Source organism: Anastrepha obliqua, chromosome 2, assembly GCF_027943255.1.
Source record: "Anastrepha obliqua isolate idAnaObli1 chromosome 2, idAnaObli1_1.0, whole genome shotgun sequence".
NCBI lineage: Eukaryota > Metazoa > Arthropoda > Insecta > Diptera > Tephritidae > Anastrepha > Anastrepha obliqua.
Window position 1 is genome coordinate 101,483,227 of NC_072893.1, and position 144,179 is coordinate 101,627,405.

Consider the following 144,179-nt stretch of genomic DNA (forward strand, 5'->3'; position numbering starts at 1 on the left):
TAATTACTTAACTTTCTCATAAAATTTGAAATGCTCAAATGAAACTGATATGCAATTGTAAAGATCCCAGCCACTATCACTTTAATGATGAAAAAAATGGGACTGTATGCTGATCGTCTGGCTCATCCGTATTGAAGTCTTTGGACCTTTTCCTTCGGAACTAATTCATGTTAATTGTAATTGTCATCTGACACGGCAATGGTGCAATTAGTATCCTTTCGAAAGAGGTTTATTTGCTAAAAAGGAATGTAAGATTTAATTGAATGAGATTTGGAAAAATGACCCATATTCTCATTTTCATAAGGTATTTAGCTTTTTGTTTGACAGTCGGCAAGTACTGCAATGAGTTAAAATCCTTAATATTCTGAAAGCAAAACATTGAAAATGGATAAATGCATAATATCCCTGCAGGAAAAAGCCAAACTGGTGTGTCAACTTCAGATACTGGTATTTAATAAAGGAAATCATAATACTTCCTCATTGACTAAAATAATACCTTACTATTGGTATCGATTTGTCTGCAAATAAGTAATTTTTTACCCAGATGGGACAAATAAAGGCTTCGTCTATGGGCACGCCAATGCATCGCGATGATTGGAGAATTATGTACAAATAGATACTGGTGAGTATTATCACTAATATTTATTTCAAAAACTCTATATCGAAGGATATTAAATAAAGGCAGCAAATATTTAATATTTGCACGAAATTTATTCACTTTATATGCAGCCTCACATTAAAAGTCAGTAAAATTGGAACGGAATAGAGGATGGTTCCATATGGAGAAACCCACGCGAGTGAGGAAAGTACCTGATCGCCATTCACTTAGGAGTGGCCAGGACAATTTTTTTCTGCATATGGTCCAAGTACCAGGCTATGCCCAAATATCCTCTGGGTAGCTTCCGAACATCCGTTCGAGAGCGAACTAATGTGAGAAAGCGAAGCAGTCCCGGATATCCGGTTGTGCGTTGGATTTGGGGCCCGCCTCGCAAAAATCGTCCCAATGAAAAGGAAAACAAAGTTCGGAGGCCAAAATCGCACAAGCGGTTACCGGTTAATCAATTTATAATATTGTTGAGCTACCTTAGTTTAAGTTTTAAAACGTCAAAATAAATATTTTGTTCTCTCCATTTTATTCAATCAGTTCTCTAAATTTAGAAAATGATGGAAAGTTCACAATTTTTGCCACAACTAAAGATTTATTTTACAAGCACTCGAAGTAATCTGAGAAAATTCCTCGTACTAGCCAAATACATAAAATATGAATTCGAACTTTTCCTAGCATTAATTTTATTCGTGTTCCTAAAGTGAATTCCTTAAATTCTATTTTTTTGTTAGTTTTTTTTTTACCACCTGATATTAGAAAAAAGATAGAGGCGAAGTTGTTGAGTTAATTTCTAGTTCCCAACTAGTTTTTTTCCCTACAGGGTTGTAATATGAATGCCAATGTGCTAGAGCACTTATACGAGTATATGTAATAAATTATTTGCCCAAGACCACCTGTTAAATTTCCATCGAAATACACCCATAGATGAGTGGAATATGGAGATATGTATGTTAGCTTGTTTTAGATTTTGGAAACGTGCGTATCAACACATTACAAACACGCTTATTCACAAATATTTGCTGATATCGTAATACGATAATGAATATAAATTTTGTCATTGCCCTAAAGTCATGCTCTAAAGTTTATTCTTCGATTAGATTGCCTATGGCAATACCGCAAATGTGTTTAGGTGTAGACATGTCTGCCCGAATCACTCGAATCTACGCACATTCAAACCTTTTCACTTACATATACATTTACTTTGCATTTATGTTTAGGAATATACAAGTACGTACTTATGTAAAAAAATACTTCAGTGGTGTAGGTGAATGAATGTTTTGAAGGTGTGACTGTGTTATTGAATACTCGTAAGTTGGTTGAATAAACTCATGAATTTTATCTGAAATTGTATTGTATATGCTGTTCTAGAAAAACTCACTGGAGAATGTGGGTTTACTTACTTTTGGTAAATTGCTTAATTTTGTTAAGGAATGTGTGCGTGAGCTTAGTGATTTCTCGCTGAAATACGCGAAAGTCCATGCTCTATTCTTCACATATTTGAAAAAAAAAAATCATAGCTGTTTATTGACATTTGCAGTTTGTAAATAACATTTATAAATTTTTCAAATGCTTTGATAGTTTCAGCTTTTTTCACTTTATTTTATTATTGCGGAAGTTGAAGAGTTAAACATGGATGCAAAGCAACAACGTTTTGCATGTGCGAGGAGAGACAGGAGTCAGTCGAGGAGTAATGCGAACCCAGCAAAGACGTGTTTGAGTTTTATTCCATTACTTTTAAATAAATGCATTAAATACAATGATAAACGACTTAAGTAATTTTGGGTTGTTCAATAAGTTTTGCGGTTCGATAAGAAAAACACAATTTTACGGTTTGAAATACAGTTTATTATTCACTATAGTCCCTCTGAACGTGAATACGCTTGTTCCAACGATATTCCAACTTATGACTTCCATCCCTGAAATGAGAATCTGTAAGGGTTGTAATGCTACAACTGTTATGATCTCACCATTTAATGAAAAAACGCTTTCCACGCATGCATTTTTTTAGGTCTGGAAACAGATTGAAGTCGCTAAGGGCCAAAGCAGGTGAATACAGTGGATGCTCTAACAATTTAAACTTTGATTCATTGACCATTGTCAAAATGCTCTTGATGCGGTGCATTGTCCAGATGAAAAAGAATTTTTTTCGTTTGCAAACTGGGTATTTTTTCACGAATTGGTTGCTAACACCTTCTTGTGCACAAAGCTTTGTGAAATCCAACACTTCAGCCAAAATAATGCGTACACTGCCCAACGAGAGAACGAGATGCCTAGGTCTCCTACTAAATTGCTTTCAGGCGTTCAGCAGCCCGTCTTTCTCCTGTACTAATTGATGGCGAAAAGTTTCTTTACACTTTCAACATTCGTTCATAGCTTTCCTGTATTTTGGAAGCTTGCAAAAATATAAATTCAATCACTGCACAATAGCCCGGGTCGATTTGTGGGGAGACAAAAAAATCGCCTTTTGCTCTGTGAAAATCATAATAAGGAACTTTGCCGAAGGAACCATACCTCTAAAACGAATTATGATGTCCCCCATTTTGGGTCGAACTTTTTAGTTTCTTTTCTCATGTAAAGGCTAAAAATGGTGATATTTTGAAATGATTGTATGAGGAACCCCCCAGGGGAGTTCCAGGGGGTGTGCCACTAGCATGGGTGGATCGGCCGTCCAAAGTTAGTGGGGGTCGGTCATACATTTGGACTCGATTGGAGCACTCTAAATGGGTCAAAGTGGGATTTTTCGTTCGACCCAAATTGGGGGGCATCAGAATTCGTTTTAGAGGTATGGTTCCGGCAAAGTTTCTTATTTTGATCCCTAGAATACGATTTTCACAGAGCAATGAACGACTTTTAAATCGACCCGCCCTACTGCACAATATTTGATTTTTTCCATTGCAGAAAATACTATTACTAAATGGTTTGTAAGCAAACGAATGAATTGACAGATTGAAATGAAACTTTACTATGTTCATATGAAGAGTGTACGAGTACCAACGTAACAACGTAGCGACACCCTCTCTAATCGAACCGCAAAACTTATTGAACAACCATTGAAATTGTTTTGCATTGATGCCATTAATAGTTCGATATCGGAAAGTGTAACCGTACATTATTGTTACTATTATTTTCATTGTGAGGGGATCTGGCACTGCGACCTGAAATATTCATTGATTCATAGTTTCTCTGAACCCAAATTCCTCAACCAATTTTAGTATTTATCTCATTTTATTGATTTTTATTTGTTCCCATGTGTGTGTCCTGTTTGTGCATCTGTGTTGAGAACATCTTCCTCCTTACAGAACCTGCAAATTCCATTTCACTTTAAAGAAAATAGTCCAAGGCTGACGCCCAATCGGACGATCTTTGGAATTCTATTTATTGCGGTGTATTTGAAATTTTAGTGGCCAGCCTTTTACATGCCAAGGCGGCAATTTGAATGATGTGCTATTCTATAAATAATCGCATGAATGTTGCTTCAAAATAAAGCCAGAACCAATTTGATAGCTCACAATTGTTATACTATTTAACGTTCTCTTCGTTTTTATCTGGTCACCCTATATATAAAGTTGGTTGGTTTACTTGTAGTACATAAACTCCTAAGTCGTTCATCCGATTGCGATGTAGTTTTAGAGATTTATTGTACGTCACGAGTTTGTGGGACGGCCTTTGGGTTGATATGTCCTGGGAAAACATATTTATGGTTTTATTTGGTTCAGCTTGCGATATACGCATGTGAACTACATAAAAATAAATGTTTCTCGATAGAAGTTGCGATCGAAATTATCCGTATACTTGTTTTTATGGGCCTATTTGAATAATAGTCCGAAGGTATAAAAGGTGATTTTTGAAGAGCTATAGGAAAGTTTTTCAAAAAAAACACACGTAAAATTCAGAAAAATGCATGAAATTTTTATTTAAATCGATAGTACAGTTCATATAATTTAATGTTTGAAGATTATTTCATGCAAATGTTGACCGCGACTGCGCTTCAAATGGTCCATCCGCTTAGTCCACTTTTGGCATACTCATTCCAATGTTTCGGCCGGTATCTCACATATAAATGCTTTAATGTTGTCCTCCAATGCGTTAATTGAAGCAGGCTTGTCTGAATAGACATGAGCTTTAACATAGCCCCACAAAAAATAATCTAAAGGCGTTATATCGCACGATCTGGGTGGCCAATTGACAGATCCGGAACGTGAAATAAAATGTTCACCGAACTCGCCTCTCAACAAGTCCATTGTTACGCATGCTGTGTGGCATGTGGCACCGTCTTGCTGAAACCACATGTCATGCAAGTCAAGCTCTTGCATTTTGGGCAAAAAAAAGTTGAATATCATTTCACGGTAGCGCTCACCATTCACAGTTACGTTACGCTTCGCAGCATCTTTGAAGAAGTACGGTCCAATGATACCTCCAGCCCATAAACCGCACCAAACTGTTACCTTTTCTGGATACATTGGTAGCTCTTGCGAATCTTCTGGCTGATCTTCACTCAAAAACCGACCATTCTGCTTATTTACGTACCTACCCATTGAATCCAAGAATGAGCTTCGTCGCTGAACACAATTTTTCGATAAAAAAGTGGACTTTAAACTTTCTTAACAGAACTCGCATTTTTATAATAAAATTCAATGATTTGCAAGCGTTGTTCGCTGAAGATGTTTGACAGTGAAACAAAACACGAAACGTGCGTCAGCTGTTTAAACCAAATGTTTAAAAAGATAATAGCTAAAAAACCACCCGTTATAATACACTAAGAAGGAGAGTGTTTAATAAAAATTAATCCGAATTTGTTTTGACAAAGTAGGTATTACAAGAGTCAAGATATTTATAATATAAAAATTCGACTTATCGTTCTTTCCCGGGCGTCATATAAAATTTGAGAAGAGTTCATTTCGGTGTTGGTGAAAATGTCCAGTTGAGCCCAGAAGAAAATGTATTTAAGATTTTTACAGGGGCGTATAAAGAAGGGAAAGGGGGTTTGTTGTTGGGACTTTGCAAAATTTGAATTCGTAATAAATGGACTGCAGACCTTGTGAAGGTACCACAAAGAACGAGAAAGTTCAAACGCGCAGACAGACAGTGGACAAAGATAAAGTTTGTTCTGTTCTGAGACTTCAATTAGAGTTTATCTATTTTTGAAGAAATCGCATATTGGTAATTCTGATTATTTCTGTACTTAAATTAAGACAAAATTAAAAATTTTACTGCAGAGACTTAACAACAGGTTTACATAGGCCCGGGCAAGAAGGATTGAATTGCATTTTCACATGCCCTGATGTTTTTACGTCTTATACCGAGCTCGTCTCCTAAAATTTTACCATTAACTTTTTTATTTTGAGTTCCATCGAACAGTTATAACAATAGAAAATATTCATTTTGCGAAATCCAAATTCCCATAGGCCCACAATTTCCGTATTGAATTGAATTGAATTATTTCTAAGCTCAACTCGAACTGGATGAATTTTAGCAAATTATTAATATGTCAAAGAAAATGTCATTAAAATTTAACCATTGTTAAAACAAACCACTGCTAAAAACGAAATTTGAATTTGTTAGATCCTTCGCCTTACAAAAGAGGTATTTCTGGAAGCTCAAACAACTAAAATAGTGAAAATAAAATTTAAAATTTGCTGATGTTCCCAATACCAGATAATCAACTGTTGGCAACTGTTAAGATTGTTGCAGGTAATGACATTAGTTTTTTCAACAAACAGGGTTACAGAATAAAAAACACATTTCTTTGTTTCCTTGAATTTTTTAAACTTTTTTGACTTTCGAATTAATCTATTGGGTTGGGTAATAAGTTCGTAGGATTTTTACCGACGACTTTTATTTAAACAAAAAACAATATTTATATAAATAAGTTAATCAGTTATTTATTCGCCCTTGCTGTTTATAACCTCTTCCCACCTCTCGACCAATTCGTTGATGCCGTTCCACCAAAAATCGCCTAGTCTGGTGTCAAAGAATTTGTTGAGCCAGCTTTTAAGGACCTTTTTGTTATCGAAAGTAACGCCCTTCATAATATATGTTTTGATAAGGAGCGGAAAAGATGGTAATCGGTCGATGCAAGATGCAGAATGACCCCGCCTTCGAGCTCTTGGAGTGCGGTTTTGACGACTTGTGCAACATAGGGCCTGGCGTTGTCGAAAAGAAATATGGTGTGACCATGTCAATCAGGTCTTTTTAGTGGAATAGGATCATGTAGCTGGGCAATGTAGACCTCCCAGTTGCCCGTGGCATTCTTTTCGAGCGTTACCCAGTGCACCTCCCAGCCCCACCAAACACATATCTTGATCTTCTTTGGATGAAGATCTGGCTAGACTTTCGGCTTTAGCGTATCTCCTAGAGCCATCCGTCACTCTCGTGACGATTCGGTAGAAAAAGCGCTGTTTATGACCGCGGGTTACGCAAGACGAGTGAGATGATGAGAAGCAATTTGAAGGTGACTTTCTTTGTTCTTTTCGTTTAGCTCGTGAGTCACCCAGTCTCCCAATTTTTCGGTAGATCCCATTGAATGAAGGTGATTGAGAATCGGTTTATGATCGTAGCTGATTTTTTCGGCCAATTCACGACTGGTTTGGCGACCGTTCTCCTTCAAAAGTGATCTGAGCCTATTCTCAATACACGTCGCAAATGTCCCGGGCTGCTTTGGCAGCTTTTTGACCTCGATACAAAGCAAAGAAGAGCAGGGGCCGAAAATTTTTTATTTTTGCCTCTTGGGTATTCCATTTCTAAGCTTCAAAACTAATAAAAAATTAAATAACGCAAAAATAAAATTAATATAGTTTTTTAGAGCAGAAATAGTTATATCGAATGAATAGTTACCCTTTACCAAACAGCAAACAAATCGTTGTAAAATAAAAGCAAATATAAGAGCGTTATGAACTTATTCCCCAACCAAATATTTTCGTAGGATGAAACTTCTACATCAAAAGATTATTTTTAGACACGCCTTCAAAGTGTGGCAAAATAAAAGTAAAAATAGCTGGTTCGAGTTGGGTCCCACCTCTCTTTCGTCATAAAATTAATCACAGGATATAACCTAGTCGGCAAAAAAAACCATGTACATGGTATTCTAGGGACAAGTCAATGTTGACAGACTATGGTGGCTATGTTGTTTTGGTGGCGGTGTGAAATCTGTTCCTTATTATTCGCAACGCTAATGCAATGCTAAAATACATCACCAAGGCAAGTTACATGACGTGCAAGTGAAAAAACTTCATTGTGAAAGGAAAATCCTTACGTTATCATGGAGAACCCGTGCATTCACAAGGAGTGACTGTCTAGTACAAACTCCAGCAACTGCCTGCTCTTAAATCTTGTAAGAATTACCAGAGCTATGAGGCATTATTAAACCTACACATATTTGGTTTTTGGACATAAAACGATAGGTGATGTATTGGAAATTTCTTCGATATCGCTGTAGGAGTGACGGTCGACCATAAAAGTCCTCGGAATTTTCGAACCATTTACACAATGGTATGAGTTATGATTAAATTAGGTTTGGACACCTAGAAATGGTTCTGTGTGGAAATGTCACTTCAGGGGGGGCGGAATTTTTATTGATATTCACCTCAGGTTGACCATTCAGACACAATTATTTTACGGCTTACAACCTACGACTCGGGCTAAGTACATATTATCTGAAATAGAAACAAATCATGTCCCTAAGCTATAAGTTCATACGTACAAATGTTTGTATGTACAGGGTTGGCCATCTTAAACTGACCCATGTGATTATTAAAAAAATATGGAAAAAAAAACATTTTTTTGTGTTTCATTGTGAAAAATATTTAATTTAGTTCAAGGAGATTCGTTTACATCACTTTTTGAATATGATATCGCGCAAGTGGTCGCCCTTAGCTCGTATAGCGTAATGTGCCCATTTTTCGGCGTTTTCCATAGTTTTGGCCAGCGTCTCGGCCGATATGGCGGCTATTTCCCGTCGGATATTGGCCTTAAGTGCGCCTAGTGTCTTTGGCTTGTTGACGTAAACCTTAGATTTCAAATTACAGTAAAAAGTTATAGGGTTACTCAATGGGTCAGTTTAATATGGCCAACCCTGTATGTACTTATTTAAAGTGAAAGCAAAATTTGGATGTCAATTGCTTATCTTCGCATTTATCAGCAATACATATGCATGTTTGTATGTACCTATACAAATACTTCTTGGGCGTTTGCTTGAGTGTGCACTTCACAGAGTAGGTCACGGGTACACTACGTGCCATACATACACACATCCATATACATACGAGGTGTTTTCAAAAAGTATCGCGAATTTTGAATTTTCGCAGGTTACATATATTCGAATTTTGATTTTTTTGTGGCGATATGTTGGTACTCATGTCGACGAGTTCGGCCATTTTGAATGTTCAGTTAATTTTTGACAGTTGCTTTGCTTGCACGTGTTTCGGCTCGTCTTCGATTTTTACCTATTCAAAAAGATGGATCCTTTGAGTATCAAATTTTGTACGAAAAATGAAATTAAGTGTGCGGATGCATTCCGAATGTTGACTGTGCCATTCGGAGAAGCTACTTTGGGCCGAAGCAACGTTTATCGGTGGTACAAAATGTTCTCAGAAGGCCAAGAAGATGGGAACGACGTAAAGCATGCCGCACGCCCGAGCACTTCAACAACAGACGAAAAAATTGATGAAGTGAAGAAAATGGTATTGGCCAATCGTCGAATCACCGTTAGAGAAGTTGCTGAGAACCTAGACTATCGATTGGTAAAAATGTCGTTATGGTTTCTTCAGTATTTTCTGGTAGTTTGTTGCTTATTTTTTACTATGAATACATCTCTTGATGCCCTATATCCCACTAAGGATTGAGGACCAGAAGAAACGATTACACCTCTATGGTTTTAATTCGCATTCAGTAAATACAAACGCGTTTTAAAATGTGTAAAAAGGTTTTCAATGTTAAGAAGAGTTGAGAGAAGAAGATTTAATATTCTAACATTACCTTGAAAGAAGCAAGAAATTAAATGTTCACTTTTAAAATATCAAATTTTATAAGAACCAACAAATTTTCAGTGACACTGAATTCTTATCATTTTAACATTCTTTTGTTTAATAATACATTTTTGTTTCACTTACAGTTTCGGTAGCTTTGAATTAAAAAAAGAAACAATCACCAAACTTAAAAATTTTCGCATTTTGGGTATAAAAAAGCACTAAGTTTATTGCGAAGAGCAAATGGTTGGCAACACTGCACAACTCAGCTAATGCGATGTTACGCACTCTCTGACGGGCGTAATCTTGTTTCTAGCATTCTTCATGAGAGCCCCATAGAGAGTTAGTTTTGTTCGTCGAGAGAGGACTTTACTACTCAATTGCCTACTTAGTCCAAAGTAGGACTTGTTGGTAAGCGAGATTCAACGTTGGATGTCAAGGCTTTAAATGCTGTGAATAAATATGAATCAGCACAAAAAGGAACTAAAAAATAAAAAAATAGTGCTATTTTTTCCTATTGAAGTCGAAAAATTTAATTTGTTTTCTATGTCAAAGCTGCATTAAGTAAAAAGTAGTAGTAAAAGTCTCTATTCTTAGTATCAGTTTAATCCATTTACCTTTTGTTGATATTCCATCGGCCTTGTCGGAAGCCAATCTAGAGAAGTATTCTATCTGTTTGGATTTATTTTCGCTTTGCTATTCCATGACTTTCAGGCTCGTAAGCGTAAGATATAAGATATAAAAAAAAAAAAGAAAGTGTGTGGTAGTTCACGGAACCCGCACGATTGAAGTGAAACTTCTTTTATCAACAAATCAATAATTTAACTATTATTTCAATATAATGCATGCAGAAGTCATGGAAAGCATGGAATGGAATTTTATTAAACAGAATTATTTATTTATTTTAATATAAAAAGAAATGAATTTATTGTACTCAATTACATTTGGTTCTCGGCATTGTCATTATCATTATTGGATTCGTTTTCCAAAAATGAAACAAGGGCTTTATGGTAACTGAAATACGTAAAAAATGATCTACATTCTAATCTATCAAGGTATCGATGAAATACTGCATCAATGGTAGTTCCGCATCTTGTTGTTGGTACTACAAATTATCACTTATCGTACAACCGGAGGATTCACTGTCACGGTGTTCAACAGTAGCTCTTAATTTTTTACGCTCCAAATACTCACGTTGCCGTTCAGCACCTGTTTTCGGTTTCCGTTTTTGTTGATTTGATGCCATATTTAACAGAAATCAATCAACAAAACAAAATATGTTTGTAAGATTTGCTCAAAACTACACACACACTCTATGACGCGTCTCGCGTTACTAATATAATATTGTGTTTGGGATAACTGTCAACTGTTTCCACCGAAATGCGTTCGCAAAGTGTATGGTCTTTGGTATGGTAAACAGATTTATGATACATTATTTTGCGGCGACAGCACAGCGCGATAGCCCAGCGGCTAGCAATGTGGGCTTCCGATCCGAAATCCTTGGTTCGAATCACAAGAAAATTTTTTTTTTTTTTTTTTTATGCATTTATTTCATTTTGTTTTATGATATGTTTATGAGCAGATTTTTTTCATGGCAGAAATACACTCGGAGGTTTGCCATTGCCTGCCGAGGGGCGACCGCTATTAGAAAAATGTTTTCATTAATTTTGCTTTCACCGAGATTCGAACCAACGACCTCTCTGTGAATTCCGAATGGTGATCACGCACCAACCCACTCGGCTACGGCGGCCGTCAATCAAATGTCCTATTTACAAATTACATTCGATAAGAATGCAATAATAAACGACCGCATTACATTCACGACGACACGCCACGCCAGTCTTTTAACAGATGGCGCTGGCATAGCGTGAGTTTTACGTAGTTTAGCGTAGTTTTACTCCTCACAGCGTTTCATCCACGCCACGCTTTTAACAGATGGCGCTGGCGTAGCGTCACATATCGATGAAACGCTATGGTTTTACTCCTCACAGCGTTTCATCCTTCGAGACAAAAGAAGTTTCACTTCAAAAAGATAATAAATTAGGGATCGCCAATAAAATTTGTAGGCACTGAATACCCGATTTGGCTGCCTTGTACTAACATATTTTTAAATTAATTTCTTCCATTGCCCTTAATACTGCAGACGCATATTTGGTTTTCATTTGGAATCACCTCCCTTAAGCAAATTTTATTTAAAAATCAAAAAACAAATTCACAGCTAAGGAGAGAGAAGCCGATACTGTCGTCTAAGGATTGTGGACTACTAGACAGACCTCTTCATTTGTGGAAACATCACAACGCATACCACAAACTGGGTGTAAGCGCTAATTATTATTATTATTATTTTCACCTAAGGCAACTTAAAGTGAAAACAGTTTTTTCTATATTTAAATAACTCACACTTTAATTGCATGCATGAGAATGCATAAGAGTACACAAAGGTATTTGGACTTTGGCGTGCGCAAAACAACCATTTTTATTTCGTTTCTTCATTCTTCTCCAGAGTACAATAAATTCCTATTTCCACAGATTCACGATATGTGCTGGTTGGGAGGAAGTGTAAAGCCGCTAACTGATATGTATACAAACCCACATAAGTATATATAAAAGTGTAAACATACACACCAGTACAGCATTAAGTACCAATATATATAAGGTTATCCGTTCATGCGCACGAACGTCAGAGCTGTTAATGTCAGCCGTTGTAGCTTCTGGCTCCAGCTCTACACAGAAAGCAAGTTGAATGTTGACTGCAAGACAGTCAACACTACGTGACTAACATTCGTAATATCATTGGCTGTGCTGGTGCTTTAATAGAGCATCCTGTACTATTTACTATTGATTATCTTATCTTGTTAAATGTGAGGATTAACAGTACTTGCTGTTTTGGCGGGCCTGATGCGATTTCATTAACAATTAAGTCATTTTCAGCACATACACTCTCAAACAATTTTTTTCGAAAAAAAAGAAAAATAGCTTGATGAGGTAATTAAGTAAATAAAATAAACATTTTTTTTTTCATTTTCATTTAGTGGTTTCAATTTTCTTGCCTTGTCAAAGGTTCGTGCGCCTGTGCTCTATGAATATTGTAATTCTTTCACGAAATTGACTTTAGAGATTTGATCTAATGGACTCTTTTTCTTAGAATGTTATGTAGAATCTGAATTTGCTGAGAAGCAATTAACCCTCTAGAATACACATCAAATATTTATAAATTTTTTACTATATAAAATAATTTCTGACGACCAATAACTATAGAACAAAAAAAATAAAAATATATTGTATTAGGTGCGCAACTAAGTTCCCGCTGTTTGTCAATAGATGCCGCCAACAGTGTGTGCTAGTCGATTCTAACATAACCTAAACCAAGCTTAGACATATGTTAAACAAACTGCTTTGACACATTTGTGATTTTGTTTTGCTGTCATATATTTTTGATTTTGTGAAAATGTCTGATTTTTTGCCGAATAATAGTCATTTGCGGGAAGTGTTGATTTTCCTCTTTCATTCGAAAAAAAAGTTTATGGAGATGCTGCTTTTAATGAAACAACGTGCCGAGATCGGTTCCGTAGTTTCAAAAACGGTGATTTTAATGTTGACGACCGTCCCTTTCACGCGGCCAAAAACCTTCGAAGACGCTGAATTGGAAGCATTGCTCAATGAGGATCCGTGCCAAACGCAAGAAGAGCTTGCTTCAGTATTAGGAGTTACCCGCCAATCCATTTCCAAGCCATTGCATGCTTTGGGAATGATTCAGAAACAGTAGACTTGGGTTTCTTATGAGTGAAAACCAAGGGATGTTGAACGTCGTTTTTTCGCCTGTGAACAACTGCTCCAGCGGCAAAAAAGGAAGGGTTTTCTTCATCGCATCGGGACGGGTGATGAAAAATGGATTCATTACACCAATCCAAAGAAAAGAAAGTCATGGGGACTGCCCGGTCATGCTTCTACGTCGTTGCCACTGCCAAATATTCACGCTGCGAAGGTTATGCTATGTATTTGGTGGGACCAAGTTGGTGTTATTTATTATGAACTATTAAAACCAAACGAAACCATAACTTGGGATCGGTATCGACTTCAATTGATGTGATTGAGCCGAGCACTACGCGGGAAGCGGCCACAATACGAGGAAAGGCAAGAAAAAGTGATTCTACAGCATGACAACGCTCGGCCTCACGTCGCCAAATCCGTTAAAACCTACCTGAAAAAACACTGAAATGGGAAACCCTACCCCATATTCTCCAGATATTGCGCCGACCGATTATCACCACTTCCGATCGATGCACTATGGTCTGAAATTCAAATTTTTTGGCATAAATCCAACATTTTTTTTTTCTTATTTCAAAAAAATAGGTACGCAGTATTAATTGAGATATTTCAGTGGTCTAAAATATAAAAAAAATTATTTGGATATGGCAACTCTGTTCTAAATATGAGCTGTAAAACATCATGCTTCTGAAGCACTAACAAACTTGTAAACAGTTCAGTAAAATATTGTAAGAAAACAGCTGCTCGATAATAGTTAAAAAGGAAAAAAAGAAATAAATTTATAATGGAAGAATATAAGAAAGGTATTTATTTTTTAACTTAATGAAAAAAATGTGGTTTATTGTGTCATACCTGTATAGTGTGGAGTTTTGTTTAATAGCTTTTTTAACCGAAAATTTCGTATTAACCTGTGTTCTCTGGAGTGAAAGTTGTGTGTATTGTCTCGTATTGTTCCAGATTTTTATGTTCGGTGGAAGTTTGGGGTATGTTCTTTAAAATCATGTATGTCACATTTGCCCGTTTTTGTAAGTAAGTATATTTGTAATTTTCAGCAACCTTTAAATTCCAACACGAAGAAATGCTTCGAGTTTGGATAGAGGGCGATCGCAAAACTAATGTTGTTTTGGATTGGGTTTTTAAAAAAATTAATCCTAATGAGTTAAGTTTAAAGAAAAAAGATGAAATAAGACAAAAAATATAAAATTTATTAGCACATGTTAGCGAAAAATTATCAAAATGTAATGTATGTTAATAGATTTAAAGAGAAATACCCCCAGTGGGTTTCCGCAACAACTATTATTGAAATTTCTGAAAATGATTTTGAAAAACCCTGTTCAAGTAAAGCAGGACGATCAAAGGTTAGCTACACAGATGCAAAAGATCGGCTTAAGAGGAAGCTGGCAAGTGATCTTTCTTGTGAAAACAATGATGATGTTGATTTTTTGATTCATGTAGCTACTGTTGCGGCAAAAAATCAAAACAAAGTGATTTATGTAGCATTTATTTTAAAGAAAACTGCGCATCAAGCAGAACAAAGCGAAATAAAAAAAGCTTTTACCTCCAAAAATGATTTGCTTGGTACATATAACTTTTTATATTATATTCAAGTGAATTTAATAATTCTGTAACTTCTCTCACATTTCAGATGTACAGTTAATGTTATTATAAAAATAATTGATTCAGTAAAAACATATGTATAAATATTTGGATAATAAAATTATTTGACCACTTTTGCCTATCATATGCAAATTTTTCATTTTATGAAACCAAATTTTTACTATAGGTCCAAGGGAGGTACTCCTAGGGATTGGCCGATTTCAACTATTTTTGGTATCGTCGATGCGTATTACGAGAATAACATATTTACCAATTTTCGTTAAGATATCGCAATTTTTGGAGCTGAAATTCAAACATTTTTACTATAGGTCCAAGGGAGGTACCCCTGGGGAATGACCGATTTCATCCATTCTTGGAATTTTTCTTAACTAAGTCATTTATAACCTGTATGCGAATTTTCAATGGCCGTGGTACTAGGCCTCCTTCTAATTTATGCCAAAAAAATTGAATTTCAGACCATAGTGCGATGGCTTAATTCGTGGATAGTCACAAAAGATGAACAGTTTTACCGCGACGGTATACGAGATCTACCAGAAAGATGGGAAAAAGTAGTAGACAGCGAAGGGCAATACTTTCAGTCATTAACTTGTAACCATTTATTTTCATCAAAAAAAAAACAGCGAGAACTTAGTTGCGCACCTATATATATGTATATATATATATGTATATATAATATATAAATATATAATTGGCATGTACACCCTTTTTGGACGAGCTCCTCCTCCTTCGTTTATCATCATAGCTGAAACCCAAACCAGGTAATATATCAAAAATAACCGAATATAAGATTATTTATATATATATATAATATATATATCCGCTTGATATTAATTTGTGCATTTCATTCAAGCACATTCATTAAATTTTCGCAATCTCCTAATTTTGATTATTTTGTTCGTTTGCCTTGTATTGCGAAGCGAGCTGAGTCAGACTTGTCAAAATCGCGAAAGATACAGTAACTGTTTTTAATGGCGCCACCTTAGATATTCAATTCGCCTGCCATCCTTGGGCCATTATATGGCTGTCACAATAGGTAATTTTTATCCATTGCGGCATCGCATTTGACCGACGTGACGTGTAAAACATGGTAGTAATACACGGTGGGTGTGACCGTAACTTCAGGATCGGAACGCACATTCATTTAGTTGGTTAAGCCTAGCCTTGGTTAAGCCTAGCCTTTTCTCTACTCTTTCAAACTTTTATCGAAGTATCATGAGCGGAATGTGTGCTGGAATTTTTTCGTATACCACCAATAAAATCTATTTTTTTTCGTAAACAAACCTATTCACAAGAATGATATATGTAATTAGAGATTGCGTCTTCCGAATCTGCTGTGCCGCGGATATGCAAGCAAAAAGAATGGGAGTGACTTATTTCAGGGAACGTATATTTACAGCAGAGAACGTAGATACATAGGGTAGGGTCAGGAATGAATGAGCTGGTTAAATGGTTAAATAAACAGTTCTGCATTTAATTCAAGATTGAACCAAGCTTAATCTCAATTCCGAGGAATCTTCGTCTGAGGCCGCGAGACTACACATTAGCTGTGAAAAGGTATCGCAAATTATACAGCACAATTCGATCCGTTCATCAAATCCATCACAATCTTTGCCCTTGGTTTTTCTCAAGCGCCGCACCAATAACTTCAGTATATAAACCTGTGACCTCCAAGTAAAGTTGATCGTACTAGCCAGGCCTCAATGATATACATACATACATATGTATAAATGTTTGAATGGGCACCTGCCACTCTAACTAAAGTTAATTGCAATAGCGCCCTTGGGAAATCTCTAATGGGTACTAATTTGACATTAACTTTTCTTTTTCATCAAATCTGATAGAATGGATTAATAATTTGGTAATTATGTACTTTATGGAAAAATGAATGAAAAAAGTCCACAATCGACGCGTATTGACCGCAGTACTAATAATCTGAAGAAGCAAAATGATTGATAAATATATTTCTAAAAGCGTACACCGCGCACACCACGACCACGCTTACTTACTTACTTGTATGGCCTGATCAAGGATCACAACCCGTTACCGGATTAAGGTCGATTGTAACAAGTCTCGCCAGGCATCTCTGCTTTGCGCGCGCCTTCTCCAATTTGTTACACCGAGCGATGACAGGGTTACCTCAACTTGATCCTTCCATCGGTGTCAAGATCTTCCCCTACGTCGTTGTCCTCTAACTTGCCATCCGAACACCTTCTTTGCTGGAGCTTCTGCATCCATACGCTCGACGTGGCCCAGCCATCGCAAGCGCTGAATAATGATGCTCTTCACTATGTCCACCTCGTGGTAGAGATCGTGGTTCATTCGGCGGTAGTAGTTATCGACAACACGGAGGACCGAAGATTTTCCGAAAAATCTTTCTCTCGAATACCCTAAGAGCTGCTGCAGTCTGCGATATGACCCATGCTTCAGCTTCATGCTAACTTATAATATGTTTTTCGTAGTCATTACTTTATTATTATTATTTCAGTTTTAAATAATTTCATTTGCATATCAATTCTTAAATTGTTTGCTCATTTATGTACATATTTCATACGGGCTGTGCTTAATTCTAGTATACATATGTAGGTGTATACTGGCTTTCCAAACTGGACAAAGAGGCAAAGCGAATAGGTCTGGTGGTGAACGGGGACAAAACGAAGTGCCTCATGTCTTCAAACAAACAGTCGGCGCGCTCGCGTATCGGCACCCACGTCACTGTTGACGGTTATAATTTCGAGGTTGTAAAAGACTTCGTTTATTTAGGAACCAGCATTAGCACCGATAACAATGTCAGCCCTGAAATCCAACGTAGAATCTCTCTTGCCAACAAGTGCTACTTTGGACTGAGTAGGCAACTGAGCAGTAAGTCCTCTCTCGACGAACAAAACTAACACTCTACAAGGCTCTCATCATGCCCATCCGATGAAGCGACGCTTGGAGTTTTTGAGAGAAACATTCTGCGTAAGATTTTTAGACCTTTGCACGCTGGCAGCGGCGAATATCGCAAGCGATGGAACGATGAGCTGTATGAGCTTTATGACGACATAGACATAGCGCAGGGAATAAAGATCCAGCGGCTACGTTGGCTGGGTCATGTTGTCCGAATGGATACAAACGGTCTGAAAGTATGCGATGCGATACTAGCTGGTGGTAGCAGAGGAAGAGGAAGGCCTCCTCTGCGTTGGAAAGATCAGGTGGAGAAGGACTTGGCTCACTTGGTGTGTCCAACTGGCGCCGGTTGGCACGAGAAAGAAACGACTGTCGCGCTTTGCTAAACTCGGCCAAAACCGCGTAAGCGATTATAGCGCCAATTAAGAAGAAGAAGAAGGTGTATATGAGTGACATAAGGCTATTGGGCAACCGCACACTAAATACTAACCTCAATGGTGGTGTGGAAACTAAAAATTCCCAATTTTTGTTTAAATAATACCCATTCAATGTTTCTTCCGATGTGGCATTACTGACGAATGTTATAAAAAATGCACATTTTTCAGCGCTCTCACGAGAAAAAGAGTTTTGCATCTAGTCACGGTTCTACGGGAATTTTCAAAAATGCTGCGATAAAATCTACGATACTACGATATGGAAGGGAAGTAATTTCTCATTTGCATGGGGCTCTCATTAGTTTGATCGGCACAGCTGACTGGGGACTGCGTTTACGGTGACTGTTTGCAGCATTACTGAGACCATAGTAACACCTATTAGGAAGCGTGATTCGTCGGTTTATCTCCAGGCTGACATCGTTTGTTGTTGTGATGGCGGTGCCACGTTTACGCGCCGAATGAAAAACCAACTAAATAATGTTCCAATGCGAATTTAATGCCTAAGATGGCGCCTTGGTGGCGTATATGTGTGAGAAATAAAATAATGTTTTTATAAAAGTTTTGGACCATATCATATTGGACATTATGATTTACAGCTTATCATGAGTTTATTGACTATTTTAAATAGAAGTAGCGGAATTTGGAAATTTTTGACAAGTTCTTTATTTAATTTTCTTATTTTAAATAACATTCAGCAACCGCTATGGTTTTAGACTGTGTGATGTCGTCTTCCACCCATTTCTTCCTCTTAGTTTTGCCTTTTTGTAAATATAGATGCCAGTTTTCTTCCATATTGCCCATTTCGCAATTCATCTAATATATTACCACTGCATTAACCAAACCCATAACGTATTGATTTTCCTTATTGGATTCACTGAGAATAGCTGAAGCTTAAAACATTCTTTTTTAAATACGATAATTTATGCTACATTTAGGTTGTTCAAGCTTGTTAATTTTTTCCTGCCTTGTGATCCTGCCGGTGGCGTACCGCCATTAAAAATTGTTGGCATGACATCCCTATTAACTCTGCGATATTTGCCAAATAAAAATGTTGTACTAGCTAATATTTTTGATCATCATTGAACTTCAGTGCTTCATGCAAGTTGCACTCGTATTTAATAATTTCTCACCTTTTTTTGTGCGCTGCCCCGCAAGCTCAACAATGGCATAGGAAAAATTGCCAGTTGCTATGACTGGTCTTTTGTTATATCCATTTTCTGATGGTGCTACCTTCGATGACATATTTTTTTTTATTTTAACGAATGTTAACTCGGCACTGTTCAAAACGAAGGTTATCATTCGACTCTTCTCATTAGAAAAATCAGGCCATGTTAGATGCTTAAATAGAACTGGGCTCATTTTTTTTTTTTGCAAATATTAGAAAACTTTAAAAGTTCAACTAAATTGAATTTGTAAAGGCTGATGAACCCACAACATGACAGAAGAAATCAAAATCGCAGGATCACAGGAACGTAGCCACGCTTGGATGTACATAGGTAAGCGTGATTTATGTTGGCTAATATGGATACATTTCATATAAGGTATGCAAGTCACATCATGTGTGCACATACCATATGGTAGTCATTGACTTAGTTAAGACATTACGTTGAGGTTTTAGGTGTGGATTTTTCCGTTTCTTCGGAGTAGGATGGAAGTAGAACCAATTTCACTAGTGGTCTAGTCACCTGCCCATTTTTTGTCGTGATGTCTACTACGCGTACTTGGTTGTCGGGTCCAGGATGTAGCTTTACCACTCTCCATTCGTTTGGTGGTAGGTTGTCTTGTTTAATGACGACAAGGTCACCTACTTTGACATTAGGTTTTTGCTGTTTCCACTTCGGGCGTTCTTGTAATTCGATGAGGAATTCGCTTTTCCATCGTTTGCAAAAGGTTTGATGGAGGGCCTTTAATTTCTGCCACCGATTCACAATGGAGGCAGGACTCTCGCTGGCTTGTATTTCCGCGGAGCTAAGAGGAGTCCGCCAACCAGAAAGTGACCAGGAGTGAGGGGCTCTAGATTGGATGGCTCATTTGAAGGGGATCTTGGGAGTTGCGAATTGAGACAGGACTTAATTTGGCATAGGAGGGTATTAAACTCCTCAAAAGTGTACTTTGGACCAGAGGCAATCTTTTTGAAGTGGACTTTAAAACTTTTCTCACCCGCTTCCCATAGTCCGCCCATATGAGGAGGTGCTGCAGGTATGAAGTGCCATGTTAATGATTGGTAGGCATATTTTGAAAACGTGTCATTGCGTGCATCCGCAATAAACGCTTTGAATTCTGACCGTAGAGACCGTGAAGCTCATGCAAAGTTGGTACCATTGTCGGAGTTAACATTATTTCGACATCCTCGTATAGCAACGAATCTCGAAAAGGCTGCTAGAAGAGATGAGGTACTTAGGTCATTGGTGGCCTCTAAATGGACGGCTTTGGTGGCAAACAAACGAATAGACAAAACCGCGAAAACTTTTGATGTCACATGGACCTTTAGATTCTTTTTCTGTATTGGTGCAAGCACGGTAAAAGGTGGTGCGTTCCTGAGGAAGGGTTCCCATAAGTTGGTTTTGCGATTGTTTTTTATAGATCGTGCGGATCTTACAACTATGAATGATGGATCGAATCATATTTTTAACTCGAATCATATTTTCGCCAGGCAATGATATTTCATGAATGAATTGGATTATAAGACGTGACTACTGCTCTGTTATCAACTGTTTATTTTGTTTCAATTTCGCGTATTCCTCACCGTAATATTGCTTTTAACTTATTATGATTAAGAGTTAAGAGTTGCTTTGATTTCATCAGGTGTTCGCGTGCCAATGCACCAAATGCACTACATATTGGGGTGTTTGGCCGAGCTCCTCCTCCTATTTGTGGTGTGCGTCTTGATGTTGTTCCACAAACGGATGGACCTACAGTTTCATATTTTTTATGAGGAGCTTTTTCATGGCAGAAATACGCTCGTAGGTTTGCCATTGCCTGCCGAGGGGGACCGCTATTAGAAACAACTTTTTCTTAATTTTGGTGTTTCAGGGAGATTCGAACCTACCTTCTCTCTGAATTCTGAATGGTAGTCACGTACCAACCCATTCGGCTACGGGGGTATTGTATTTAAATATACATACATATATGTACATATATCGGCGATTTTTTTATATAGTATATTAATATGTTTATATATGCAAAAGAGGTTCCCCACCCAAACAATAAATAAGTGTATATAAACATATATACCGCTAGCAAAGTACGCTTGGATCAATTTTTTGACAATGTTGTTTGTGCAGTTGTGTATTCAACTTCTCAACGGGAATGTGCAAATAGGCAAGAAAAATAAATAAATAAGAAAAATATACGAAATTCCCAACAACGCGCCTTTATTTTGGTTTATGAAACAGCATGTAGATGCATTTACGTTCTCTGGACAAAATATAAGAACAAAGAAAAATAAAATATCACGTCCAACAGTACAGGACACCTTGTACTTGGCTACAATCCACATATAGCCAAGACACAATCCTCCTATTGCGGCGAAAATTAGAAATACATTGCTATGTACCCACCCCCTTGCGGTAAATATTTTAAATATATTGAGATGCAATGGTAATCGAATAGACATATACAAATTTTGGGCGACAATGTAACCTTGTCGGGTGTCATAGGGCTATGAAATTTACTTATGGCCAAATACAAGAAAATGTAAAATGCGCATATTTCGCTAATGCAAAAAAATATAATTTATTTGTTTTTCTTCGTTGTGATCAACACTGACCAGTCAATGCACCACTGCCTATACATTGCACAAATTCCAGGGACACACAAAGCTAATTAAACAGCCATAAAGCCGTGTACACACCACACACTTTCGGTTTTTCCAAATTAACAAATTTAATTCAAAATCTTTTTTTAGTAAAAAACAAAGGAAAAAAACCTAATTAAAATAATTTCGCCACGCTAAAATATTGTTTATGCTTTTTTTATACATAATCGTCAGCCATGACTCGCTATAAATCTCTAAGAAAAAAGGCTGAGCTCCACCACCATATGCCTTTGCCCAGTTCTCCGCGCAAAAGGATCAGTAGACAGACTTCGGGAAGCGCTTCTGGGCCGTTATTGTGCGAACTGTTTATCAATGGCCCACAAATCGCGCAACTACACAAGCGAGGGAAGGTGTAGACGATGAGGCGAAAACCACCACACGATACTGCATTTCAAGGAGGAACGACGCTCGAGAAGTCAGCAAGTCGCTGAGGAGGACAGCGATGTAATATCTGTAAATGCCACGGAGACACCGTCTCCCGACCAAGTTGATGTGACTGGAGTGGAAACCAGGACTTTCTACTCGATTGAGTCCCTAGCGGAAACAAGACCTTTCCGTTCTAACAAAGATAGGGGATTAGAGACGAGGCCTCTCCGACCCCAGCTGCAGCATGAACGGCGCGAGGTGGACCGGAAACCATGTATTTGCGACCACGTGCGCAAACAACGTTGGTGCGATTAGGCCTCTCCAGCTAACACCCAGCGGGATTTTTAACTCCAGGATAGGTGTTATGACTCATGAATACAATATTCCCAACAGCCGTCATCCGTACGCGCCGTTCACCACTATATCCAGCGAACTAGCATGGCAGCTTAGGTTGGACATTACTCAGGTAGGAGCCAGAAAGGGAGCGTCGTTAACATAAGGGAGCGGAATGGAAACAACAAGCGCATTGCCACACATTTTGCGATCGTATCGGGCTTCCAGAGTGTCAGCCCATTTCAGCCCATTACAAAGCGTCGACCCGATAGTAGCGGGACCATACGTGCACATTAAACTGGCGGACTCACGGTTTTACGCATCCACCCCAACCCCAAGGCTGCCCGGAGCCCTACCCAGCTCTTTTAGTACCCTCCTGGGTCAAAGTTCAATATTTGGCTGGGTATTGTGCGGGGTCTGCCCCTGCTAGATAATTTTTTTTTAACTTACTTCTTACTTTTTATAGCTTACTCCTCTTTTGTATATAACTAACTACGAATTTTAATACAATAAAGAAATAAAATATCTGAATATAATACATTTCACCCTTTTTTGTTTTGTGTGCAATAAATTGAGTCCTGTTCTTAATATTTACGTATGTATGTACATATATTTTTGCAGCAACTATTGAGACGACAATGGCGGACTCAGGTGTCTCACAACAAAACAAACCGCACAATGGCTGAAACCATCGTCCTAGCATACTCATTGCTTGTTGCAACGGGCCGGCGTGTTTAGGCCACACCCTAAAATCCTATAAAATATAGCCACCCTAGTGTTAATAGCGCCTACCGTTCCGACTAATGCAAATAACCGTTTCCTGTTGCTGCAACATTAAGCTCGTTAACTTAACATTTCCCCGCCGAACAGAGTTTAACACAGTTGACGTTATAAGGTTAAGATTCCTTTCTTTCTAAAATTTAAATTTAATAGCACTCCAAAATAGAGGACAAGAGGACAAGGATCGTTTCAGACATCAAAAGATGAGAATCCTTTAATTGTTGATAACAACTTTACTGATACACTTTTTCTTTCCCATCGTCACAATAAAATCAAAATATCATCGAAGCGACCAGGGAGGATGATTACAGTATCCTTAAGATTTTAGATTAGGAGTTTTTCAGTGAAACCCACAGGAAATGTTGGTTTAGTGTTTATTTTCCTAAAACTAGTACCAACACTAGTCTATTTATGATAGTTTTTAAGTTATTTGTTTGTAAAATTTGTCTTTCATCTTCACCAAATTTTGATATAAACGTGAACTTATGACATTTATATTCTGTCAAAAAAGTACCGGGAATTGTTCAATAAAACTCAAAATAATTGGCCAATTATCAAAATTTATTTTGTCGCCTTCAAAATAGGCCCATACGAAGCACTACTCAAGGTACCTTTCAAATGCGTTTGAAGAAATCTTCTTCAGCGAATTCCCCTTAATGGCCCCTATCGACTCAAAGCGGCGTCCGCGGTGTGGCAATTTTAGTTTTGGGAAACGGAAAAAGTTACAGTGAGGTAAATTCGGTGATTTCGGTGATGATCACTAAACGGATCAAAAACAATAAAGATCCTGGCCCAGACAGAGTCCCCAACGAGGCACTAAAAGTGGCAATTCGAAGTCATACCGACATTTTTGTAGATCTCTACAATACATGCCTGAAAGCAGAGAATGTTAATGGAATGAGAAAGAGCAAATGTTAAATGAGCTTTTTCCGAGTACTAATTTGTAGATTCATACTAAGGGATTTTCAAATTCAACTTACCACACTAGTGGGGAATTGCAGATATTTACCACGCTAGTGGAGGGTTTCTATATTTACTTACCACGCTAGTAGAGGAATTAAGATTTTTTCTGCGTTTACCACACTAGTAAGGGATTTCATAAGATTTTTCACCACACTAGTAAGGGATTCGACTTATTTCATGCCCACAGCGAAGCGAATGAATTTGCGATTGGTAAAGATGCGGAAGCAGTCAATTCATGGCGCAGTTGCTAAAGTCGGCGGTATTGTTTGTATGATGTTTGAGGTGCGTATTTAGTCCAGGTTCAAGTCCTGAATAGTCATACGTTTTTCCTTGCACTATTTCTTTTTTACAATTCAGTTTGGTAAAATTGTTGAGTTTAATTTAATTATAATTGCTTTAAAATACTGTTTTAGGTTTTTTTGAATTTGATATTTAGAAAATTTCTTTTCTGTATAAAATAGTTCATACTGAATACGAACTGATTTTATATAAATCAAAAAGGAAATATGTAGATACAAACATGCATATATTTAATCTCTTTAATCAAATCTAAGCTATATTGATGCCAAATATCCTTCTAATATCCGTCCAGAAAGCCAAACGCACATACACACATACATATGTACATATATAAATACGCATACAAACTTTCAACGAACGCAAAATGTATGCATATAAAACAGCAAATCGAATAAATGAAAAGAAAATTAATCACTATACATAGATTAGCGCAAGCATGAAAGATATGTCTAGGCGTACTACATCGTTCCGTATTTGACTCAGGTTCAAGTCCTGTACACACTTTTCTTTGTTCGATATTTTTATTTAATTTTTTATATTTGGTTTCATTAGAATTTATTTAAAATAGTGCATTCAGGTTTTTCTAATACCTGTTATTTAGAAATTTATTTTCTATATAACATTATTCATACTTCTTTTGAATTGATTTATATGTAAAACTGCCATAAAGGCAATCATATGAAAATGCATTCCTATATTTAATCTCTTCAGTCAAATCTGAACTACTTACATATACATATTCATAAGAAAATATTCTAATATCCATGGATGGACCCAGAAAGTCAAATGCGCATACACGCATATATATATAAATATGTATATATAAATACTCTTGGATTATCATTCGCTCAAATGTGGCAATTCTGCTTATTGACGAATCCACTGAGGTAAAAATGTGCCTCATCACTGAAGATGATTTTCTTCGAGAATTAGTCATTCACTGTTGCCATTTCCTGCCACCATTCTGACCATTGACGATGCTTGTAATGGTCAAGGGGCTTTAGTTCTTGAGTCAGTTGCACCTTGAAGGCCTGTAAATGCAAGTCTTTATGCATAATGTTCATCAACGACGAGCGTGAGAGGTGCAATTGTTGGGCAAGACGACGAGTTGATTATTTTCTGCAGTACGAGCTGTACGAGCATGCATTGGTATTTTCACATCTTCTACAGATCCGGTTTGCTCAAACTTTTGCACAATTTTTCCGATTGTATTGATTAAATTGGTCGAAAAAATCACGAAGTGCGCGATATGTATTTTGATTTGAACGCCCGTTTTTATAATAAACCTGAATAACTTTAACGTGTTGCTCGATTGCGTATCTTTCCATGGTTCAAATTAAGTAAGTCTGAAATTGAAAAATGCCAAATGAAATGCAGAAAAAATTTGACCTTCAGGTGTGGTTCCCATTCAACATTGGCTCTTAAAATTTAACCACCCTTTATATCAGTCCGGACGGAATAGAGATTCTGAAACTAAAAGGCCATTCTTTTTTCTGCATAAATTTATAAAAGTAAAAAACGAAATAATAAAAGTTATTGTAAAAAGCAAGAAAGAAATATATATATTTTTCTTAAATAACAGACTTCATTTCAATAAGTAGTACAGCAATAATTACAGCAATAGAAAATAGGCATGCGGTTAACAGCTCCTATGATTTTTGATTTGATTATTTTATGTTTGTTACGTCTTTATATTATGCAATTCGACGTAATAATGTGAAAAATATAATTCAAAAGTTCGAAGGTTTTTGAAAAAACCGGTATGAATAAAGGGGTTAAATTTTAGTTTAGTAATATTTTTCATCGAATTCTACTAAAGTATATTAATAATAGTCACCGCGACCGCCGTAGCCGAATGGGTTGGTGCATGACCAGCATTCGGAATTCACAGAGAGTATGTAGGTTCGAATCTCGGCGAAACACCAAAATTAAGAAAAACATTTTTCTAATAGCGGTCGCTCCTTGGCAGGCATTGGCAAAGCTCCAGGTGTATTTTTGCCATGAAAAAGCTCCTCCTAAAAAATATCTGCCCTTTGGAGTCGACTTAAAATTGTAGGTCCCTCCATTTGTGGAACAACATCAAGACGCCCACCACAAATAGGAGGAGGAGCTCGGCCAAATATCCAAAAAGGAAGTAAGCGCCAATTACATCGTGTAAGCCTATATACGTATATATATATAGTCACAAAACTAAAAAAAACCAAGTTTTCTATATGGAAGTTAAATTATTTAAGATAGTAGAAGGAACTTGTTTTAAGCGGTTTGAAATTTTGGCTTATATTTTTTACGTAACGTAGACAGATTAAAAAAAAAATAAACAAACAATTAATGCAATTGCGAAAAAAATTTTAATTACGCACACTTTTCTCGAATAATATAATAAAAATAAAATAATAACTTACAGCAGCGAACAGAAAAATAGCAGCATCCATTATTATTAACTTTCGTCAATTCAATCCTTTGTTTTATTTTCGATATATCATGATACAACGCCTATAAATTTTGTAACTTGAACTATGCAAGCCAGTCTCGAAAATTTTAGACAGTTTTACGAAGTGTACGACTTTTTATTTTAACACTTTTTTTCGGAAGAGTGTTTAAGATTTTTTATTCGACTAAAATTCTTGGGCTACAAAACTGCATATCCAAAAAAGTTTAAAGAACTCCAAATAAAAAGTTCGAAATTTTCGTAAAACTTTCCAAAATTTTCAAGATTGGTTAGCATAGTTACAGTTGCAAAATATATAGACGCTTTTTCTTAAAATGTCAAAAATAAGAAAAAGGAATTGATTAGACCAAGTTTGATAAAAATTTACAAACAATGGTTTTTCTGTTCGCCGTTGTATATTTTGTGAATTCAATGTATATATAACAACTTCCTTGCTAATTCCCTACACAAGCGTTTCATTTTTCAGCGATTCATGCAAATAAAAGATAGATATTTTATAGTCTTCAATTCTTAACATTTTTGCATTATTGCTTCATCTTTTTTGGACTACTTTGTTAAAAAACAAATCACATTATTTTTCATTCGCTTCATACCAGTGCACTAAAACAAAAAGAAAATCTTTATTAGCAATCTTGGTAGAATCACATTTTTCAAAATCCTACACATAGGTACAGATTAGACCCTATATCAAGCGCAATCGCAGGTCATCGCAGCTGGAAATTATTTTTCCTTAAAGAGGACATACGTAAGAATATTTTAATGTATGTTTCATTTGTGCCGATTCGTGCGAACTTAGTTAAAACTTTACAAACTTCTTATAAAAAAAAATAAACGGCAAATTTTAAAGTTCGTATTTCCTAGTAAATAATAATTAAAAAAGATAACAAAACGTTTAACATGTCGTACATACCTTCAACTTGAATTTCCATTGTACAACAGGTCATAAACACAGTAATGCTTAGAAAAATAACACTTCCCGGAACTGCGTAAGTACGGAGCGGAGACCACGCTAACTATCACTTTACAAATTCTCTTACTTTGGAGGCACAATTATGAGTGAATTGTTTGTGCAGTTGAAATTTCTTTTGTACTCTAAGTTACTATGACTAATGAATTAACATTTAGCTAAATATTGTTGCATAATTTTAACATGACTATTTTCATCCAATGTGCTATGGCGGAGTCACTGTGCAGTGGTTGGCGTAAAATTTGTTTTCTCACCTCCTAGGGTATTCATTAAGTTTTCAAGTGAAGATTCCGTCATATCTTCTGGCACTTGGACGCAACTCCGACTACCAATAAACTCATCCAATGCCTCAAAATACTATTAGTTAGTTGCACTTTCTCCTGAGGTACCATTACGTCCTTTTATTCTTTTATATGTTATCATTATATTCATAAAAGAGCGCATTATATAATCTCTGGTAAAAGGAAATGTAGCATCTACATACTTGATTTCTCTGAGAATTTGCTCCCAAATGGAATTTTTCTTCCTTTTTTTATCGACGAATTCTCTTTCATGACGCAACCTAGTTATAATTTCCGTTCGTGTGTCCATTTCCTATCGCTAAAGTTTATAAATATAGTATTTAATCAAGATTCGTATTTAATTTTTCTTAGTTTGGTGATAAAGACGCCATTTCCATCACAAATGCATGAATAAAAATTAGCATGCGCAAAAATGACAACCAATTCGCATGAAAAAGAGTTGCCATGCAAAAATTAATACACTGCATTATCAATATACAAAGCAGTGTTGGAAACGAACATTTGCTTTATCATACTGCATTGCAATATGCATTTACGAAGTCAGCTGCCCTTTTTGGTATTGATCAACGGCATCTTGCTTAGCTGTATTAGTGTTGCGGCATATAGGTAACTCCTTTTCATACTGCCGAATACAGCTTTGAAGATGACGAAAATATGGTTCTCCTTTCATGGGTCTTTTCTAAGATTTGGCGTTTTGTAAGTATCTGGTCGATGGTGGACTTTCCAGGTCTAAAGCCACCCTGATAACGTCCAATCAGCCTTTAACACAATACGATCGCTAGAATCTTATAGGCGATATTTAGAATACTAATTCCGCGATAATTGGCATACATTGCAGGATTACCCTTCTTAGAGAGTGAGCACAGCACACTTAAATTCCAATCGGCAGGCATGCTTTCATCCGACCATATTTTGCATAGGAGCTGTTGCATACACCTTACCAGTTCCTCCCCGCCATGTTTGAATAGCGCAGTCGGCAGCTCGTCGGCTCGCGCGCCTTTGTTGTTCTTTAGCCGCGTTATCGCTATTCTCACCTCGTCATGGTCGGGTAGCAGAACGATAGTTTCGTCGTTAACGATTGAGGTATGGGGATCTTCACATTCTCTGTGGCATGCGCAGCTGTCACTATTTTAACTGTCGATGCCATTCGAAAGCAATATACAAAAAGGATTAAGTAAGCATTGATTTCAAATAAATAATTATTTTAGTTTACTTACTTAATTATAAATTACTTACGCAAATATCATTGTAGAAAATATTCAAAGTTGAACTTAACAGCTGTACTAGCCAAGTCAATCGATTTTGCTATTTGTCTTTATGTTGTTCGCTCATCTTGATATTTAATTTGACAGAGATGCCACTCTCCATCAGTTTGGTAAATAGAAGAAGACTGTTTAGTGTCAGTTAACTTAAGTTTGTGTTAGTGCAAATGGCAAATATTGTAGGCAAAAATAACTACAGGTGCGTATACATGGCCAAAAACTGCCAATCTCTGTCCCACGTCCCTGTCTTTGATTTGATTTGATAATTTGGTTTAGCTTCATTTGTGAATTTTAGGTAGTCTGTTTATTTACATTTGTTTTTCAAAAATGTTTGAAGAAAACTTAATAAATGCCATTGAAAAGCATAGATGTATATAACATTCTTGAAGTGTTCCTCGTCTCGTGAAGCTGAAAGTGCTCACCTTTTTGTCGATCTAAATATAATTCGCGCACCCCACCAGTAGACAGGTTCGCTGTTGCGCTTATTGGGCCTCGTTTTGGACATGGCTGCGTCGCATGCTTCTGTTAGGTGTCTCATGGTTTGTGTTGTTTTCTCAGATGCATCCCCTCCGAGAGCTACATCTGCCAGCATGATTTAATAATCTCAGCCTCCATTGTTTTAACTTTGTACCGCGTGTCGTAGTTATTTGGGAACCTTTCTTCGACGTGCTTCCTTATTTCACAGATTATTGCGAGGTGATCGCTCCGAGTGTAATGCTGGCTGACGAACCATTTCGTGTCGCGAACAAGACTAGAACTCACGAAGGTAAGATCGATTATAGACCCCGTTCCCGCCTTTTGACACGTCTGTTGACTTCCTGTGTTCATCAAGGCTATATTTAGCATAGCAAACGCTTCCAGCAGGGCTTGCCCTCTAGGGCTTGTCCGTGGGCATCCCCAGTTACCAGCCCAAGCGTTGAAATCACCAGGTCTATGCTCCTTTACATCCTGAGCGAGGTTCTCCAGGATGCCTGTTGCTTCCAGCAGAGTTAAGCTGGGTGGTAGATAGCAGCTGTAAATGTATGTGCCTTCCACGCGCGCACGTACGAATCCGCGGGCTGCATTCACGCTCATCAGTTGGGATCTATTTGCTCCACAGTTCCAAATCGTTGACTTGCCTGTTGTGTCAGAGGCCCAGCCGTTACCTGTTTTGTGTTTATAGGGCTCACTAAGTATAGCAACATCTATTTTGTGTTCCCGTATAGTCTGCTCGAGTAGTTCCTGGGCGCTTTCACAGTGGTTAAGATTTAGTTGCAAGATCTTCATTTCTGCCGAATTTTTTTAAGAGCTCTCAGATATTGAGGGCACTTACTGCTGGTCATTGCATGTGCCGTATCGCTTTCCTTTTTCTTCTTGCACATTATACAGCTTGCTGTTAGTGTGCAGTTTTTGGCCTGGTGATCCTTGTTACCACATTTGAAGCAGGTGTTACTAAGGTCAGCTGAGCTTTTACAGCTTACTGCCACATGCCCATATTCAGTGCATTTAAAGCATCTTTTTGGCTCGATCTTCTCCCGTATGCGGCAAATTACGAGACCTATGCGGATTTTATTAGCTTCCGCCAGCTTGGTAGCGATTTCCGGTGTTACTTTTAGCGTCGCCGTTTGCGTTCCTCCGTATGCTTTTCGCAGACCCAAAATGGCTGAGATAGGTATCTCAAGCTCTTGGAATTGTCTTGCTACCGCCTCGTGAACTTCTTCCTTTGTCGTGATTTCATCGAGGTCACGAATTTCCACCTGCCTCAGCTCCGTAAGTGCCGTGACATCTACACTTTCTCCTAGAGCCGCCTTAACAGCTTCATGAATAGAACAGCCCAATAGATGTGTAACCGTCTGTCTGCGGCTGTCTCTATAGCTTCCCTGGTCCTAAAAACGTTTTTAGATGAAATTTTATATGAGTTTATTGCCTTTATTGCCGCTGTCAACATATATATCAATGTCTTTGCTAGTGCTATTTCTGCAGCCTTTCCTACCACAAAGACGTCTGCTTGCAAAATATTGCAGTGGTCAGGGAGCTTAATTGGCCGCCTGGTGTCTAGCTCTGCGCAATAAATACCGTCCATCATTTTCGAGCCGTCAGTAAATGTATTGGGGCTAAGTTTCATACCTCTCTTCCACGCCTCTTCTTCTATTGTTGGAATATATTCACGCAATTGTGTAGGGCTTCTCAATAGGTGCGCTTCAACTTTTTCCGATAGGGAGGGCGAACGACGCAATATTTTTTATTTTTCGCTTGTCATTTGTAAACTTCATTAGTATACATTTCATCATGAAACGCTACACACTTGAGGAACGATTGCAAATCGTGCAAATTTTTTATGAAAATAATCGTTCTGTTGCTGCTACTTTAAGAGCATTACGGCCATTTTACGGTCCGTCCCGTTTTGGGGTTATGTGAAGTCATTGGTCTACAGTAACAAGTCGGCGACGATTTGTGAGCTCAGAGGCAATATTGAACGCGAAATTGCTGGAATTTCGGCCGATTTATGCAAAAGAGTGGTCGAAAATTGGGTTCAACGATTGGACTTCGTAAAACGTGCACGCGGTGGTCATGCAAAAGAAATCGAATTTCATACTTAAATGTATATGTTCTTACTGAAAAACCCTATATTTCGGAGTCATATAATCCGTTTTGGTCCAATAATTCATACCTATTCAGCTTTGTACAAATGTTTTACAGGTAAATTCACCCGTTGTGTAAAGTCTTGCGGCAGATCTAGCTGCTAGACCTTCTGCCGCAATGTCAATCGGTGGTAAGTAGAGTATTCTTTCAAGTGCTGCCATGGGAGTAGTTTTAATTGCCCTTTTAGTGCAAAGTGCATGCATAAAAAACATCACACTATATCCGGAAAGTCCTCTTTTTTTCCATTTAAAAAGAATGTATGCATGTAACTAACTGCTCACTCAGGTTTTTTATATTTTCTTCGCCTAAGAGGAGTTCACGTCCCCTCAACAGAGTTTTTTGTTTGATTTGTTATGAAATGAAATCTTAATGTCTTTTGATAAAAGGCTCACGTTCACTCAATAGAGGTGTTTGTATCAGTTTTATGAAAAATACCTGTATACATGAGTATGTCCGCTTAAGAAAGAGAGTAATTTGCCCAGAAATTTATATTTAAAACTTGCTACGTGGCAAAATGTCCGTCAAGGGAGATGCCCGTCTAATATAAGATGTTTCACTGTACTTACTTATAATATAATAAGAAGCAAGAAAACATTTGTAACGTAAAGCAAGTAAAGATATTTTGTCGCTTAAAAAAAACTATAATTTTATTTCGACTCATCACTTGTTTTCGGCAAATTTTCTAAAATTTTTTCCACCGTAGGAATTAAATCTCTATTTATATAAAGATGTGCTGCCCGACTCAACCACTCTTTCGACTTCGTATTTTTTGAATACACTCCCTCTCACTTAATAAAGGCTAAATATTTCCTATTTGTTTTTGTGTAAAATTTTTTTCGGAATCATAAAAAATTAAAAATAAAAATTGTACATAACAATTAGGTGCTGCATATAAAATATTTTAGACCATCCTTGAACAATAATAATTGTTTCGTTTTGTTTAAAAGAATACGGCTTAATGGGTTTCCGCCAGGTATTTCGTGCTAAAAAGTACGCCCAGTAGACCATTAGGTCGAAGTGCAAACCTTATTCATGATTAAGATGAAAGTAGATTAAGTCCTAATAAGGTATAAGGTGCAGAAATAGTAATTTTAGAACGATTTAAATATACTTCACCTAATTCATATCAAATGTTATTACAAATCAGAGGATTTATTTTATTTAATTTTGCTCCGACATTCAATGGGAGCGAATTACTATGCGACACTCCAATTTCATAATTGTACTAGTACATACAATGTAGATTTTATTACATACTCCATTACTTATAAATAGATACATATGTATGTATACACATAATATAATATATGTAGCTTACTTTAGTATTTATGTTGCCTGCATTCCATTTTCTTAACTAAACCATTTTCAAAAGATTACTCGCTCATTCTCTGCACAAATGCACTAAGATAAATGTGCATGCATTTCATATACATACAAGCATTGCGCACGTGTTTTGTTTGATTTAATTTTTAATTTTTTTGTATTGGTTGCATTCAAAAAGAGCTTACAGCCGTTTACATTTCTATTATTTTGATTCAGTTACAAATTGTGAAGAAATGCTCAGTAATTCTTTCCTTTACATACATACATATATACTTTAAAACAAATTAACGAATATTTATGCATTACTTAACAACAAATGTAAAGATATCGCAAGTCGTAAGCTATTAAAAATTGTGTCAAAATTGTCATAAGTGGTAACTTGTAATTTTTGAATCAATTTTAATTGTAATTATGTACATATGTACGAGTATATGCAATGTAATAAGTGCATTATTTATAAGCCCGTTCGAATAGAAGGCGATATGTTTCGCGAAGTAACAGTGAAGGCAACAATAATAATTAAATCTATCCAATTTGAAAACAGTAGCACAGGGGCAGTAGGCAGCATGTCTGAGGCGGCATTATGTTGAACGGCAGCTGGCAATTCGCCTAAAAGTATCGAAACAGAGGCGTTTGAAAAATTATAACAAAATATTTGTATCTGCAAAATGCAAAATATATCAACAATTTTGCCCTAATATATAATTCAAATTTGTATAGCTCATCACAAGTTAACAAATTAAATACATATGTATGTGTTCATAAAATCTACCCACATAAATTTATGTATTTGTATATGCACGCTAGGATAGGTCGCGAAAAAGAGTTTATAATAAAGCCTCAAATTTGAAAGAGGAGTTTACGTAATAAAAATTTCCTTCCTCCATAACGAGCAAAATCACATAGCGCTGGCAACACAATGGACCCTAGGGGCCTAAGTGAGATTTTTTTACAGATCAGCCAACAGTAACAAACCTAACCACGGCCAAATTGCGTTTTCATCATAAATTAAAAAAAAAATATTAATGAAATTTAATTAAATTAAATTCAATTAATGGCCGTTGGAACTTAAGTTAAATTAGGTTTATATGAATTGAATTTATACATTTATGCATATTAGGGTGGACCAATTTATGTGGAATGATTTTTCTCGACATAGTGCCCAGCAAATTCTGAATCTACACAAATTTCTAAGAAAAAGTAATAAATAAATGAGCTATCTTTAATTAATATGAAGAATAATATTGACCGCAGTATAATCAATTTTATTTTTTACATTTTTAATGGGATAATTTACGTTATTTCCCTCGCGCCTCAAAGTGCAATCAGGTTAAAGGAGGTAGGCCTATGAAGGCAATCTCTCAAGAGACATTGTAGTAATTCTAGGTTGTTAACACTGTATTTCTCTGAGCTTCGTACAGATCTCTTTATCCCCAAACTGAAGTTGGAGGGTTGCGCCAAGGCAATCTTTCCAATTAGGCAGGATTCGAGCGAGGGGAAAATCTGCACCGAAGCTGGTACCTCTTTCTATACGGAGCGGGGGGTTTTCTCCGAATCAGCCAATTTATATATTTCCTTAAAATTGCCGAATCTGCTAGTGCAGGCAGAAGTCTTTGCGATTCTGCAGGCATGCAAAATGAGTAGGGAACGTGGGAGATATTAACATTTTTCTGCCGATCCCAAGGTGCAGATCCATACTAGTCAGCGGCTGTAAGGAGGACTACAGGTAAAATTTCTCTGATCTGGGTTCCCGGACATAGGAACATAGAGGGAAATGAAATTGTAGATGAGCTTCCCAGAAAGGCGATTGAATTGGTCTCAGAGGCCTCCTACTCGGTCATCGGCAACTGCCTGACTGTTGTTAAAGGGGGATTATACCACTTGTTTCTCAGGAAACCGTTGAAGAGATGGGGCTCTATTTCTTCGTGTGCTATTTCGAAAAACCTTTGACCCCTGTAAAAAAGATGCGGGACGCAGGAAGTTCTGGGGACTCCACGCCATTCAACTTCCAAATTTGTAGCTGTGTTTACCGGTTATTGGGCGATCGGCACACACGCGGAAAAGCTAGATTTACCATTCAACCCCCATTGCAGAAGATGTTGGGACCTTTCAGAGAACGAGACTGTTGAACACTTTCTAGACGATTACCGTCACTGGGTGCTCTTTTCTTCCACAGCCTGGGGTAGTGCGCCAACCTAAATCCATCCCATCAATCTTCTCCATTATATCAACAGCTCCGGTTGGCTGTAAATATCTGTCTGTTGGAGGTCTCATAATGGTATCAAATTCGTGCTTTAGTGCTACTTAGGGAGTACCAGACTGGTACTTCAACCATTTCACCTACCTACCTCATGCTGTCAAAATAGTTTTTGAGTTGTAATTAATTATACAATACCTATTATCCTATTATATTCTTATGTATATTAGCATATTTTTATTTGAACTTCTTACCTGTAAGCACTTGCACCTGCACAATGGCCGTGAAGAGTCTACCAATGGAGCACGAATAGTTTCCACTATCAATCAGTTTGGCATCCGGTATAGAAATACGACTAATAAGCCACTTTTCCGATGTGCTTAAATGTAAAAAGAGAATAAGAAAAAAAAATTTCAGGAAAACAAATATTTAAGTTCTGAGGCTTAACTAAACACACAGGAAAGATGAAATCTGTCACGAAAGTCGACATTCTTATGAAAGATTTAAGTTCTGGTGACAGACTTCCAGAGTGTACCCATATTAACAGAGTAACATAAGGACATAGATTAGATTAGGTTAGGTTATGGTGATAGTCGGTCTGTACGACCAACTCACATAGATATTACAAGTCCGTTGTGATACCACAGCTCTAGGAAACTAATAGTTTTTAAATATTCGAATTAAATTTGGTTTTTAAAAAATTGTCGAGTTAACCAACATTTCTCTATTTTAGTTATTTTGAAGCTCATCTAGTTTCTGTAAGAGAATAATTCAGTTTCTTAATTAAAGTCTTCTTCTTCTTAGTAATTCAACCAGTAACTAGAGGTGTCAAACTATCGATGGTGGGCGCCATCGATTGTGGACGATAGTAATTTTCAAACCATCGATGGTGGTCGATAGTACCATCGATAGTGATCGATAGTCGCAATAAAAAACACTTTAAAACAACTATATATTTTTACAAGTGTGAGTGATTTACATTTGGAAAAAAAGAGTAAGAGTACAGGCTATGGGTCTTTTCTGCCAAAATATTGAACTTATAAGTTTAAGGAACATTGCTTACATTTTATGAAATTACATTTTAAGGGAAAAGCTAAAAATACAAAAGCCTTATAAAAGGCTTAAAAGCTAAAACTTGAAAACTATAATATGATTTATTTATTATAGCGAAAGATTTTTGTTTAAAAACAACAAAACGTTCACATTTTCTTCTTTAAGCCGTGTTCGCCTATCAGAAACAATTTGTCCCACCTTTGCTGAAAGCTCTTTCCGACTCCACAGGCGTTGCGGGGATGCATAAATATTTATACATCAGTAATTTTAATAAAGGGAAATCCACCTGGTTGACCTGCAATCAAATGTATTACCAAAACTTAGTTTTATGTATCGAAGATTGATTTATTAATTTTACCTTGATCCATAAAAGAGGGTCCATTTCCTGTGGGGCTATGTCTCTCCCCAGATACTGCCTTTTAATAATGATTGCATCAGGTCGAACATTACTCTTTTAAGTAGCACATCGTTGGTTCAAAAAATCAAAAATTGGATCCGTAGTGGTTGTGCTTGCTTCCAGACTGACAGGGTCTTCAACATGAGTCAAATTGCCCAAATTGACCAACTCATTTTTCAAGATACTTGCTGCTTGTTCAGCATTTGCGTTGGATTGAAACCCATCTTTTTTGAAGCGTGGATCCGAAATCGTAGCCATCCTTGTTACCGTGCGTAGCTCATATATATATAGTCGTTTTTTAATCGACTCCAACATAGCATCTTTCATAGATTTGCCTACCGCAGTTGCCAACTGAGATGAAAGATTTTCAATTTGCCGATATAGTCCATATGCTAATGGTATTATTAATGACACTGTAACGTATTTGCCACCAGAAACTTTTTCGGCCACGTTCTTAAATAATGCTAATATTTTGTCAATATCTTTCAACACGTTGATTTCCTCTGCAGTGAATGGTAATGGTGCATTTGTTGTTGATAATAGCACACTGGCAATGGCTTCATGGGTTAATAAAACTCTCTCAATCATGTCGTGGAAGCTGTTCCACCTTGTTGGAGTTTCTTGCAACAAGGTATATGCAAAATTTTCTTGAACTTGTTTCAATTTTTCGTTCGCAATTGAACTTTTCTTAAAAAATTTTACAATATTTTTACATTTTGCAAACAAAGCTTTTGTGACATCGTTGTGATTGAGATTCAAGCCATCTTGGACTACCAAATTAACTGTATGAGCAAAGCATGGCAGATTTTGGATTTTTAAAATTTCACACGCTTTCAGCATTGAGCTTGCATTGTCAGTTATAATGCAGACAGTTTTTTCAAAGATATGCCAAGATGTTAATATATCTTTTAAAGTGTCTGCAATATTTTGTGACGAGTGATTTGTAGTATCGATCAGTTTTTTGGTTGCTAGCGATGCCATTTTGATGCCGTATTCATGTACGAAACCTGCTCCAAAATTGTTGACAAATTTTCCGTCGTTTTTTTTAAACAAATTGGTCATCAGGACGTTGACTCCGGCTGGGAAGCTTGTAACGTGGATCTAAAGCTGTAATTAATTTAATAAATCCTTTGTCCTTCACTATGCTAAAGGGCTGAATATCCTCAGCAACCATCTCTGTTACGAGTTCATCTAAGTCCTTTTTACGCTTGGAGTTTGCATCATACAACACAACCCTTTTAAAGTATGACTCCACTGACCGCATGCTTGACCTGCAGCTGCTGCTGAAAGACGCAATGTTCTCGTCTTGTACAACATTTTCAGCAACTTGTGTATCAGGAGCATTTCTGTCCAAATTCAGGTGAAACCGTTTAAGGTGATCATGCAGGTTCGATGTGTTGCCACTGGTTTTATACTCCTTGGCGCAACTAAGGCATTTGGCAAATTTCTTATCATCAGATCTTTTAAAATAATTCCACACATCCGAAATTTTACTTTTCATTTTTTTGTGCAGGCTTCTCCAAAACAAAATTTTTTTCGCTGTCGCTGCTGTTGCAATCGCAACTTGCTGCAGCAGAACTGCGTCCTAAAATTAGACAAAAGTGTTCTAAGCATTCTTACTAATTATTTGAAAAATGTATTACCTTGTTTAAGAAAGCGATCCATATACATATTTATATATATATATTTTTACGAATTGTTATTTTAAACACTTTACACTTTTTAATATTTGTACACAAGCGATGCCACAAATAAAAAAAGCGCGAATATTTGCTTGGTGATGTGTAAATCGCTCTTTTGACGATACTATCGTCCACTATCGAGACTTTGAACCATCGATAGTTCAGTAGCTCGATAGTGCCCTACCATCGATGGGGACGATAGTGCCATCGATAGTTTGGCATCTCTACCAGTAACCACCTAAGCGAATTGATTCGATTTTAACAAAGCCCGCCAAATGCCAAGTGCTCTCCACTTGATTATCTTCCCCTGTTCAAATTTGTAGGCGTTCGCTACGTGAGCATATAATGCAATTGATACAGCACAGTAACTATCAATAACAATCAAATTTCTACCAACTTTTACTACCGTTAGTGCTGGTTCCTAGATAAACGAAGTCTCCTTCGACCTCGTAATCATAATGTCAACAGTGACGTGGCTGTTGATACGCGAGTGCGCCGACTGTTTGTTTTGTCCTCGTTCACCACCAGCGCATTCGCTTTGCTGCTTTACTCAGCTTGGTAAAGGCAGAACTAACAGCGCGATTGTTAAGGCGTATGATGTTAATATCATCGGCTTATGCCAATTATTGTACGCACATTTTTCTCTAAAAAATTGTACATGAACAATGAAGTTCTGCGGCTCGCACGATCTTTCCCAGGATAGGGTCGAAGAAGTCACACGGAAGAGAGTCACCCTGTCTAAAGCCTCGTTTAGCATCAAACGGCTCGGAGAGGTCCTTCCGAATCCAGACGGCGCTGATGCGGCAAAAGATGATGTGTGTCGATTCTCCTTTCATAGGTCTTTTCTAAGACTTGGCGTATTGTGAATATTTGGACGATTGTGAATTTTTCGCGCGGTATCTAAAGATTTTAATTTTTAAAAAGGCATGGATGGATATGCTGAATACTAGATGTTGTGACCTCTTTATCAAAAATAGCTACACGTTTTTCTGACCTTTTTTAACAGAAATGAGAAATCAGGAATGAGAAAGAATACGCAACAAACCGTTAGGTTTTACATTAGGGTGCCTCACTCGAAAAAATCCACTAATTTTTCACCGAAGTTATAAAATCCCTTATAATTTAAGACTTCCGCCAATAAATTTCAGAAAAATATTGAAAACTAAACAATATTAAAACCACATCGAAAAATCGAAATTTGTATACCTAAATAGCAGGTCAGTCCATAAGTTCGTTCGTAATTTACCCATAATTTCACTTTTGTACGATTTTTGCGTACAAAAAATTATTCGCGGAATATAACGGAACTATTTATATTTTCTTTAACATATTGTGCATTCAACAAGTGATTTTAATCGCGGATAGAAACTCGTGTTGTTAAAAAATAAAATTGAATCTTCGAACGCGTATAAAAGGCATATTTTGTATTTTTTTATAAAAGTGGTAAAAATGCAACAACTGCTGCTGCAGAAATTAACACTGTTCACGGAGAGAATACCGCGAGTGTAAGCACTGCACAAAAGTGGTTTTCAGGGAGGATGCCCCGCGCGCTGGTCGTCCTGAAGCGCTTAACTCCGACGCCTTGCTCGAACTCGTGGAAGCTGAGCCAAATTTGACAGTCGATATGATAGCTTGAGGTTAAATTCATCGCATTCACAGGCACCTTGTTCAGTTGGGAAAGATTTCAAAGCTGGGGAAATGGGTTCCGCATAGACTTTCCGTCGCCAACCTTCAGCAGAGTGTGAATGTGTGTTCTCAGCTGCTGCAACGGCTTGAAAATGAACGTTTTTTGAACCGTATCGTTACTGGGTCTTTTACAATAATCCTGTTCGCAAAACACCAGAATCGACCCCTAGAGATGGCCTTCACCCCAAGAAGATTCTCCTGTCTATTTGGTGGGATATGGCCGGTATTGTTTATTATGAACTTCTGGAACCAAACCAGACGATAACTTCTGATTATTATTCCCATCAGCTATCAAACCTGAATGAGGCACTTAAAAAAATCGACCGTCTTTAGTGAATAGACGCAAAGTTTTGTTTCACCACGACAACGCAAGACCTCATACCGCAATGCAAACGTTAGGCAAGCTGAACGAGCTCGGGTGGGAGCTAATGCCGCATCCACCATAATCTCCGGATATTACACCTTGTGATTATCACCTTTTTCGTGGACTTCAATCCCATATGAGTAACAAGAACTACTCCTCAAAAGAAGCTATAAAAAGGAATATCGAAGCGTATTTTGGCTCCAAGGACAAACAAGTTTTTGAGCAGGAAATTAAAAATTTGCTAAACGTTGGGAAAACATTGTAAATAATGAAGGAAAATATATTATTGATTAATAAATACTTCAACCATTTTTTCATTAATTTTAAATGCACTTTTAAAAAACGCACGAACTTATGGACTGACCTGATACAATTACTTTTTAAAAATATTTTTCCAAAAAATAACTTAATATGCATAAATTTGTTTGAAAATTGTTCCATTTGAATCAAAATATTGAGATTTTCGAAGCTATTTTTGGCATTTTTTGGAAGATGCGTTTAAGGAAAATTTGAATAATTCAGCAAAATTTTGATTGATTTAGACATCTAAGGTATCATTGCAAAGGATTTTTTTGGAAAAAATATTTTATACAATTTAGCTCCTTCTGCTATTTGTGATGTATTCATGTTTTTTCCTCAAATGCAGGGACCTACAATTTGAAGCCGACTCCGAACGGCATATGGCGCCGCCGAATTATACCAAAAAATAAAATATAAGAAATCAACGCATTTCTTAGTAACTTCCAACTTTCACTTTATTGTGCTAAAATTTAATAAGCAATTAAAATGCATCTCAAAAAATTTGTCAAGAAATTCTCATTAAAAATTGTAATTATGAGGGAAAGTTTGTGGATTGGTTATAATTTTCATAAGTCTCGATTTATATGATGTTTTGCAGACAATTGTTATACTTTTGTAAAAAAAAAAATACTGAACATTCAAAAAAAAAAAAAAATAGTAAAAAGTGGTCTAAATGCTGATAAGCTATCGTTTGCCGCGGAGCGTATATAAAATGTTCATCGTGTTCATCTATTTCAACCAGAATTAAATATTCAAATTTACCTTGTGCGTTTAATTGCCGTAGAAGGCAATATTTCGTCGTCTTTTGCCCAAAATATCATACTGATAAATTGTTTTTCAAACGCGTGCCCTGACAGCTTGGCATTGCTTTGGTTGTTATTCGACACCAATTCATTATATCCGGAACCCAGCCGGTTGGCCCCTGTGTTACCTTTGTTAGGATTCGCTTTTGTTCTATTTTGCTCGTACGGTTGTAAGGAATTTTCAATTTTTACTTTCTCCTTAAGTAGAAAACTTCTAGACACTTGACAATAAAGATCGATGGTGCTGCCTGCTTTGTAATATCGGTCACTCACTTCTCGCTCCTGATCGTCTATTAAACGCAAAGGCGGTTCTGCAAAAAGTTTTGATATTAATATTGGTAATTATCGAGAAAATTTGATGAATAAAGTAATGGAGATGGTGTAATATCAGGGAGTCCTAGCATACCGGGTATCAGCAACAAACGTTAGTAGTTATTTTTTCACTTGCTTCTCTACAGATAAATATTTCCTGGTCGATATTATAAAGATAAAATTCAGTTGAAACATAATAACGGCCAGATTTGTGGAATTTTTGTAAAATAGGGGGTGGGGTGCTTGTGAAGACATTTACTGCTCTGAATCAAGGAGGTACAAGAATTTTTCACTAACTAATTTAAAGTTTGCTGGCAAAGCTTCGGACAGTTCGGATAATTCGGAGAATTTCTCCGTCTCGTTCGGACAATTTTTAATTACTTTCAGTAATTTGCTGCAAGAAAGCTGCTGTTTTGCATTGAAACTTTTGCCAAAATACGAAATTTTGATTTTGATAAAAGAACGATAGATTAGATGATTGCGACATCGCTAGGAGTATTTCTGGTTGTGAAGTAAAAAGTGGGCAAATAAAAAATATGACGACGTAGTACGATGAATTTGAAATAAAAACAAAAACCCACTTATTACGTCAGTTCAATCAAGCACGATAGAATACAAGGTTACGCTTTCCGAATTCGCTGTGTCGTCAAGCTCCAAGAATTAACAACATTAAATTTATTAAAATTTATCTATTGTGCTTTCACAATTTATGTTAGGTTAGGTAGTGCTTGCTGATCTGTAAAACGATCTCTTTTAGACCTCTAGGGTCCATTGTGTTACCAGTGCTATGTATTTGGAGTCGAATTATTATTTTATGTAATTATTAATGCACGTCTTCCCAAGTTTTAACAAGCCGTTCAGTCAATAATATCCTTCAAGGACAAAAAGTATATCGGTTCTAGGCACAATTGTAAAGAGCAGGGTAGTAGCGAAGTAGGTGTTCCAAAATACCCCTAGCATTCGCTTCGTTGCATGTGTCACGCGCATCGCTCTGGACTATCCTATTTTGGCTGCGTGATGTGGGGTCAGACAGTGTCCCGTCAGTACTTCAACTAATATTTTGCAGTCTTTTCTATAGAGTGATAAAATAAAGAATATAGTTTTCTTATTCCACGTTCTTAGCATAGTATTTTTGCCAGTTTTCAACGGGGTTGAACTTTGCCATGTCGTTTGCGTTTCCAGAGCTAGTTCCTCATTCAGTTCCGTTTTCACGGCATTTCGTTCCCATTAGTTTGTTTAATCGCAATATTGCCAAGCCATTCACTGAATTTTCACAATCATGCGATTTTATCTCCTTTTGTTTGTTTGGTATTCGAAAGGAGCTTGTCAAAATCGCAAAAATAAAGTAACTGTGTTGGGAAGACGCCACCTTGAGTGCTCAATTCGCCGTGGCCATTTTCTGTGTTCTCTGCACCGTGTGTAAATTGCTATCAAAACAAAAAAAAGAGATAATAGTAATCGTAATCACCAATTTATTCGGACAGAATATTGGAATCAAATTGATGCACACAAAAAGTCTTTGTACATTTTCGTTATGCCCTGAGAAAATTAAAGCAAAAAATCACGATAGGTGAATTCGCCTTTGGACTGAGAGACAGTTTCCATTTTAGCTTTAACAGTTAACGAAACATACATACATACGTACATGAAATTGTCCCATCATCACCATATATTTCATTTCTTTCTTAAGCTCTAATACTCGTATAACCTTCTTTACAAATTGGGTTATATACATGTATTTGTACTGGTATGTGTATTTATCAATTAACAAAGTTAATCCTATTTGAGGATGAAGCGTAAAATTTTCGAAATCACTCTTTTGTGCCATTCAAGAAGTAAAGCAAGTAAAATGCGCAATCATTTATTATAATACAATGTAAAGAAAATTAAATGAGGTCATCAGGATAAAAAAACAAAGCACTGAGGAAGCATTACAAGCCAAATAATCACAGTTTTTCGTATGTATGCAAAGCACTCAGAGTCAACAATGGGCACAATCGCTTCGTACGAGTATAAGTAACAAATCATGTACATTCATACATTCATTTTGTGTATGTATGCATGTATATGCATGCAGAAGTGTCCGCCCACATCTTTGTTTTCGATTGCTCTTTCTAATGAGGATGACCTTGCTGGCATTACTGAAGAAGATTCAATTACATGAACCCATGAATGTGTAGACACCCTGCAGGGAAAAGCCAAATTAGTATAGCAACATTATATCATATGTTAGTTCAGATACTGGTATTTAATTGCAGAAATCACATTAGTGCGTCATTGACTAGAACAATACCAGTAGTAAAAGGATCAATTTGTTGGCAATATTTTTAGATAAGAAGATTTAAGACTCATCTATGGACACATGAATAGATGATTATATAATATATACTATAAAAAATACTGACGATTATTATCATTAATATTTATTTGAAAAACTCTATATCCGAGTATATTAAATAAAACAAATACGTAATTAATATTTGCATGAAATTTATGCACTTTATACTCGTATGTAGCCTCGCCTCACAAGTCAGTAAGATTAGAGGAACAGATTTATTATATAGTTATACATATAACGGGTGATTTTTTAGCTACTATCTTTTTAAACAGTTGATTTAAACAGCTGACGCACGTTTCGTGTTTTGTTTCACTGTCAAACATCTTCACTTTGGTCTACAATTCAACCATGAATCGTCTTACAAACGAACAACGCTTGCAAATCATTGAATTTTATTAAAAAAATGCGTGTTCTGTTAAGAAAGTTTAAGATCCACTTTTTTATCGAAAAATTGTGTTCAGCGACGAAGCTCATCTTTGGATCAATGGGTACGTAAATAAGCAGAATTGTCGATTTTGGACTGAAGAACAGCCAGAAGAATTGCAAGAGCTACCCATGTATCCAGAAAAGGTCACAGTTTGGTGCGGTTTATGGGCTGGAGGTATCATTGGACCGCACATCTTCAAAGATGCTGCGAATCGTAACGTAACTGTGAATGGTGAGCGCTACCGTGAAATGATATCGAACTTTTTTTTTGCCCAAAATGCAAGAGCTTGACTTGCATGACATGTGGTTTCAGCAAGACGGTGCCACATGCCACACAGCACGCGTAACAATGGGCTTGTTGAGAGGCGAGTTCGGTGAACATTTTATTTCACGTTCGGGACCTGTCAATTGGCCACCCAGATCGTGTGATATAACGCCTTTAGATTATTTTTTGTGGGGCTATGTTAAAGCTCATGTCTATTCAGACAAGCCTGCTTCAATTAACGCATTGAAAGACAAGATTAAAGCATTTATATGTGAGGTACCGGCCGAAACATTGGAAGGAGTGTGCCAAAATTGGATTAAGCGGATGGACCATTTGAAGCGCAGTCGCGGTCAACATTTGCATGAAATAATCTTCAAACATTAAATTATATGGACTGTACTATCGATTTGAATAAAAATTTCATGCATTTTTCTGAATTTTACGTGTGTTTTTTTGAAAAACTTTCCTATAGCTCTTAAAAAATCACCCTTTAGTTCGGTTAAAATCTCCGTGGGACACTTTTTTTAAACCTTCGTGTGGGCCTGGCCTTATTTTGTCCTGTTCGAAAATCCTTTTTAAAAGGTTATATGCATGAATAGATAGAAAATAAAATTTTAGGAAGCTACCTGGAAGCTCAAGTCCGCGAACTCTACAGAAGTTTAATGAAGATGAATGAAAATTTGGCCTATTACAGATTTGAAATGGTTATTCTTCGGAACTATCCTATCCTTACTCTACTTGGTCCTCTCTAAACAATTGCGTGGCCTTTAAAAATCTGACTATACGAGCTAGTTTTAGATTCACAATATCCGCAACGTTACCCTGAAAAGCGATACCGAGCAATCTCAACCGCATAGAATGTGTTCCACTGTCTCTTCTTCTTCTATATCCTGATAGCTACTAGAATAGTACCTGGATGGTTCCCATAATCTACTGGCATGTTTTCCTATTAGAGAGTGCTCAGATAGGACACGTACTACGATTCTTAAATCCTTCCTACTTAATTTAAGTAGACTCTTAGGCGATCCATATTCCATTCGGGCCACGTTTGTCTACTCATAGCGCAGGTTTTTAACTGTTGCCAGTTGGATTTGAAATTTCGTAGGACATCGCTGTGTTACAAATACCAATTATTAACATATAAGAAAGATAAAACCGGAACTGCTGGAGTTGGAAAGTGAACTTGTAGTTTGTTGTCCACAACTAGTATTCTTCCCTGCAGGGTACGTACAGACATATGCTCACGTGTGTGTGTGTTATTGAGCTTACCTAAAATGGTCAGATTTGTTGTAAAGACTCGTGGAGGATGTGTTGAAACTTGGCACATATAGACGCCTGCATCTTCCCTTTGCGTCGGGTTAATGAACAGTCGCCAATTGTTCGGATACTGAAACTTGACGCGTATTCTTGGGTCGCCGCTGTATGTTATATTGCCAACAGTTAATAAAGAGACCTTTTCTGTTGTTCGTCTGACCCACATGACCTAAAAAATATTAAATAAAAATATGAATAGAAATTACAAATAAATTTAGATATGAAAATAATTAAGTAGGTCTCAGTAATTTCGTTCCTCACACGAAACTAGATATGAATATAAATATGTAATACAACCTAATTATAAAATAGTAACCTCATAACTTTGATCTCGAATGATAGATATGAGTGGAGAAGCTAACACGAATGTCATGTGGGCAATCCTGTCATATAAATGGAAGTACAGTAGAGCGCCGATTATCCGAAACAATTGGTGCAGAGGGTGTTCGGATAATCGATTTTTCGGATAAACGAACATTTGCGAAATTCCAGTTCTTTGTTGAGGGTAGGGTAATAAAACATGTCATTGGATTAGGAATACATATTATGTATGTAATGCTTTGTAATGATACACTAGAGTACAGTACATATTATGAATAGTCACACTTAAGTAGGGATTGCACACACGGTACATAAATACATATGTCTAAACATTTTTTAATAGTACAAAACTAATCTAAAAAAAAAGTCGAGCATATTTGTGTGCTTAAGTTTTAAGACTCGTTTTTTTGCTTCTCGTTGGTGTCCCAACCATTTAATAGCAGTCTCAAATCATTTAAAAGCTTCTTCATTGGACGGACATTTTTCAGCTGAGACGATGTCATCACTAATTTCGTCTTCATCGTCGTCATCTTCAGGAACTTGAACCTGTGCTATTATATCGTCGTCTGCCAACAATTCGTAGCCAGGATCATCCTCGTCAAATTCTAGCCATTCATGCACGTTTTCTTGGTCACATTCTTCAAATCCTAAACCCTCTTTCATCAACTCAACCATTTCTGAAACAAAGTTTTCATTTGTTGGTTCTTCAGATGTAAGGCTAGCTTCGGATTCAACTGCTGGACAAAGCTTATTCCAGGATTTCTTTAGAGTAGTCGCTTTGACATAAGCCCACGCCTCTGCTGCCATGTAAACAGCATCCTTCAAGTTAATACCTTTGTAGATTTCAAGAATTGCTTTATCTTCCTCTTGGCCGATTAGTACACTACGAAGCAACGCTTTTCTGTTGTAACTTTGGAAGGCTTCGATCACCCCCTGGTCCATAGGTTGAACGACTGAGGTAACATTGGGTGGCAAAAAATCACCTTAAATTTTCCATCTTCTCTCTCAAGTGAAAGGTTTGAGGGATTACTTGGAGAATTATCAATCACTAATTCTTATGTTTTTTAGCCTCTGGAATGAATATAGCGTCATACCACTCGATAAATACTTGAGTGTCCATCCTGAAATTAATGAGAGATTGCCCAAACAAAACTGTCGGCGTCGGATGCGCGTTCGTTTCGCGGCACGATAACACCACCGACGCTGTTATATTTAGGAACTGCGATACTAACTTAAATTCATAAGACAGAAAGCCAGTATGTACATATGTACAACGCTGTCAATACCTATGAATCATGTTCTAAATATAACATGTTATCGATGAAGACGACAAAAAGGCGACATGCTTCCTTTCGGTTAACCGTCGTTTCGGATGACCGGCTTTCGGATAATCCCCGCTCTACTGTAGTGGTATAGATTTAGACAAGCCAACCTCAATTGAAAAGACACTTGTCTGGTTGCAAATCAGAAAAGGTGTGGCATATTAAACTCTTCAGACCTTCGGTACACATACATACATACATGTAAGGTGGCAGGGCTTAACATATCAGAGTTGGTCGCTTAAGATGAATCTCTGCCAAAAATCAGGTTTAGTTTAATTTTAAATATCCTTAATATAAAAATTGTTTGAAAATAGAAAATAAGTAGTTTAAATGGTATAAACACAAAATATTATAATAGTGAGTGGCAAAGAGAAGGCAACAAAAGTATCAAATAATATATATGGTAATAAATTTGACGATACAAATTTTAATTTTATTAATTTAGTATTGAAAATGAAAGAATATAAAGTAAATTCAAAAAACTAAGAAAATGTAAATTACAGATATTAAATAATCAAGACTAATCTAAATATGATATATTCTTGTATAACGTACTTGGTTTGGAAAACAAATCATTGCCCCATTGGCGAGTTTTTTTAATATGTCAAGTCTTTTTATATTTTCATATTACTTAAAACACACACAAGTGCAGATAAAATTGAAAAGTATAAAAAATATTTCGGGGGTTGTGAAACAATTTGGAAGCCTTCGAGTCGCATTAGTTTTTTGGAAGAGGTATAGGAGGTATTCGGCGGCCGCCGTAGCCGAATGGATTGGTGCGTGACTATCATTCGGAATTCACAGAGAGAATGTGGGCTCGAATCTCGGTGAAACACCAAAATTAAGAAAAAGTATTTTCTAATAGCGGTCGCTCCTCGGCAGGCAATGTCAAACCTCCTAGTGTATTTTTACAATGAAAAATATCTGCCGTTCGGAGTCGGTTTAAAACTGTAGATCCCTCCATTTGTGGAACAACATCAAGATGCACGCCACAAATAGGAGGAGGAGCTCGGCCAAACACTCAAAAAGAGTGTACGTGCCAATTATATATAACTATATGTATATATATAGGAGGAATTGTATAAATGGTGTTTTAAAGCGCTGACTGGTGTAGATCCATACATAACACAAGCTAATTGGTGGAAATAAATAAATAATATTATTACACTTTTCCTAGAAGATAATATTATTAATCCCATTTTAATTGGTGATATTAATGCGCGAATCGGGGAACAACAACAATAACTCCAAGTCTTGGTAGGGGGCAGTACATAATTCGAAATAAGAATTTCAAAGGATAAGATATAGAATGGTTTTTCGTAATGATCTCGGATAAATGGTTTTAAATGGTCGAATCGACAATAGATTACTTTGTAGTCAATAAAGATGTGTTACAACGCTTAATGTTGAACTTTGGAGTTGATTTTAGAAGTTGGTCGGACCATTTGCCAATTATATTGAAGTTGGGTGGAAGAGCCAGCAAAATGTCAAAATGTTGCTTATTACCAAAGTTAGAGTAAAAGAAGTTAATATTCAAGATCTACAAGAAGCAATAGAACAGTCGTCGATAAGGAACCAAAGGAAATCAAAAAGGTTAGGCAAGAATGAGTGGTTTGCCAAAGAATGTGAAGAAGAAATTAGAAAATAGAGAAATTGTTATACTTGAAAGCAAATAAATATTTAAAGAAGTATGTATTGTAAAAATTAAAGAAGTATGTAAAAGGCGTAGAGAAAAATGGTGTAAAAGGCTTATCGAAAATATCAACAACAATAAAGATAGCGCTAGCTGGTGGAAATTTGTTAAGAAGATAAAGGGTGAAGCTTTAGAAATGAATCCCGCCATATCAATGAATGAATTTAAGATTTATTTTGAAAATTCGCTGAACCCTACTGCTAATGATAAGGAAATTTTGTATATAACTTCCACGCTGACGATCTGCTTGAGGTAGTTTTTTCACCAGACAAGTTAGATTTGTGCTAAACAAAGTTAAATTAAACAAAGCTCCGGGGATTGATATAATTCCTTACGAGTTCTTAAAAAATGTTCCCGGTACTTTCATTACGGCTATGACAAGTGCTTACACAAATCTTTACAAAAAATGCAAAGTAGACGAGGCTTTTAGAACCAGCGTAGTTTTTCTTATCTTTAAAAAAGGGGATCCAATATTAAGAGAAACATTTTTCTAATAGCGGTCGCCCCTCGGCAGGCAATGGCAAGCCTCCTGACATGAAAAAACTCCTCATAAGAATATCTGCCGTTCGGAGTCGATTTAAAACTGTAGGTCCCTCCATTTGTGGAACAACATCAAGACGCCCACCACAAATAGGAGGAGGAGCTCGGCCAAATACCCAAAAAGGGTGTACGCGCCAATTATATATATATATATATATATACATGAGGAAAGATATGAAGTGTTACCAACTTCACACTGCTTGTATCTGTAAAACAGCTCATGACACCAACGTCAAAATTGTTGTAATGACAGTTCAATATATTGTTAATATGCCATCAAAAGCATTTGCGTCTCAGTTTTGTTGAATTTTTTTTTCTGTGGTGGAAATGAAACGTAATAGTGTGATTGCGTTATATTTGGCTGGAAAATCACAACCAGTCATTGTTCGTGAGCTCAGTCACCTCAAAGTGAATAAAATGTTTGTGTGTCGCACTACAAAAGGTTACAATGATACTGGTAGCGTTGCAAAACGCTATGGAGGTGGAGCAAAAAAAACCGCAACAACGCCAGAAATGGTTCAGAAAGTGAAGGCTCGACTTGAACGAAATCCACGTCGAAGTGGAAGAAAAATGGCCAAAGAACTGAAAATATCGCAAGACAGCATTCGACGCATATTGAAAAATGAGCTTACAAGTTCCAAAAAGCACACGATCTTTCACCCCAGCAAAAAACAGATCGGTGTGAAAGAGCAAAGGAGCTGTTGCGCTTGCACGAACGGGACGAATTTTCTAACATTGTGTTTTCTGATGAAAAAAATTTCCCAATTGAGTAGTTCATAAACACTCAAAACGATCGTGTTTACTTGACCGAACGCTCATACGAGATTTTGAGCTGACGTATGGCCACTCGAAGCAATTTCTCATCGCAAGTAATGGTTTGGGCCGCAATGACCGCTGATGGATGCTCTCCAATCGTTTTTATCGAGCCTGGTGTTAAAGTGAATGCGTTATCGGGAAAATGTTTTAGAAGCTGCGTTAGAGCCAAGGACACGCAAACATTTCGGTCGTAGACCATGGACGTTCCAACAGGACTCGACACCGTCTCATAAAGCTCGTGTGAACCAAGAATGGTTAAAAAATCATGTTCCACATTTCATTTCTTCCACACAATGCCTTTCGAATTCGTCAGATGCAAATCCGATGGACTATTCCATCTGGTTCATTTTGCAAGGTGAGCAAGGTGAGGACTAAAAAATATGCCAGTATGGATGCGCTGAAAAAAGCGATTATACGAGAATGGGCCAAAATACCTCTAGATTACATTTGTGCAGCATGCAACTTATTTTTTGACCGTTTGAAGGCTATGGTCAAGGCAAAAGGTGGTCATATCGAGCTAAAGTGAATATATCGCACTTGTTACGTTAAAGCGTAACAACTCAAAATCTGAACATTTTCAGTAGAGACGAAAAACTGTTTCCGTAAATATTAATAATATAGGTATTACAAGGAAAAAAATATGTAATTGCACGAAAATATCATTAAAAACAATATAACGGTTGTTTCATTCTTATTTGTTTAGTAGTTGCGCTAAAATAACAAATTTTTGAGTGGTTACTCTTTTCCTTTTATTTTTGAGTTGTTACGCTTTAACGTAACAAGTGCGATATGTTAAAATTGCAATCATTTTTGGAAAATTTTGTCTTTGAAATCAATAAAAACTAATTTCACACAAAAAAGTTATGGTGTTTTGTATAGGCAACACTTTATATCGTTCACCCTGTATTTTGCTAAAGTTATGATGGACATAATTAACGAAAGGATAACATCTTGGACTGAAAGGAACAGTAAACGAATATCAAGCCGGCTTCCGAAAGAATTACTCCACAGTCGACAATATATTCAATTTAGGCGCTATTGTCCATTTAAAATTCGAATAAAAGAAGAAATTTTACGCGTATTTTACCGACTTTAAATCGGCGTTTTATAAGTATCAAGAAAAGTCTTGATATGTATATAAGCTGCATCAAATTGGTTTTGCAACGAAACTAGTGAAGTTCATAGAGAATATATACAGGAATACAAAGCCAGTTGTATGGAATGGCTCAGAAATTTTAGATACATTGAAAACAAACTCAGGCGTCAAACAAGAATGCTTATTGTCGCCTATACTATTTGCTCTTTTCATAAACGACTTGCATGAAAGCTTAGAAGGAGGTTTAAACATCGAAAGGAAAAATATTAGACTTCTAATGTATGTGGATGATATCACTTTGTTAGCGGATCACGCAGGCAAATTACAAGAGATGATTAATAACCGTGAAAGTTACTGCAACCTCTGGAACCTTGAAGAAAACCGCTCAAAGTCACAAATAATGGTGTGCAGAAAAGGTGGGAAACTTAGTAACGAGGAGAAATGGTATTATAGTAAGAAAGGAATACAGGCTGTGTCTTGATATATTTACTTAGGAGTGAAAATAAACCTCAGATGAATTAAAAAAAGACATGTTGAAAACAGAACAGCTGCAGCAAAAAATGGTATTAATGCTTCGTGGACTTGTCTTTTAAAAAAGAAAGAAATTTCAATTAAAGCTAAATTAAAGTAACAGTCATACGCATCACAGGTGTGGCGTTTTGGGTGGTTTGAAGAAGTTGATATATTGCAAAAGTATTTTGTAAAGCGAATTCTGAAGCTACCGTCACATATGCTTACATACATACTGTTTTTGGAAACCGGGATGCAAGAAAATCGGGTGTTCACTTTAGAACTGTTCCTTAAGTATATGCATAGACAATGTTAGCACAGATGCCATCCAACGGGCGTTGGTAGACCTGGAGGTGGACAGTTGCATTAGTAACTGGGTCATCTCCATGCTAGAAACGAGGATCATCAAAGCTAATATGGGTAATATCAACATAACCAAGAAGGTCCACGGGGGCACTCCACAAGGGGGAGTATTATCTCCACTTCTTTGGCTATGTGTGATCAGCAAAATCTTAACAAAACTTGACGGAGGTGGGGTAAAAGTGGTGGCGTACGCTGATGATGTGGTGTTAATGGTGTCAGGACTGTGTCCAAATACGATCAGTGAGATCATCCAAAGGGCGTTAGGCGAGCTTAACTCTTGGACCACAGGATGTGGGCTAAGTTTAAACCCGCGTAAAACAGAACTTATGCTTTTTACCACCAGATACAAGGTACCAACTTTTACCCTACCAAATATCAACGGACAAACTCTGGCTTTATCAACCAGTGCAAAGTACTTAGGGGTAATTTTGGACTCCAAACTTAGCTGGAAGTTAAACGTCGAAGAACGGGTAAGGAAAGCAGAAATTGCTTTATATGCCTGCAAACGTATGCTTGGAAGAAGTTGGGGTCTTCAACCTAAGCATACATTATGGCTGTATAAGGCGGTTATACGACCCATTTTATCGTATGGTTCGGTAGTTTGGTGGAAAGCTCTAGGGAGAGAGTACAATACCAAATTACTCGGCAGAATACAAAGATCAGCCTGTGCAATAACGGTCGGTACAATCAGATCATGTCCTAGAGAGGCTCTCAATGCACTGACACACGTTATTCCAATAGACCTACATATAAAGAAGACGGCAACCATGAGTGCATTTAGGTTAAATGAAGCGGGTCGCTGGAAAAGAAAAACTTATGGTCACGCTAGTCTATTATTGCGACAAACTCAGTTAACCTCGGTGAGGACTGACTACATCGTCCCGATGGTAACGTTCAATAGAAATTTTGCCACACTCTTTCCATCTAAAAAAGAATGGAATAAGGGATTCTCTCTAAACAACTTCGATACCACAGTCTATACAGATGGCAGTAAAATGGACTGTGGTGTAGGAGCTGGTATATATTCTCATAGACTTGGAATTGAAAAATCTGTGCGTCTCCCCAATACTAGCAGCGTCTTCCAAGCGGAAGTACTAGCAATTGGGGAAGCCTGTAGGTTACTAATCGCAGATTTCTCTTTTAAGGGCAATATCGCTATTCTTTCGGATAGCCAAGCCGCAATCCAGGCGCTGGACGCGACTATAACAACCTCTAAAGTGGTGGAGCAAAGTAGGAATAGCCTCACCAACTTGAGTGAAAACCATAGAGTAACCTTGATTTGGGTCCCGGGACACCGGAACATAGAAGGTAACGAAAAAGCTGATGAACTGGCAAGAGGGGGATCTGCCATGAATAGCGCTCTTGCAGTACCAGTACTCACTCCACTAGGTGCGGTCAAGAATGCAATTTCTCTAAAATACCTTCGAATTGCAGATTGTAAATGGAGAGACCAGACGAAATGCAAAATCAGCAGAACGTTATGGCCCACCTACAACCTCAAGCAATCGTTGACATTAATAAACATGAAACGACGGGACATCTGCAGACTTACGGCAGTCATAACTGGCTTCTGGTCTATCGGAGAACAAGCCGCCAAAATGGGCATCCCTCACAACACATACTGTCATAGTAAACAACCGGAGGAAAAAGAAACAATCTTCCATTTCCTCTGTGAATGCCCTGCCCTATGGAAGGACAGAATGTTAACCCGGGCAAACCGCTGTTCGACAGTCTCGAGCAACTGTCTGGCGTAGACGTCAACAACCTAATAAGGTTCCTAAACCGCACAGACTGGATATAGTCCTGCTGCAAATAACTGTAACAATTTGGTAACGAGGATGTGGCAACAAAATGGTGCGGAAGCGCTAGTTGGATTCTGGATGAATCACCACTCTAACCAACCAACCAACCATATGCATAGACTTTTGTTTGTGTACTCACAAAATTGGCTGCCCCATTATCTGTCCAAAATTGTTATAAAGAAAGAAGTCTTCTGGATTAGAGATTTATAGAACTGGTTTAGTAAAGACGATGTCATCTGGCGAATAGATAACATACAATCAGATAACTGGATAGAAGATGCGCGATGAATGTGTACAGACAAAAAGCCTTAAGTACTAATAAGATATACAATATAAGGAATTAGATTGGTCAAAAGGTCTGGTTTGTTTAAAAAAATATGACTTAGAACCAAGCATGTGGATAATGAAAGATAGAGGTGTCATGGTAATTTTAGATAACAACAGATTTCACACAAAAAATAAAACTTGCTCAATGTGTAATTTAGGCGAGCTTGAAAACATAGCACATTTTCTGGCGCGCTGCCCAATATTAAAAGAATATAGAAAAGTATTTATTTTTCGGAAAATTTACCTTAAATTATTCTCAATGGGGAAAATGATCATTGTATAAACTTTTGCGCTTCATTAAATATGCTTTTAGATCCGGAGACTACTTAATAAAAGAGTTTAATTGGTTTTAAAAACCGTAAACCGAATAATTGTTTTGCACGAAAAGTGAATCGACCGACGGCTCATGCCATTGTCGTTAAACTATTGTAAATATTATATTTTTATTCTTTTTCTTAATACTAATTTTGTATATTTTACTTATATTTGCCCTAAATATTATTCCTACACTGCATTTAAAGTTTGCTTATCGGTTGAATCTGAAGAAGTTATACAGTTTTAAATTAGAATTTAAGTAATTCGAGGGCATGAGGGAAGCTTTAAGAAAACGTAAGCGGGTGCGCAATGTTGTTCCACAAATGGAGGGACCTACAGCTTCAAGCTAACTCCGAACGGCAGATGGTTTTTTATGAGGAGCTTTTTCATGGCAGAAATACACTCGAAGTCTTGCCATTGCCTATCGAGGGACGACCAGTATTAGAAACAACTATTGTATATCTTTAATTTGGTGCCCCATGCCCGGAGATTCGAACCCTGGCACTTTCTAATGGTAGGTATGCACCAACGCATTCGGCAATAGTGGCTCCAATAGTTGATATACTAAAATATTTATTCAATCCCATGTCGATGGTCGTTCGTGTTTGGCCAGCTTTTTATAAGAGTACTGTACGGTGCATGTTTTATACCATTTGTTTATGATAAAACATTATTAAAATAATAATTTTGAAAACATCTCTTCGGATATGTTTAGTTAAAGTTTAGAAGATACCTTATGAACTTTTTGTAATTTTTTGTTGGCGTTATATTATAGAAATAAGCGTCGATTGACATGGGATTGAGGTGCCAAATGGAACGACATGGGATTAGGGATAGTATTACCCAGGAAGTGTTTTCTAATGACCTGAGTTATTTATTGGTTTCAGTTATAGTATGTCTGTTATTTCAAGTCATGAAATGGGATTAAAAAAGAAACTTTTTTGACGTTATTTAATTATGCACCATTCTTTGCATTTTCGATGAGAATATAAACTTACAATGTGGTAGCCATGCAACTCAGCCCAAGAACATCAACTCGCCATCGATCACAACAAAAGAGAGCCAAAAAAGAGCTCGAATTATTCGCTTCCGAAGTTCAATTGTTCAGCAATTGAAGGCACTCGACCATCCGCTTCGTTATCGTTTCTTAATTTGACCTTGGAGCAGCTCGAAATGGATAACGATTTTGCTCGCAAAATCATCTTCTCGGACAACGTGAATTTTCGTCTCGACGGCTATATTAGTCAGCATTTGGGGATCGGGAAACCCGAATGTAATTATCGAACAGCCAATGTATCCTGAGAGCGTGTGAATTTGGTTCGTATTCCATGGCGCTACAAAAGCATGATAAACAATTTTTAGAGGCCGGAAATTAAAGACATGGACGTGGACGATCCTTGGTTTTGTCATGATGGCATGCCATGAAACTCATCCCATGGCACAACGCCCCTGCAATCGAAGAAAACGGTAAGCAAAACTTTTACATTCGACTGAACTTGGCGCGCTTTTTTCGGTCTTAGTTCGTGCGGCAGCTTCCATTGAGATAATTGAGCTTTGGTTTCCACGTGATAACCATAAACCCACGATTCGTCACCAATTATGAGCCTCTGGAGCAAATTTGGGTCGTCGCAGACAGAGTCCAACATCTCATTAGCAAAGTTCATGCGATGCTGCTTTTGGTCGAAATTGAGCAGTTTTGGTACGAATTTTGCGGCGACCCGTCTCATGCCCAAATCATTGAAAAAAATCGAATGACACGAGTCAATCGATATGTCTAGGTCCTCAGCAACTTCTCTAACGGTGATTCGACGATTGGCCAATACCATTTTCTTCACTTCATCAATTTTTTCGTCTGTTGTTAAAGTGCTCGGGCGTGCGCACGCTTTTCGTCGTTCACATCTTCTTGGCCTTCTGAGAACATTTTGTACCACCGATAAACGTTGCTTTGGCCCAAAGTAGCATCTCCGAATGACGCAGTCAACATTCGGAATGCATCCGGGCACTTAATTTGGGTTTTCTTACAAAATGTGATACAGGTTTTTTGATCCATCTTTTTGAATAGGTACCTACAAATCGAAGACGAGCCGAAACACGTGCAAGCAAGCAAGCTGTCAACAATTAACTCAACATTCAAAATGACCGAACTCGTCGACATGAGTGAGAGATATGAGTACCAACATATCGTCACAAAAAAATCGAAGTTCGAATATACGGAACTAGCGAAAATTCAAAGTTCGCGATACTTTTTGAACACACCTCGTATATACTTTTCGTTATTTGATTTTGATATGGAAATTTATTGTGAGATACTGCAAACACACTGCTGTGATATTGTAAATTTATAAAATGAATTCTCATATTTTCATCCATAAATTTTTATATGTAGAACTCCCGCAAAGTAAATTCTGTTTTTGAGTTTTGTTATTTTTATGTGAAATCTATTGAATAAAAAGGAAATGCGCCAACGATATTTTGAATTTGCATATTCCTACTAAATTTGAATTTTACGCGCAACAAAAATCAATTCTGTCGACCTGTAGTTTGAGAGTATGTAAATCAATTGTTTATATGTCCCAGTTTAATTAAAACGAACCTTTTGTATTACATAGGTGAATGCAGCAGATATGAAATTTCGCCATCTTTAAACCCATTGTGTACTTTTCAATAAAAATAAGCTTAGAATTTCGATGGTGCGATGGAAAAGTGATTTGTTTTTATTTATGAAAAAAAAAACGGAACGCCGTACAAGTGAGAACTGTTTTGATCGCTTCCATTCAACTCCTACGTTCTCAGCAGGTCGATGTCGCTTTAATATCTATCGCTCTAATGACTCAAATATGCGCCTTGTCTAAGTCAATAAAAATCATTGATTCCATTCTTTTCTGTATAAGTTTGGTACTTCGTTAATAGAATATTTCACACATCCGCGGCCTCATATGATAAAAATCTTTTTAATCTAGCAAAAGTCGTTAGAAAGATTTTGAGGCGAGTAGTTACATATATTCAACTCTCCTTCTGAATGCAAGAGGGACCTACAGTTTCAAGCCGCCTCCGAACGGCAGATATTTTTTTATGAGGAGCTTTTTCATGGCAGAAATACACTCGGAGGTTTGCCATTGCCTGCCGAGGGGCGACCGCTACTAGAAAAACTTTTTCTTAATTTTGGTGTTTCACCGAGATTTGAACCTACATTCTCTCTGAATACCGAATGGTAGTTACGCACCAACCCATTCGTCTACGGCGGCCGCCTTCATAATTATATATTTTGAATAATGCATCTGTGATTATAGAGGTCGCCTACTATCGATAGTTTCACACATCTACGCTACAGTAACTCAGTCTGTGAATCCAAATTGCCAGTAACATCGATTACATGTTTCAGCCCTTGAATCATCTCCGGAAGGTTGGCATAATATTTATCCTAAACGGCATTCTACAAAAAATAAGCAAATGGAGTCAAGTTGCAGCTTCTAGGCGGCCGACTGACATCAAACTTTGAGCTGATTATTGGATTTTCGATTTTAATATCTAGAAAATCGATTTGCATACACAATCAGTAATTCAAATTTCTGTAGAATACCTTTCCAACCGTACATCTTTACTGAAGCACGCTGGCGTTAAGTTAAGAATAGTGCGACTACAGGCATACAAGTAATTACTCTTGGTAGAAATGTTACCATGCACCAAAGAACCCTAAGTTCTGGGAGAATAATTAAGACATTTTAAATAATTTATTGTTTGAAAGACAACGAAAAACTAAAAATACATTTATCAAAGATTCCGCAGAATAACTTAATTTCATTTATTTTCGCTTTGTTGATTTCGCCAAAAATATGTTTAATAAAATGTATAATGAGAAACAAGTAATTTTTTTGTATTTATTATATCAATTTAAAATTACTTCTTAATAGCACAAGCAAAAAATAGCGTCTAACAATATTCTATTCCATTCCCTCTAGCCAATAAGTAGAATTTTTTTAATTTTATTCCATCCCCTTTGAATGGCTACACAGCTTTCGACGAAATCCTAAAAATTCCAAACAGTTTTTATTCCCCCTCTAACAAAAAGCTCAAGGATCAAATGTTAAAAAACAATAAAGTGCTCTCTATTTGTTTTTATTGTGCTTTGCATTGGGATAGAAAACTTTTGCACTTTCACTTCGAACTAAATAAAAAGGCAGCGTAAAAAAAACGACAAAAACAGCAAAGGCATGCAGACAGGCCAACGAGGTTGCAACTCTTTTATGATGTAGTGACGCTTTTATGAGTACATGCCTATGTCCAGAATAGAGAGACCGGGCGTAGAAATTGGGTCAGTCGCGACTGCTTTCTCAGTGCTGCATCTGCTGCCATCGCTACCTCTTCCAATTAAACTACAACGTAAGGATTTTGAAGAGTTTCAAGTGAGTTACGCTCATACTTTCATCCAAATTAAACGAATAGTTTCTTGTGTAACATATTTCTTTGAATGTAAACAACTACGCACATATATATGAGTGCATGCGTATATATGTACATGCGGATACATATTTATATTTATATTTGCAAATACGAGCTTGAATTTCTTTAAGTAATAGTGGAAACACAACATCTTCTTTGGGATGTGGTGAGTCTTTTGAGGAACTTCTACATTAATTTTAACTATTTTTATTTTTTGAAGGGGCATAATTCGTCGGGAAAGAGGTGAGCATGTTCAAAATTGAACTTAAGTGCAATAACACCACATAGCAGTGGAAATTAGCTCGGAACGTCCCATAGCACAAGTAAATCCAATTAAGTTGAAAAAATCTGTGTACGAGGGGTGCCTTTTATATGTCGGGATTAGAGAATAAAAACAAATTTTAATCATCGAAAATCACTTTATTGTTTTTCAAAATATTCTCCATGAAGATCTATACACTATTGCATGCGTTTGAACCAATTGTCGAAGCACCTTTGCCACTCTGAATGCCGCAACCGCTTCTTCAGGTGTCGAAAAACGTTGACCTCTCAGTTTGTTTTTTACGTACGGGAATAAAAAGAAGTCATTCGGTGCCAAGTCAGGACTATACGGCGGATGACCCATTAATTCGATGTTTTGGGTGCTCAAAAATGTAGTTGTTTGAGCCGATGTGTGAGAGCTCGCATTGTCCTGGTGAAGAGTGATCCGTCTTTGGCGATTGGTTTTCCTAATTTCTTGGAAGACAACTGGCAAACAAATGGTTGTGTACCACTCAGAATTTTCTGTTCTGCGTTGTTCTAGTGGTACGGTTGCGACATGTTCAGTTTTTCCGAAAAAACAGGCGACCATTTGCTTGGAAGTGCTTCGTGCGCGAACAACTTTTGTTGGATTTGGCTCATCTTGAAACACCCATATAGTCGACTGCTGTTTACTTTCGGGCTCATACGCGTAAATCCATGATTCATCACCTGTCATAATGTCATAGACGTGTTTTGAAGCCCCGCGATCGTATTTTTTGAGCATTTCCTTCGACCAATCGACACGAGTCTTTTTTTGAGCGATTGACAAATTGTGTGGGATCCAACGCGAACAAATTTTTTTGAAAGTCAAATGTTTATGCGATATTGAATGTATGCTGGTCCCACTAATGCCTAAGATTGTCTCAATCTCACGATAGGTCACATGACGATCTTGAAAATACAAATACGAATTCCAAATACACCAAAAAGCTTTAAATAAGACTCATTATTTTTATATCCCAGCGCGTTTGCGCACAAGAGTATTAGCATAATGCGATCAGATAAATGTATATGGAAATATATAATGAGATGAGTGGATTAAAACATGTCTGTCCGTCCATCAGTAATACATTTATTTCAATGAAAATTGGTACGCATTTTATTAGGTATTGAAAAGGGCGACATTTTCCAACAACCACGCCTACCTGCCATATAAAATAAGCGAAAACCTATAACTCTCATTGCCTATGAGTTTGTTTTGTTCCAAAAATTAACAGCCAGTTCCAATTAAGTTTTAGAAAAATGTGCGCGTCTATATAAATTTGGGACTGAATCAGGCTTCCTTAATTCTTCGATTTTATTTTTTTCAGTCGATAATACCCAAACGCGATTCGAGGCTATTGTGATTGCAGTAGTAAGAAAACGTTTCGCCTTGTTTCATACTACCAGACATACGATTTATAAAATAAACTCCGCTCAATTAACTGAGTGGAAATACTCTTTTGAGTCATAGCATAAAAATATAAACTAGGAAGATCCGATTTATAGTTTAAGCAACTTACAGTTTTGTCCTTCAACATTCCCACTCTGCAATTCAGCGCAGCTTCTGTATATAAATGCGCCGAAAGGAGATTTTCGCCTGATGCTGTTGAATTGAGAGGCTCTTCGAAAAACGGTCCCCAGTGATGCTCGTGGTGGTGCTTGTTGCGAAACGTTCGAGGTCTATCCCCCGGTGTTGCAGCGGCAGATGTCACAGAGGTCATCGGTGATGAGGCATGAAAACTAACTGCATCTGTTAAAAATACAAGAATAAAATTAATTGATATTGATGATATGAGAAGTAAATGCGGACGAAGTGGATTTTAGTAATAAAGTGAGTTAATGGATTTATGTTATATTAGATCTCTAAGAAGTAAAAACTCCTGAAGTCAAATTATGTAGTTAGTTATTTTCGCTATAGACCACTAAAACTCACATTTCATTTGAATTGGCCACTATTTAAAAATTTAAACTTAGTGTAACTTGTACGCCCAATAAAATTTAAATTAATCTGCTGAAAACCTCCGATGTTGGCGGTGCGTTGCTATATTAGTTTATATAATAGCTGATTTGTTTTGTGAACATTAATAAAAAAAGTTCTTATCAAAATCGGTAAAATTGACAGCCAAACAGTTAAACATTGAAATTTCTGATATAGACCTGCTTGTCAAATTTGATGATACGATAGGCAAAACTGTTTACTTATCTCAGCAATTTCATAGCTCAACCAAAATATTAATATATATTTTCAAATGGATGAAAACACCAGCATGTGGTAAGGTTTTTGAATTATGTTGAAGAAAATTAGTTAAGTATTTTTCAGTTACAGGTCATTTTAATATTTGCAATGGAATTTCATCACTCGCTTAAATACTTAGCCAATTCTTAGGAAATACTTAGCCAATTCTTAGGAAAGATATATGGCTTATGGCGACCTGCTTTGCATTCAAATAAGTTCCTTAATGAAAGAATTGATATATATAAATAATAATAAAGAAATAGAAATTGGCGGAATCGATGCCAATAAGTGGTTATGGGTTAAAACCAAGCCATTATCAAGTCTTAGAGCCAATATTTTAAGGAAGTGCTTCAATAGATGGTTGATATAAGTGACATAATGTGGTTACTTTGATATTGCAGTTGTCAATATTATCAGTCAATGTAATAATTTCTGAAAAGATTTTTATCTCCGGCGCTACTTAAAACTTTCATAAATCCTTTTGAGTTCACCCTTTGGGGTTTTACCTAAGTGTATATAAAGTTAGTTATATTATAAAAGACAGCGCAGGCAAGAGTTCATATGACAATGGAGTCCAAAACAGACGCAGGCTAAACAGTTTATCCATTCCTCCAGAAGACCATCGAGTAGGCTCCTAAACCTTGTATCCAGGTGCTTACGTACTCTTGCGGGGACTTTGCTGTCTTCGTTATTACCATCTTGATCAAAAAGTTAAAGAAAAGACTTCAAATCAGTGGACTTAGAGCGTCTCGTAGCGGTTGATCCGGGAACTTATTCATAAAGGTGGTATTTCAGGAAACCAGATTGGTAGAAACAAGCGTCACACATCAAATGTCGCATTGCATTATGGCCAAATAATGATAAATGCGATACTGTTTTCAGGATTCCCACCAATTTAGAGTAATGAAATATATTAAAAGATAAGTAACAAGCCATTTGCAGATAGCATTAAACTTCGAAAGTATAATTTAAAACAAAGAAAACCACTTATAAAAGCGGCACTTGGAAACGAGAACATCTTCTTGCTTAAAATACATATTATTATGATTAAACTTTTTGCCATTAATTCAAGGCTTAAGCTTTTGAAAAATGTATAAGAAACACATAATTCCGATTCAACAATTTATGGGAAACTTATTTGAAATATCTGTATAAGTAATTCAATCGAATCAATATTCTATTTTTCTGCCTTTCAGTGGCTTGTTTTACCAGTTTAGTCAGAAACGAGAAAAAATGATAACATCGAGATTAAATTACCTATTCAATTAACTATTGATTTTCATCAAAAGAATTCGGGAACACCTATTTTCACAAAAATAATTTTTGAGACATCGTTACAGGGAGGATTACTACAGTGCATCGCCTCGTAAAAGTCTCTACATAACTACTTTTATGGAAAAGGGAAAGGGACGAATTTGCTATGGTTCGAGATCACTATTCACTAAAACACGAGTTCAGTACTAGTAGAATTCCCTACAAAGGGCTTACGAATAGTAAACTCAGCATATCTGCATATGTATATATGTATATAAATATGATAGATATATAATTGACGCTTAATCCCTTTATTGGGTGTTTGACCGAGCTCCTCCTATGTGGGCTGTGCATGTTGATGCTGTTCCACAAATGGAGGGCCTACTGTTTTAAGCCGGCAAATGGTTTTTTGTGAGGAACTTGTTTACGGCAAAAATACACTCGCAAGTTTGGTGTTGCCATCCGAGGGTTGACCGCTGTTGGAAAAATGGAACTTATGCTATTCCGAATGGTAGTCCCGCAACAACCCAGTCGGCTATTAAACTACAACTAAGGTGTTACGCTTTTTAACGGATGGTTCCAGGACCGAGCATGGCTCCGGCTCTGGGGTCTACGTGGAATCCAGCGGGACAAAACTGCACTTTGCTCTTGGAATGCATGCATCTGTGTTTCAAACGGAGGTGTATGCAGTTCAAGAAGCGATGAACTTTGTTGTGGAAAAACGATGGAGAGGCAGATCTATATGTGTCTGCAGCGACAGCCAAGCTGCGCTTATGGCCTTAGACAGCCCTCCAACCACATCAGGGATAGTCAAGTCCTGTAAATCCATGCTGAAATATGTCGGTAGACATAATAGCCTGATGCTAACATGGGTCCCAGGACACGTGGGTATCGCGGGTAACGAGACCTCTGACTCCTTAGCTAAGATGGGCTCTGAGGCCAACTTCTTTGGCCCAGACCCGTTTTGCCACTCCCTTCTGCGGCCATCACAGCCACGGTTAGCAAATGGGTAACTACCACCCACAAGCGAGCTTGGCAGGCTGAGAGAGGTTGCAGATGGACAAAACTGATGTTACCTGTCATGTCCGATCGACTGTCGCAAACCCTTCTGTCATTAAGCAGAGGGAAGTGCAGACGGCTGGTTGGACTGATGACGGGCCACTTTCTGTGGGCAAAGCACATGGAAAGGTTGGGCATCTCAGACAGTGTACTCTGCCCAGCTTGTGAAGAGGAGGATGAGACGGCGAACCTCTTCCTGTGCGTCTGCCCCGCCTTCGCTCGAAGCAGGTTTGAGGTCTTTGGCACTGATGTGTTAAGAAGCGACCATCTTGGCTCCTTGGCACCTCAAGATCTACTCAGATTTCTTCGGAGATCGGGTAGATGTAAAGAAAATTAAAAGGGAATCCAAGTGTAGTACAATTGACTCAATTAATGTCTGAGTGCTGCATTTGCTAGTTGACCCGACAAAAAAACAAAAAAAAAAAAGGTGTTACGGTTCGATTATAAAATATTCTTTGGTTTTTTTATTTACACTAAGTTCAACTCACCTGAACTAGCCCACTTCTTGGTGAGCGAATAATCAAATGGCATCTTACTTGTACTTGTAAACGCATTTAATCTTTTTGTTGACGATGAAATGGTCCATTGATTATTTGGAATAGAGCTTGTACTACCCATCCCTCCTGCGCCTGCAATACCTTCACCTGTCGCGCTATTAGTTCTACCGTTCATAGTTATGGACGTTCTGTAGGAGTTGCTAAACAGGGGTGATGGCGTGAATATTGTTGGCGTTGTTGCTGCTGTTGCTGTTGTTCCTATTCCCATGGGCGCTGATGATAATGACAATGTTGAGCCAAATGTTTCCTTGGCAGTGATGTTAACTGCCTCAATATTTTCTCTATTATTTATTACGGGCGAGGCTGATGTCGCTATAAAAATCAAAGTAATAGCATTTGGTTTTCAATAAATTGCAATTTAAATCAAATACCGATAATAATAAATATTAGAACTAGTATATAATATTTTATTTTGCATCATATGCTACGAAAAATCATACTCTAGTAAATAGTTTCAGCGTCGCATAGAAAAATATCACAAATGTAATAAACTGAGTTATATTTAAGCCGCCCAGGCGACCGGGTTACGCTGTTCTCATTGTTGGTTTTCAAAGCCACCTAAAATAGTTGCTGACTGGTTCCAGTAGCCCAATGATTTCAACTAATATCAAAAAATTAGTAGAACAAAAACTGTAATCGAACCTTCTTGTTCACGCAACACAACCTAACTTTTTTTCTTCAACTCTAGTTTTAAGTATTTTGTTTTACTTTTTTATCGTAAGCGTGGCTATATATGGGCTTAGATATTTAGTTGCGAAGTACGTGGAGTTGAGTAAATGTGTTTTAATTTTTACATGCTACGGACTTTATATGTACATAGTTGCGTTCTGTAGAAAAAGTTGCGGCATGTTTTCGCACTGTTTCAATATACGCGATAATTCCGGCGAGAAAATTGTCGATTAAGGATCGAAAAACTAGAAGGATGCGCATACAGACGGGGCTTTTAGAGAAAACTGAAGAAGGTTATCATTTACATAATGTAGATAGATACAATCAAGTAGATAATTGGTAGAACTCGGATTTATTATAATATAGGGTAATCAGATTGTAGGTTTTTTCCAATAGGATTTTTCGACAGATCACGAGTGACTACTGTCAAACTAAATACATCATTTTTTCAGTATTAATTGACATTTCATCATGGAGAGACTTGCGTCTCAACAACCTTTACAAATCACACAATTGTATTATGAAAATCGACGCTCTATGAAAAGTGTTCATCGGTCTGAAGTGGAACAGGAAACCATTCAAGAAAAGTCATTATATTGAAAACTACCGTTTGGTGCGGCCTATGGGCTGGAGAAATCTGGCGGCAATGTAACAGTGAATGGCATATGCTATCGCGCCATGATAAATGACTTTTTAATGGAATGGAAATTGATTTACATAACATCTGGTTCCAATAAGTCGACGCTACTTGCCATAGAGCCCTTGAAACAATGGATTTACTGCGTCGTAAGCAATTTATCTCTCGTCTCGGACCAGTGGATTGGCCATCAATATCGCACCTTTTCACTTTTATTTGTGGAAGTAGGTAAAGTCTAAATGCTTTGTGGATAAACCAACTTCGATTGAGGCATTGGAAGCCAACATTACTAAAGTTATTCACGATTGTCATTCATTTCAAGTCATTCAAAATTGGTGTTTACAGATGGGCGAATTACGGCACAGTTGTGGCCAAAATTTGAAAGGGAATATTTAAAAAAAAATAAATGCCATGATTCTACACAATCAATTTGAATTTACGTTGTTTTATTTCAGTTTACAAAAAATTACGTTAAAACAATATTGGTTTTAACTTTTCCATGAATTAATATCCTCTCTGAAGAAGCCTTTGGAAATATATTTCCGTGAAATGATAATGTTGGTTATATTGATGATGATTATGAGGCGTATACTGATAGTACCGATATTACTTTTTATCCAAAGTATTGCATTGAAAATGCACGAAATAGTTCAATAACCATGTCAATAACAAATCATTGAGCGGTAATTTTTACTAAAATTTGATACAAGCGATGAACCCAAAAAATGAAATACGATGTATACAAAATTTTGAAAAAATGAGTGGTATCTCGATAATGCCGTGACAAAACTCGCCCAAACTCGACACTTTGTTTAAATATGGCTTAAATATATTATTATATTAAGATCGGATAAAAACCACGCGTATATTTTATATGCTATGACAAAATTTTTAGCCGACCCTCTGATGCTGAAATCTACAACTCATTTTTCTATGTGTTTTTCTTATTTCACAAATTAGCAGCGAGCCTAAATTGAATATTACTAAAAAGTGCGCGTGCATAAACCGTTCGAACCGGCTTTTTTACTTGTTTTTTACTGCACATCGATTCTATAAATGAATTTCTAAAACTCACAAGTTGACATAAGGTACGTTTTCAAAAGTCTGCCATTTTGTTATTTTTCAAAAAAAATTTCCCATTGTCACACCTGCCAGAATGACAAACCTTCAGAATAATAATCAGTTTAACTATTTCGTTTCAGATGCCCTGAAGAGCCAAAATCCTGTTGACAAGCCACCACGCTAACACTACTACAAAAAAATATGTTAAAAAAATTCGTTTTACATACTATTTGATGCCAATAATAACATATTACAATATAAAATCAAAACGATCGCATTTTATTTTCTTAAAACAGAAATTCCTAAAAATATCTATAAAAATGGGTATTTGACCAGACTACTACCATAAGTAAACGCAGAACGGGTGTAAATTTCTCATTATGAAGTATCAAACAATATCGAATATATAGACGATGTCGTTAGGTTAGACTATGCAAGGGCGCACTTGGACGAAGAACACAAATTTCACTCCGTGTGATACCAATGACAGGATACTCGTAAAAGAGAAAAGTCAAGAAAAGAGAATAAGGGAGAGGGGATTATGTTTGAGGGTTATGGAGAAGACCGAACGAAGACTACTTAGGGCTGTGTTAACCACTTCATATTTCTGGTTAAATTCATGAAGTGTGTGGTATCTAAACCTGCTAAATACCCAGGTGTAGCTAAGAAGGGAGAACGAAGATGTCTGAAAAGAAGAAGGTTCTGAAATGACGCCACTTCATCCAGACAGGAGTGAATACCTAACGGCAAATATTTGGAAAAGATACCCACAAAATTCGCGATCTGGTGCTTTGTTAGTCTTAAAAGTTCCCCTAAGTGCCTTCGAGCTAGCCGTGGTCAGGTGAATTTTGCGACATTCCATGTTTAAGGACTTATCTAGCTCTTCACAAGAAAAGTACAGATTTTAAGCATACCGCAGTCTTCTCATTTTGCTGAAAAACCTTCTCGAGGCTCCCTCTGCGTAGAAGGCACTACAATAATCTGCCAGTCTCAAATTGATTTTGATGGAGAGTCTCGCGCAGAATACTCCTCCATCAACCCTTCATCCAACTTCGAGTCATGCTTGAACATGTTTACGATGCTGCACTACCGCAAATGCTGCACCCCGCCTACTCTTTCCTTGTGGGGGACGCATTGATTAATCTTCAAACGAATGTCCGTAGGTTAAGTCTTGGTTGCAGCTCGAAAACCACAGTCTGCTTTTTGTTTTGGTTTGGTGGGTGAGGTAGGGTTCAAAATGCTTTCGCACTTACAGCGACTGTCGTCACTAAAACAATCATTCCTCTCTGCTGGGTGTTAAGCGCCAGAGTAGAGGTGGTCTGAAGCGACTCACTGATTTCAATGAGAGGAGACCTTTCGACTCTCTCCAGCTTCTTAACTCTGCAGTGCGTTGCACCAGACGAGGATTACATATAACGAAACTGGTGGTATGATTTATCAAATGAAATATCATAAAGTCGTATTCTTCTCGCTGAAAAATGGGTTTTACATATACTGTAGTATATTCGGGTTCGAGACTTATCTATAAAGACTCCGCTAAGCTTTTACTAACCACCAGAGCAGAGTTGTAGTCCTTAGCGCTCACATAAGGCTTACAGTATGACGAATTAGTAGCTTTATTTACACACCCGACCCCAGCGGAGCGCGGCCTCCGTGCATGTACTTATACGAGTATGTAAGCGAAACGTTGATGTTATTGCTTTTGAAGAAAAGCACACAATAGTGCAACCCATTGTTTGATATGCACGACATCCATTCTGCTCACAACTTGGGGGCGGTCAGGACCATGTTCACAAGATGCTATACCATAAAACGTTGAATGGTGTCAACCACAATGTTGGCACATGGACGACATGCGGACCAAAACTGATTTTGGCATTGTAGGCCACTCAAATCATGTTTTTGCCAAACGATTACCTACCAACCAGCTAGTGAAATCAAACGAGTAAAAATTTCTGACCACATTGGAATGCTAATGGGTTCTCACACGCTTCACAGATTCACTGCCAGATCCGAATGAAAGGGGGCAGATGTTGAATGCACCATTCCAATGATTGCGTAGTAGGACGTGGAATTAAATATGTTGCTAAATAGCAAGAGTTCAAATGGGTGCTCTATTTGGGTAAATCTTCGGTTATTAGAATTGAAGTTAATACATATGTACATGCATATAAGTACACTCGTATTACGGTTTCGTGAGAGGTGAAGAGATTCATTTCAACAATGATCTACTTAAATTCCATCACATTCTTCTAAACGGCTAATGACATTGTGAACTATTTTAGAAATGACAGTAAAGTACAAGACTTATTCCCATGCAGTACATAATAATGGAGACTTAAAACTATTCTTTGCTTGGCCGACACCGTACGTTCCACTGCTTCAGTTGCGATGTTCATTGCATTTTCTGCGCTTACTCTGGTGTCCTTGTCAAATTGCAATTTCATTCAACTACACTGACATTGCCGACTAAGTGGTTAGTGAAATGCGAACGAACGTGCTGAACAGCAAGAATTCTAAATTGCAGTATATGTATGTAAGTGTATATGTATACAGAACGCGCATTAGGGCGGTTCATTTTTCTCAAGCTATCGTATTATGTACGGCGGTCGCCGGAGTCGGCGGCGAATGGGTCGGTGCGTGATTATCTTTGGTAGTGCCGTGGTTCGAAAACCAGGTTATGAAACACCAAATGATAGAAAGTAATTTCTAATAGCGATCGCCAATCATTACGCAATGGCAAACCGCCGAGCGTATTTTTGGCATGAAAAATCTTCTCATGAAAAACCTTCTGCCATTCGGAGACGGTTTACAACTGTAGGCGCCCCCATTTGTTGAACAACATCAAGACATATACCAAGAATTGGAGTATGAGTTCGACCAAAAAACCAGCAAAGGATGTAAGCGTCAATTATATATACAGGGTTCTTTTTCTAATTCTGAAAAAGTAATGAGCCTTATTTTTTTTTAAGCAGTTTTATTAAACCTTTTGGCTTATACAGCTAATATTCTTCAAAATAGGACCCTTGAGCGTCAATACACCACTGGTACTAGTCCTTCCACTGCAGGAAACATTTTTTAAACTCATCCGCTGGTATCGCGTTCAATTCGGCTGTCACAGTTTTTTGGATCGCCTCGAGAGTTGAAACGCCTCCCCTTCAGTTTTCTTTTCAGGCGCGGGAACAAGAAGAAGTCCGGAGGGGACAGGTCTCGGCTGTAGGGTGGGGAAGCACCGGAACCCCCATCTTGGCCAATGCAGAGGGGCAGAGGAAGGCGGTGTGCGCCGGCGCATTGTTGTGATGAAGGGTCCAATTGTTGACGAGATCGGGCCGAACCCGGGCGACACGGATTTTCAGCCGAAGGAGCACTTCTTTGTAAAATGCCGCGTTTACAGTGCTTCCTGGAGGTACAAACTCCTTGTTTGTCTGTTTGCGTCATCGAAGGCCTTCCAGATCGCTGTTCGTCTTCGACGTCCTCCCGGCCTTACTTGAACGACTTGTGCCACCGTTTTACCTGGGCACTGGACAGAGATTGGTCTCCGTAAGCCTCCTTGAGTAGCCCAATGGTTTCGGTACTCGTTTTGTTTAGCTTTACGCAAAATTTGATCGAGTAACGTTGCTCCAACGATCGCTGAATTTTCGCTACTGCAAAATCCTAACACACTTTTAAAACAGCTTTCACGCGCGGAACGATTTTGACTGCACCGCTGTTGCCAGCGAACTGGGACCGTTTTCTAGTGGAAAGGGAAGGTCCAACGATCATTTTCCCCTACTAGCCGATTCGGTTGATCGCTTGGCAGACGCTCCGCGCGGGAAGGCTCATTACTTTTCAATCAAACCCTGTACATCATATTAACCTTTGCAGACCTTTTTCCACTCTCAGCCACCACTGTACTAATTTTATACCGCATTCATATATAGAAGTAATAAATCTTATTTATTCTCCATAATTTTCGATGTTATGAATCACTGCTCTTTCAACGGAAATTAATTCCGACCAGTACGACAACCATGTCCAAATATAATATGACTGCGAAGGGTTAATACAGAGTAAATTTAGTCATTTTCTATCTAGAGCTGAATGTGTTACAAAATATTGGATTGATTTATTAATATTTTAGAGTTGCTTGCTCTGAAAACTGTAATTCGTACTCCGACTTTTCTTGACATTCTAGTTTTATATATTGTTCGACGGAGCCAAGAAGCACCGTGAGATTGATAATTCCTAAAACAAAGAGAGAAGCAACAGAAAGAAAGAGATAGGATTGAATAGCGACAGATATAGAGATATGTAATCCTGTGAGAACTTTCCAGATTTTTGGCAAATCTGAAATTATCCTCCAGTTTAAGAGAACGAATATTGACATCCCATGACATCGGAACTCAAAATTCGTAGTCTTGCTCTAGCAACAGCGGGACACTCTAAATTGCATACACAATCGCTGATACAATTCATAATTCTGCAGAACTGATTTCGATTATCGGCTCTGGTCCCTGTAAATTAACCGCTGATCCGCAGTTGGCCAATTCATGGACAATTTCATTTAAATTTTCAGGTTAAAAGGTGCTAATACAGGACTTTGCCAACCAGAAATGTGCTGATTGATAAACTTTTTAAAGTTGCTAGGAGCCCCCTGGTGACACCCACCACATGTTTTTTTGATTATGTAAAAAAATATTCCGATAACATATTTTTTTATATTAATTTTTTTTGTTCTTTTCGATGTTGTTTTCATAAGCACATATGTGTATGATTTTATAATAGGGACAAACCTACGCTCCCAAGCAATGTCGATATTGTTATTTTGGCAGAGTTTGTGAGATCTGGTCTGTTATATTTGGTCACTGATAAAGACAAAAAACATTTATTTTTCTGTCCGTCACTTAAGACGTTCGGGAAAGACGATGGATTGTGCAGTAAACAAACATTCTCGAAATATTAAGTTTTTTTAGCAATTCGGTATTCTCACAAGCACTTTTACCACACTTATGTAATGCAATTACTACAACGCGATGTTCATTAGCTCCTCAATCCATTGATAACAAGCGCAATTTGCCACGAAACTGAGTATAATTTATGAGTAGACAATACATACGAACAAAAGCAAAAATAACGGAACTATTTTCTGCGAATTTATGCTCCCCGTATGCAGTGTAAAATTTGTCACAGAATTTATGGCAAGACAAAGTACAACCCTTTCTCAAATTTAGTCATAGAAAATCCACGCCTGCGAAAACCTTCCTTCATATTAATTCCACTCGCCCTTATTAGAATATCCCATATAGCAGTTCCAAATAATAATTTGTATTAAAACCTTACAATATTCATAGACTTGGAATAGCTTAAATTTGTAAATGAATAAAAGACCTGCCCAAAAATTTCGAAAAACAGCATCAGGCAGACATTATTTGATTATATACGAGTACAAATAATAAATGGCATGAAATCACCTGACTTAGGCGAAATATCCCGATAACCATCTTTCTCTGGTTGTGTCTGTTCTAAGAACAAAAAAAGAAAAAAAATTGGATTTGGTACACAAAATCTATACACCAAGTAGTCTGATGGAAAAACAGCTACTTATTTTATTGCAGTGGCTAATGGCCTGAGCGATATGAACAAATCACCACCCAAGTAAAGACGCAAAGAACTATCTGTTAAACAGGAACAAAGAATTGATGTAACGGAGATGAGAATGCTATAATGGGCATCGTGCGTAACAAAACTGGATCAGATAAGCAATAAACATATCAGAGGTAGCTGTCATGTGGCTCCAATAACTGAGAAATTGAGAGAAAATCGTTTGCGTTTGTATAGGCACATTATGAGAAGAGCGGAATAGCATGCTACAAAGAAATTGGAAACACAATCGCTACCAACAATGGGACGTGGGCGACCCTTTAAGTTTTGATTAATCACTATTTAAAATGATATGGAGCGAAGCGAAGTCAATGAAGGGACAATCCAAATCCAGGACCGAGTAACCTGGAGATTGCGTACGAGGAGAGCCGATCCCACTAAGGGACCATGGCGAGGACGAAGAAGAAGAAGTTAATCTTATAGTGGAAGAGAAAATTCTTACCATCAGCTGCATGTGAAAATTTGACTGAATTACTGATATTGTAATGCAAAAGCGTCTGGACAATTACTTGGATATAATTAAAATTGCCAGCCATTGATGTTTCCTTTAATGCAACACCAATCAAGTAGCATATTCTTGAACATAAGATTATTACGCATAATATGAGCAATCGAGATTTGAACAAAAGTTCAAAGAAGTGTCGGCAAACCATCGATGGTTGCTTCCATAGATAGTCTTCGATTGTATTTGACACCTTTAGCAAACTTTCGATGGGACCGCCGATAGTTCGACACATAAAAATTATGCATATCAACTTTCTTTGAGCCATTTAGTTTTGCTGAAAGAAAACACCGTTTCTCATAAAATAAAATTGGCGCAACCATAAGTAAGGTAAGTTAAAAGTACCACGATTTGGTTAAAGTTACTAGCAGATAGAATTAGTTAGTACCTAATTATCGGTTTCATGCGATTTATTTATGGACCGTTTTCACAGATAATATTTACAGGCAGCTACCAAAACCTTACACTATTTTCTCTAATTCTAAGCATGAATCAGTTTTTTGTCGTCAACATAAAATGAAAATTTGATGTATTTGATCTTGAATAGTAAATTTGATGAACAATTTAAAATAAACTACATGATGACTATTCTAAACTGTCGATGGTGTGCCAAACAAACCTTCGATTTATTGATTGGTGTTTTGCCAACCCTAATAAAGATATATAAGAATTCGGATCCAGGCATGCATAATCTTGCTAAAAATAAATAAAATACAACCTCTAATAGTAGCCAATCGCTGTCGCTTCCTACAACTTCACCTTTATTTCAATAACACACAGAATATTGATAAAGTTTGTACAAGCTATATATTATATTTTAATATTGATTCACCCTAATGTACTGCTTATGAACACATACCTACATAATACCTGCATAATAGGTATGTGCGATTTGTTCATGGGAATGCCTGCATTTCAGACATTTATTTGTGTGTGTGTATATGCTTACATTAGTTGGAAATGTAACTGAATGAAGTGCAATTGAAAATTGATTTCTGCATTGCGACTGCCTGAAGTTCTCATGTGGTTTTTGGAGCAATACAAGTGTCTATAGCAAAACTGTATCTCACATCACCGCAGGGAAATTGCTGTGATGTTAGGAAATTGAAATAATAAAATAGTTTTTTGAAGTACTTACGCTCAGCGTTTAAGTTCTCATATCTATTAGTAAGCTGTTGGAATGGAAATTTTATTGAAGAAATTCCTAATTAATAGTTTCAATATTGGCGCTAAGTTCCCATAACAGCCTTGGTTCATTGATTAATCGATGACGTACTTAGTGCGCTCATTTTCACATTTTTTGACTAATGAATCAGAAATAAAAATTTTTTTGCTGACACTGAAATTTCTGAAACGCCAAATAATTTTGCTAGTGTTGCTAATTCGTGGCATCGCAATGAAAGATGAGATTTCAAAGTTTTTATTTTTGTAACACAGATTAATTTTTGAAAGAGTTTGCAGCTTTAATATTGTGAAAATTGTGAAAAAACAAAATCGCTAATTTTATGGCATTCTTCGTCAAAAGTTAGTCCTAAAATTATACTTGTCGTATTTTGGACATTTGTGCGTATGTAATTATAAGACACATATTTGTTTACATTTATTTATTTATTATTAATTCAACTATACAAACTATTTGATTAATTAAATACCTAAAATAAATTCAACTTGAAGTTACGTACGCTTAAATTAAAGTCCATAATTCCAGTCCATATTTTAAATTTAAAATTTCAACTAACATTTTGATGACAACATTTAGTGAAATTACGAAATCACCTTTGCCGCATATGCTTGTGAGTATGTCGGTATACCAAATTAAAATTATAGAATGTTGTTTTCTAATTATGGCATTTCTGTTGCGGCAACTTTTTACGCCAGTAGCAGTAAAAGTTTGGACTTTGCTGCTTACTTACAAATATATATCAATTAAATAACAAGTCTGCTTTCGTACATACATACATACACATGTACTTAAGTATGCAACATCCAATGTATTCCAGCACAGTGCTCTCCTGCTTTCACCTCACCTTTCTACATTACATAGAGCATACAACAATTTACGTACATATCGGGTGTTTTTTTTAGCTACATGAGAACTATCTGTATCGATAAGTATGGACTGACAGCTGGCATTGGTATTTCTGTTTAATAAAGTTTGCTAAGTCGTCATGAATCGTTTAACGCCAGAACAACGCTTCCAAATTGTGGAAATTTACTTTGAGAAAAAATAAATCTATGTGCGATGTTAATAGAGCACATTCATAGAGCGGAATCATAGGTTCTTATATATTGCGAAATGAGGAAGGAGCTGCTGCTACGGAGAAGGGCGAGCGCTGTTGAGCTATGCTGATTGAATTTTTTTCCGAAAATTAATCCGGAATACATCGGCCACAGTTTGCTCCAACAAGACAGCGCAACTTGCCATACAGTGCGCTTAACAATCGATTTATTGGAATATTCAATCCACCATTGACGTCATACGGCCAGATTTATTGGAAAAACTAGTTAAAACTTGGACCATGTAACTCGTACCCGTGGCGGACATATGCGGAATGTCATATTCAAAAAGTAAATGCCAGGAAATTACCAACCAGAATATAATAAAAAAAACGCATTCCAACAATAATTCTTTTTGTATTATTGTTTTAAGTTCTCAAGCTTTTGAAAAAACACCCGATAGTTTCATAACAAAACGGACAAAGTTCCGTAAATTGATGATATTTTATATGTTTTCGAAAAATTCAAAAATAGTATACGTTTTGTAACAACCTTATGATGTTTCATTCTAAATCTGAGAAAAATGTTTGGAGATGAGCAAACGTAGCAAGAAATCCGCCATGCGATTCTTTACACGGCGTCAACTTGAGCCTGTGGAAACTTTCAATGCATTCGAAATTGCCGATAAAGCAAAGCCAGCATCCCTTAAAACGATTTGTAACAGGTATCATAAATTCTAGGCTATAAATTTTTCCGTGGAGTACAATCCTCGAGATGGACGGCCAAAATCTTCATCCGACTGGATAAATGTTTGCCTGGTGAAGGCAAAAATTGCTCATGATTTACGAAAGACACAAAAAATGATAGTTCATAAATTTGGCTTGAATGCAGTGGTAGTATCGCAGAAGCAGTACAGAGACAATCCACGCAGCTAATGTACTCGTAGAACTTGAGAAGCTACAAAGGCGTATTTTTTAGGACTGTTTTCAACAATGGATCCATAGATTAAATGTATTGAAGATAATGGTGATTGAAAATAATGGTGATTGCGTGGAAAGATAAACATTAATCAAGATTAAAAAATTCAAATGAAAAATATTTTTGTATGTTTCTTTTTATTAAATGTCATAAAACTTTGGTTTGTGCCCTAGTATATACGAGTAGGTAATGTGAATAATTATCTTCCCGTAAAATGGTCAAATATACACGAAGCAAATAACACGTGTTTGGATGAATGGAACGCGCTAATAGCGTACAAAAATGTTTTAGCATTGCGAAAATTTATTATTATTATTTTAGACTACCCCGACCGCAATGAAGGAAGGATACTGCATACACATGAATTAATTTGTCGACATTTAATAAAAATAAATTTATATGTGTACCAGTATATTTAAAAAGCACAAATCAATGAACTTAGATAAGCACAAATAGAGCTATTACGAAACTAAATGCTTTCCAAAGAAGAGGATACCCTAATGCGTGCCAGTTTCCCTTACGAAGATTAAAGCAATAAACACCGTAACTTATCCAAATAAGCGCTATATGCATAGATATTTATATGTGTGTATATACATAAATATGTATTTGCTCATATGCATACACATGATTTTTTATGTTCTTATACTCACAAAATATGTGAATTTGCGAGCCAATGACCGACACAAAGGTTATTAAAGGCATAAGTCGCAGTTGGCAGAAATTTGATGGCTGCCTCATTCTTCTCACTTCCCTTCGGTGCGGTGTATGAAGACGATACCGACGTCAATGCCTCACTTTTCATTTTACGTTCTGGGCCCCGTTGATAAAGCTGACTCTGCTCCATTCAAACTTTCTTCATGCCTTATTTTGCCATCGTTTTCATGCGGTTTTTCACTGAGTCTCAGCTGGACCGACCAAACCCTAATTTTAGTCATTATGTTTGAATGCATGTGCGAATTTATACTCCATATGTCTTTGTTCTAATTGTTATGCCATGATGAAAATATGTATTTTATGAAGACACGCGTATAGTGATTTTATGACTAAAATTATCTAGTTTTGATTATTGTCTGAAAGAAAAAAAAGCAATAATACAAACATGTTACTGAGTGGCAAACCTTTAAAAGTACTTAAAACACAAAAATAGATATATTTTATTAATTATTATTAATTACACAGGACAACAACGTTTTGTTTGTAGGGTCATTTCGAAGTAATTTTTTGCGTAGAATCCGAATCCGGGGTTTAAATTGCTCTATCACGTCAGGATTTTGAGATATCCTAACCTAAAAGTGCAAAAAACGCTGTTTTTGCCCATTTCTGAGGTTATGTAGCTACGAATATTTTGCTCTTCATAAAAAAGTAAACATAGTATTTTAAAGTATAAGTCTTCTTCTTTTAAATGCCGTTGAGTTTGCTTAAATATCTTTATTTTTCACTGAGATATCGCATTTTGAAGTTTCCATGTTTGTGAATTTTTTATTTGAAAATTTTTTATATGAAAATGCTCTGTAATGCTATGCCTACAGCTATATTGATATGTTGGAAATTCCCTTACAACCGGCAATTTCCGAAGTATTTTATTTCGTTGTCCGGTGTCAGCCGCTGTCAAGAGATTGATGAATAATATAAAAAACTTGTCTATTAACCTCCAGAACAGGAAATTTTTAAATTAACTGCACTAGGTTTGGCAAGATTTTTAAAAATGACAGCTACACTGATCAATAACACAGGTCTGCAAAAAAATGGGTTCGGAATGTTCTATAAAAGTGTAGTGTCATTTCCGAAGTAATTTTTTGCATACAGAGCATTTTCATAGTGCGTGACTACCATTCGGAAGCGCGCAGATTCAAAGCTCCGTGCGTGAAACACCAAGCTTTTCTAATAGCGGTCGCTCGTTACGTTAGAGAATGGCAAAATCTCCGAGTGCATTTCTGCCATGGAAAAGCTCCTCATGAAAAATCTGCCGTTCGGAGTCGACTTAAGCAGGAGGAGCTCTGCCAAACACCCAATGAAGTGTGTGAGCGCCAATTAGTTCATTTGTTCAAATCTTTCGCCATTCTCTTTTGTTGTTTGAGGCAAACCTTTGAAGAACGATTTGTATATCTTGATACCAAATCTGTCTCAGCCATGCTTCAACTGATCTCTCATTTAGATCTCTCATGACGCCAATTTCGCTGAGCATATAGGCCCGTACACAAAAGTCGAGAAGATTAAGATCTGACGACGCTGCAGGCCATTTTTTATTTTTCTGAAATCAGAAAAATTTTGATTACAACAGCATGAGTGCATCGTGCCTTGCGAGATGGAATAGAATTTTGTTGTAAATCGCCATACAACTCTTGAGTAATAAAATACCTTCCAAAACGTTTTAAATGAAGTAATTTGTAGCAATCTTTACCCATTGATCAATGCAAGGGAGCGGCAACTTGCCCTTAATTCATATTATTATGCAGTTCAGAAGATTTGAAACCACACCAATTATGTTTTTACTGTTGGGAGAATCCATAATATTACTTCTATGAATTCTTTAAATATTGGGTTGTCGAAAAAGTCTTTTCGTATTTCTAATCAAACTTCAACTCATTTTTTTTATATTTATAATGAATTTTATTACACCAAATATGTACCATTTTGGTCGACCACCTTTTGCCATTTTTCTTCTAGAGACATTATTCCATCACTGTAAAACTTTTGTGGTTTCTCGGCGAAAAACTGCGATAAGTAATTTTCACAGGCTTCTCTTGAAGCCAACTTTACTCCATTAAGGGAGTTCTGCATTGACCGAAACAAATGGTAGTCCGATGGTGCAAGGTCAGGGCTATATGGTGGATGCATCAAAACTTCCCAGCCAAGATCGTTCGAGCAGGCTGGAGCCGCTCATAGTGGATGATTCCTTTCCAATCCCACCAAACACACAGCATTACCTTTCGAGGCGTCAACCCTGTCTTTGCGACTATTTGTTGAGCTTCACCACCCTTGCACCATGATCTTTTTCGCACATTATTGTCGTATTTGATCCACTTTTCGTCTCCTGTTACCATTCGCTCCAGAAATGGTTCGATTTCATTTCGTTTCAGGAAAGAATTGCAGATGTTAATTCGGTCCATTAAATTTTTCACAGACAATTCATGTGATACCCAAACATCGAGCTTCTTTTTGTAACCAGCCTTTTCTAAATGGTTCAAAACCGTTTGATGATGAATGTTTAGTGCCTTGGCGATGTAATGGCAGCTCCTGACCAATCTTTTCCATAATTTCATCGACTTTTTCAACGATAGGTCGACCGGAGCGAGGTGCATCTTTCACATCGAAATTTCCAGAACGGAAGCGAGCGAACCATTGTTGTGCTACACGAACTGATACAGCATCGTCTCCGTAAACTTCACAAATTTCATTGGTGGCTTGCGTGGCATTATTCCATTTTTTATACAAAAATTTCAAAATATATCGAATTTCTTCATTATTTTCACTCATTTTTGAACAGCTATAACTTTTTTTAACTTTTCCGAATTTAAGTTTTTTTTGGTTAAATCAAGCTTAAAATGTCACCTTTCTAACACCATATGATATGACACAATGTGATTGGTAGCTCTGGAGTTACTCCAACGACATCTATTGACAAAATACGAAAAGACTTTTTCGACTACCCAATATATTTTTACCCTTTAAAACTTACGATTTATAACAATACGATTACTACAATTAACTACCCCCTTGTGAATTCCCCAATATTAAGCGAACAAATAGGAGTTTTTCTCAAAGTTCCACAAATTTCTTTTCAGATTTATACGAAAAATGTTGAATTACTATATTCTAGTAGATACACCACTTGCCTGGGAGCGCCGTCAGTGATTTCTGAAAATATACCGACCTCCTCAAAAGGAAGGATGCTTGCTTGATATGCTTTTCGGTATATGAACTGTTGGACAACGCAGCACTAGCTTTAGAACCCTTGCTAAATAGACAAACCGATCGGCACCTACTACTTTTCGTCGACAAGGCAGCTGCATATGTCATGCCATGTCTTACGGATGTGCAAAATGATTCTGAGCTGTTCCAGACTATTAGTTCTATCAACACAGGAAGGATCTCCTCGAGCTATTTAATATCAATATAATTTTTCTTGAATTTGATGTTAGAGAGCGTGAAACTTGCTAACAATTTCAACAGCAGTCTCAACATACAGATTCAAAGGATAATCCAGCTGGTTCATGAAGGCGATATTGTTTTTGTTCAAATAATAAAGGTATACCTTGAATTAGGATGTAGAAAAGTATCTGCTGACAGAATATAAAAATGTTTCACATGTCACTGTTGACAGTTAAATACATGAAGTGTGAATAACTTTTACCACTTCGAACTAACAGAACCCACATCAAAAATGTCGAGCGGAGAACATTTGCCAAAGCGAGTTAGCAATCGATCTTAGAGCACACTCTCGCAGGTTCCCGGGGACGAGTCAAATTAAGACGAGAGGGTAGTACGAGCATTCGAAGAAAAGTTCTATTAAAAATTTCTGGCTTGTTTGAGAAGTGAAGTATTCGTATTTGTAGGTAGAAAACGAAAGCAAGGGCAGCCGCGAACATAATGGAAGCACCAAATCAAAAAGAACTACACTTCGCATGAATAACTGGAAGAACTTTATAAATAAGATAGGCATCAGATGAAGTTTTTCGGTCTTAACTTAAACAGACAAGCTGCTGCAGAGGAACAAGGAGAATAAAACGTACTTGCGTTAAATCAACACTTCCAGCTATAACTTCGTGTACACCGCTACTCGTTTCTTTAAGTCAAGGAAATAATTCTGAAAATGGGCTTCCTTTCATTGGAATAAAAATATATTTGAGGTGTTTTTCTTAAGTTTACGTCCGCTATGTGTGCAGAAATTTCTCTGTACCAAACACGCACAAGCCGTAAGTACCGAAATTGGTTTGGTGCGGACTGTAGCTGTACTTGCTGAAAATGTGCCCTTTATTCCTTTTCACTACTCATGATATAGCCGGAAAATCATTTGTCGTTATGTTTGCTCGATGAAATGCGTTCGTATAAAAGCTAAAACAATTAGCACAGTACAATCTAAAAATATTGACGAACCTTCAGTATCCCCCGCTATGACTGCCAGAGCCGAATGGCTTGCGCGTGACTACAATTTGGTTGGTCCCGAGCTTGAGATCTGCTGTGAGTATGAAACACGAAAAGATATACAAATCGTTTTGAAAATATTGGCCACCGATCGGCAGACATTTCAAAGTACATTTCTGCCATTAAAAAATCTTCATGTAAAAACCATCCCAAAATGGAGGAGAGGCTCATCAAAACATCTAACAAAGGGTGTACGCGTCCAATATACATATAATACATATCTAAGTATACACATACGTACATACGAGGTGTGTTAAAAAAATTAGGCGAATTTTCAAATTTCGCGGGCTACGTACATTCGACTTTGGATTATTATTATTTTTTATGTTGGTACATTCATCTCGAAGATATTTTCATGGTTTTAGCAATATAGAAGATTAAGTTTGTTTGTGATAGGCACGCAAGTGTTTTGCGTGTTCGGCGATTTTCTGCTGTCGACTAATGGCTCTCCTGGACTCTTCCATTGGGACGATTGGGCCTTGGTTTCGATGTCATAATCATACGAGTATAACCATAATTCGTCACCAGTTATGATCCTTTTAAAGTCATCGTTGACTACATTCAACAATTCCTGAGCGATGCTCAGGCGACGTTGTTTTTGGTAAAAAATCCAGCAAAAATCCAGGAACGAACTTCGCTGCCACAGGCTTCATGCCCAAAATTTCTGAAAAGATTGCATGGCATGAGCCCACTAATATGCCGACTTTGCCGACATCCTTAGCAACTTCTCTAATTGTGATTCGACGATTCTATAACATATCAATATGTATAATAATATAACATAACAATCATAACAATTTTCTTCACTTCCACAACATTTTCATCGGCTCTTGATGTGTTGGGGCGTCCAGAGCGAGCGTCGTCATTTACATCTTCTCGACCTTCTGTGAAAAGCTTTTAGCGCTTGTAAACACTTTTTTGACTCAGAGTACTCTTGCCGTATGCCACTGTCAACATTTGAAGTATTTTTGAGCACTTAATTCCCGTTACACAAAATTTGATGCAACTACTTTGATTAATTTTTTTCGATAGCAAATCACTGGTCTTATTTATGCCTCTCACAAACAAACTAAACCCTGCTATAGTGCTAAAATCGTAAACATATCTTCGAGACGAGTGTACTAACCCGCGAAATATGAAAATTCGCCTTATTTTTTGAACACACTTCGTATGTATATACATACTGCGTTAGATAACTGTACCACAAGGACTTATTGGCAAATTTTGAGAATAAATTTATAACTCATTTAATATAATAATTTTTTGTATGAAATTATGATTCATTTTCCCACGAAAAGCATAAAGTCCCAGTCTCCAATTTTGTGAAAATTAAAAAAAAGTCAACATATTTTCACAAAAATTTCACAATCTTTAATCGGAATTTTTATCAAAGTTATTGTTCTGCCATATATGCAAGTTTCAAGAGGCACAAAAATCGCCGTGAATTGTGAAATTTGTTTTTGCCTTAAATTTGTATTATACAATGCACGTATTTTTTATGTAATATCTACCCTTGCTCATAAAATTTTGAAAATTATCCTTGAATTCCCATGGAAAAATGTACTTCTCAATAAACTAGGTAAAAAATATTTAGATATCGATATTATTTAATCTTCTCTTTTAAACTCCTTCACAAATATCCAAAAAATAAAACCCCTGGCTTTATTTAAAAAATAATGTTTAACTATATTTTATACTTATAGATAGGTTCCCATAAAGCCACAATAAAATTAGGGATAGCTTTCAGAAGAACAAAGAAAATATAATATATTACTCATGTATATATTGTATGTATATATAAAAATGCATGTAAATATATATATCCAGTCACTGTACAATGCAAGGCAGGATGAAAATGCTGTGGGAAATTCGCACAAAATAGTAGTGTTGTGCAAAGTAAACTAGATTATTTGATTCGTAATTTGTGCGAAGAGAACATATCCTTGTGCGATGAGCCGAGCAGTTTATAAGGTTTGATGGATCACTTCAATTACTAGGGCAATGCTTACGAGTATTTTGGCTAAGGGCAATGAGTATATATGGGTTTTTAATTAATGGTTTAATTCTAATGAAATATATAAAATAGTAAATTTTTCACGTACATCTCTAAATGTCTTTGGTATCTTTACTTCCTAGAACTAGTCGTTCATCTTCAAGCGGAAAAATATTGGCTAAATATTGACGTTATCAACACCTTTGTGAAGCGCTAAAAAGCCAAGTTGTTTACTTAAGAGCCATATGTAAAAATTATGAATAAATATCTGTCGTGTAAAGTGGCAGTACGGGTAAAATTTAAAAGTTTTTTCACAGATTTTTCGTTTTTTCAGTGGTCTCTTGCCCTAGATTTCGAACAAATAACTAAAAATTCAATGCAAAACCAGCTTGGAGTTTATGTATACATATGTGTTTCAAAATCAATGTTCTGCGTTACCATCTGGACTTATTCACAGAACATTATATGTTATGGCGAAATGCACCCGGAGGTGTGCCATTGTCCTGGAACGAGTGATTGCTGGTAAAATTTGTTTTCATGATTTTTATTTCGGTTGGGTTACATCGATGCCGTAAATCTGTTAATATAGATATAAAAAAGTTGGCGTGCTCTGGATATTACACCGTTTTATGACTTAACTCTTTTTTTAAATTTAAAGGCAACACATGTATACTTGCTTGTGTGTGTAAGCAATAAGCCGATATTCAAATGTCATGTTGGGTTTACAATGCATACGAGTACATAATTATAAGCAATAATGTATATGCAAATCTTATATTTTGAGTTCAACGTGGTCGGGTTTCGAACTATGAATCGTTCCTTACGCTTCTAATGTTTAAAATTCAAAATTCTAAGTTGCTTTTGTCGTGGTGGCTTTGAGCCGTAATGGGTTTAGGAACAAGTGTTCGTAAATGAATTAACTAAAAATATGTTATCTCTGAAGTCAACTAAATAAGAAAAGATGCCCCATTACTTTTCGTATGAAGACAGTATTATTTGATCTATATCTATTAATTTAAAATTCGATTAATACAAATTTCAAAGTATTTTCAATAAGTTTTTTATTACGTTTTATATTATTTTTATGTTATTTTGTTATATTTCTTAAAATTTCTTTAATTTTTCATTTTGTTTTATTTATTTTTTTTTAGCCTTTATTTTATTTCATTTTACTTTATTATATATTTTTTTCTTATTTAATTTTTTTTTTTACTTGTGTTTTTATTTTATTTTACTGTATTTTAAATTATTTAATTCATTCTATTTTATTGTATAATTTTTGTTTCAATTTTTATTTTATTTATATTTTTTATTGTTTATTTATTTTACTTACATTTTGCTTTGTATTATTTTATCTTAGCTTATATTTTTTGATTTAATTCATTATATTTAATTGTATAATCTTAATTTTAATTTTTATTTTTTATTGGTTTTATTTTAATTTATTTTATTTTATTAGGAGGTTGAATTAGTTTTAAAGGTGGCACACAGATGGCGCTATTTATCACTTTATCGCGTTGGCAATACTGAATATATATTCATGACAAAGCCTCATCCCTAGGCTTTGTTTATCAGTATCTGTCATTTCGCTGAAGTATAAACAACGCAGTGTTTTCGTGCTCCGAGTATGTCAACTTTCGTGCCGTCGAAACGCAATTTGCGGGAAGCTTTGCTTTTCTGCTTCAATTTGAAAAAAAATACAGCCCAAGCCCGTGAATTGCTGCAGGAGGCCTACCCAGACCATACTCCGTCGATTTCAACATGTGAGTACTGGTTTCGACGATTCAAAAGTGGTGATTTTCACACCGAAGACAAGGAGCGTCTTGGCCAGCCCAAAAAGTTCGAGGGCGCGGAATTGGGGGAATTGGTAAACGAGGACTCGTGCCAAACCCAAGAAGAGCTTGCTGCATCATTGGGCGTTGATAAATCAACCGTTTGCAAGCGTCTAAAAGCGATGGGAATGATCCAAAAGCAAGGACATTGGGTCCCGTACGAGTTGAAGCTGCGCGACGTCGAACGGCGATTTTTTACGTGCGAATTGCTGATCGAGCGACAAAATCGGAAGGGTTTTTTGCATCGGGTGGTGACTGGCGACGAAAAATGGATCCACTACGAAAACCCAAAACGCAAAAAATCATGGGGTTTGCCCGGCCACGCATCAACGTCGACGGCCAAGCAGAATATTCACGGCAAGAAAATCATGCTCTGCATTTGGTGGGATCAGGTCGCCGTCGTATATTTTGAGCTGCTCCAACCGGGCGAAACAATCACGGGGGATCGTTACCGACTGCAATTGATGCGTTTAAGCCGGGCATTGAAAGAAAAGGTTATTTTGCAACATGACAACGCTCGACCGCATGTTGCTCAACCTGTCAAAAAATACCTTGGAACGCTTGGCTGGGAAGTGTTACCCCACCCGCCGTATAGTCCAGACATAGCTCCCTCCGATTATCATTTGTTCCGGCATATGAGTCTCGATTTGGCGGACCAGCGGTTCTCCTCGTACGAGGCTACCAAAATATGGGTTGAGTCATGGATAGCCAAGCAGCGGCCAGAATTTTGGAGAAACGGCATCCGGAAATTGCCCGAAAGATGGGCGAAAGTTGTAGCTAGCGATGGCCAATACTTCGAATAAAATATTTTGTACCGTTTTTTCACAATAAAGCCCCAAATCTTCGAAAAAAACCTTTAAAACTAATTCAACGTCCCAATAATATACTTTATGTTATTTTATTTTATTTAATTTTGTTTTGTTTTGTTTTATTTCATTTTGTTTTATTTCATTTTATTTTATTTTACTTTATTTTATTTTATTTTATTTTATTTTATTTTTTTTTTTTTATAATTTTTTTTTTGAGCTTAATCCATCTCGGCTACTGCCGGATATTACACATCTCGTATTAAATTTTCATGGGATTGTGCTCTGGTGGGGCGTAGTGCAAGTTCTACGCCCATGCGATTGCTATTGCTTAAATATTTAAAAATCTACGAACTATTGCACAAGAAGTGTTGGCAGTCATACTTCTTCAAATTTTTGGTTAGTTGCTTAGACACTAATCCAGTGGACGATATAATTATTGGAATTATATTCACTTCCCTCGCTTTGTACATCCGTTTTAGTTTTATGGCCAAAGCTTCATACTTTTATATTTTGGTGGAGTATGTGCTTTGGATGTTGCGATTAAGAGGCACCGCTATATCAATTACCTCGATTGTTTTACTTATCTTGTCGAACAAGATGATGCCAGGTTTTATTTTATTTTTATTTAAATTTTAATTTAATTTTATTTTAATTTACTTATTTTATTTTTATTTAAATTTTTATTTCATTTTATTTGAATTTTTTATTTTTATTTGATTTATTTTAATTTAGTTTTATTTGAAGTCAGTTTAATCTATCTCGGCAATTGACGGAGATTACACGTCAGGGATAAAATTGTGAAGGGATTGTGCTCTGATGGGGCATAGTCCAAGTTGAACGCCCATGCGATTGATTTGATAATACTCGTATAATTCAAAATCATTTGATATTTTAGTGGAGTATGCGCTTTGGATGTTGCGATTAAGAGGCACCGCTATATAAATTACCTCGATTGTTTTATTTGCCTCGTCGAACAAGATGATGTCAGGTTTGTTTTCAAATGCTGTTTAATTTGTGGATATAAATCTGCCAGTACAGTTTAAAATTTGCACTCTCCAATATTGCCTTTTGTTCATATCTAAAATACAACACTTCTTCTTGTAAGAGACCGTGTTTTATCGCAAGTTGTTGGTGGAGGATCTTCGCTAAATTGTTATGTCTCATAACATATTCACGGGCGGCAAGTACGCTACATCCAGCAATTACATGGTCAATTGCTTCACCATAAATGCCGCACCTTCTGCACCTTTCTTCTATTACCTCGCCATATATCGACTTTCGGAAATTTCTTGTTGGAATAACTCGGTCCTGCTATCTATTGCGAAACCTTCAATTTCAGAAAATAATTTTCCTCTTTTCAACCATAAATTGGATGATTGTGCGTCTATCCATTCCATTTCAAGGTCATGGGGATGAACACCGTGTATTGTTTTTGCCTTCCATGCTGCGATCATTTTTGTTGGGATTTAACCCCCTCAGGTACTGGGAAGTCATGCTCCATCAAACTATCTAGCCACTATCTGCCAAAGCGAAACTTAAATAGATGAGGCTCGCTGCTAAGAAAATATGTACGTAGTTTCGATGTTTGCGAAAAATGTAGACGCGCTAATAGGTCTATGAATAAGTTCATGCGGTTTTTTTTCGAAATTTGAATTTCGGATCATTCCCATGGCTTTTAAACGTTTGGAAATGGTTGATTGATCAACTCCCAAAGTTTTTGCAACCTCTTCTTGCGTTTGAGCCGGATCTTGATCGAGCAATTCCTCCAATTCGGTATCCATGAACTTTGGCGGCGCGGCCAAAATCACCACTTTTAAAGCGTGCAAACCACTTCTGGCACGTTCGCTCAGCTAGAGCATGCTCACCATAAACTTCCACCAAGATACGATGACTTTCGGCTGCTTTTTTCTTCATATTAAAATAATGAAGAAGAATTCCCCGCAAAAACACATTATTTGGCACGAAATTCGACATTTTCAAGTGTGGTAAAAATATTGTTGTTTACGCTTCAAATAAAAAACTTATACTGACGTTTGTGCCTTACGACAGTAGCTCTCCAATGAATGTTTGGAAATGTGGATCGATGGAATAATAATCAAGTTACGCCATCTGTTGTAATACCGCACGAACTTATCCATACTTATCCTTCCCCCAACGTTTATATTTTATTTTATTTTATTCTATTTTATTTTATTTTATTTTATTTTATTTTATTTTATTTTATTTTATTTTATTTTATTTTATTTTATTTTACATTATTTGATTTAATTCATTAAGTTTAATTGTATAATCTTTAGTTTATTTTCTCTTAATCTTTTCTTAATTTTTTATTTTTATTTTATTTCATTTCATTTTATTTTATTTTGTTTTTATTCTACACTTAATTTTTTATTTTTTAGTGTTTATTTTGCTTTATTCTATCTGAATTCTTTTTTTTTTATTTTTTTTATTGCTTATTTATTTTATTGAATTTTTATGTTTTTATTTAATTTTATTCTGTCGTAATGTATTTAATTTAATTTAATTTAATTTTATTTCGTTTTATTTGGCTTTCTAAATATTTAGTATGTAATAATTTGGAAAAAACTGCATTTACTTCCTGCAAGGTGGTTGAATTCACTTTTCTTTGATATTGAAAGAACAGCAGTTCCTGGGTATTCCTTGTTCATGGTGAACGATAAATATTTAATTTATTTTGGCACTTCTGACGAATTTTTATTGACATAGAAAATTTCATTAGCGGAGCTTAATAGTACAATCAGTACAATCACGTGTATTCAATTATTTAAGTCACTTCACACTTGGAATTAAACTCGTATATCCGCTTGATTTGTAATATTTCCCAAAGCATTTCTCACATAAATCTCACTTGCTACTCTGTGCATCTGCTGCTTTTCACTTTTGTATCTTTATTTTCATTCGACCATTTTATGCCGTTTCACTTCATTGTTATTCATAACCTTTTTTTCCAAATATATAACAAAATACCACACATAACCGCTTTATTGCTTGTATATCCGGCATCAAGAGGAAGACATGCTTGGGTATAACCATCTGGGCGGATGAGGTGTTTTCTGATGTTTTGTATACGACGTGTATGTTCTGAGTGGCTTCCGCCTTTTGACAGTTAACTTTTTATGACCGACAACGGCCCTTCATACATATAAGTACATGTAGAAGGGAACTTTCTATACGTGCCGAAGTATTATCCGCGTTTACTCGCACGAACATCTTCAGAAACAGGAACAAACTGTTGGCACAAAACCACATCTGTATACAGCATCCCTTAGTCTAGTTAAGTCAAACCAAACTTACCACAGTGTTGACTAAGTGGTGGGCCGGACAAATTCAACTTGTTTTTATCACTCGTTTGCGAACGTCATTGAGTGAGTATTGTTGAGTACTTTAAGGGTTGGATGGCGAGCGAACACTCGACAGACGCCTGTTATACAATAGTACTGAAAAACAATTCGGACTGAAAAGAGCAACGGAGTGTACATATATACATATGTGTGCTCCAAGTTATTTAAATAGACGCTGTTATTCTACGTTCCGTACTTCTTTGCGTCCTTTTTTGCGTAAATGTCTTTATTCTATAAATTTTTTTACACGCTATACCTATGCGATTTTTGGTCTATTTTAAGGGTACATGTGCTTGGATGGTTTTGAATAGTTTTCCTAATAAAATAATAAAAAAATTTATTATTTTTAGGCTTGTGTTATAATTATTATATATATATAAATTAGGGGGTAAATTTGAAGAGTTACTATATTAATATATATTACAATATTTTTTTTTGCATAATCTTAATAATAGTTTAAATTATAAGTATAATATAATATTTTCAAATATGCATTTTTTAGAACTAATTCTTATATAATGGGTATAATGGAGTAGTAGTGAACAAAGTCGGATATTCAATTCTTAATAATTGGCAACGAATTACTGGTCCATTGGTTGGCTGATCTTCCTGCAAAACCTTCAAGTTCAAAGTAGTTTCGCAGAAGTGTGTTTCACAGTGTTGTACTATGTACATTTTATTAGTTTCTGAATATTTCACTAAATGCTTTTTTACTACAGTATCTAGAAGTATATTTCGTTCGATAAACGTATGTAATGCAGACGTTTTCTCATCCACACTTGCTGATAACCAAAAAAAAAAAAATTAATGCAACGGTTTTCATGTAAAAGCATGCACATTTTGTAAAAATATAAAATCACATTGATTGTTTTTAAAACACAAAATTTTGATTAAATATATAAATCACAATATTATTGTTTTCATATCACTAACTTAAAAGAAATTTACTTTTATAAATTAATTCATCTTGGGTCGGTATTTAGACAACAGTGATTAATCACTATTACCAATAATAGACTCTAGCCTCTGCTAATGACGTGTAAATAGTACAAATATTCATATGAACATGTAAATCCAATACAAGGACATGCAGTAGACGCCCTGACAATTGTTATAGGGTAAGTACAAATTATTTCTTAGGAAAGCGCAGAAAAGATGAAGCTCCATTTCTTTATGTGCTATTTCGAAAACTCTTTGGCCCCAGTGCAATAACCGAAGGACTCAGAAAGTCCTTTGGATTCATCGCCATTCAATTTCCAAGCTCGTAGCTGTGTCTACCATTTAACCCCCATTGTAGAAGCTGTGGGGACCTTTCAGAGAAAGATACTGTTGAGCACTTTCTCTGTAAATGTCCGGACATGGGAGCTAGACGATTAACGTCACGGGGTGCTCTTTTCTATCACAGCCTGGGGCAGTGCGCCAATCTAAATCCCATCAATCTTCTCCATTATATCAACAGCTTTGGCTGGCTGTAGATATGATGGTTTGAAAAATGGGTAAAACATTAAATATACAATATCAGTAAATTCTAGGACTTACTATATATTGCGTCTTCTTTAGGCTATATAGATGAAAACAGTTAGCTTCAAATGGTTCTTGTTTAAAATTTTTCTGTTGAAGTCAAATAAAGCATAACAATATTATATTCATAATTGATATAAAAAAAAACAATTTTTAGTTTTTAGCGCTTTTTTTCATATGGTTGAATTGTGACTTGAAGAATGATACTCTATAATAGAGTTTCTATCTCATGCGAGTTCATCATAAGCAAATCGCACTGTGCTTCAAAATTTATATTATATCTTAGGTCTGAGAAAGCTTTTGGCATTGAGATTGCCAAAGCAAACTGATAATTTCGAAGGTGGTAGAAATCATTCGGACAGAAACAATTTATTTTAATGTGTTTATTAATTGTTGATGATTGGATTGAAAAATACAAAAAAAGAAATAATAAAAAAAAAACCTAATTAACTGTTCCACTGATAACACCTTGAATAGATTCGCGCTGTACCCGAGCATGGCTTAAACTGAGAAGATACTTGAAAAATTCGTTATGCCAATACAGAAAAGATTTGGTATGTTTTAGGATTTTAACAGTCACGAGTCTTGCTTAGTTTGAGTATATACCAGCTAATGCGTAACTTGGATCCACCGCAATTATGCAAAGGTACCCGCTGGCGGCTTACGGGCCTAACAAGATCCATTGTACAAGCCACCATCATTACTGGAGGGCAAAAAGATACTCTGTTTTGATTCCGTCAGTTCCAATAATTCCCACCAACTTATCGTTTCAATTCAGAATCCCGTAGTTCCAGTTGAACATAGCTTTCTCGATCACTTTACTCGTACATAAGAATCAAGAGAGAAAACTGTGATGGTTCAGGTAAGCATCTAGGTACTCCACGTTTTTCACACGGACAACTCTACCTTGGCTGCTAGCGAGTACCGAGAGCTAGAAATCGTTTAATTATATCCTTCGTTGAATTGGTTGCCGGCGGAGTAAAAGTTACTATTAATATCTTTACTTTTGAAAAAAGTTTCAGCAAAGGTAAATATTTTTATTACGAACATATAAAACCTTAATTACCAATTACTAGTTCGATCCACACTTTCATTCAATTTTTTTAAATTACTGGAGAAATTGAAACGAGATGAGCATTGCTACTCTTATTAGATTGACAGATGACAAAGCTTCAAGACAAAAGTAAATAGAAATAAATGCAATACTTCAAAAATAGAAACATTTATTTTATATATTTCAATTCAGTCATCGACTGATACTCAACGCGGAAGGTTGTGCGTACAGTGTTTCTGGTGATTTATTTTGTGCTCTTTATTTTCAAAGCGTATTCTGCATTTTTATACACTCATACTATTTTCTAACCAATTCGAACAGCCACGTGTATCGTTGTGCAAAGTGTAGTGTAGTGTTTATTCATTATGTCCCCCGGGGGACACCCTCTTGGTGATAACAGGTTTTCCCTGTTATCAGCAAGCCCAAAAACTAAAAGAAAAAAGACTCAAAACGTTATTAGTGAAAACTTTCCCACATTACCAGCCATTAAAAAAGATAACCCCAAATACTTGATTGCAAGCGCCATAAATTCCAACCGGCCACTTAACAAATATTCATGCTTCGCGGTTCACAAAGCCCTAAAAAACATAAGCACAGAAATTGTAAGTATTTCGGAACTTAGGGACGGTAATTTGTTGTTCCTAGTAAAAAACAACAACATTGCAAAAAAATTTATCGCCACTACACACCTTATAGGAGTCTGCAATGTAAAAATAGAGCTTCACAATAACCTCAATTGCACTAAAGGCACTATTTACGCACCTTGCCTGAATGAAGTATCAGAGAGCGAAATTATTGAAAATTTAAGCGAACAGGGTGTTGTCTCTGTATTTAAGTTCCCGAAATTTGTTGACGGTAAATCAACTCCGAGTGGTGTGGTTTTATTAACATTTGACTCGTATCATTTACCAGAAAAAGTAGATATCTCTTGGTATACCACCAAAGTTCGGCCATATTACGCAAATCCCATGAGATGCAAGAATTGTCAGATTCTTGGACATACAGCTAAACGGTGTAATAAACTCCCTGTATGTGACTCATGCGGTCTTCCTCCCCACATACCTCAACCGTGCACTCGATCGTGCTGTGTCAACTGCTCCGGGCCTCACCCCGCTTCCAATCGTTCATGTCCTAAATTCACACAAATGAAAGAAGTGATAATAATAAAGACCGACAAAAAATGCTCTATGCGCGAAGCTATCAAGTTACACCGCATGCAAAATCCTCCTACCTTCAACTCTCATTCTAACACTTTTTCCAATGTTACAAAAAATACAGCTAATATTATCAATTCGCAACAACAAAGCCCTCCAAATGAATTCACTATTCTAAATGAAACAAATCAATCACAAAACAACATATACGAAAATAACAAAACTACTCCCACCTTCAATAAAACCGGCTTACCAAACATAAATGATAACAATTTACAACAACAAACCTCAATTATTAATATACAACAACACAATACCCACGCAAGCACAACGCAAGAAAACCCAAGCACTGTACAAACACACCGTGCATATAATAACAGTTCAAACTCAGAAGCAAAAGAAAATAGAGAATACGATATGAATTCAATTACAACAATGTTATCAGTCGATGACCCAACAACAAGCGTAATGGTATCAGCATTGCTTTCACATCTTACCACCCCAAACACTCCCACTGTACTTCCTAGCTCCTTGTCCTCACAAGACGAAATGTTACAATAAATGCTTCGTATCCTACAGTGGAACTTAAACGGTCTGTTTAATAATTATCCAGACCTCAATATATTGATTAACGAATTCTATCCAGATATCATTGCCTTACAAGAGACCCATCTTCCTCACAATAATACAGTCCACCCGCCTAACAATTACATAAGCTACTGCCACAATAACAACCACATCGTAACGCACAAACAAGGTATTGCTATGTTTATAAAAAAGTCCGTGATACATAAACAAATCCCCATAGTGTCTTGTATTTCCTGTTTGGCGATCGAAGTTGATATTGGTTACAAACTAACAATAATCAATTGTTACATTCCACCACACCAAAATTTCACAACCAGGGAACTTATAAATATCCTTAATATTTTCAATACTCCGATTATTTTGCTTGGAGACTTTAACGCCTGGAGCCCCCTTTGGGGTTCCCCTTCTACAAACAGTAGAGGCCAGATTATAGAAGACATAGTCCTTTCTCATAACCTTATAGTCCTTAACGATGGTTCACCCACCCATTTCTCTACCCACAAGACCTTTTCCCATCCAGACATCATCTTATCATCCCCCTCTATCGCCCCCAAGCTTTCCTCTCGTACTCTAGATGAACTCCACAACAGCGACCATTTTCCCCTTATCACCTCACTATCCTGCCCCGGTTGGTCCCAAATCAAACCAAAATCAAAATTCCTTACTCACAAGGCGGATTGGCCCGAATTTCGTTCGATTGCCACATCCCTATCTAACAATAACGCTAGCTTAAAAAATATTAACGCTGAAGCCGCGGCGATAAAAACTATCATTCGTACAGCTGCTCATATAGCCATACCTCAAAACATTACAAAAAAATTTCGAGCAAAACTTCCGTATTGGTCTAACCTCCTTACCGTGCTTAGAAACAATAAGAAACTTTTGTGGGCTAAATACAAAAAAGATAGGACTGACATAAACTTTGTCAACTATAAAAAAGCAAATGCGGCATTTAGAAAAGAACTGAAGATCGCCAAATATAAATCACTGGAAAGAATTACCGCAAATATTAATCCTCGCTCAAGCCCTAAGCAGATCTGGGCAGACATAAAAATCCTTACTGGCTCTGCATCATCTTCCTTCATCCCTTTTATTCACTCACCTCAAGGCCCGAAGTACCCACCTAAGGAAATAGCGGAAGAATTTGCTTCTTCTTGGTCAACATACTCCCACCCCTCCAATTTCCACAAACACTTCAATGTACTTAAAGAAAAAATTACAGGAAAAATCTATGATAATCCCTCTCCTTCTCCCAGCGTTCTAGCGATAGAAGTTCCCATTACTCCCGATGAGTTCGAATCCACGGTGTTCAAAATGTCTGGAAAAACTCCTGGTGAAGATAAAATTTCCTACCCTATCCTCAAAAACCTTCCTGACACCTTAAAAACAAGACTCATTAAGTTATACAACGAAATCTTTAGCTGCGGGGTATATCCCCAAGATTGGAAGATGTCATCTATCATCCCTATCCCTAAACCCAATAAGCCTACTTCCCTTATAACTAGCTATAGACCGATATCCCTCCTTCCTTGCATGTCAAAAATCTTGGAGAAGATAATCTCAACGCGCATTATGTGGTTCGCTAAAACAAATAATTTGTTATCCCCCCACCAATTTGGGTTCCAAAAAGGCATAGGCGTTATAGAACCTTTGTTATATTTCGAACACTTTGCCTCTACAGCCTTAGCAACTGGAAACCATGTCTCTGTATTGAGCTTAGACTTTGAGAAAGCTTTTGACAGAATCGGAGTTCACCTTGTACTCAGAGAACTAAACCGTTGGAAGATCGGCAAAAAAATCTATAACTTTGTAAAGTCTTTCCTACAAAATCGTAAGTTCATTGTTAGAGTTAATAACCACAAGTCAAGTATCCACAATCTCTATAACGGAATACCACAAGGATCCCCACTCTCGGTTACCCTGTTCACAATTGCTTTTAACGAACTAAGCTCAGTAATTGCTTCTTTTAGTAACGTAGAGCATGTCATTTACGCCGACGATGTCCTTATCTTCTCCAAGATCATTGACTTGAGGCAGATTGAACAAACCTTCATAGAAATCCTAAAAAGCATAAACAATTGGAGCCAAATCTCTGGTTCCAACATTGCTCTTAATAAGTGCTCCTCATTCCATATATGTAGGAAACATAGCTGCTCCTTTCCTCCCCTTTCCCTACATAACATTCAAATTCCCCACTCTGACACCTTAAAGATTCTTGGCTTAATATTTGATAAGAGACTTAGCTTTAAGCAACATTGTCAGTATGTAAGAAATAGTATATTATCTAGGCTAAATATAATTAAATTTCTCTCATCTAAACACTGTTTTGTTCACACCAATACTCTTATAAGCATAACCAAATCACTAATACTATCAAAAATCGATTATGGTCTTTCAATATACGGTAATTGTGCTAAATCGCATATCAGACTCTTACATGCACCATACCATGCTGCCGCAAGAAGGAGTATACGTGCGTTCCCAACGTCACCAGTCAGAGCAGTTCTAACCGAAGCCGGTCTACCTGATATCTCGTACAGGGCTGAGTACAATACTATGATGCTATTACCTAAGATTCTCCATTGCCGGAATCAGCTGTTATTCACTCAAATTAACTCGGTTTTGCTCCATGCACGCAAAACTAGGAAGAAATCTACATTAACACGGTGCCTATCATTAGTACAGGAAATGGACATAATATCGACACCAACATTAGTAAAAACAGGGTGTAATCCACCTTTCATGATTCCTCAATCTTCATTCATTTCCCATGTTCAGAATCACCAAAAAAATAAAACCAGTTCTAACGAATACCAGCAAATATTTCGTGAAGCCTTACAACCATACAACGAGGGCTGGGAAATCATATACACCGATGGATCGAAATCTGATACCAGTACAACGTTTGCTGTCACAAACACACTTGGTGCCACCATTACCGTCGGTGCTCTGCCCACATACTGCTCAGCTTTTACAGCTGAAGTAGCTGCTCTGCATGAAGCAGTACTGTACTCCTCTCGTAAAGATGCCAAGCATATTATATGCACAGACAGTAAGTCTGCAATAGACGCCATTCTTAACTCATCAAACGAATGCCATCTCATAAACGAAATCCGCCAAAATCTACTTCAGTATAGCTCCATAAAAATAATGTGGGTACCTGGACATACAGGCATTAGAGGTAATGAGATTGCGGATAAAAGAGCCAAAGAAGCTGGCACTGAACCTCTTCTTTTTTTCGATTACCTCACAAATGCAGATATTCGTAAACTCTGCAAAAAACAGCAGCACGTTAGATGGCAAACTGAATGGAGTAAATACAAGCATTTCTATAAAAACTCCAACCCCGATGGTGCACGATCGACCTTTCCTGTAAACCTGCCAATCAAAAATATAAAAAATTTTGTAAGGCTAAGAATTGGACACACGATTACCACACACACGCATCTACTTAACGGCGATTCGGCGCCACCATGCCCCTCTTGCGGCGACAGCAACCTCACGGTATCTCACCTGCTTGATGACTGCCCAGAGAAACAACACATCAGGACAGCTCTATTTACTAACACTAAACCATCTGATCATCTTAAGTTTATTAATGCCACCAATCTCAATATTCTATCGCAATTCGTATCCTTATGTAAAATAAGCATATAATTTAATATCCTCACATCAGCTATAAATATACACATTTATACATCTTTCTGTACTAAATTACTAAATATTATCACCTAAGTATGTAAAAACAAAAAAAAAAAAAAAAAAAAAAAAAAAATGTTTCTAGCCGACGGCCCTGGCAGCCAGTGCTTTAGATGTAAGTGGAGCAATTATTTATAATTGTTTCTCTTTAAATAAATAAATAAATAAATAAATAAAATATATTTCAATTATATACCTATATAAGTTTTGGAATTTGGAGACTTCCTATTATTGGTTCCTATTATCCCTATTATTGGTTCCTATATTTCTATCTCATATGCCTTGAGAAGCAAAGTGGAAAACTAAATACCTTTTTGGTAAAAATTACTTTCATAGTAGAAATGGATTTATCATAAATTTAGTTGACTAAAAACAAACTTTGAACATACTTAAGGCTTTGTTTTCTATGCTTTGCCCACGTAAGTATGCAGTCTTGACCACCAAGTCATGATTATTCTAAAATCGTACTTATTTAAATTAATTATTATTACATCGGCGGTGGCCGCCATAGCCGAATGGGTTGGTGCGTGACTACCATTCGGAAGTGTGTGGAGTCGAAAACCCGGGCACGAAACACCAAATGATAGAAAATATTGTTAGCGATCGCCCCTCGCTAGACAATGGAAAACCTCCGAATGTATTTATGCCATGAAAAAGCTCTTCATAAAAAACCATATGCCATTTGGAGGCTGTGAGTAATTACATATTACAAAATGAACTCTTGTTAGTAAGTTATATAATTTTAAAACAATCTAGTGCGTACTTCCGCAGCCTATGTATATCATATTTGAAAGGTATCGGGCTCAGATTGCCAAAATGTCCATCTTTCATTCCCGCATCTATGATATCCTGATTTAAGCGGTATGTCCGGATATCGTGGTCCATACCGGTTCTGGATGTACCGAGCAAGTTCTTGCTCATAAGCACATCCTTTTGAAAACGAAATGTTTTTCCTCCATATTTTACTTTTCCTCCACTTTTACTCTAAATTTCTAGAGTTAGCAACCTAGTGTCTTGCTAAGGGAGTCGATTTGTCTGGGGGAAACGAGAAAGCTGCTTACTGAGCAAACCTTTTATTATTGAATCATGTATGAGAAGTATGTATGCACATATCTATTTATATAACTGTTCAGCTTCATAATAAACATTTTTCGAGTTGAAAATGTTCTTGCGAAAAGTTGCGAATAACATCCTGGCTGTGATTGCTTTCCAGCTTCGCTTTAAGGATACTAACCCACCAACTAAACAAACACTTTGAACTTCCCCGCGACCTCCACAGAGTTCAAAGCCTCCTTCACTACCACCCACGGGAGCAAAAGGAACCACACCAGGATAAGGATACTAACCCACCAACTAAACAAACACTTTGAACTTCCCCGCGACCTCCACAGAGTTCAAAACCTCCTTCACTACCACCCACGGGAGCAAAAGGAACCACACCAGGAGCCCCAGCGGCCAAAACCCCCAAAATCAGCACAGCCTGGGATTCCCCCAGCTCAAAGCATAACCACTTTTGGACCTCTCTCAGATCAAGATCGTGTTTTTACAAATCTTTATAGACGTCACGATTGGCGGCTGAAAGGCGCGCTCAAGCAAGGTTGGCAAGGCTGGTATGCGCAGCTGATATGGTTACATTTTTTCTCTTTTTTTTTTTTTGATAGTGATGTTGTGTATACCAACTGCTGGATGGATGGTCATATCATGCAAATTTATTCCACAAAAGTGCTCGCAGCGCAATTTTTTTTCAATGAGATTTTTCTTTGACAATTTATTTGTTATTTAATTTTAATATTGTTTTTAAGAATATCTATTTAATTATAATTCACCCGATAAATCCATAAAATATGCATTCAGATTTAAAATTTTTTATTCAGAAGTTTTAGAAAAATTTTGAGAATGCAGAATTATAGCCCATTAAATACAGGGTCCGCCATCTATCGTTACGGATTTGATCTAAATATTATTTGAAGAATGGTAACACTTAGCTGTCATCTGATTTGACAGAAAATTAGTTTTATTCTTCCGGTGAACGAAAATGGACCGACCAGCCAATGCGTTTTCGCTTCGCTTCATGGGCTTGGGATCGACTTGAAGAAGATGAAGACTTTTACCGAAAAATCATCTTTTCGGATGAAGCTCATTTCCATCTCGGCGGGTATGTTAACAAGCAAAATTGCCGCATTTGGGCCTCAGAAAGCCCGCACACACTCGAAGAAAAGCCGATGCATTCACAACGAGTCACTGTTTGGTGCGGATTTTGGTCGAGAGGCATCATTGGTCCATTTTTCTTCGAAAATGAGCGAGGAGTGGCCGTAACCGTCAATGGAGAGCGTTACCGAGCCATGTTGAACGAATTTTTGTTCTGAGAAATTGAAGAGGAGGATATTGGTGACATTTGGTTCCAACAAGATGGCGCTACTTACCACACAGCGAATGCTACAATCAATCTTTTGCGCACTGTCTTCGAAGATCGCATTATCAGCCGAAATTCTGATATCGTTTGGCCGCCTCGGAGCTGCGATTTGACGCCGTTGGATTATTATCTTTGGGGTGCCGTTAAAGACCAATGCTATGCCAACAAACCAGCAACAATTGATGCACTGAAGACCAACATACGCGATGTCATAGCTGAAATACAGCCGCATACAATCGAAAATGTGATGAAAAATTGGACCGATCGTATGGGATGGTGCATGGCTAGCCGAGGCAGCCATATGAATGAAGTTGTGTTTCATCATTAACCAGAAGGATTGTATATCAAAATAAAAAAAACAGTTTGGAAAAATATTGAGTAGTTTCTTTTTTATAGCATTTTTAATTCCGTAAAGTTATATGGCGGACCCTTTATATGTGGTGCAAGTTTTTAGTGACTCAAAAATCGCGTTAATTTTCGACAATTTTTTTTCTGGTGATCAAAATATGAAAATTTGCTGAAAATGTGCATTTTAATGCTCATTTCATTTTCGACATAGTGTTACCATATTTTTACTAATGCAGAAATTTTTATTACTAGCTCTAAACCGCGTTGCCGACACATGTTCATTTGCTTCATCTATTCGCCACTTCCTAAGTCCTTCCTTTTATCGCCATACAAAGAGGCCGTATGTTAAAATGCTTGAACAAACAAACATAGTAAAATTACGTATGGCTAAATCTTCTCCCTAACATATTCATGTATCTGTAATATTAGGTATTTGTATTACAACAATAATAATTTATTTATAATCCATTTATATGTCACAGACATTTCTGAATACAAAGTAAACAAAATCGCAAAGCAGCGTTCGGTAACTTTGTATAAAAATACCACATAACATGAATTTATATAAATACTTACTATAGTTTTTTATGAGTACGCGGTCAAATGAGTGCAAATGAATGCTAGTGTGTACGGGTATGTATGCGAGAGTGCTGATGGCGACCATTCGAGCATTTATAGAAATGACCAACCGCTGTGCTTTTATGGCGAAGTGTGCATTTAGGGCGTGATGCTAATGTAATTGCACACAATAAAACACGTAATGAAAACGGAAAAGCGAAAAAGCGGCAAGACGGATAATAAAGTGAAACTATAGACATGAATGTATGTAAGTATGTATGTACTAGTTATAATTAAACTGTGTACCTTAGCGTAATGAACCGGTTACAACTGTAAATAGGCAAGCTCGTACTTTATGAGTTTTATGTAATTAGTATATCCTCTATGAAAATGGGCTAGAAAAAAGCGAGTGGCTACTTAAAATATCTGGTCTGAAAGAGAAAAATGGTTTAAAGTAAGAATACTTCTCAAAAGCAATTCACGCTCACTCTACATACATATGAATTAGTTTCATGGGCAATTATTGAAAGACATTTATCGTTGGTTGGTAATGTAAAGATAACTTAATTTCTTATTGGAAGGTTGTGATGGTGGTTTACTTCTGCCTAGGTCTAACTAAAGGGTAGAAAAACAATTAACAGCGTTAGAAAATATTTATATAACTCCAATTACTACATTTTGCAAACTTTGTATGATGTAATGGAGCTGCATTTTAATATAAAAGGGTTAAGAAATTGGCATTTACTAAAAACTCAATGAATGCTGCACAATATCCACATCTGTGAAGTTCCATTTCATAAGGGCAAGATAACAGTGGCAAACTCAAACGCCAGCATAGAGCTCAGACATGAACTTTACCTTTTCAAGGACATTATTACGTATTTGTTCCTTAGATTATATAATAATGGCCTTGCTTGCTTATTGCAGGCTGAGTTTTAGAGCAAAAGTATATAGTATTTATAGAAATTAGATGCTTTATATGATTTATGAGAAAACAGCGCATTCCAACATGGCATAAACTAGAGGAGGGCATAAACTATTTCAAGGTAATGATAGGTAATTTGTAGATTTCTTTGATACTTCGGTTCTTGCCGCTTCTATGGTTGTTGAACTCAAATTATAGATTGCAATTACATTTAAATGAAGAGTGATTATATGACAGGGGATGCAAGCATTTTGGGCATGCTGTTTTACAACTTCTTTGAAAATTGGTTTGTTTGAAGGCTTATAAGAGGATATAAACTGAAAAAATTTAAAGTAAACAAAAATTTAATAATAGTGAGATTTATTCAAAGTCGAAAATTTGGTTAAACAGCTTTTCAAAGTCAAACACCTTTGATTCATTTAACAATTTTATAATTTGACATTGTTATCGGTGTTAATGCTGGTTGCTAAATAAACGAAGTCTTTTACAACCTCAAAATTATAACTGTCACAGTGACGTGGGTGCCGATAAGCGAGTGCGCCGACTGTTTGTTTGAAGGCAGGAGGTACTTCGTTTTGTCCTCGTTCACCACCAGACCCATTCGCTTTGCCTCTTTATCCAGTTTGGAGAAGGCAGAACTAACAGCGCGGTTGTTAAGGCCGATTGGCATACGCCAACAATTGTATGCTCTTATAAAATATTGTGCCTGAGCGATTAAGTTCTGCGGCTCGATCGATTCTCTCCAACATCAAGTTAAAGAAGTCACACGACAGTCACCCAGTCTGAAACCTTGTTTGATATCAAACGGCTCGGAGATGTCCTTCCCAATTCTGACGGCGCTGCTGGTGTTGAGCAACGTCATCTTGCATAGCCGTATTAGTTTTGTGGGGATACCAAATTCAGACATCGCGGCATACAAGTAACTCCTTACCGTACTGTCGAATGCAGCTTTGAAATCAACGAAAAGATTGTGTATGTCGATTCTTCTTTCATGGGTCTTTTCCTAGAATTGGCGTTTTGTGAATATTTGGTCGATGGTAGACTTTCCAGGTCTAAAGCCAAACTGATAAGGTTCATACAGTTGGTTGACGGTGGGCTTCAGCCTTTCACACAATACGCTCCCCAGAACCTTATAGGCGACATTTAGAAGACTAATCCCGCTGTCATTGGCACAGATTGCAGGATCGCCCTTCTTATGGATTGGGCAGAGCACACTTAAATTCCAATAGGCAGGCATGCTTTCATCTGATCATATTTTGCATAGCAGCTGATGAATACACATTACCAGTTCCTTGTTGCCATGTTTGAATAGCTCAGCTGGTAGTCCGTTGACACCCGCGGCTTGTTGTTCTTTAACCGCTTTATCGCTATTCTCACCTCGTCATGGTCGAATAGCGGAACGACAATTCCGTCGTCAACGATTGGGGTATCGGGATCTTCACATTCTCTGTTCCATGCGTAGCTATGACTGTTTAACAGGCTCGAGAAGTGTTCCCTCCATAATTTAAGATTGCTCTGGACGTCAGTCACCAGTTCGCAGTCTTTGTTCTTACAGGAAAACGCCCCGGTCTTAAAACCTTCTGTAAGTCGCCGAATTTTCTGGTAGAATTTTCGGGCGTGGTTCCTGTTGGCCAGCATCTCAAGCTCTTCGCACTCACATATTTCGGCCTCTCGTTTTTTCTTTCAGATAATACATCTCTCTTCCTTTTTTAACTCTCTGCAGCGATCCCACATGGCTCTCGTTTCGCCCGATCGCAGCGTGGGTCTATAAGCAGCATCTTTCCTTTCTGTGGCGGCATGATATACCTCGTCGTACCAACTGTTTTTTCGGGCTCGCCGGAATCCGATTTCTTCTACGGCGGCGGTACGCAGGGAACGAGAAATGTTGTTCCATTGCCCGTGCATACCGGTTTGTTGGGCAATACTCTCTGAGAGCAGGAGTGAGAGTCGTGTGGCGAATCTTCTGGCTGTCTGTTGTGATTGCAGCTTTTCGATGTCGAACATTCTTTGCGTAGGTAGATGTACGTTTTTTGCTGCACAGAGGCGGGTGCGCAGTTTGGCTGCAACAAGGTAATGATCCGAGTCGATGTTGGGTCCTCGGATCGTGCGTACATCTAATACACTAGAAGCGTGTCTTCCATCTATCACAACATGATCGATCTGGCTTCGCGTTTTTCGATCAGGGGACAGCCAGGTAGCTTGGTGGATATTTTTATGCTGGAATCTCGTGCTGCAGACTATCATGTTTCGGGCCCCGGCGAAGTCGATCAACCTCTGTCCGTTACCGGATGTTTCGTTGTGCAGGCTGAATTTTCCGACTGTGGGACCAAAAATTGCCTCCTTGCCCACCCTGGCGTTGAAGTCGCCAAGCACGATTTTTATGTCGTGGCGTGGGTAGCGCTCATAGGAGCGTTTCAAGCGCTCATAGAAGGAATCTTTCGTCGCATCGGTATTCTCTTACGTCGGGGCGAGAAATTAAACTTTAACAACGTTAAATTCAAAAAATGTTTAAACTAACAAATAACCAACTGGAGCCTGATAACAACTGCTTTGTTGGCTTTCAAATTCAAGAAAGCAAGCAAAATCGATGCAAAGAATTCAGGCGCCAGTGTGCGGAGGGCACGTAAGGTATTCGTTGGACCACAATTCATATATTTGTCAAACTTTCATGTTTCTAAATTTCGGAAGAAGAACAATTAATACGCTCCTTCTTCTTTCTTTAACTGGTGCCTCCTTCTCCATAAGAAAAGCAGTGTCGTAGCTAAACAAAAACGTATTCTCGTGCAAAGTTATTTAAATTTATGAGTGTTCTTTAATTCAAGAATTCCTATTTTATTGTACTGCTGGTTCAGATTTGTGGCAATAACTCTTCCCGAATCAAGAGTAAGTAACACAGTGCTACAAAATGGAAAATAATTTGAATTCATCTGGTCTCATAGTACTTTACTGACAGGTTATGGAGAATAAGAATACAATATTTGTTTCGTATATAAAAGCAAATATTTTTATCTGTATTTTCTTTTTTCATTTTATGCTACCCCAAAGTTCACAATTTTTATGTTATGTGAAATTTTGAGATATTATTGGAAAAAATCATATCTGAAATATAATTTCAGAATTAGAGCTATACAGTGCCCTTAACGACGCTTCGAACGATTTGAAACGGATGCAATATATAAGGGCATATACGTTTCGCTAGAGTTGCATTTTTCACTGGTTTGCTGTACTTATTTGAATATAACTCGATTGGATTATGAAAATTCCATTACGAAACTTTCAAGGATTACTGAAGATAATCTGAACTACTAATGACAAAAATAAGAAAACATCTGAGGGGAGCGGAGTGTTATTTAAAAGGACTAAAAATTTATTTACAAAAAAAAAAGAAAGAAACTAAAACCAAAATGTTTAAAAAGGTTAAAAATGGTTAAAATAAAAAATAAAAAAAAAAAGTTTGAAGTCTTCAAGCATCCAAAAATATTTGACTTTAAACAAAAAAATACCAGTCTAACGGTTAGACGCGATAGAAGTGAAACCTTCCGTAAAACAAACTGAGAGAGAATGAGACGAAAGCAGCATTAGTAGCGGGATAATTATAGGTTCATTATAATATTGCTATAAAGTTCATATTTTATTTTCTTCATTTTATTGTTATTCATCCTCAATGTTTTCAATTTCAACAAATGATACGAGTGGCTTATGATAGCTAAAATATGATACAAATGCTTTGGTTTCGATGTTGTCAACATATCTTTGAAATACCGCGTCAATGGTTGTTTTTGATCGTGTTGTCGATTCAGTGCGATTGTTACACATTTTTAAATTGAATGTTGTATTGAGAACGTCAATTAAAGGAACCGCTGTGTCCAATGCAAAATTTACATTAAAATCGCCACTTAAAATCATTGGAACTTTATTGTAATCTTTTCTAAGTATCCACGATACTTCTGGTGTATACTTTATTAAATTTTTGTGAATGAATTCCGTGATGCTATTTATTGATTTTTTTTCTGTCGATATTCACGACACTTTTCTGCATTATTTTTCGGCATAATTGCGGTAAATATTTAAAAATTAAAATATTCACGAATATAAAAATACACACGCGGTTGCTATTATGAGCGTCCCCAGCAAAACCTGCGTGACCGAAACTCTAACACAATTACATTTTTTTGAATGTTACAAACACATATGCACGCAGGTTTTGCTGGGGCGTGACCGAAACTCTAACACAATTACACATATGCACTCGTATTTGTTTGAAAATCGACTTTTTTTTTTGGTTCTCCGTCACCTTTGGAAAATGTGTAAACAGTAAGCAAACTTTATTAAACACCAAAATTAAGGAAAACTATTTTTCTAATAGCGCTCACCCCTCAGCAGGCAATGGCAAAACACCGAGTGTATTTCTGCCATGAAAAAAAGCTCCTCCTCATAAACATATCATAAAATAAAATAAAATAACTGTATAAAAAAATTTTTTTCTTGTGATTCGAACCAAAGATTTTGGATCGGAAGCTCACATTGCTAGCCGCTCGGCTATCGCGCCATGCTGGCGGCGCTGGCCTAAAAGTTATTTAGTTCGTCGCTACGTTTATATGTAATATTCGTAGCCAAGAGTGTCGCTTTTTCGTTTCATCGAGTCTCAAATCACTCCCAACAATTCTAAAGAAGTTTTCACTTCAAAAAAAAAACTATATATCAAAATGTTTAATACTGAATAAATCTCAAAAATATATTTTTTTTTATTAATTCCTACAGTTTACTTCTTAATATTACTCAATCCTACAAATGAACGCTTGAGTCACTTCGCATGGATCGTTCTGGTGTCTCCTGATTTACCACAATCTATAAAACAATACTCCGAGACAACAGGGACTAACAACTTTTTTTTAATTTTGCTGCATTGTGTAATCGCCAAGTGTTTAATTCAACAATGCACTATAGCTTGCAGAAGATCAAATAATTGCTTAACAAGCAAATTTGATTTTGCTATTTGTTTTTACACAAACTATTTGTCTAATTGGATTTTAAAATATATACAAATAATGCAGCATACAAAACTTTTTCACTTACTTGAATGCACGCTGGAATAATTCTTGCGTACTTAAGTATTATTTAATTATTATTTAAATGAAACTGATTTTATTCAAACTCAATTTCAGAACTAAAAGGTAAATAACTGAAAAATACTTGTTTTAATCCTATTTAATTTCACTGTATTAGTAACACATACATACATACATAAGTGTGCAACTTTTGGAAAATATTTGATACCAGCTCGTGATGCATTTTAATCAAATCATAAATTTTCGAATATTTTTGTTACACAAAGTAACCAGGCGCCGCCGTCATTAATACTTGTAGCAACACCAAGCCATTATTTAGCATTAGAAATTATATTTTGACATTTTCGGATCTTTTATCCGTTGATATTAAATTAAAGAGGGTAATGTGACTTATTAGAATGTCCACCGGTTTTAACTTTACGAGCGTTGCAAACTGAGGATAGACATGGCGTATACGTAAAATAATTTAAACTTTTTCTTGCCTAGAATATTAATTTCCCGCCAAATTTCACGCCACAACGAGTTATTAATACGAACTTCTAACATGCATTCACTTATTTATATGTATGCGGTTGATATGAATTATGAATAGTTCAGCAGCTGCTGAATTCATGCAACGAAATTTTGTACAGCGTTCCGATTTTTATTTAATGCGGATATTAAAGAAAGACACTTAAAAGTTTTGAATGATTGAAAACTTGGCAAACAATTTTATTGAAATGATTTCCACTATTCTTGATTTCTTGATGATTTCTTTACTTAACCGCTCTGTCAATCAAATTTTACAGTATGTTTTCCTAAGTTTTGGCGCTTAAATTATCAGTGGCAATTCCAATTCAATTTAACCGTTGAAATGCTTCTGGATGCGTGGCGTAATATTTAGCATCTAGGGCGGCATAAAAACTGTCTAGTGAAGTCAAATCGCAGCTTTTAGGTGCCTAATTGACTCCACTGTTTCGGCGAATTATTTGATTCTCAATTTTTGATTCTACTTTATTTAAACGAAAAGCGATCTATTTTGTTAATGTCTACTAAATAAACTCAAAAACTGACCCCCCTACATTAACTGATAAGGACTAGCTCAGTTTTGTGCCTCGCCAACTCTAGGTTAGCGTTGCTCAACCACTTTTGGATTATCGCAACGCATAGTGCGGCCGATTCCCGAAAAGCTGGCCAAAACTCAAAAAATTAAGTAATTGATTCAAAATTTCTTACTCGGGGGTTGTCGGGATCGCTGATTACGAATTTGATCTTAAAATTTTGAAAATCCACCCCCTTCCACCCCTATTGGCCACCACCTCACGTGAAATAGCGTATATTCTAGAACATAATCAAGATGCATGTTAATTTATGTTTTCTTAAAATTTTGAAAATAGATGATTCCATTTGGTTTTGTTCAATTTACTCCATTACAAAATCTTTCAAATGTGTACAACTTTCACTATTCATCGACAGTAATACGATGCTCAAACGAAGGCCACGTTGCGACTGAAAATACAGAGGATACTTAGGGTACAGGACGTTGCTATGAACGGTTTTCACTACTCAAGGCATTACTGTAGCCAACCCAAAGACAAAAAAAACTCTATCTAGAAACTTTTTTTTCGACTTTTGGCCAGCTTTTTGGGAATCGGCCGCACTGTGCAACGGCATCATTGCACACATGCTTCAAGCAGTCGTTACGTTTATCAGTTATCACTAGAGCAATACCATCTGCGTTACCCACCACAATTACGTTTGCTGGCATTATAATCTTACAGTGTTGGCCTTAGAACGAATCCTTGTGTATGTATCTTTTTGGACCTTCTTTTGTGTTTCAAAACAGGATGCGCTAGCTTTTTTTGTTTGGTATGCGAACCTTGGAGATGGAATCTTCTAAAGATACGCATGAGCCGAACTCATACGTATGCCCGATTCACATCGGATATTTCCCGGCTCTTTTAAACTGAGTTTCGTAGTGCCTGCGGACTAAACCACCCCATCGCCTCGCTGGTCTGCTTTTCCCCTCGGTATTACCAGTTAAGATATTCCTTCGAGGGGGCAGGATGTGTTTATTCACTCATTTCCCTGCGTTCATTATCATCATGTCTCAGCCTTCGCATAATTGTTGAGACTACGTTACAACTATAGTTCCACGTTTATTCTGATTCTAGCATATATTGTATTAGGCTAGCAGCTGTAATGCTTTCGCCGATATTTGAGCGCCACATGCTTCGTTCCTCATCAAATCTAGAGCACTCCAACGGGGCATGCTCAGGCGTTTCAATTCGGCGCTTTAGCTCTATAAGGAGTCATCCTTTCTGTGTTGGCCGAATCGTTCTTACCTCCTCGTTAAATTCGTTTGGCTCGGAGTTGGATTTTACTGGCTTCAATATGCCCGCGTAGGAAATACCGTTTGACTTTTTTGCGATTATAAAGGCTTCTGCCCTTGGTTTTATTGCTATTGCCTTTTTGACTTTCTTTTGCCTGCGAACTTTCGTCCATTCTTGCTCCTTTTGCGTTGACCTTACCAATTGCTCTTGTTTCTGCGCTAAGGCTGCAGCTCTCCTTTTTTTGCCTGCGGGGTCTTCTCAAGTTCTTGCGAGTTTTCCTTGGGACTCGATTGATCCCTGAATCGCTTACCACCTTGTGGTGGGCTTTGTGTGGCTATGGCACGGCTGTCGTTTGGACTTCCACCGTCTAGCTCATGGGGACAGAACATGATGTCTTCTGCTCCACCTCGACTTGCATAACTAGCTCCGTATGCCCGCGCCTAATTATGCTGCACTGTTTTTTGATATCGACATGCACGTTGTGCTACGGCTCACAGAAACGGATGAGCTAATCAATTTCAGAACCCAACTTGCCGACGAGATATCAGAGCCTCTTATTTTGCGTAGGTAGTACAATTTTGTTTGCCTCAACTTTATTGGCAGAGCTCAGTAAAGCTCGTCAGAAGTCTTGCTGGCTTTGCTGCTGCCTTTTCCACTGGAGTAGGGCCTGGTTTGCCTCTGTTTTGGGTCAAATTTGGCGTACCTTGGTAACTGCAAGTAGGTGTCTCCGATGGCGTTAGCGACATGCTGTTTCCGTGTCCTGCGGCTGCCGCCATTAGGCTCGTTGTTCCACCTGTTCCTGTATTGCCTCGGTTATCTTTAAGGCTAGGTGAATTCATCACAATCGAGTTTCTCCTAAAGATATTTGCCTGTTCACCTGGTATTTGTTTTTGGTTTTGTGTTTTGTGTTTCGTTAGTTATATTCATGCTTTTGGGTCCAAACTGAAGACCGCTATCGCCGATCGTGTATGTAGTTTCCTAAAAGGCTCCATGATTATCTATGCAAGCAGGGAGGTGATGCCCTTGGTTCTTACGGTCCCAATCGGAATTAATGGATAGTGGTTACGATCATTGAACGTATTTTAAGACCTGCCAAGGTCTTTCTGCACGCTATTTCCACGAGGGGTGGTTTTTCTTAGGATACACATGGCTAACTCGACTCCTGTCCTCATTCTGGTTTCTTTTGGTATACATCTGTCGTCATCTATCTCTATTCTTTTATGTGGTTACATCCATGCGAACAATACTCTTGGAGTACAGATGCGCGGGTATAAAAATGCACTAAAGTTTAAACTTATCAAAACTTGTGTCTACGGGCTCTCACAATTAACCCCTTTTGTGAAAATTATCGTTAGAATTAGGACAAAAAAATCACTCTTGAGCGCTCGCAACTTTTAACTAGAAAATTATGAATTTATTGTTTACTACAACACTTTTATGTTTAACAAAAACAAATTAAATATTTCAAATTGTTGAATGCATTTACACATACATACATATACATATATATGTGCAGCTAATACAGCAGAGTATGTACGGACGTTGGAAATTTCTTTGCATTCCAAAAAAAAAAAATAGGTAGCAGAAAATAAATTTTAATTGTAAAACAGCTGCAGCAGCGCTCAATAAAACTTGGAAAAAAATACCAATTGTGTTAACAACTTTTCCAATTTCACGGCAGAGAACACAACTTTGGTTTCTAGTGTTTTGGTTCTGATATTCGTTATTGTTGTAGCAATTTCCGCAACAAGTTCTGCTTTTAACCAGAACAATGTTGGTCTAGCATAAATATAAATATTTGTTACAAATCCATGTTTCTAATATTTCAAAGTTGATTCCTTGCTGTGTGTTTGTCCTAAATATACGATAACTTAAATGTGGAAGCCAATAGTTGTTAAAGTTTGACTTTTTTCCAGCATAGGTGAGCGTTGAGGCAAAGCATCAAGTAGAAGTGTCAAATTCACTCCCCGTTATTTCTGAGGCATTTAAATATTAAAATCAACCAAATTTTCTTGCATATAAAAAATTGTGGAAAACCCATGGAACAAAAGTAGCTAGCGTTAGCGAACAAAAAGCTTTCAAAATTCAGTGGTATTTGGGAGCTACTTGCCACTCGCAACTTATTATCTCAAAATTTAATGAGCTGTAAAACTATGGAGCTCCTCTGTTTGCCTTTTTCGAAGTTGTACTGGACCCCCTTTCGGCCATCAACATCCGATAGTTTAATAGCGGCCGATCCAGTGTCGAATAGCACGTTCTACACCAATGGACTCTAGGCCTTCCATCAAAGCTTCCGCAGACATATTGTTGAAGGCTCCGGATATATCAAGGAAAGAAACCATCACATATTCTTTAAAGTGCAGCGCAATCTCTATCTCTGGCACCACCCTATGAAAAACTGTTTCAGTTGGGATACAAGTGACTGCTTTTAGCCGGTTTAGGTATAAAAACAACCTTAGCTAATCTCCATCTTCTAGGGACGTAATTTAGCCCCAGACAGTTCAGAAAAATGTCTTTCAGCCTCGGTACTAGTACTGAGCTTCCTTTCTTCAAAAGTGCTGGAAAGATTCCGTCTTCCGGGGATTTAAATGAACCAAACGACTGCAGTGCCCAATCCATCCTAGTTGTTGATACCAGGCTCTCAAAGTTCTCATCACTCCTTATGTTGTGCTTACGAGGGGATCCAATAAGTACCCGTGTTAGAAATGAAACACAATTTTTTCAAAAAAAAATTTTTTTTTTCAACACAGTCCCCTTTTAGAGAGATACACTTCTCCCAAAGCTCCGTTCATTTTTTAACCCCTCCAAAAAATAGGATTTCAACTCCAAAATTCGCCTCTGTCTCGGCGATGACTTCCTCGTTTGAACTAAATTTTTTCCCGCGAGCCATTTCTTCTTGTTAGGGAACCGAAAAAAGTCGAAGGGGGCCAGTTCGGGTGAATACTGGGGGTGTGGCAGCAATTCATAACGCAATTCATGCAGTTTGGTGGCGACAAATCCAGATGAATATGCTGGTGCGTTATCGTGGTGAAACAGCTTCTTTTTTTCTCTCTAGCAGATTCAACGGGAGAAATCCATTGTTTTGATTGTTGCTTAGTTTCTGGTGTGTTATGATGAATGCAGGTTTCATCAAAGGTGACAACTCGTCGCAAAATTCCTTCGGATCTCGTTTAAATTGCTCCAACCCATCCTCTTTACTCGTGGGACCAAAATGGACACAACAAAAATAAATAAAAACCAAAACAAAAATGGCGGGAGCAGCCATAATAGCTCACCATCAGAGGACTCAGTACCTCAATCAAGAAAGGACGAGCAGCCCTCAAATGGAGCGAGCCAAATGGTCGTCACCCAAGACCCCAAAGGCGAGACCTCAGAGGCAGGAATGCCTTAGCAAACAGCTTAGGTATGACCTCAACAGCTGAAACACCTAAACAGCACACCATCGGCACAGATACAGCCGAACAACTTAAAAAACTGAGCGGCCGTACTCCATCCAACCGTAACCCGACAGACAATACATGAAGTGTATCCAGGCAAATCTCCAACACGCTAAGGCCGCATTGGTCGAACTTAGCATGAGGTTTGGTAAGGGAAACTTCAACTTAGGGCTTATACACAAGCCCTGGTTAAACAGGGGCCATATCAATGGCCTCACAGTGCAAAACACAAAGGTAATATATGACGTGGGCGTAGTCAATCCAAGGGCTGCGCTTATCATAGACACCAACATTAAACATTTGCCATTTAATGAATTTATAGATGGCGACACGGCAACGGTACTAGTCGAAGCGGACTTTGATGGAAAGAAGCAAGAAGTCGTTATTGCCTCAGCCTATTTCCCAGGAGACGCCGACGTAGTACCACCGCCAAATATCATAGGTTTAGTGACTACTGTAAGACACACAACAAGATATTAATCATTAGGTGTGATGCAAATGCACACAACACAATCTGGGGGAGTAAAAGAGGTGAGTTACTTCTAGAGTTTTTAATACAAACAAATCCAGCTATTGTAAACAAGGGTAAAAAACCGACCTTTGCAAACGCTATACGACAAGAGGTTCTTGACTTGACACTCCCAACTAACCACTCACTTGATATGATCAACAACTGGAGAGTCTCCGATGACGACTCCAAATCTGATCATAAGCATATTATGATATTTTTAAAATCAAAGGAGCAGTTAAGAGCGCAATGCTGTACAGAAGTCCCAAGGCTACTTACTGGAGCAAATACTCAGAGTGCCTAGAATCCAAGCTAGCCGAAAGCATGCTTCCTCTAAAACCGACAGAGGAATTGGATGCATCGGTTGTAAACCTGACTGACTCCATCATATCCTCATATCATGATATTAGTCCACTGAAGACAAAAACCTCAAGAAAGAGAGTTCCTTGGTGGAACAAGGAACTTGCAAATTTGCGTCAACTAGCAAGATCAAAATTCAACGATGCAAAGAAATATCAAACATGGCATGAATATAGGAAAGCCCTAACATTGTACAAAAAGGAACTGAGGAAATCAAAAAGGAACTCATGGAGAAAGTGATGTGAGGAACTAAATGATTTCCCAGCCACGGCAAGAATACAAAAATCACTGACCAAAGCAGTGACAAATCCAATTGGCACACTAAAGGCAGCGGATGGTACTTTTACAAGAAGTTTCGACGGAACAGTAGAGCTTCTTCACAGAACTCATTTTCCTGACTGTAGGCTTAACGAAACCTGTGACACTGATCAAGGAGTGCCAGCGCACACTCTGTTCAGCTCAAAAAGTCCTACTATCTTCAGAATAGTAAACTACGAAAGGGTAGCATGGGCAATCAGCTCGTTCAATCCCTACAAATCACCCGGACCAGATGGTATTTTTTCAGCCCTGCTCTCCAAGGGCACTGTGAAATGAATACCAATTCTGATACAAATATTCAGATTAAGTTTTAGTTTGGGTTATGTCCCTAAGATTTGAAAATTTGGCGGAGATAAAGGTTTTATTCCTACCAAAGGGAGGCAATAAGCTTCCTTAATATCCCAAATCCTATACGCCAATCAGTCTTACGTCTTTCATGTTGAAAACCATCGAAAAGCTACTGCACTGTTACCTAAGAGAGGAGGTTATCTTGATAATCTGCAATTTGCATATCGCGATATAGAAAAGGCCCTTGACCTAAAGGAAATAGCCCTCTATGCTTTTATGGGCATTGAGGGTGCATTTGATAACGTGAATTTTCCGGCAATAAAACTGGCACTCTCCAATAGGGGAGTCGATCCAGCAATTGTTAAATGGGTTAGCAACATGCTAAACCAAAGGATAATCACAGCCTCTCTGGGGCAAACTATCCTAAGTATTACCGCGAAAGGATGTCCACAATCTGGTCTATCCTGGCTGACGATTTGGTACAAGCCCTTAACAATACAGGGTATAAAACAATAGGGTATGAAGACGACATTTCTGTAATAATTAAAGGTAACCACGAAAGGACATAAAGGACTTAATGAAGGATGCCTTAAATGTAACCTGGTGTAGAAAAGAGAGATTATCAATCAACCCCTCCAAAACCACTGTTATCCTATTTACCAGGAAAAGGGTTCTAAATATACCCACCCTGGGAATAAATGGAATAGAGGTATCTCTAAAGAAAGAGGTTAAATATCTAGAAATTATCTTGTATAAAAAACTCACTTGGGAGGCCCACCTCAACTCAGTTATAAAAATGGCTACGAAAAATCTGTGGACAACAAAACAACTCTTAGGTAAATCCTGGGGTTTGAACCCTAAAACGATCTTCTGCATCTCCACCAAATGGTAAGACCTATTGTAATTACTATATGGGGTTTTGGTATGGTGGGTTAAAACAAATCAAACTACAGCTATATCAAAACTGTGAACTACAAAGGCTGGCGTGCCTAAGCATAACAGGGGCCATGAGAACTATCCCAACTGCTGGCATGGAAGTGCTTTTAAATTTACCACCGCTACATTTATAAGGAATGATAACAATCGTCAAGCTTTGTGGACACAATAATAGCAACTAACAACAACATTTAGTTATGCTAGAACAAACGATTTCAATCAGCGCCCGTCCATTTCAAGGATCACGAGATTACAATTAGCTTGTTGTGCTTTGTGTGAGCCTTTTTTAAGGTGTCGTCGGTTTTTTAAGTGTAAATTAGCGCAAAAAAAATTGGAAAATTTTGGTTACCTTTCAGCCATCATGTTGAGCCCCTTTATGTTTGTCATTATGTTTCTTATATACCTATACATATGTACATACATATGTATGCAAACATTCGTATTAATTATTTAGTGTCTCCGAGGAAGAGCGAACGTCTTTTAAAAAGTGTAACATCCACAGATTGTACGGTATTTTGCAATGGAAAGCGATCCTGAAGATTGTGATGACGACGAAAAGCGGTTTCACATCACTCAACACATTTTTTTCCCATTGCAGTGGTCCCATTGCTACTTTGTTTTAAATTGTGCAAAATATTTCACAATAATTGTAACTTTAAAACAAGAACTAAATTTCTTATATGAGCGGCTCAGGCTCAGTTTGTTTAAAACATTCGCAGTAACTTCTTAAAAGATTAGGCAGAAACTTGTTCGCAACCATTTGCATAGAGATTATTATATTATGTTAATTTGATTGTCGAAGTAAAATGAAACAATATTGACAGTTTTTTACTTCATCACATATTAGAGAGCTTCCCTGTCATTAAGTTGAATTACGAAATGAATGGGTCTGTGGATAAATCGAAGGTATCACAAAAGTCACTGTTAAAGGGGCATCCGTCAATCTTAAAAGGGTTAAAACGCTGGGTTAATAGATTTGGTAGGTAGATAACGGGTGATCAATTAAGAGGAGTTTTTTTCATTTGCGTTTTTTTTACAGATCGCGTGCGAGTTGTGGCAAACTGTCATCGTGGATTTGTTGAACAGCGTTTGGCATTTCATCATGGAAAGACTCACACCGCAACAACGTCTACAAATTGTTCAACTGTATTATGAAAATCAGCGTTCTGTGACAAATGTTTTTCGTGCGCTTAGACCGCATTATGGTCAACATAATCGGCCTGCCTTAAACACTATTCGACATACCATCAACAAATTTGAATCCGAATATTCATTGGTGGATAATTCTCGACCGAATAGACCACGTCCAGCAAGAAGCATTGAGAATATAGCGGCAGTAGCAGAGAGTGTACGTGAAAACCGCGATGAATCGATTCGGCACCGTTCTCAGCAACTTGGACTGTCGTATGGAACAACTTGGTCAATTTTACGGAAGGATCTTCATTTAAAAGCATACAAAATACAGCTCGTACAAGAACTAAAGCCAAATGACCTTCCTGCACGTCACCGTTTTGCTGATTGGGCTCTTGAAAAGATTTGGGATGAAGAGCAACCAGAACAGGTTCAAGAGCTACCTTTACACCCAGAGAAAACAACGGTCTGGTGTGGTTTATGGGCTGGTGGAATCATCGGTCCATATTTTTTCAAAAATGATGATGGCCGCAACGTAACTGTGAATGGTGCTCGCTACCGTACCATGATATCGGACTTTTTGCTACCTGAAATTGAATCTAATGATCTCTACGACATTTGGTTTCAACAAGACGGAGCCACTTGCCATCCAGCTCGTGAAACAATGACTTTATTGAGAAGTCATTTCGGAGAGCAGCTGATTTCACGTTTAGGACCTGTGAGTTGGCCACCAAGATCTTGTGATATCACACCTTTGGACTTTTTTCTTTGGGGATTCGTGAAGTCCAAGGTCTATGCTGATAAACCAGCTACGATTGAAGCTCTGGAAGCCAACATTACGCGTGTTATTCACGACATACCAGTCGAAATGCTCGAACGAGTGATTGAAAATTGGACCTTCAGAATGGACCACCTTAAGCGTAGTTGCGGCCAACATTTGAATGAAATCATATTCAAAAAGTAAATGTCAAAGAATGTCCTTTCAAATGATAAATAAAGGTTTTGAACATAATTTACATTTTTGTTTTTTTTAACTACTGAAAAAAGCACCTCATGATTGATCACCCGTTAGATAAAATAGGCCTCGCTAATGATTTTGTAACTATAAAACCTTAAAAACTGTTTTGGAAATATTATAAAGGTATGACAAGCTTTTAAATAAATATACAAAAGTAATTGTAGTAAAATTTACGTAATGAACAAAACGCCGGAATTCAAAAATTAAAAGGCAAACACAAGGAGATCAAGGATTTGACTTGATATTAAGTAAAACCTTCATACCACTGAATTCTATCTATGAGAGCAATGCAGAGACCGAAACAATTGACATAAACTGAAGTTTTAAAATCAGAACTTTCAGTTTTTGCCATATTATGAGATTCATATACATAACTATATGTTACTCCCTTCGCCAAAAATCGTTTTCGTGAATTTTTGTCGTAAACATCCTTTCATGGGTCTTGAAAATAAGATGGATCATAATCAAAGAGATTTCGACCTCAAAAAAAATGTATTTATTTTTTTTTTACAGCAGAGCGGAGCTGCTATCAGCCCGGCTACTGTTAAAAGTGTAAGGATATTCTTAATAATGTATGGTTAATGGCTCACTGTGTGGCCAAGGCTTCATATTCAATAACAGCCTAACAGCTTAGAATTTTTTAATATTCTGTATAAAAAAAATTATTTAAAATTTGCTTTGGATATTGAAAATTTAATAGCCAAAAAACCTAAATTTTAAAATACCCCGAAAAACGTACTATTTTTATTTTATGCGGCTATCGTATTTAGATTCAGCGGAAATTTTTATATAAAATTGATGAATCAAATGCCGTGGTTATGTGAATTTTAGAAAATTTGTCGCCCTGTGTTATAAATTGAATATGTCGGAAACGCTGTCTTTGAATAGAACAAATAAGTTAGCCTAGATGTTTGGTTGACTGGGAAAAACAAAAGCAAATAACACTTGAGAGTGTGAATTAATTGGTTACCATTAGTGACTTGGTCGGAGTTTGTGTGTTACCAGAGAATTTCCAGCTGATGCAGCTAAAAATAAATCCCCAATTTACTTTAAGTTTTTCGACATCTAAAATCTGCAAATACATGCACACACACAAATCCATACACAACAAAGTACACACCCGCATCTGTGCTTGCAGTGTTAGTTAAACGTATGTTTGTATGGTAGCTATTTTGTCTTAAGCAATTTCAAAGCCAGTAAAATATTTGTAGTGAAAAAATATATAAAATAGAGTCTACGGCGAGGTTGCCTGAAGAATTTCCGTTCAATTTTCGATGATAGAAAAGCAATAAAGATGTATATATGTATATAGTAGCTCTTGAACAGACTCGAGCTGAAGGAATGAGAAAACATATTGATGTCCTTTAAGTGTTCATAAATAAATGCAATAAAAATACTTTGAACGATTTTGTTGGTTTTTCATATCGCAAGAAATTTATGGCTAAATGTGGCGCAGTAAAAGTCGCATTAATCGGCTTTGAACACTTTTGGAATTCAAGATTTGAAAGTCGCTTCATGTAAGTAATCAAGACTTAAGGCTTTGTCTACCAAATCATATTGTACATACATATGTACATATAGGAATGTATGTAGTATTTTAATCAACAATATTACAGCTAGGAAATATTTTCACTTTAATAATAATAATAGTATTCCGCTTACGACACGTGTCAGAATCTTTCTCTGTCTTTCCGTTTCAGATTGGGGTTCTCATAAATACTGTTTATTTTAAATTCAGCGGTATTTTGGGTACATCTTACCTGACAGTTGTGAAACGATGAAAGTTTTGCGGCCACGATTCAAAAAAATTGTTCTCTCCAACCGTAGTAAAGCGAAATGATGACCAGATAATCCCATTTGGGGCCGTTTGATTACTTGCTTTGGTGGCTTTGAAACAAAATTACGATTCGTTTGCTTAACATTCCTTTTCCATTTAATAGTTGCTTGAAGTTTATGCTCGTAAATTTGCCCATATTCGAAAAGAGATATTTAGCGGTTTATTCTTGATTGACTTTGGGAATGGTTAATGAGATGGGTGTTAATACTCCTCTAAAACGTTCGAGACATTTTAAACCCTACTATTGTATAATTATTTTCTGTTCGCAAAAAATTCTTTATTCTATAGAATTTACAAGGTTGCCAAAATTAATTACCTGTAAATCACTAATCAGAGCGCTCTACTGCTGTTAATGCATATGGAATACTATAGCACAAAGCCGTTGATTCTTATATTAAATTACCAATATGTAGAGATCAAGGTTGGGAATTTAGTTGAGTAATTTAAGTTACCGCAAATGAATATCTTCATACAACAACTAACATTGCAGTCGGCACTTACACATTAAAACCTTGCTGCTCTCTCTTTCTTTTGTTTTTTGCAACAATGGTAAGTGTTGATATGTGGGTATCTATAACGCAAATTACGATTGAGAACATTTTAATGAAGAAGTATTTTTTGAAAGGCGTATCACTTATTTTTGATGTGAAACATCTATTGGCTCACTTGTAAACCGAATCGTTGGCGTGGCGACGCTTGCCGTGTGTGTAGTAGTATGAGAAGTGCTAAGCCAATTTCAAAGGAACAACTCACAAATGATGTGGGTTAAAGTGTGTTAGTATGTGTGACATGTTAGAGAGGCAAATGTAGAGTTGCTAAAGAGCGGCAAGTTGGATGCTCGTGAGTGCTTAGTAAATGTTGGTGCGTTATGTGTTTTTGAATGTGTTCGGTAATTTGCTATGTAGATAATAGGAATTCGATTACAGAGAATTCATGGGAAACTGGAAGGCTGGCTAGAGTGGGCACCTTTGAGGCTCGCTCTCTTTGCGAAGAAATGACGAAGTTTGAGTTGAAAAATATCAAAAGGTCACAGAAAGCAGATCCACAGCAGAAAGAAGTTTCATTACTCAATTATTTAAACCAAGTGGAACTATTTTGCAATGCCAAATTTATTGCTTTATTAATTCGAAATGAAAAGTGCATACTTATTTAATGGCACATTCGAGATATGCCAGCTCGTAATGAGCAAAAGTTGAAATTGAATAAAAAGCTTAAGCCTATGGAGGAAAGCATATTTTAAAGACACATTTTGATTATCATACAAAGTGACAAAAAATTAATCATGCTATCGGATTATTTATATTTTTTACAAATAGTGCAGTACGTCAATCAAGTGTAGAGCTGCTGTATAAAACAGACAAGCAATGGCGGGCGTAAAGGTCAAAAGTCATCACTCAATATAATTTCTTTATTTATTATTTTTTTAATTTTATTTAATAATTTTCAAATACAAATCTGGATGATTAATTTTGCGCCACCTTAAAATTCAAAAATTCCATCACTCAAAAACATTTTTTTAATATATTTAATATTTTTTTAATAATTTTCAAATACAAAACTGGATAATTAATTTTGCGCCACCTGCAAATTCAAAAAATTTCATCACTCAAAGTCATTTTCTTATTTAATTTTTTTTAATTTTATTTAATAATTTTCAAATACAAAACTGGATGATTAATTTTGTGCCACCTGAAAATTCAAAAAATTTCAGCACTCAAAGCACACTTCAAAAAGAATTTCAATTGCAAATCAACAACAATCCAAGAGAATCTACTACCAAATATGGAACAACAATAGATGCTGTCTTTGTGAGATATCTTGATAATATTTCATTCAATACTTTTGTAACGTACTTTAGTTATCATCGACCAATCGTCACAGTAATACCGGCAGAGGAAACATCGAGTATAACTATTACTGAAGTCACAGATGAAAATATTTAAATTGTGGCTTGATATTAATATCGATTTTTGATATCACATGTAAATAAATGTTTATTAAATAAAGTTACCATTTTCTGTAAGAAATTCGTAATACTTCATTTTTTCATTAGGCTATATTTGATTCCTGTAATAATATTATCTTTTATGCATATTACTTGTACACACACGATGTTTCACATCTGCCAGACGTCCCATGACGGCTTACATTTTTTTTAATTATATGAAATATATCATATTTCTGAAGTTTCATTAGAGGAAAATGGCTATCGTAAAGATAATTGTATGGCCGTTAACGCCCAATATTAACATCGAGAAATAAGCACAGAGCTATGATAAACTGCGTAACTATGGAAAAATATAAACGGAGATGAAGTAGAATATAACTAGATATATAAATCAATTGTTTATCCAGTCGGATTTTTGATTATCCTGAGAGCATAAAAAAATTCCACTATAAGTAGAAATTGTTTGTCTCTCCCTTTCGAAAATTTATTTTTTTTTTACCATTTTTTATTGCGATCTGTTTTTTAAACATGTAATCTGGAATACACCCAGTGGTACAACCGTTTACTAATTTTAAGATATATTTATGTATTATAAATATAATTATATAATAATTTAGATTAATTTATTATCAGATGAGGTGTTTTGTGTTTGGTGAAGGTATTAAAGGTATTTCTGTGACGAGAGGATTTGCATGCTATTGGAGTCGTGTGTTGTGGCATATTTTCTTGTTTCTTCAGTTATTGAGGGTACTTTGAGATCGCGATGGATTTGTTTATTTGTGATGTAATATCATACACAAAGTTGAATGCCATATGGACATAGCTGAGTAAAGTGAGAGCTTACTGTCGAGAGAAACTAGGGGATTTCAATGGAATAATCCATACAGTTGAACTTTCACATAGTTCTGACAGTTTTGCGCCTTGTTTGGCAAAGAAATATCCATTTTCGAGGTAGAACTTAATAAAGAAGCAATAATTTATTGCTAGAGTGTGTTTTATTTTATAGAGTAAGCCACCATGCCAAACGCGGTCAAAGGCTTGAGAATTTTGAGAACAACCGCTGTGCAATATTTTTTTTTGTTCAAATGCTTTGTGTATGCTTTTATGAGTCTATGGACTTGTTCGATGGTACTGTGTTTTTTTCTTGAAACCGATTTGGTGATTTGGGGTTATACATATTTCGGTCTTCATTTATAGGCATTATTCTTTTGAGGAAAAGGGATTCCATTACTGTATAGGCAACAGGCAACAACTTGGAACTACTGAACCGATTCTGAAAATTCATTCATTTATTAAAAACTACGGTGATCTTTATTGCCGAAGATAAAAATAACTCAAAAATTGTTGAACATTGAAATCGATTATTTTCGACAGAACAGAAATAATAATCCGTAATATGGGTTTCATGCAAAAGGCATTTTGAAAAATTTCATCACACAAATTCTTTGAGGTTGCTTTCTCTTTAATAAAGGGTCTTTCACAAGACGCGCCAAGATGTTGTTTTAAAGTAAAACATGCAAAAATTTAGACTCTTTTGGGTTTCGCAAATTTTTATTTAAAGTACAGCTCTTAACAATTATTCGTAAATAATGACTTAAATTAAATATCCACCATGAGCACGCCTACAAGTAAATTCCGCAAAACAGTTTCTCGGATTTTTTCTCCAAACTTTATATTGTGGTCTCATTCGGACAATTATTTCCATAAAAATACTCACAAATTTTATATTAATACTTTTAACGCGTTATTCTATCGTGTAAAATTGTACATCTGCACAATTATTCACTGCTAACATCTAGGTGTCACTTTTGGAAAATCGTTGTACGAGTATAAAAAATTTACAAAAAACACTGGCCTTTCGTCAGGAATATCAATGATGAATCTGTATACCTATGTATTTCTAATTAAGTTGCTTATGGTTATGGTAATTTCTAATTGTGAAGTTCCCAGAATTTGTTTACCTTTGATGAAATATACTGTGGGCAAAAAGTAAGGTGAATTTGGTTGTAAAATGAAAAATCTTTATTTATTCTTGTAAATCAATTTCATCTCCTTCAAAATAGTCTCCTCTCGATGAAATACACTTATGCCAACGATTTTTTAAATCCCCGAAACATGCCAAATAGTCCATTTCCGGTATAGCCATCAGCACCTTCTTCGATTCAGCGTTTATCTCCTCAATCGACTCGAAACGCGTTCCCCGGAGCGGTCTTTTGAGTTTTGGGAATAGTCAGAAGTCACACGGAGCCAAATCAGGCGAATACCGTGGTTGCGGAACGATATGCGTGGAATTTTTGGCGAAATGGTCATGAAGAATTCTGGTCTTTTTAGACGAATTGCTGCACGTAAACGGTACATGGCGACACGATCGCCTGATTCAATTCTAGTACAATGGCTGCATTGAATTTACGTGCCTCGGCGTTTGAGAAAGGAAATCCGGAGGGGAGATTTCAATCCGGATGAGGTGAAGAGTGAGATTTTACTCAGCCGAGTACATCAGTATTTTGAGCATTATGTACAACACTATTGTGATTTGGTCAGCGAAGCAAAGGAGGATGAGCAAACGACGCATAACGCTCAAATAATATTCCTTATTGACAGTTTGGCCAGGTGGAAGGCATAGTGCACCACACCACGAAAATCGAAAAAAACTGTTATCATGACCTTTATTTTTGAACGACTTTGACGTGTTCTTTTCGGTCTGGCCTCGCCTTTAGCACGATATTCGCTTGATTGGTCGGTTGTTTCAGGGTCGTACTCGTAAGCATAAATCCAAGTCTCATCTCCCCTAATGATGCATTTGAGCTTGTCCTGAGTTTTTGGTACCAAACGAGATTTGACTTTTCGTGGGCCCAAATGGTCTTTCAAAATGATTTTCACAGATCCTTCTGATATTCCGATCATATCAGTAAGGTCTTTAACAGTCAACCGACGATTTTTGAGCACTAATTCCTTCACTTTCTTGACGTGTTGGTCATCTGTTGACGTCGATGGTCGTCCGGAGCGCTCCAAGTCATCAACACGTTCTCGACCCTTTTTGAAGTCTTTGTACCACTTATAAACATTTTTCTGCGACATGGTCGAATCACCAAATGCCTTCTGCAACATGCTAAACGTTTCCGCAGCCGAAATTTCATTCCGCAAACAAAATTTGATGGCACTTCTCTGCTCAATCAAATCAGACATTGTAAAAATCGAAAAATGCACTCTTGGTCGTTTGGTAAACACAAGCGTAAATATATTACTGATAATGACATTCACATGAAAGTTGGCCCAGATGTTATTAACAGTGCTGCCAACTCATGAAAAAAATAACTAGAGCAAAATTTTAATCCAGCGAAGTTTGACAAATAAATTCACCTTACTTTTTGCCCACTTTTTGTACAACGTTTTGCAACTATTTTGGTACGCTGTTTTTGTTGTTTCTAAAGTGTTAAATTTCTGCAGCATATAGATTCCTCAGCTGCTATGGAATATGTATTAACAATTGTTTCTGCGTATTTAATTTTTATTAAATTTGTATTTTTTTCTCCCAAAATAGCAGCAGTCTCTTAGGGATTTCATAGGATTCCTTCTTTATCTTTTACTAATGAAGGAGATAATGGGTTTGTAAGATGAGATTGTTTGTTGTGGCTCTTGGAGTACTTCTGTTGAGATTGAATCCTGGGTTGTTGCTAGTGCCACACCAGAAGGCAAGATCACTTCTTCGAATTTTACGAGTAATTCATTATCTTTTCGGATTTGTAGAACCTCACTGAATTTTCTTAATGCTTTTTCGGTAAATAACTATGGCAAAAAAGAAAGGAATAATTGTCGATGAAGACATGCCTTGATAGAAGTCGGCTCAATCCCATACAAACTCAACATACAACCCCAAAGTTGCTAACAAACTGGTAATCCTCTATTGGAACAAATTACGTAGTGCTAATATAATCGCTGTATTCTTGAAAGATATTTCATCACTTTAAACTGCATGTCTATGGCAATGACTTTGAAAGCCCATAGTTATTTACACGAAAAATGGTAAGAATCCGAACTCGTTATTGTTGAAGTACTTGAATCGGAATCGTGCCTGTATAAATATTGTATTTAAACTTGAAGTGTATCGTGAAAAAGTATCATTTGTATATATTTCGTGCACAAAACAACACACATACCATTCCCAGATACATGGGTATGTAAGAGAGGCCAGCAAAATCTTGGTTTTCATTTCCGTTAGCACGAGTAGCTTTTCAACACATTCTCCCTACCACTCTGACCCCAAATCAATCAATTGTGAACGTACATCACTCAACGATACGAAGGATAATCTAAAAGGATGTGCAGCTTGAAGTTTATTTATGCGAATCAAAGCTGCAAAAATACATACATACACACATATGAACAAATGAAATCCGAGGGATTGTTTGCATTTTCTTGATTTAGTATTGATCCTGCAAGTCTACTGACCTCGAACTGGTATATTTCTATGAATATCTAGCTTTGTTACTCTGCTTTGGTTACTCAGAATGGTAACAACATTGACATTACATTTTCAATGCAATAAAAATGACGAGGATGCAAGTAATAACGATGAAATGATAGGTGCTTCAAATGGTCTCTTTCTGTTGTTGAGATTTTAAGTGCATGGGATTACTCTAATTTATTTCTTATACCAGAATAGGCTACCGGACCAAGGCCTCGCCAAGAGTAATAACAACCGTTTTATGTATAGCGCACGCAACGTGAACACTCCAAAATGTTACTCTATGACATGAACAATAAGCGTTTGAAAATTTGCATGTAGTGTGCATTGAGCTCAAATAAATCTGAGTTTGGGAAATCCACCCGTAGTAAATTATGCGTTCTCGTTTTGGCTGCGAGTCGCAATTTTGGTGTGTTTTTTCTTAGATTCGCTGCATAAAAATGAGTAAAAAAAAACGATGTGCCTGAATTTTAAAGAAAAAACCGGAGCAAAAAATTTGAAGCAATTTTTATATATAAATTCCAATAAAAGGTGTTATCCATCGCTATCGAGAGATGATTAACAATTTTTTAAGGTCGGAATTGGATGTTATTGATCTGGACAACGCTTATTTTCAACAAGACGGCGCTACGTACCACACAAGCAACGAAACCATTGATCTTTTACGGGAAAAGTTTCCGAACCATGTTATCTCTCGAAGAGGTGAGCACAATTAGCCACCGAGATCTTGTGATTTAACACCTTGTGACTTTTTCCTTTGGGGCCACGTGAAAGAAAAGTTCTACGCCAACAGCCCAGAGTCGATTCAAGACCTCAAAGATGGAAGTCGTGAGGCTATCGAGGACATAGGGCAGCCACTTTGCAATTCGGTTATGGAGAATTTCATGAAAAGTATATTGTGCTGCAAGCAATCTAGAACTTTAACTATATTAATCTAGAGTTTCAACTTTTCCAAAGCATGCGATTAGTGGGGCCCACTACAGCTATGACCAGATAGGCTGCATTTTGAAATGCCAAATTGTAGAAAACAAAATAATTTTGGTCATTTGGCCATCAAAATTATAAAACACGGGGTGCTTCCACGATTTTTATACTCGGCGTGAAATTACTGCTTGAACGCAGTTATAAGTCTTTCGGACGTGGTCTTCTGCTTGATATATTCATATCATTCGACGACTTTCATTTCATCAAAAGCAAAGACACACTGTTTGGGATCATAACAAAATTTAGACTTTTGTTTCATGCAATTAGGATACCCTCGTTTATATATCACTTCTGCAATACCAGCGTTGCAGGCCAACCTCTTGAGAAAGCGGAAATCCTTTATCATACAATTGGTTGTATGCCCGGACTCCCGCTGCGTGCAAGCATATAGCGCTTGATATGTCTTTCCGTGACCGCATCATCTTTTGGTCTGTATGTAATAAATCAATTAATATAAAACGTTTTTTGGCAATTAACAACAAACCATACCAGGGAAAACTATTTAACGAATTTAACCTGCGGGATGCTAAAATCTGTATTTTATATTTTCAGCCACCGCCCTTACTTTTTAGCTCAGGGATATCGAGCTTCAATGAGGACTCCGCTACAAAACTGGAAGTATGTTTGAGAATTGTTATACTTATTAAAATAGTGAACGAATAAACTTTGCTTACGGTCAAAGACAAAGGCCTCATGATTGCATTAACTAAAACATTCGAATAACATTAGACAAAATGGAATGAAAATTGAATTTAAAAAATTATTATATATAATATATAATATAAGTAATTAATAGAAGTATTCGTTGCTCATTTAAATAAATATAATTAAAAACCAAAATAAATGAATATGGAAACAAATACTACTGTGGGCAAAAAGTAAGGAGAATTTATTTGTCAAACTTCGCGGGATTAAAATTTCGCTCTAGTTATTTCTTTTATGAGTTGGCAGCACTGTTAGTAACATCTGGGCCAACTTTCATGTGAATGTCATTATCAGTAATATATTTACGCTTGTGTTTACCAAACGACCAAGAGTGCATTTTTCGATTTTTACAATGTCTGATTTGATTGAGCAGAGAAGTGCCATCAAATTTTGTTTGCGGAATGAAATTTCGGCTGCGGAAACGTTTAGCATGTTGCAGAAGGCATTTGGTGATTCGACCATGTCGCAGAAAAATGTTTATAAGTGGTACAAAGACTTCAAAGAGGGTCGAGAACGTGTTGATGACTTGGAACGCTCCGGACGACCATCGACGTCAACAGATGACCAACACGTCAATAAAGTGAAGGAGTTAGTGCTCAAAAATCGTCGGTTGACTGTTAAAGACCTTACTGATATGATCGGAATATCAGAGGGATCTGTGAAAATCATTTGAAAGACCATTTGGGCCTACGTAAAATCAAATCTCGTTTGGTACCGAAAACTCTCAATTTCTTGGAAAAAAGTTGTCGCGTTGATGGACAAGCTCAAATGCATCATTACGGGAGATGAGACTTGGATTTATGCTTACGACCCTAAAAGAATCGACCAATCAAGCGAATATCGTGCTAAAGGCGAGGCCAGACCGAAAAGAGCACGTCAAAGTCGTTCAAAAATAAAGGTCATGATGACAGTTTTTTTCGATTTTCGTGGTGTGGTGCACTATGAATTCCTTTCACCTGGCCAAACTGTTAATAAGGAATATTATTTGAGCGTTATGCGTCGTTTACGTGAAGCAATTCGTCTAAAAAGACCAGCAACTCTTGGTTTTTGCATCACGATAAGGCACCGTCTCACACTGCACTCGTTCTTCGTGACCATTTCGCCAAAAATTCCACGCATATCGTTCCGCAACCACCGTATTCGCCTGATTTGGCTATTCCCAAAACTCAAGAGACCGCTCCGGGGAACGCGTTTCGAGTTCGATCGATTGAGGAGATAAAAGCTGAATCGAAGAAGGTGCTGATGGCTATACCGGAAATGGACTATTTGGCATGTTTCGGGGATTGGAAAAATCGTTGGCATAAATGTATTTCATCGAGAGGGGATTATTTTGAAGGGGAAGAAATTGATTTACAAGAATAAATAAAGATTTTTCATTTTACAACCAAATTCACCTTCCTTTTTGCCCACAGTAAGCTTATTATTAAGTTATGTGTATACATATGTATATGGGGCATTCTTTCTCAACGGGAGACCCCTATCTGTCCAAAAATGTTTTTGACCTAGAGAGTTCTAATAGGGCTTAAAATTTAGCTCTTTTTATCTACTTTTCAATACAGAGTGGCCAAAAACGAAATTCAAGATGGCTCATATAATATGGCTAAAAATGTAATCAAAATTCATTAAATTCATTCTAATAACCTATACCAAAAAAATTCATTTCAACGGAAAGAGTTGTACGAGGTTTCAAAATTTAGCTAATAAAGTTTACTTTAAAATACAAAATGAAAAATTTTAAAATCCAAGATGGCGGCCACAACATGGCGGCTAATTTTTTAAAACTTCTCAAATCCACTTAAACCCCTGAGAAACGAGTTTCATGCGAATTCATGAGTTTTTTCAAAAATCCGTCCGCCATATTGGATCCGCCATTTTGAAATTTGGAAATCTAACACTAGATTTGTAATCAGCGACCCAAAAAACCCCCGAGTAATATTATACATTTTAAGTGGATTTGAGTAGTTTTAAAAAATTAGCCGCCATGTTGTGGCCGCCATCTTGGATTTAAAAATTTTTCATTTTGTCTCCCGTTGAGAAAGAATGCCCCATATATATATATATATATATGTATATGTGTATATATAATATAAGTATATCCATTACTGTTTCTCGCTAACAACATAATTATGTGTGCTTTTGTTGTTGCTGAAGCTCCGTTGCTAGGCTATAGTGGATAAAAGGAAAGGCTCGTGGCTGGACAAAACAACAGTGCCCAAAATGTACAAAATATACAGAGATATTCTCTTTTATTTGAACCATATGTTGGGGCTGACAATATGGCTGCTTATCTGTGCATACACTTGAACTTTTGTACTTCTCAACTTATTTACACTATAAAATTGGCTAACAGGTTAGTAAACGACCACATAAACAGTTCTGTTTTATGTTTATAATTTATTTTACCAAACACAAATTCATGAAAGAAAAATACAAAAACACACAATTACGCCTATGCGTCTGTGAAATTCAGCTACAAAGCTCTAAGGAGCATATGACTATATATATTTACATAAATATAACTACACATTTTCGAAGCTATTATAGACATACATACATACATAATTTCTTAAGCTAACTACATACTTGCAAGTTCTTGGAATTTTCTTCTATGACGGAACTAAGAGGCAAATAATTCGTCAAGCTTGAAGTTCATAACATAAACCGCAAATATTTGAATTCACTTACGAAACTGTTACGGTAAGTACCGTTAAGGGGGTGTTTGGACTAGCGTTGCCACTCAGGCATTTCCTGACAAGCTTACTCTGGCCACTTATGCGACTAGAACAAGTTTTGGCCGCTTTTATAATGTATATACAATTAGTAGGGCGGGTCGATTTAAAAATCGCTCATTGCTCTGTGAAAATCGTATTCTAGGGATCAAAATAAGAAACTTTGCCGAAGGAACCATACCTTTAAAACGAATTCTGATGTCCCCCAATTTGGGTCGAACAAAAAATCCCACTTTGACCCATTTAGAGTGCTCCAATCGAGTCCAAATGTATGACCGACCTCCACTAACTTTGGACGGCCGATCCACCCACGCCAGTGGCACACCCCCTGGAACTCCCCTGGGGGGTTCCGCATACAATCATTTAAAAATATCACCATTTTTGGCCTTTACATGAAAAAATCAGCTAAATGCACGTTTTTTTCTTTATTTTTAAGGACTATGAATAAGTTCGTGCGGTTTTTTTTCGAAATTTGAAACTTTATTGACGTAAAATGGTTACAAATTTAATATTCAAAGTATTGTCCATCGCTTGCTACTACTTGTTCCCATCTTTCTGGCAATTCACGGATTCCCTTTGTGAAAAATTCGGTCGGTTTTGCCGCAATCCACGAATCGATCCATTTTTTGACTTCATCGTAATTACGGAAGTGCTGGTCAGCCAGGCCATGTTGCATCGATCGGAAGAGATAGTAATCGGATGGCGCAAGGTCTGGACTATACGGCGGGTGGGGTAGGACATCCCATTTGAGCGTTTCTAAGTATGTTTTGACCACTTGTGCAACATGTGGCCGAGCATTGTCATGTTGCAAAATAACTTTGTCGTGTCTATCGGCGTATTGCGGCCGTTTTTCTCGCAGTGCTCGGCTCAAACGCATCAATTGTCGTCGGTAGACATCCCCCGTAATCGTTTCATTCGGTTTCAGTAGCTCATAATACACAACACCCAGCTGGTCCCACCAGATACACAGCATAACCTTCAGGCCATGAATATTCTGCGCCGACGTCGATGTTGAAGCATGGCCAGGGTATCCATACGTTGCCCGACGTTTTGGATTGTCGTAATGGACCCACTTTTCATCGCCAGTCACAATTCGATGCAAAAAACCCTTTCTTTTGTGCCGTTGAAGCAGTTGTTCGCATGCCATAAAACGGCGTTCAACGTCTCTTGGCTTCAATTCATACGGCACCCAATAGCCTACCTTTCGGATCATTCCCATGGCTTTTAAACGTTTGGAAATGGTTGATTGATCAACTCCCAAAGTTTTTGCAACCTCTTCTTGCGTTTGAGCCGGATCTTGATCGAGCAATTCCTCCAATTCGGTATCCATGAACTTTGGCGGCGCACCCTCGCGTTCTTCGTCTTCCAAGCCAAAATCACCACTTTTAAAGCGTGCAAACCACTTCTGGCACGTTCGCTCAGCTAGAGCATGCTCACCATAAACTTCCACCAAGATACGATGACTTTCGGCTGCTTTTTTCTTCATATTAAAATAATGAAGAAGAATTCCCCGCAAAAAACACATTATTTGGCACGAAATTCGACATTTTCAAGTGTGGTAAAAATATTGTTGTTTACGCTTCAAATAAAAAACTTATACTGACGTTTGTGCCTTACGACAGTAGCTCTCCAATGAATGTTTGGAAATGTGGATCGATGGAATAATAATCAAGTTACGCCATCTGTTGTAAAACCGCACGAACTTATTCTTAGTCCTATTATTTATTTATAATAATATTTATTATTTATTTATAATAATATCTATTTTTTCTCTTAAGAAATTTATTTAGTCAGAACATATGTAAATGAAAAAATTAATTTAAGTGAGTTATAGAAAAGAAACTAAAAAGTTCGACCCAAATTGGGGGACATCACAATTCGTTTTAGAGGTATGGTTCCTTCAGCAAAGTTTCTTATTTTGATCCCTAGAATATGATTTTCACAGAGTAATGGGCGATTTTTTTGCCTCCCCACAAATCGACCCGGCCTAATATTTAGTGGTCGTAATTCATTCTGAGCGTATCCATTTGTAAACTTTTTCGTAAGTAAATACACAGCGTGCAACTCAGTTAAAATAGTGCGATTAAAGTCTAATTTTAAACATCACTGCAAATGCACATCCTATCACAGACACGAGAAAAGCAAGTAATTTCATACCTGCCCTAAGCACCATTGATTCATATCTCTAGGAATTCTTTCATTACACCCCGTTGGAAAATTATAAACACACGCATTTAATTTTTTATGAAAATATTCAGTATAAAATATAAAAAAAAAACATATAACGCAGATTTATGTAATCAGGAAACAAACTTTGAAGTTTTTCTCAAGCGCTTAGAACTCGCTTTGCGTGCGCAAAGATGAGAAAATGAAATAAAATCCAGGCTTGGTAATTTTATATTTTAAAAAGCGTTAGGTGCCATTTTATTTCACATAAAATGCAAAAATTACGTGTATGGAAGAAAATATGATGGTTCTAATTTATTTAAATTTTTTAGTGTAATTTTAATTTTTGGATTTCTTTATTGAAAAACCATTTTAGGATAGGCATTTTCATCCAGTTGTATTCTGTATTGATTAGGAAATTTCGCAGGTAATTTGGAGAATGCACTAAATAAATATTGATTCAAATTAAATTTTCTCTAAGAATAAATAAAGTAAAAGGGAAGCTTATTTTAAATTAGTATTTTAATTTTTTTTTTAATTTTTATCGCAAAGCGTTTACCGGTCTCTAATTTCAGGTAAGACGTTGGGTGGATGCAAATGTGAAAATATGGAGGCAGGTATTTAAATTGTTTGCTGGTCACAATGAATTCATGTTTTATTTTGAACTTATTATGTTTTTTTTTGTTTTTGTGCTAAAAAAGGAGATTTTTGTTGATTGGGTCTGGTAGCATGAAATCAGTCAGGTAGTCAATAGGGCATCCGAAAAGTGCCAATTGCCTTGCTCAAAAGCCCTGATAGCCTCATAGGTACTAAAGCAGTAAAAGCAAAAATTAAGTGAAGATGATATTGTTGAAGTAGAGGGAAATGTTTTTTTCTACATCGAGCTTTTAAATTAAATAATAATATGCTATTTGATTTTAATCGCGAAGATTATTCTTATCAGGGGATGAGTTGCAGATACTCCCATTGATACTTCATTCAGTGAATTTATAGATTGCGCCCCTGACATAATTCTCAGTCAGTGGAAATGGCTAAGTTTGAGTAATGTAAATCTTTGTGTTGATTTGTATTTAGATACATTTTGGTTGAAGGTGAGCTTATTAAAAAACCACCACATCATCAAGCTTTCATCATTAGGAAGCTTTCCGAAATTGTTTAGTTTATTTTTAATTTACTTTCACTTCCGTACAGTTTTTCCATGACTGAACGGAAGTTGTCGAAATTTTTTTAATTAAAATGAAATTATGTAATCGACTAGACTTAATAGCATCATACAGGGTGGCCCATACAGCGATTGCTTTTTGAACCACCTATTTTTTTGAGAATGGTAACACAAATGACATGTCAAATGTGTTCATAATTTACTTAAAGGTTTAACATTTACGAAATGGGACGCTATGCGCCTGAACAAAATTGGGAAATATTGAAAACCTTTTTCCAAAGTGGTGAGTCTTCTCCTTTCCTGATTTTCACATCGGTGGCTACGTCAATAAGCAAAATTGTCGTATTTGGGGCTCAGAGAATCCACACGTTACTGTAGAGAAGCAGATGCATCCACAACGAGTCACTGTTTGGTGCGGTTTTTGGTCTGGCGGCATCATCGGGCCATTTTTTTTCGAAAATGAGCGAGGAGCCGCGGTTACAGTAAATGGCGAGGGTTACCGTTACATGCTCAACGAGTTGTTTCTAAAAATTGAAGAGGATGACATGGGCGGCATTTGGTTCCAACAGGACGGTGCAACTTGTCACACTGCCAAAGTTACACTCGAACTTTTGGCTACCGTTTTTGAAAACCGAATAATCAGCCAAAATTCCGATATCAATTGGCCGCCTCGGAGCTGTGATTTAAGATTTGTGGGGAGCCGTTAAGGACAAATGCTTTGCGAACCATCCAGAGACGATTGATGCTTTAAAACACGAAATCGAAGTTGCCATTCATGAAATTGGAGCCCAAACAATCGAAAATGTGCTTAAGAATTGGGTTGATCGAATGGCCTACTGTAAAGCCAGTCGTGGCAGTCAATAGAAGGATATTGTTTTTTATTCATAAATGACAATGTTCAATCTTCAAAATAAAAAAAAAATTTTGAAAAAATATTGATTAGTTATTTTTTTATAGCCGATTCAAAAAGCAAATTTTACATGGCCCACCCTATATGATGCAAAAAACTCGTTAATATAAAAATTATAATTGTCGTTGAAAAAATAATTTATTTTTGAGTTGATTTAAAAAAAAATTGGGAAAAAAATTTTCAGTAGCATCACGGGTAGGGACCTCCAAGAACGTATGTAAGTATGGCAAAAATAAAAAAAAATTTGTGCCCGCGAAATTCTAATCAAAGCAGCGAATGCCATGAATGTCATTTTGCTTTCCCCCATTTCAGCATACCAGAAAGTTAAAACCAAGAGTTAAAAATGTAAAATATGACTGACCTCTCAGACGTTTATTGCTTTGCAAAATTCCGAGTCCCTTTTTATGACTCTAAGGCATGTCATTGAAAAAGAGGTGTGTCTTTAGCTTTGTTGATTAAAAAAAAAATGGAAATGGTAGCTTCAAATAAACAGGATTAAGTGGATTTATTTTTCCTTTTTCAGTTAAAAATTCGCTTGCAAATCGAACTCTAGTTCCGCAGATAACACAAGAAGAAGATTTATAAAAAAATATTACTTAACGAAGGCATAAATTTCTTAGTGATCAAACATTTCTTTTGGACAAAAGTAAGCTAACATTTACTTTCTGCTGCTTCTTCAGCAGTAAATATCAGCTCGAGTAATTATTTCATAAAAAACTTTAATTAAAAATTCATAACTTTATTAATTTCTTGGTTCTATAATTAATAAGTAAATTTAAATTTTACAAGGTTTCATTTAATTAATAAAGCATCAAAATCTAGCAAAAATTGCTAGGCGCCATGCTCTGAAGATTGATGTCATGCAAATAATCCAAAAGCGCTTCAAAATCTTAAGGCAGAACTGTATCCCTAGCATTCCAGGCGTTATGACCTTTAGCGCTTTATTCAGATATAAGATTTTTAAGCCGCTGAAAGACATAACGCAACAAAAGGTTTATGCTCCAGCTATATGGCAAAAATGACATAAGAGTATTTGCATTAACATAATTACCAACCACTTTTCATAAAATGCGTTTGGATATTCTTTAACAACACCATAATTTTTCCCCCATTTTCATTTTCGCCGATCATACATACAAATTTTAAGAGTAAACTAACACAAGTAAGAAGGCAGCGAATGAATACCCACCCTCCAGGAATGACCTAAACTGATGAAATAAATTTTTAGTTCAGTAAAAGTAACGGCAGCCGCCGTGGCCGAACGGGTTGGTGCGTGATTACCATTCGGGATTCACAGAGAGAACATTGTTTCGAGTCTCGGTGAAACACCAAAATCTAGAAAAACATTTTTCTAATAGCGGTCGCCCGAGTGATTAAAAATTCGGTGCTCAGCTACTCTCAAATATTCAACAGTGTTATGCTTTTATCTCGTCACCATCAAGAAAGCTTTTTTTTCTTTTATTATACTCAGGATATCAACTGTGCTGAAATTCCGATCCCAAAAACTCTCGAGCACTTACAAAAAATACGTTCACCATATGGGACCCGCGGAGTTTCAAACAAAATTGATAAATTTTAAAGTCGCGTGAATTGTGAAGAAGGCTAAATTCCCGCAATTTCGAAAAATTGTAGTCTGTCTGACAGACTGCCAAAAATCGACAAATTGCGACTTTAGATTGAGAAGAGCTCGGGCACTTTCGATGCAATCATTCAGAACACGCCGTTGGATTAGCGTTTACAAGAAAAGTCAAATAAGTTTTATGTAATCAAACATTTTAGTATGGAAAGCAGTATGTGTTTTTGCGTTAAAATTTCATCCCTGGATGCCTCAATAAATTGAGCTCCGAAAAGGTCGTTTAATACGAAATCAGCTTGCAACAGAGCCATTATTGCCGGTATATTAGAAACATAGCATCTTTTACATACTACGGTGGTCAAAAAGTAAGGTGAATTTGGTTGTAAAATGAAAAATCTTTATTTATTCTTGTAAATCAATGTCATCCGCTTCAAAATAATCCGGTATAGCCATCAGCACCTTCTTCGATTCAACTTTTATCTCCTCAATCGACTTGAAACGCTTTCCCCGGAGTGGTCTCTTGAGTTTTGGGAATAGCCAGAAGTCACACGGAGCCAAATCAGGCGAATACGGTGGTTGCGGAACGATATGCGTGGAATTTTTGGTGAAATGGTCACGAAGAACGAGTGCAGTGTGAGACGGTGCATTATCGTGATGCAAAAACCAAGAGTTGTTGGCCCATAGTTCTGGTCTTTTTAGACGAATTGCTTCACGTAAATGACGCATAACGCTCAAATAATATTCCTTATTAACAGTTAGGCCAGGTGGAAGGAATTCATAGTGCACCACACCACGAAAATCGAAAAAAACTGTCATCATGACCTTTATTTTTGAACGACTTTGACGTGCTCTTTTCGGTCTAGCCTCGCCTTTAGCACGATATTCGCTTGGTTGGTCGGTTGTTTCAGGGTCGTAAGCATAAATCCAAGTCTCATCTCCCGTAATGATGCATTTGAGCTTGTCCTGATAGTCTGAAAGCATTGTTTCACACACATCAACGCGACGACTTTTTTTCCAAGAAATTGAGAGTTTTCGGTACCAAACGAGATTTGACTTTTCTTAGGCCCAAATGGTATTTCAAAAGGGTTTTCATAGATCCTTCTGATATTCCGATCATATCAGTAAGGTCTTTAACAGTCAACCGACGATTTTTGAGCACTAATTCCTTCACTTTCTTGACGTGTTGGTCATCTGTTGACGTCGATGGTCGTCCGGAGCGCTCCAAGTCATCAACACGTTCTCGACCCTCTTTGAAGTCTTTGTACCACTTATAAACATTTTTCTGCGACATGGTCGAATCACCAAATGCCTTCTGCAGCATGCTAAACGTTTCCGCAGTCGAAATTTCATTCCGCAAACAAAATTTGATGGCACTTCTCTGCTCAATCAAATCAGACATTGTAAAAATCGAAATATTCACTCTTGGTCGTTTGGTAAACACAAGCGTAAATATATTACTGATAATGACATTCACATGAAAGTTGGCCCAGATGTTATTAACAGTGCTGCCAACTCATGAAAAAAATAACTAGAGCGAAATTTTAATCCCGCGAAGTTTGACAAATAAATTCACCTTACTTTTTCCCCACAGTAGTACATATCTGCAGATGGTTTTCGCGCCATTGCTAACACTCGTAAATGTACCCGCACATATGCAAAAATAAGAGCAGATGCGAAATAATAAAGATTAAAAATTCACTTCCCTGCAGGTTATATACGCGTACAAATACAAAAGTACATGGAATTAAAAACTTGCACAGTTATGCATTCTGCTTATCCGAGTACGTTCCCCAATACGAGTATAATTAACAGCACATATTTATTTTCTTTATGTGCTCGGGAGATGCCGCCCTTAAGCAATAAAACCAAAAGTAATTGCGTACAATTAAAGTAGTTTTGCGGTAACTTTTTCTCATTTTTAAGAGTTAAAGCGATAATAAAAAACACAAAGCAGTTACGGACCGTTATGATCAACACAGGAATTCGGATAAAACTGAAAAGAAGAGGAATGCAGATTACCTTCCAATTATAGAATTTGGTCACTTTTCGGATTTGCATAGTAAACAAGAAACTGGATTCTTAGATGCATTGATTTTAAAATATAGGGTTTTTCAATAGGTGCGCTTCAACTTTTTTCCAATAGGGAGGGCGAACGACGCAATATTTTTTATGTTTTGCTTGTCATTTGTAAACTTCATTAGTATACATTTCATCATGGAACGCTACACACTTGAGCAACGATTGCAAATCGTGCAAATTTTTTATGCAAATAATCGTTCTGTTGCTGCTACTTTAAGAGCATTACGGCCATTTTACGGTCTATTTAACAAGCCGTCCCGTTTTGGGGCTATGTGAAGTCATTGGTCTACAGTAACAAGCCGGCGACGATTTGTGAGCTGAGAGCCAATATTGAACGCGAAATTGCTGCAATCTCGGCCGATTTATGCAAAAGAGTGGTCGAAAATTGGGTTCAACGATTGGACTTCGTAAAACGTGCACGCGGTGGTCATGCAAAAGAAATCGAATTTCATACTTAAATGTATATGTTCAAAGTCAATAATAAAAAAAAAAAAAAATTAGTTAAAAAAGTCAAACCGTTTGTGTTTTATTCAAAAAAGTTCAAAACTTGAAGCGCTCTTACTGAAAAACCGTATATTATATAAATATATATTTACATAAAATGTGTATGTGAGTGTAAAAGTAAAATTTCAAATCAAAGACCAAAGGGAGAACTCAGACACCTGAAAACTCTTTTACTAGTAAAACTTAACTAAATCAACAAACAAAAGCGTGAAATTCTTTTCCATAAGTGATAGTAAACAAAATCATAAATTTCCTTTGAGAGTTGCGGAATTCACATGTTTACAATTTCATTCAGCGACCTGCTGTTGTAGTCTTTTGAGCTGGAAATGCGGGAAATTTCGTTGAAAAGCGTTTGATATTAGAAAATTGTGCCCAAGAGTGCGTCAGTAAGGTAAACATGCTGCCATTTATATCTTTACGTCTGATTTCAAGTCATAATCAAATACATATGGATATACGAGTACATACATATGTGTGTGTAATATTTCTGAGCTTGAGAATAAATTTTTATTTATATACCTGCATACATACATCTACCGTGTACGGAAAACCTGGACTATTGTAGAATATATTTTGCTTAAAACTAGCAAGATTTGCCAATTTCCATGCACTTCGTTTTCTTTGATGTGAATAGGTCTTCTACTATACGAGTATGTGCCAAGTGTGTCAAAGTCGGAGAAATCAAAAACAAGCAAATCAAAACATAACTTAAACGGGCTTAAAATTTGTTCGAAGTCACTACATAAAAACTTTAAATGTAAATCATTAATTTATTAATTTATTAGAAAAGTCACTATTTTAAATTTTGTTCCTATTGGCTAACATGCTAACATATAATATACAAATTTCACACCAAATTTGGTTTTTAGTCCCAATTAACAAAACTGGTTTTCCTCAAATCGTATTCCTTATTTCGTTTGCAGTGGTCGTCATCAGTAAAGGTAGTTCTCATCCGAGGCTTTGTATATCTTTTCATTGGGGGGATTTTTAAGTGCCGGGTCCCAAACCCAGCGCACAACCAGCTATCGTGGAAAGCTTCGCCATCTTACTTTAGCTTACTCCCGTATGGGTGTTCAGAAGCTACCCAAAGGATACGTGGGCTGATCCCGGACCTTGTGAGCTGCTTGAACCATATGCAGAAGAATCGTCCTGGCCACTCCCAAGTGAATGGTGATCAGTAACTTTCCCCACTTACCTTGACTTCTACATATGGAACCATCCTCCAGATGGACTTTACATACTTCCGCAAATAAAAGTCGAAAGGTGTGCGTGAACTTCTACACATGGAACCACATTTCTTGGTCTTCTGAACATAAATTTTCCATTTTTGTATTTCGATTTGATTACATAAATTATTATATAATAATAATATTATTTATTTAAGAATAATTTAGAAAATTTACATTTTCTTACAGACAATAGAGAGAGAGAAAAAAAAATTTAAAAATAAAAAATTTAGTATTATTTAATAATTTCCTTTAATAAGTACTAAGATCCACATATGTTTTGCTATAGAAAAATCAATATCAGACGAATATGAGAACAAGTTGAATTCTTTTAAAGGAAGGAGAATTGAGTCATAACGGTAAAAAATATCATGATTACGCAAGCTTCTAGAAGGGATATTGAAATAGATGCTTTCAAGTAAGAATGGGGAATCGCTCGTCTTATAAAATCATAAGCAAAAGCAAGAGAAAGGATGATCCTCCGATCGATTAATTGATATCTTGCTTTGTAAAATGGAATCAGATCAACAAACTTCACTAAATATATGTAGACAGCATATTTTGGTTTAGAGCAAACGAGAGAAGTGAAAAGTAATTTCAAAGTGTACAGGTCTGTGAATACGCAGCTGAAACAACGAATAAAAGCAAGTATAGAATAGAACTTAGTTAAACAAGAGCCAGAAATCTAGTAGGAAGTAGGTAAAGGGGAAACGAGATGTTTGGATAAAGTTGGGTTGTGCCACAGCAATCAGCATCATGGTGAAAAAAATTCATAAGGTGTGGCCAATATCAGACCGTTAACCGAGCCTCGTGAAGTTCAAGGTATCAGCTGATTGGCTGATGTAACCGGGACCATGACAGCAGTTTGTTTGAGATGGGGTTGGTGATATACGAAAAAAATCAACACAGCACACACCCAGTTTGTTTCGTTGCCGTCTGAACAACGAATGATTGAACGAGTATGTGAATATGTATGAAATGAGTCGGCAGAATTCTGTTGCCGAGTCCCTGGTGATATGGCAGCCGAAGCGACTCGTTTAATTTCGTTTTTCACCATGGCAGATGGCCAAACTTGGGGTGCTATCATCCTTGAATCAGCAACGTTATTTCGATCCGCTTAGTTAGTGGTGAAAATTTTCAAATCATCGGCATATACAAAAATTCAGAGTGGTTAAAACTAGATTTGGTTCGCACATTTTTGAACAGACCGGGCAAATGAGCAACGAGCACCGGCAAAACTGTTCGATGGTCATTACTCAAAAATTTTCGAGTACTTCGAAGTATATCGAGTTTTTTCGATTAATTTGTGCTATGCTTGGGATTTTATGGCAGAATTTTTTTTTAATTTTTAAAAATTATTTATTCACATGTCGTTGGAAAACTAAAGAAATGCAAGAAAATAAAACTGAAAATTTTATAAAAAATTTGAAAATTTCTAACAAACATTGGAGCAGTTGTGCAATGGACAAGTTTCGAGCGTGTATCGAGCTACTGGCAGTGCCAGAAAAATTGAATAAAAACCTAAACCAGATAGTTTAGATATCAGGAGCGAATGACTAACTTTATCAAATGCTTTAGTGCAGTCTACATATATAATTAGTGTTGACTTGCCGAGATCGGCCAGACATATTGTTTGTATACCACCTTGATAAAAAAGTTCCAGGAATATATTCAGAAAATTCAAAGCAAATTATTATTTCTGAAAAGTGATATTATCGCCTTCAAAGTACTCCCCATCAACTGCAACTCACTTGTGCCCGTATTTGATCCAGCTCTCGAAACATATCTGGAACTCTATTTTCGGCATAGCCATCAGAGCCGTCTTCGATTTTTTCCATTACCTTCCTTGCGGCTGTTGAAACGCGTTCCCTGCAGTGGTTTCTTAACTCTACCAAGCAAAAAAATCGAGAGAGCCATATCAGGGGAATTCGATGGCTATTGAATAGTATTCGTTTTGTTCTTGGTCCACAATTCACATATAATGATGACACCGTGCGACGGTGGGTTGCCATGGTGCAAAATCCACAAATTTTTTGCCACAAATATGTTTTAATAGTCCTTATTAATTGTCTGACTTTTTGGCAAAAATTCGTGGTGTACAATGCTGTTGTAATCCATAAAAACCGTAAGTATTGCTTTCTACTTTAACAGAAAATGACGTGGTTTTTGTAGTCTTGGTTCATTCGTAACTCTCCATTCACTTGACTGATGTCTAGATTATGCGTCGCACTGATAAACTCACGTTTTCTATGTCTCGTCCTCAGTAATGCTGCATTTGATGAATGTTGGGCGGATTCAACGTTGGAAATCATGTCTTTGGTGATATTAATGCGGCCCAGTTTTCCCAAATCATCAACTACAAAACCCTGTACAGATCCATAAGCAATGTTCAAGTTGTCTTTCAACTCTCTGATGGTTAATGTGAGGTTATTGATTAAATTTTCTTTCACTTTTTTTATGGTTTTCAACGTTTTAATGTAATGTTATGGTTTCAATATCGTCGCCTGTCGTTGCAGTCCCGATTTATTCTCCAGCGTTCATACCACTCGTAAACGGCTGGTTTCTTAAGAATATCATTACCGGAACAGTTTAGCAACATTTCTAATATTTTCGCACCTTTGAATCCACTTATAACGCAAAATTTAATACAAACTCGTGGTTTTAAATTCAAATCCATTTTTAAACTGAAAAAAATCGACAACACGTGCGGGATAGATTTATTCAAGACGGCGTAGCTTGTACAAATGTCGAGCAGTGGCTATAAAATGCTGGTAGGAATTTTAATCACAGATGTGGCAACCGAACCAACAAAAAAACAAACAGAGCTCAAATTAGTAGACTCAGAGCGTCACCTGGCGGTTGATCCGGGAAGCGTTTGATCAATGTGTTATAGCATTTGCATACATTTTAAAGCACTTCCAATCCTAAGAGAAGAAGTAGTAACATGGTTGGTGACTCTATATATCAATAGCGTAGAAACAATTCCTTTGACATCAACCCAATACTTAGCAGCTACCCAAAGTATAAGTAAAATAGTAAAAAGTATTCTATAACTCGTTGATACTCTTGAATAAAAAAATTTATTCAACTACAATTTAACATTTTTATTATGGCACTTTTATAATACTGAATAAAGAAATACATAAAACTTTCTCAGGAAAAAAAATATTATTACTAAAACATTCATATTCATGTTCCTAATCCTATGAACATTTCTAGATAATTAGTCTCCAGTTAACCTCCTCATTACTGCCTTTACGAAATTCTCTCATGATTCCAGGGTTTCCCTGCATCATCGGCATTAGTAACTCTAGTAGGGCCTTCTTGCTAGTTTTTCACCGAAAAACTATTTTTCAACCTCTTATGCCATTAAAAAGTTGAAACACTTACATTTTTGTCCCTCATTAGTCCCTCACACTTCGCTGACTGAAAATTTCTTTTGAAAATGCCAACACATTCTCCCATTTTCGTTAAGTTAATTTGGGATAAGAGAAAAGGGAATAGAAAAATCGTCCGGGGAGTTTTTATCTAGAATCAGGAATTTCTATCTAGAACACTATTGTGTTCATGATG

General features: G+C 36.8%; 1 protein-coding gene across 1 annotated transcript; it reads right to left on the reverse strand.

The window, feature by feature from the left end:
• Window positions 1-33,575: 33,575 nt before the first annotated feature.
• On the reverse strand, window positions 33,576-90,546 carry LOC129239354 (uncharacterized). The gene is given in 9 exon segments (XM_054874803.1): window positions 33,576-34,279; window positions 34,281-34,368; window positions 36,211-36,335; window positions 42,201-42,552; window positions 46,852-47,065; window positions 62,244-62,473; window positions 65,761-66,141; window positions 78,188-78,607; window positions 89,913-90,546. Coding segments are annotated over 8 exon segments (1,548 nt in total). The 5' UTR covers window positions 78,276-78,607; window positions 89,913-90,546; the 3' UTR covers window positions 33,576-34,209.
• Between the last annotated feature and the right edge of the window lie 53,633 nt (window positions 90,547-144,179).